This window comes from Talpa europaea (assembly GCF_964194135.1).
Source record: "Talpa europaea genome assembly, chromosome: 10".
Classification (NCBI taxonomy): Eukaryota; Metazoa; Chordata; class Mammalia; order Eulipotyphla; family Talpidae; genus Talpa; species Talpa europaea.
This window is the reverse complement of record NC_140077.1, coordinates 29,477,744-29,602,968: the sequence shown is the minus strand read 5'-3', so window position 1 is coordinate 29,602,968 and position 125,225 is coordinate 29,477,744. Positions and strand designations below refer to the sequence as shown.

At 42.6% G+C, this 125,225-nt stretch overlaps 2 protein-coding genes across 2 annotated transcripts in view; both read right to left on the bottom strand.

Annotated features, from left to right (window-relative positions):
• DRGX (dorsal root ganglia homeobox) overlaps positions 1-28,609 on the bottom strand; it is a gene marked incomplete at both ends in the record, with an annotated part of 28,702 nt that extends 93 nt beyond the window's left edge. The window contains 6 exons of the mRNA XM_084244666.1: positions 1-173; positions 19,861-19,973; positions 20,055-20,236; positions 23,087-23,188; positions 24,135-24,232; positions 28,576-28,609. The exon at positions 1-173 is cut by the window's left edge and continues 93 nt beyond it. Of these exons, the coding sequence (XP_084100792.1) occupies positions 1-173; positions 19,861-19,973; positions 20,055-20,236; positions 23,087-23,188; positions 24,135-24,232; positions 28,576-28,609 (702 nt within the window). The remainder of the gene's footprint in view (positions 174-19,860; positions 19,974-20,054; positions 20,237-23,086; positions 23,189-24,134; positions 24,233-28,575) is intronic.
• Positions 28,610-57,033: 28,424 nt separating this feature from the next.
• ERCC6 (ERCC excision repair 6, chromatin remodeling factor) lies at positions 57,034-124,876 on the bottom strand (the record flags this gene model as incomplete). Its single annotated transcript, XM_084244413.1, has 20 exons — positions 57,034-57,462; positions 59,136-59,220; positions 59,818-60,022; positions 62,336-63,019; positions 63,105-63,250; positions 64,899-64,993; positions 65,425-65,544; positions 65,938-66,048; positions 66,489-66,704; positions 68,102-68,197; positions 69,785-69,901; positions 73,402-73,578; positions 74,053-74,223; positions 82,323-82,458; positions 90,119-90,277; positions 95,608-95,736; positions 111,041-111,758; positions 120,360-120,471; positions 122,521-122,641; positions 124,458-124,876. 20 exons carry the CDS (start codon positions 124,874-124,876, stop codon positions 57,034-57,036), a joined length of 4,446 nt encoding a protein of 1,481 aa, XP_084100539.1.
• Between the last annotated feature and the right edge of the window lie 349 nt (positions 124,877-125,225).

The following is a 125,225-nucleotide window of genomic DNA, read 5'->3' as shown; positions in this document are numbered from 1 at the left end:
GCTGCTGCTGGTGGATGGCAGGAGGTTGGCCGACTGCAGGACGGCCTCTGAGTGCTCACGAGCCTTCATGCGCAGGGCGGCCACGCTGGCTGTGCGGTTACTCTGGCAGCCGTAGGTGGGGAGGAAGGAGAGCCCCATGGGATCTGGGACACAGCAAGAGCACAGGGGGCCCCCTGGAAGGAGGAAAAACAACAGGCTGCCATCACTGTCCACATTCTGTCTCTCAGAACCTGGGGTGAGAGCGAGGAACTGGGGCCCAACAGATTCTTTCTGTTTTCTCCCGGATACAAAAGGGGAGAGGTAAATAAGAGGCCAGGGCCCTAAAGATGCACAACTCAAGAAAACCATTTGGTTGCTCAAGGGGTTATCAGAGCATGAGGGAGACTCTGTCAGTCCTGGTTCCCTCACCTGGTTCCCTCCTGGTTCCCTAGGCCAGTCTCTTGGCCTCTCTGAGTCTTGGCTTCTCCTCCTATAAAATGGAACGGAACCGACCTCACAGGATCATTTTGAGAATCCAGTGAGGCAATCCCATACTCTTCAAACTATATGCCAAAGCACCCCAAGAACTCACAGGAGTACTACAGGGATAGTTTAATTTTCTAAAGTGAGAGAAACTCAACCACATCTGTAAATGCTGTACAAGCTGCAAGTGGAGGCAGCTCACAACTTCAACATAAGCTCACACTGCCCTCTTTTCAAGGATGTCACAGTTTTTCTCAGGTGCAAGTTATTCTTATTTCCTGTCTTTAGAAATGAAGTTATACTTTTGCTGCAGGTTCAAGTAGAAAATGTAGAGAACTTATCTGCATCAGCGGGGCAGAGAGTGGGGAGAGCGTTAGGAGGGGAGGTGGCTGTGATAATGTAGTCCTAGCGGACGGTGGCTTGGCCCCAGGTAGCTGGAAGGGAGATGGGGAGAGGTAACCAGATTCCAGGTTTTTGATGAAGGATAGCGTCTACGTAAGTAGCTCACAGACAGCTGAGGGTGATAGAAAGGAAGAAAGGAAGGATTCACCGAAGATGCTTAAGCTGTGCCTGAGCACCCGAGTAAAAACAGGTTTCATTTCAAGATGGGAACAAATGGATAGAAAGGGTCGTGTGTGTGTGTGTGTGTGTGTGTACACACATGCACACCACATGCAGGGAATCTGGAGGGTCCAGTGTAGACGGTGGATTCTGAGGTCCTGTTGACCGTCAAGTTCTGAACAGTGCTCAGCAGTGCTGGCACTTCCCTGGTCCTCGGGGGACACCTATGAGCTCCGAAATCACTGCTCTCCTCCTCAGCTGCCACCCAGGCCTACTCTCAGATACTCAAGCATCATCACAGCACAGCATGCCTCTCCTGGGCCCCAGCCTGCCCTTTCTAACACAGGCCCGGTGTTAACTGCAGCAAACACCCATGTGTGCCCGGCACAGTACTGAGCACACCACACCTCCATACATCTCTGCTCTGGAACAATTCTAGGAAGTCGGTCTAATACTATATCGTTTTGCAGATGAGAAGAAGGAGTTTAAATAATAAGTGGCAGAGCTGGACCTCACACCAGGCAGGGGACTGTCCTCAAACATTGTGTCCCTCTATCCAGAAAGAAGACATACTGCTCCAGAGCCAGGTTTTCCCATTCAAGGGTCAGACCCTTCTCCTCTCCTCAAACACATTTGAGCATCTTTATCTTCCTTTCTGAGAACACTCAGAGGCAAAAGGACAACCCATTTGGTCACATCCTCACTCTCTAGGTGAGCAAACCAAGGCTCCAGGACTAACTGCCCAAGTTTGCACAGCTGGCAGAGGTGGGCCCAGAACCTTCTGGCAGCCTTTCCACTCTCCCAGTGTAATAGGAGCTTAAAAGTCAGCTGTCACTTTCTGCCTCAGTTTGACTGAGGAGCCAATACAGCAGCAGATACCAAGATGAGCGTGTGGTAAGTCACGACTGCCACATATGCTAAGAATTCGGAGAGCCTGTCCCCAACCTTGCAGCCGGGGCTGGCCTCTAGCCTGGTGACAGCAGGAAATAAAAAGTTGCACTGTGTCAAATCCCAGTCCCAATTATTCTGTTTCTCCTAGAGGCTCTCTCACAGACACAGAAACACTCCCAGAGGAGCAGCGGTGCTTGCCCAGGCAAGGCAGGGCATGCCCAACCCCACAGGGAGGTTTTCCTCCCCTCCAAGCCTCCCTCCCAAAGAGGAGCTCAGGTGCGAAGAGACCAAAATAGGAAGAACAGCAAATCCTCCTGATAGCAGGAATACCGAAGATTCAGTTTAGAGTTTTTCTTGCTTTTCTGCAATGAAGGTATATTTCTTTTACACTCAGAAATATAACCTTAATTTTAAATGAATGTTAAGGGCCTCCCCGGTGGTGCAGCAGTTGAGCGCTGGGTTGTAAAGCTGCCCGCAGCCTCTACAGCGTCGGTTCGATCCCCAGCCACCGGGCGAGGGTCCCACATGGCACGCAGACCTCTCCTGCTGCCCTCTGCTCCCTTTAGCAGTGTACTTCAGTCCTTCTGCCTGCTCTGCTCCCCGCTCTGGCTCTGGTGAATTCTCTCACCCTCCCGCGCTTCTGACTGTACCCAGTGCTTGTATAAATAAAATAAATTAAATAAATAAATAAACGAACAAATAAATAAATAAATAAATGTTCAAAAGAGGAAAGATACCTCAGACACATGTACCCCTGGCACATTTAAGGAGGGGCTTCAAGGAACTAGGGAACACAGAGCCATACAGGTACTGAAGGTCAGAGAGGAGCTTGACGGGAGACATGGACTTTTGGGGGCCTGAGACAGGGCATGGAAAAGGGTGGGTTCAACAGGTCTTAGGCTGACTCCTACCTTCTTGCTCCAGCAGAAGCATCTGAGGGGGAGATAAATGGTCTGTGCCTTGGTGATGAAGATGGACACCTGCAGCAAGTGCCACTTGGGCAAGAGAGAGCCTCCTTCTCTGGATCCACAGCCTACACCTGCTAGGTCACACCTGCCACAGCACAGCCCCAAGGAAGCCACTGACAATACATTCAAAACCCAGATTCAGAGGGTATGAGAAATAAGTCACAAGAGTGAAACTGCAGAGTAAAATTACAACTAGACAGATGGGGAACAGAGGACCAGAGGAGCCACAGACACAGGGATACTGTGGTCAAAAAACATAAGGGCTATAAGTACGATGGAGTATTTTTCAATCTTAGAAGGGAAGAAAATTTTGATGCACACTCCACACAGATGCACCTCAAGGCCATTGTGCTAAGTGACCTAAGCCAATCACTACAGATGACCTACCAACATGGAGTCAAAGTCATAGAGACAGAATGTAGAATGGTAACTGCCAGCAGCTGAAGATGGGGTGGTTGGGGCAGGGGGTGATGGGGAATTATTATTTAACGAATAAAAGTTTTCCTTGGGGAAGTTGAAAAAATTCTGGAGATAGGTTCTGGTGACAGTCACACAACAAGAAGCATGGATTTTTTAACACTTCTGAACTGTACACTTAGAAAGGGCTCTCATAGCCAACTTTATCTTCTATGTATTTTGTCACAACTGAAAATAAAATAATTATTTAAAGAAATAACTACAAGAGCCAAAGGCGAGTTCAGGCCAAAACCATCAGTCTTTCTGACTCCTCCAGCAGGTAAGGACTCTGAGGTCCCACAGGCCAGACACACAGCGCCTCACACCCATGGCCTGACACCCGCAACTCGCCCCACCCATGGCATCTGTGGCTAAGGAAGCATCACGTGGTTAACATGTGTTAAAGTTTGAAGGAGAACTCAGTTTTGTAATTCACATCCCATCCTAAAATCACTCCTTTTTTGTTGAAAGGGAGATTTAACGCTTCTCTGTAAATTCTGTCAAGGGGGAACACAAGGTATTATGGCCATAAACTCATCACCCCCACAGAGAGCACATAGATACACATAGTGAGCTGATGGTAAAGAAAAGAAAAACCCTCTTTCTTTCCTTCCACGCATTGCTTTTACTCCATCTTTTTACCTGGAGAAAGCTAGTCTTCTGTAGGACCACCTGCAGGTGGTCCTTAACTCATGTCCTTAACTCATTTGGCACTTAACTCATATCCATTATGTTTTAGGGTTGATTCCAACTAAATGCTCCCTATTCTTTCACTGCCTTCCTTCCATCTTTCCTTCGTTTTCTATCTGATGGTCTATGTTGCAGACAGTTCTTTAACCTTCCTTTTTCTGCAAGTTCTGCATCTGTTAAGATAATGCAGCACCATATGGCCTCAGAGTGAGCTTACTTCAAGTTATGTTGACCACGTGCTCTACTGCTGAGCGTGGTCCTCTCTGTACAGTTGTCTAACGACCAACATCTCCCTTAACACCTGTAACTATTTTTTAACAAATAAAAATGAGGGGACTCCCTGTTGGCGCAAGGGGTTAAGCGCAGCTCTATGAAGTTATCCGCAGCCTCTGCAGCATGAGTTCAATCCCCAGCCAGCCAGGGAGCTACCCACATGGTGCAGCAGCAGACCTCTCCTGCCTCACCTGCTGCTCCCCTCAGCAGTGTGTTTCAGTCAGTCTGCCTATTCAGTTTCCTACTCTGTCTCTGGTGAATCCTCTCAACCCCCCACCCCGCACCTCTGGCCTGTACTCCAGTTCTTATATGCATAAATAAATAAATCTTTTTAAAAGATAAAAATTAAAATGAAATTTTCACAAGTGGGATCCTAGAAAAATTAACTCTTGATTTCTCCATGTTTTGGAAGTACTAATAGCATCATCAGATTTCTCCATATGCCTCCTGCCCAAACAACTTCATCAACCAGGCGCTACTAAAATCCAGAAGTAATAAAATAGGACCTCATTCCCTATGGTGTTCAGGGCAGCAAATAGACAAATGACGACCAAGTTAAAACCTAGACCTCAAAGAACAAGCTTTGCCCATGAAGAGCTCATTCAATTCTCTCACCATGTGCTTACAGATTCTTACAAGTGCACTGCTAGCATAAGTTGTTTGATGTATAAGAATGCCACAAGCCAGAAAGGAACATGGCTGCTGATGGCAGACACATTGATGGATAACACTGAGAAAAGAGAACATTTATAAGACATCAAAATAACTCAAAATGTACAGTAATCTGGGGCCATTTAGTATAGGGGTAAGCAACGCAGTGACCACAGGACAAACTGAAGTCCAGGACTGTCACAAGAGCAGATGCTTGTAAGCACTTGGAAAATACCCCCACACCTGTATGGATGGCTGATGCTGACTCCACATTGAAGAGAGTCCCAGCACTCCTCTTAAATACATCAGGAAGGTGATGTAGTAAAGGAAGGTGATAATGATGTTTTGTTCCCCACTCTGTCTCCGGTGAAACCTCTCACCCTCCCGCACATCTGGCCTGCACCCCAGTTCTTGCATAAATAAATAAATCTTTAAAAAAAAAAAAGAAGAATTCTGCCAAGAGAATTCTATGAAGTGATCCAAACAAACTTTAAAAGTCTTATCTTTTAATGACTAGATTTCCAGACTCAGGCTATAGTTTTCTTTTATTCTCTTTCTTTCTTCCTTTGTCTTTCTTCTCTTCTCTTCTGTCTTTCTTTCTTCCTATCTATCAAAGAACTATAACATGAATGGGCCGAAAATTAAATTAGCTACAAAGGAAGTCATCCCAGTGGGGCAGATAGCAACAGACATCTGTGAGTAACCTAAGGGTCAGGTAACAGGGAACTGGCTGAATAAGTTACAGAACACATGGAATGCACTGAAGCAATGACATTATAGAAGGCTATTTAGTCATGGAAAAAAAGAAAATATTAAGTTTAAAAAGCATTTGGATAAACAGTAAGTCAAAATGGCTCATTTTGGGATGTGCATATACACAAATATCCATATACACATGATACATACGTACATACACAGAGTGTGTAGGTATGTACCTATATGTACATCCACATACTTTATCCACATAGGATCATGGCTATACACATACATAAAATTTATTTAGAACTAAAATATATTTATGAATTTAAACTTTTTAACTAAAACATTTTTAATTTCTAAATTAGTTTTAAATACAAACATATATTGAGTGACATATTTATAAATGAGAAGAAAACAAATGTACAAATGCCAAATATTTGTAGTGGTTAATTCTACATAATAAGGTTATAAATAATTGTTACAGTTTTCTTTGTGTTTTATTGTATTTTCTAAGCTGATGTTGTCTTTTAGGACAGAGGTCGCTGAGGAATAAGGATGGTGTCGTCAGCACCCAGCTGAGACCCCACAACTGTTAATGGTCTCAGTCTGCACTGGAGTTATTGACTGGAGAACACGTAGTTGAGAACACACCATGAAAATGCCATCAGCAACATCCTGTCCACCTCCCATCAAAGTCAGTGAGTCCTTCTGCATGGGATTTGACTAACCTGCCAGCTGGCAAGCCCCCTAAAAGGCTACCACTTCTTCCCTCCAGTCCTACCAATGCGTGCCATCACCCCAGCCTGTGCAAAAGCCATCTGGCCCCTAAATGCAGCCTGAAATTGTTTTGTTTGGAGAACACACTACCTCCTGGACACTAAATTAAAACACACAATTAGATTTCCATTAAGTTACAGCAAATTCTGCTGAATTGATCTAATCGGCCTACATTCCTATATGACATCATGCTTTAAAGTCTTGGCCTGAACATAAATACTTAATGTAATAAATACAGTCTGAAATATTTGATCTCCTTGGCAGTTTAATTGATCTACTACAGAGACTGACAGGAAAAATTAAGTTAGTTCTGTCTCGTCTCTGCCGATAACACATTTTCATCCTACAGGCACATGAACTACAATTTTGGTTACAAATAGAGCTCACCCAGGCTGATTTCTTGTTGAATGTTCATTAGAGGTAACAGAATTGAACAAGGAGATGAACGTGTGGATTCATGAGACATTTTAACATAAATTCTGCCATTTATTTCTTTTGAGTTTATAGTGAAGTAAAACAAATAAGTAACATACTTTGTGATTCATAATACCAATCCCTGAGAGCTCACAGCAATGTTTAAGTGGGAACACTGGCAATGCCTACAATATTTAAGCACAGCCTTCTAGATGCTGTGGCTAAGTGTGCTCACCAATAATCAAGCTCAAGACAAAGTCAAGCTCACACCCAGACATCCTCTACTAAGGAAGCCCTGAAATAATTTTTTGTCTCTATTTTATGGTTTCTATTATCTTTTATCATGAGTTGTATTTACTTTTGTACCTACCTTGCCTCCTAAAGTTGATGTAAATATCTTTATCCACCTTCACCCCACACAACCCTGATGCCAGAACTAACATGTCCTATGTTGGTACAAAATAAACATTCAAATATTTGGAAGAAAATCTTTACCTCCCAACTCAGTTGGCATATTTTAGTTTCTCAAACTTGCCATCTCCCTATTCTAAGTCTCTTTGATACTCCACGGAAAGAAAAACTGTGGTCATCACAGCTATCCAATCTGTTGCATGCCAACATCCCTGTGTTAATTTGGCAGGTTATTCTGGTGGAATCGACGCTAAATCCCACCTGTGTCTCAACTGCATCTATCACACATACACTTGCTGTCCTGACATCTGCTCTTTCACTTGGTGAACCCTCATTTTGGGAGCTGGCTCAGCCAACCAGGGCTGGTGTGAAGTGTCCCAGTTCTGCTTGGATGTCATTGAAGGGACAACAAATAATGACAGCACCAGAACCAAGGACCCCGGTATAACCAGAAGAGCAGTGAGGACACATGTTCTAGGTAATCCACTGCCAATTAGCACTGCCCTCACTCCTTCTAATGGCTACCAGAACTCTGAACAGGCAGGCTGCTTCTCCCACTGTCTCTGGGTACAAGCCAGAAATCTTCTGCTCAGCTCCCTGCACTCCAGGGTCCCATTGATTAACAGGAAGGGCAAACCCATCAGCACCCATAGGAAATGGCTTCTGGAAAGTGAGTTGCAGTTTTTAAAGTCAGAGAATGACAGCAGGTGCCTGTAAAAGGAACAGAATCAATACAGGGTATGGGGGCTGAAAGGCAAGACACCTGGGTTCCTGACTTGGCCTATTTCTGATACATGCACTGTGTAACCTTGGGGAATCCTATGCCTTCTCTGAACCTCAGTTTCCCTGGTTATATCATGGAGGAGCAGAGTGATATAATCATCAAGGAGATTCCTTACAAATCTCAAGTGCTACAATTCTCCACCTGGTCTGCCTGACATCAGCTAGGCATGGAGGGACTAGGGTTGTCTCATCCACTTCCCCAGGAAGACTGAACACCTCTGCCCCTCAGGTTCCCAGCTCCTCAAACACCTCTGGCCTCAGAAGCAAGCCAGTGGCCCTTGAAGAGTTGTACACACCAATGGGCCTAATGAACTGTGCCCTGAAGGCTGGGAGCCTCTTCTATTAAGGAGCAAAGGCCTGCAGCAAGTAGGATTCTTTTCCCTAGAGGTCCATGCTAAACCCTAATCAGATCCTAAGTGACCTCTCCGACTCATGAACATAACCCTTATAATATCGTCAGCACCTATCAGACATGTGAATGTTCCAGGCACAGATACACACACTACCAACCACAGGCACTAGTGGATATGGCCATTATAGCTGTCATTTCAGAGATGAAAAGACTGGGATCTTACCTACGTTGACCCTGTAACCATAGGGAGATAGTTATGGGCAGTGGCTGTTGTGACTGCAAAACCTACAGGCTATGCCATCCTCTCTCAGGAACATGCCTCCATCCAACCTCATGCTTTGTCCTACCCTCAGCATATTAGCCCTGCCAACCTCCATGCCTTTGCTCATGCTGTTTTCTCTGCATGGAGTTCCTGCACCCACTGGACAGCTTCAAGCCCAATTCAACCATGTCCTCTGGAAAACCCTCTTTATTCCTACAGAGAAAGACCTCTTTTCTCCGGGTCCCACACACTTACATACCCGATGACCTCTGTGGGAACACACAGCTGTATCAAATCAGGTGAAATTCTTTGCTGAAAGCTTTTGTCTCTCTCTTCAAGTCAACCCCAGTCTGCAACCCCTTAGGCTAATTCGTCTTAAGTGGGTTCCATCTCCCAGCACAACCTTCATTCCTCCTGCATCAGATTCTGTGTTAGAGGCAGAGACGAGTGGCTGGAAAGTATCTGTGGGGAGTCAGATGTGACCTGTGCCCTTAAAGTGCTTGTAGTCAGGACTTGGAAGGAATGTAGGTTCAAAACATACAACCCAACTTGTGTCACAAGGCTACCTGTGCCAGTCTCCAAAGAATGCCTTCAATGAACCATGCTGCCAGTATTCACACCTGTGTGCCGTGCCCCACCCCTCCACTTGAGGCTGGGCTGGCCCAATGCCCCACATTAATCGATAGAATGCAGCAGAAGCAATACTGGGTCTGTTCTGGGTATAAACTTTAAGAAGGCTTGGCTGCTTCTGCCCTGACATTCTTGGGATCCAATCAACATCCAAGCTCATCATGGGGAAAGACAGCCAGTTCCCAGCCTCTCTGCATCCCTGCCAAGGCAGGAAAGTGATGCCATCTTAAATGTACCAGTTCTAACTTCCATCTGACTGCAACCTCATGAGAGACCCCAAAGTAAAAGAAACAGCAAAACTCCCCAACTGAGCTCAGAGGGTTCTCAGAATCAGGACATATAATCAAACTACTGGGCATTTCTGCTGCTGCTTGTTTTGGGATAAACTAAAACAATACTGAAACCTGAAACAGAAATTATAAGAAAAAAAGCATAAGTCAATCTTTATGATCTACGATCATACATGCAAAAATGCTAGACGAAATGTTAGCAAACAAAATATCTATAGAAAAGGATAACATGCCACATCTAATTTGAGTTTCTTCCAGGAATGAACAGTTGGCTTAACATTAAAAAATCAATGTAATTTACTGTTCATGATGTCAAGTAAGAAAAACATGATCATCTCAACAGAAAATGTATTTCATGAAAGTCCACATTTGTTCATATTCATAACTTAAATAATAATTAAAACAAAACTTTAAAAACTAGGACAAGAAGAAAGCATCTTTATTTAATAAAGGATATCTTTTAAAAGAGCACACACAATTAAGAAATTCTGAGATTTAACATGAGATCAAGAATAAGACAAGATCGGTCACAAAGGCCACATATTGTAGAATCCCATTCATGTGAAATGTCTACAACAGCAACAGCAAAGTGTTCAAAATTTATAGAAGCAGAAAGTAGATCAGTAATTGACTGGGGCTGGAGAGTTGGGTAAAATGCAGAGTGACTGCTGATAGGCACGCGGTGATAAAAACGTTCCAGCACTGATATAGGGATGGCTGCTCAGCAACTTGAATATACTAAAAATCACTGAATTGTTCACTTTTATAGACAGAGTGTGTGGTATGTGAATTATATCTCAAAAAATACTGGTATTAACAAAATAGAATAAGGCAATAATATTTGTTACCACCACTTCTATTCTATTCCATAGCAGAAATCCTAGCCAGTAGGGTCAGACAAGAAAAAGAAATAAAAAGTAGAAGGGAGGACCTCCCCTGGTGGTGCAGGCGGTTGAGCACAGCACTGTGAAACTTTCCGCAGCCTCTGCAGGGCAGGTTCGATCCCGGCCGGCCGGAGAGATAACCACATGGCGCGGCAGACCTCTCCTGTCTGGCCCACTGCTCCCCTCAGCAGTGTATTTCAGTCAATCCTCCTGTTCTGCTCCCCACTCTGTCTCTGGTTACTCTTCTCACCCTCCTGCATATCTGGCCTGTACCCCGGTTCTTGTATAAATAAATAAATTTTTTTAAAAAAAGTACAAAAGAGAGACGAACCATCTTTAATCGAAGATCTGCACATGGAGTAATCTAAAGAATCTACACAGAAACCTAATTACGTGGATAAATCTCACAAACCATATGCTGCTCCAAAGACTCCAGACATGAAAATACACATGGTATACATGCCACATGTACACATGTACAGATATGTAAAATTCAAAAAAGTCAAGACTAAGGAATTTGTTTCAGAACACCTTCCTAGGGAGCTGGTAAAGCTATGTTACCACAAAGTCAGCCTAGTGGTTTCACTTAGGCTGAGAGGGGTACAAGGATTTAGGGGACTCAGGTGTGCAGATAAAGTCCCAGAGGGTGATTATATATAATAGGTACTTAAAGTAGATGCATATGTTATGAAATTTTTCCAATGAATATTATATTTCATAATAAAACCATTTATTTTTTTTAAATTGTGATTTTTAAGATCACAACAAAAAGGGAAAAATGATTCACTTTCAGAGGAGGAAAAAGAGGCTGCCTCTGCCTCTGAGGTTAGCCTTGGTGGGCAAATGCTTATTGACTAATAAAACCTTTTGGTCTCAAAATCTGGAGGCTTTACCATGGCCTGGAGAGACCAAGGCCAAAGCACTGTCAGGAATATACCTTTCTGGCTGTAGGGTAAAGAAAATATCAGGCTTTTCTGCCCTTCTGCCATCAGGATAGATGATGGATCCTTGTCCTGAATGCATGCCTGATGGCGGGCACCTGGAATAGGGTGTGGGCATAGGTAGATGGGATTCAGCTGAGCTAAGACTGTGCTTTTAAGGGCGGTGTCACGGGGGGACGCGAGCAGCAGCAGCAGCAGACGGGTATTGGAGCCCTCCGAAGACCTGGAGGGACTAAGGAGTAAAAGACTGCCTGTGACGACGCTAGAGGCGCCATGGCGGTATAGAAGATGGATACGTCCACGAGCTACAGGATGAGACCTGGCGTGAAGGAGACGCCTGAAAGGACCAGCCAACGACACCGGATAGGACCAGCCAACGACACCGGAAAGGACCAGCCAATGACCCCTGAGGCAGCAGGCTGTTGCTGAAGCAGGGAGAGGCCAATGGACTTGAACTGATGGACTGATGGACTTGGACTGATAGAGTGATGAACTGATGATCTTGGACTGACAATTCCGCCAGAAGGCAGAGGACCTTGGCAGGTTATTTTTTTTTTTTTTTTTGAGAATCTGGGGGTGGCCAGTGGGCCTAGATGGCCAAAAGCAGCCTGTGCATGCCCAGCAGCCAGGTGGAGGAGAAAAGCCAACTAAGTAGGCAAAAGCTGGTGCTGATGCTAAGTTGAAAAGCCCTGAGCGGCTGTTAAGCAGCCTGGATATGCTGAAGAACTGTGAGTCTCGTAAAATCACCTGTGGGTGATGCCCTGCTCATTCTTGAGTGAGGGTGAGGAGCTGAGGGAACCTGTCCTTGGGGGACGGGTGGGGAATGTGGCTTGGGGTGGAGCCCAAGCCGAATGCAGAGTTTGGATCCCCGACCCGGGTGCTTGTGCAGTGGGTTGGCTTGAGTGCGGGGGTCTGCGAGTCGCATGGGTGGCCATGAAGGCCGAGTGTTGGAGCGACTGCAGACAGAAACCCTGAGGGTTGGCGATTACCCCCAACAGAATAAAATTGCCAATCCCAGAGCTAGTGCATCCTGGGGGTAGATGCTGTGTGTGCCTTGTAGCCGAGACTACAGCCAGAGAAGGCCAGGAAGCCTGACGGCTCCTGGTATGTTATAGCAGATGCCGTGTGTGATTTCCCCTCCCTTGTATGAGCAGTGCCTTCGGCAGCAGATTTGGTGGCTCATCTGCTGGTACCAATAATTGTCTTTTGCACTAGGTTAGTGCCCTGCCTGGACTTATTTGTGTTCTGTTGTATTTTGTTATATTGTATTTTGTTATATTTGATGTATTTGCTTTTGTGGGCCATGGCTGCATTGTTTGTTTGCTTAGAAAACTGTATATATATGTATAGACTGTATATGGCAGCAAACCCTGAGGGGGTGGGCTGTAGGGTAAAGAAAATATCAGGCTTTTCTGCCCTTCCACCATCAGGATAGATGATGGATCCTTGTCCTGAATGCATGCCTGATGGCGGGCACCTGGAATAGGGTGTGGGCATAGGCAGATGGGATTCAGCTGAGCTAAGACTGTGCTTTTAAGGGCGGTGTCACGGGGGGGACGCGAGCAGCAGCAGTAGAAGCTGAAGCAGAAGCCGAGAAGCAGCAGAACTAATGCTAGAGAGCCCAGATAGAGTGAAGGCCTCCCAGCCCCCCAGCCAGCACCCCTGCCTGCCATATGCCTGGTGAACCCCAAATAAAAAACCTGCAAAACTACTGAGGACTCTGACTCCTCCTTTACCCAGTCTGCATGGGATCAGAAAACCTGCACTGTGTCCAGTCCTGGGCCCTTACACTGGCTAACTAAGGGGTCTTGCCCTTGGAAGGACGTTGTCAGACTCTTTCCTAGCACTGGACACGCTGCCACTCGTCTCCCAGCATCCTCACACATACAACATCTGTGGAGCCCAGGACAGCTACTCCAATTGCTAGCGCCCACTGCACACCCACCACATACCAGTGCCAGTGCAAGGAGGTACCTGGCACGCAGCACCTCCAATCCTTACAGCCTCCAGGGCCTCAACTGCCAGGGAGGTGGGGCCAGGGCTATCATCTCCAGGCTCCTCCCAACTGGGGCCTCAGAAGTGACCAAGGGTTCCAGCCCGCCTCTCGACAGAGGCGAGGAGGGCCAGAAGGGGTCCAAACCCATTCCTAAGTTCTGCCCCTGTTCTCTCACCTCAAGCCTGACTCCAGGGCACCAAGCAGCAACTGAGTGTCCCCACCAGCAGCCTTGCCCTGCAGGCTGTCCCAAGCCCCCTGCCCCCCACCCCAGTGCCTCTCTGGTTTAGGGAAAACAGCTCTAATGCCTCCCTCCAGCACACCGCCCTGTGCCAGCTTAGGAGAATGCAGGAGCGTGGAGTGAGTTATGAAAGCTCTCCACTGGCAGCTGTAATTAGTTTCCACCTCACACCCAGCTCTCTGAATCACAGGTTAGAGGCAGCCAGGCTAAGTGCACCCGGGCTGGGGCCTCTGCTAGCTGTGGCTCTCCCGCCCCCAGTACGCCTGTCCTGTGGCCAGCACTTCCCCGGAACAAACCCAAGCACCTCCCTCGACCATTAATAACCTCCTCTGCATTAATGAATTGTGAACACAAGACTGGCCATTAAGACAGCACAGGAAAATTCTTTGCATTGAGAAGGCTTTTTCTCTGGATACCCATTATTGTTATGCAAACTCTCCCAGCATGGGGTAGGGTCCTGCTGCCTTTTCATTTGAGGGTTTCCCCGGAACACCCAGACTGCATGCCTGGCCAGGGTGACTCCTTTCTGACCATGCCAGAGTTCAGGGTACATGCCTCCTCTGAAACCCCAAGGTGGGCATGGGTGCTTTGACCAGGAAATCCAACCGGGAACAGAGAGGAATCCCCACTATTGCCAAAATTTGGAATGATGGGGGATGCGAGGAAATGGTGAATGTTTACAATAAATTCAGAGAAACTTTAGATACTGGGAGAAGCAGAAACATTTCATTGGATCCTTTAGAGGAGAATGAGAATCTAGATAATGACAGTGTTTACTGACACCTCCCATATGCCATGCATTGTTAAAGGCCTCAAATGCTCTAACTCATGTTCTCGTCATGACTTCAGCCCCAGTAGAGTGAAGGTCTCCATTTTTATAGACGAAGAAGGAGAGAGAGAGAGCGCTGGTCATTTATGCAAGACTTCCGTGCCTCCAGAATGAAAGGAGAATTCACATGGGCAAGACAATGCAGAACACTAGCTTGAAACAATTATGCTAATTGGCTGCTTGCTAGTTAAAAGAAATTAAAGAAGGAAACCCCCTCACCTGCCTGGTTTTCAACTTCCTGACCTGGGGTAGCCCACCGCCCCATTCTCTGGTGCCCATCCAACATTTTGCCCAGCAGAGCCTGGGGCTAGTCTGCCACAGCTACCTGTGTGGGTGCTCTCCCTGACCAGTCACAGTGAGGGGCATGACCTCCCACTCATGAAGGGTGCTGTCGCCACCTCGCACCCTTCCTGGCTGCTTATTGCCTGGGCAGGCCTGCCAACTATCTTGATGCATTCTTTTCAACACACACTGTCCCACACCCCCAGCACTGAGCCTACTGATGGAATGTGCCCAGTTCTCCAGGCCCAGAGCTGCATCTCAGTCTTCTGACCAAGTTCAGGGAGCTGGCAGCAGAGCAGTGTCCTCAGCCCAGGATGAAAGTGCTGTGGCAGTGGGCCAAGCTCTGGAAGGTCTCTGCCCTGGTCCCCCAGCCTGAGGCAGAACCGCCCAGGCAAGCTTCGTGGTGAGCCGTGGCAGCTCTGAGCTGCGCAAATTGCCCAAAGACAGCAGTAATTCCCAGCCCCATCAATCTCGGTTTCCCCAGCTCTCTAGTTGCTTCCAAAACCCAGGCCCTTTCCTTCATCAGGTGTCTCCAAGGAGTGAAAATTAGTCTCCCTAATTTCCCTAGAAAACCATAATCCAGAATTTTCTGCTTTTGACCTTTCAGTAAAGGGGCTGAGAGTACTGCTCTTCTTCATATTTTCTGGACCACATCCCCCAATGATGTAAAGATTAGAAAGCAGGGTCTAGATCCACTGACACATTCTGGACATAGTCACGGAGCTAAAAGGGCCCAGCCTGTCCACCCCACTCACACTGGAGCACGGCTCCACGCAGCTCCGTGCTCTGCGAGCCCGCTTGTGGGGACTTATGAGGGCGTCCCTTCTACCACCTGTGACACCCACCTGTCCCTGTCCCTGCCAGCAGCTCAGGGAACTGATAATCAGTATTCCAAGAGAGTTGTTTTCAGAGCACAGTCAAAGCCACGCAATTTCCAGGCAAGCGAACACCCCTAAAACTACATTAAAGGACTTAAAGACTTCAAGGACCACTACTGAAAGGAAGTCAGCAAACTCTCCCCTGACAATCCCCATGCTTCCCCCACAAACACTGGATGGTCAGTCTCTCATTATTTCCCAGGGGAAATCCATCACAACAATGCTTAGAATCAAAAGATGGGGACCCCCAACTGGCAGGCCTTAGGCTTGTCACTCTAGCCCGGCTCTCTGTCAGCCCCTAAGAGAACTGGGGCGAGGAGCCCTGCATTTTCCTCACACTTTCACAGCACAAGAGAGCCTGCCTTCCAGCCGCTGGCCCTGGTCTGGGGTCTCAGAGGAGCAGCCCCTGGGAGCTGTCCAGGGTCCAGAGCTTTAGTGGATGACCCAGACGCTGGAGTCTTCAGTCCAGGGTGGCTGCATAACCCCGCCAATACCACAAAGCCTGGGGGAGGAGACATGAGCCCTAGTTTGGGTCTGAGAGTTGAATTTCAACACTTTGATTTAGGGGCACAACATTACACTTCGCATATGTTGCATTTTTGTTTTACAAACTGGAGGTTTGTGGCAATCCTGCATTCACACTTAGCAGACAGTGTGGTGTAAACATAACTTCACTATCTACTGGAAAACAAAACAAGCAAAAAAAGGTGATGCGCTTTCATGATGACATTCACTTTACTACAGTAGTCTGGAACCAAATCTGCCTATCTCCGAGGCAAGGCTGTCCTTCTGGGTCCTTGGCAATTTGCCACAGACCTGGAGCAGCGCATCGGGATCTCGGGCTGGAAGAGGCTGTAATGCTCAGCTCATAGTAGCTCTGGGCTCTGGTATTCCTGGGGGAGTTCAGCCCTCTTCCCCAGGGCTCACATTGTCCCTGTTTGAGGGGAGAAAGTGAGCAGCGAAGGTCCCTCCATCAGTGCTTTTCAAAGGAATGAATAAGTGGCATCTGGGAGAAAGGTCCCATCAGGATCCTATGGACAGCAGGCTAGACCTCAAAGGGGCACCTGACTGAGTAAGTGATTTCTGAGCAAGTAACTTTCCTCCCTGAGCCTCCTTTCTCATTTGTGAGAAGAGGTGGGTTTAAATGCCCAGACTCCTAGCACTAGCCTGCAAGAAGATTCTCCCAATAGCTGGGACAGTCCCTCCTTGACCAGCAGTACTTGGGAAGCAGAATGAAGGACTAAGAGGAGAGTGTGGCTCAGTCACCAGAACTGCCAGCATCTGGCTGCCCAGCCATTTCTGGGGATGCAGGTAAGGTGAGGGAGACTAACCAAGAGCTCCTGGCACAGAAAGACCTTAGAAGATTAGGATTGTTCTTCTTATGGGCCCAGTTTACACTACACACTTAATTTGCATAGCTTGAGGAAACCTGGGAAAAGGAGATGTGGGTTGCAAGAGTCAAAAAGTGTTCCTGGCCCCAAATCACTTAGCAAAACATTCCATAAAACAGAGCATCACTCCTCTTAGGACGTGCTTAGCATGTAACTTGCAGGAGGGACACACTTCTGCCCCCACATCCTAAAGCAGAGGAGAAAGTCCCAAGCACAGCTCTCGGGACTGCCAAGCCCACCTGGACTGGAAAGGGCCTTCCCGACCAGCTGACCAGAGTCTGCTCCAGAGACTTTCAGCTCAGAATGTCTCTTTTCCAGAAGTGTTGCCACAAGGGGTCAGGTGCTTTTGGAATACAAAGATTCCTCAACCAGCATCAGCTCTTATCTCAGAGTGATCCCGACTCCACTTCCTAGCCATGCCGCTGCGGGGCCCTCCCCTGCATGCTGACTGCCCTGCCGTAAGGACTAAATACAGCAACAACACGGCTCATGGGGCAGACACAGAAGTTTCAGTGACTGCTCATTTCCCACCCCTTTCCAACATGACTTAGCTTGCCAGAGACTAAAAAGCTAGCAGTTCAAAGCGGCCAGCCAAGAATGGGCAATGCAGGTGAGGCACCCATGATGAGCATCATGAGGAGGGGCCATGACTCTGCTGGGGGGAGACCTGAGCAGGCAGGGAGGAGACCGCGGGAGGCAGAGGGAGAGGAAAGGACATGCCCCCTCACACAATGACAGACCACAAACTAGTCTCAAGGATGTGTGGGTTTGGCCCCCAAATTTGGAGGTAACACTAAAAGATTGGAATGTTTCAAAGTCCAGAGTTCCAGCTTCGGAAAACTGAATAGCCTGGCAACACTGTGTCCACATTCCCCCATGGCCATAGTCAGCTGATTTGAGCAACAGTTGACCCTCAAGTCAGCCAATGCTCCCCAGGCCAACCCTATCCCCAACTCTGCCCAGTTCAAATCTGAGGGCCTCCCCCACTTAGCACATAATTGTTTCTGACAGCAGAGAAATGTGTCCTGTCCCCATTCTTTCTCATAAATGGAAAAATGACAAACAGACCAAGGAGGGCAGAGTGTCTCCAAAAAGTGAGCATGAGATCATTCATAGTCAAAGGAGTGAAGACAGACCTGCACATGCTCACTTCACTCATCGCCCGCCTTGCTCTGGAAACATCAGCCTTGCTCAGAAAACATCAGCGTGGCTAGCCAGAGCCCCGCGGGCTGTCACAGCAGAGAGATTCAGAATTGCCTCCAACTCAGAAGGCTGGAGTAAGCCAAAAGAAGAACATTCAAAAGAGAGCTGGTTACTCTTAGGAGCCGAGCTGGTCCTCACTGAAGCAGAAAGAAGGTGACAAACACCCAGGGTTGCCTCTCTGCCAAGATTAATTCCACTAGTCATATCCTACCGGAAACCTCTATCAGGACCTGCCTATGAAGTGCCCAGCAGCCCATTATGGGCTGCAACTTTACCCCAGGACCAGGATATGAGGGGCTCTGCCTGGTCTCTGGAGTACCCAGATCCTGGAGCCGAAGGAAGCATGAGAAGGGCCACGGAACCCAGAGTTGAACTGAGCTGAGCATCACCCACCTCTGCCAGCCACCTGAGCATAGGCACCTGCCCAGCTAACTGGACCACTCAGAACTGAGGCTCTGGGCCTGGGGCGCTGTATCCCACAGCACAAAGTCCAAAAAGTAGCCCGGCATTCAGGGCCTTCAAGTGCTGGTACTTGCCAGGCACCCTCCACCTTATCTCTGAGCATACTCCATGGGTACCCAACATGCCACCTGTTCTCAAGACAAGCCTGGTCTCTTCCTAGCAATCAGATGTGATGTTCCCTATGCCTTAGATGCCCTTCCCTCCCTTCAGAGAATCCCCAGGGAAGCTCCATCGTGCCCTCACTCAGCCTCCAGAAACCACATTTGCAATGCAGATTGCTATTCTGGTTGTGTGTGTGTGTGTGTGTTTGTGTGCGTGACCCATCTGCTGGAGTGGACACCCTTCAGAGTAGGAGACCCCAGACCCTAACACAGAATAAGCAAGGGACACCAGTGGGACCTCTCCCACTGCCTATTACCAGGGAAAAGCCTATATCCTATACCTGCACCCCTACCTCCAGACCCCCTGTGACAGAGAAGTGCCAAGGAGAAGCAGCCCCGCGCCTCCTCTGAAGGACAGCCCTGCTCCTGGCCAGCACAGCTGTCCGGTCCTATCACACGGGGAGTTTGGGGGTCATAAATTGAGAAATGCTGAATGGGCCCATTCATCAAGTAGGGTGCCCCAGAATCCTTGAGGAACAGTCACACTCTTGGGCCTGAAAAAGTGCCCCTATGGTTTCCATGCTTCAGACAATAGTCATTGAGAAGAGAACAAATCTTAGAAAATCACCAATCTAACAGTTTAGACTTCCAACAACAATTCTGGGGAAGGCAGGCGGGCACCTGCACATTTGGAGAGGGTCCTCAGAAGCAGGACCCCATCACAACCTCATCCAGGCAGATTAGCTCCTAAAACTGTTCCCAAGAAGTAGGAGCAACCTGTAAACACAGAGCGGTGACTTTTGCAACAATTACTTGAGAACAAGCGCCTTCCAAGCTGTGATGCCTATATTACCTGCGTTCTCAGAGCACGTAGACTCAAACCAGGTAGCTGTGCGGAACAGAAGATGTTCATGACCCTGACTGTGACAGGGTCACAGCTGATAGAAGGAGGAAAGGAGTTGCACTAGGGGGTGAGTATGGATTTTTCCAAGAAAGTAAATCAGACCATGTCCAGCACTCCCTTGCAGAGAGCCAGTCAGATAAGCGCCAACCCCGCCCCACTAGCCAGCAGAGCCAACACTCACCCTTCAGGGAAGCAACGTGTGACAGAGCCTGGGCATATGTGGCTGTATTCAGGAGTGTCCCCGGCAAGCAGGAGGGGAAGAAAGGTCCGGTGGGACCCACTGATCGCCCCAGGCTGGCAGGAAAAGAAAATCATGTAAGTTCCCAACTCTGCATGCCCACCAGCCCTGCAGATGCAGGGTCCAGCCAGTCTTACCTCTGCTGGGCCTCTAGGGCCTCCTTCTTGCTCCGGGTCTGGTCCCCAGGGGGTGGGGAATTGATGTTCCTCACAGGCGGTGGAGGGGTTACCTCTGCCATGGGCTCTTTCGCTCCAGGCTCCTGGTCAGATGCCCCTCGCTCTGTTTTCCTCCACTTGGCCCTTCGATTCTGGAACCAAACCTGAGTCCCCAAGGAAGGCAGACAATCAAACAGGAGAAGGGAACCAGAACCCAAACACAAACGTCTGGACTCCTGCCAATGCTCATGGCTCACCTTGAGCAGGTGCCCAGAGGCACAGCCTCCTCTCTCCTCTCTCTAGCAAGGCAGCACTCTCTGTACTGCAGGTTCAGACCCACGGATGGATCAGACCTGTGTAGGAGCTTGACAGGCATTTTTTTTAATGTGTTGTAATCATAGAAAGTACCCAAATGCACTGTCCATAGCAAGGGTAAAAGTGTTTTCTTGTGGAAATTCTCAATGTGTATGAGTACATTTATTGATGTGAAATATATTTCCTATGGGCTAGGGTGAGGGGGAAATCATTGTTAATTGCCAAAGCAGTTTATAAAACATTTCCCTAGGGTTTCCCCATCAAAAATGCTCCAGCAAGTTTGGCCTGAGTACCTGAGAGTGTACCTTCAGACCCACAGTTTTCATCTCTTAGATATGCAGACGAGAAACACAGCCTGGAGTCAGCCCTGGTTTAGAATCTGGTTTAGAATCCACTGCAACTCTATAAGGTATGTTGTACTATTATCCCCATTTTACAAATGAGAACATTAAGAGAGTAAATTAGCCTGCCAAGGTCATCTGGGTGGTAGGTGGCAGATCCAGTGGTTTGGCTAAGGGACATGGTCTAAATTGTTTGGGGGTAATAATAGTGGCCACCCCCAAGCATTGTTGAGAATAATACAGAGATGCATGTACAACAGTAAGCACAGTGCCAGGCATGTAGCCATCGATCACTCAGTAAACATCAGCTAGTGTTATCGTCTCCGCTGTCCTCAGCTTAGGAGGAGGCTTGTGATTCACCTGCTCTAAGTGCCTTCTTAAGGTTCAGGTGGAATTCTTTAAGCCTTGGAAACCAAAACTGCTTTTGCAAAAAGACAACCCCATGGAAACCAGGCAGCCTGAGCCCAAGGTGTTCCCAGAGGTCAGTGAAATCCTGCTGCTCTTTTCTCCAACAAAACCTCTTGCCTCCTCTCCTGGGAGATAATTCCTGGTTAAAAAAAAAGGGGGGGACGACACCTGGCTAGATCTCCTTCTATTGCCCCAGGCATCCTCTCCTCCTCCTGCTGGCACATTGGCCCGGAAAAGAGCCAGGGTCCCAAGGCTAACCCCTCTGCCAGCCCACCCCACCTCTGATTTCCATTCTCCTTTAACTGGGTTTCTTTCTTTTTTAATCTAGTTGGCTTTTAATTGCACATATCAGCAACCGTTGAATAATGATTTTATCTATATTCTAAATTTAGGGCAGTTAAATGCAAAGCAAAATGCAGACACTTTCTTGCGTCTTAATTGAATGAAGGTCACAGCTATAACAACATTTAATTGAGCTATTTTTCATTATCATATTTTAATGACTTTGCACTGACAGTTCGCCTGCTTCTGAGGAAAGAGCATGATGGAGTCGTTTATTTCCCTATTTAGTTATTGTTTGACAACATCAGCTTCGATTAAGACCCTGCTTTATAGAACATTAATCATATTTGAATGAGCAAGGGGTATAAATGTAAACACATCTCCCTTCCCACCACCGAAGGCTGTGTCCCCACACGGAGGCTCACTCCACAAATGCTTCGCAGCCATTGTCTGTTTGCATAATAGCCAACAACAGCCTGAACAACAATTCCCAGCTTTAATTGTCACCACCCCTATCTCACCCTTGCACCTTTCAGGGAGAAGTTATGATCTTCCACTTCTGAATGCTCAATAATTGTGTCATTTATCTCAATTTGCAGTTCAGTCTTTAGGCAGCTATTGGCAAGCTGGCATTAAAAAAAGAAAGGATAGACGGCATCCTGGCCAAAGGAGATTTTCATTTCCAAATAATAATCAGTTTAATTTGCCGGCATATGACCAATGATTCATGTTCAGATTTAATAATCAGGATCACATAATCTGATTATAGGGGAAATAATTTGTTTACAACCCCCAATTTACTGCTCAGAATTCCATTATCTCTCTTCAGCCATTGGTTTTTAAGAGATACTAACATGACCCAGGGGAACCGAAAGCAAACTATTATATTTCCTACAATTAGATCTTTGCATAGTCTTAACCCCAAGCCCCCACATAAAAAAGAACAGAAACAGCATGGAGGAAACCCATAAATAAAATGAATATATAATTGTGCTCAAAGAATAGCTCGCCTGGAGAGGCGGCACAGCAAATCTGTTCCTCCCCAGCTCGGGCACATCTGCTGGGCTCGACGGGTATGTGCACTTAAACGTAATCACTGTGTGGCTTCTAAAAAGAAATCCTGCTTAGAGACGGTCACCGCGGGCCACGCTCTTCCTGAGGCAGCCTTCTTGCTGCTGCCGTTTAAAGATTTTTAAATTGCACATGTTCTTCGGATCCACTTCACTGAAAGAGTCCACGTGCTGGGGAAAAGTTGGACATGATGCAATTTCTGGAAAGCAGATCCTACACTGCTTCCCATCTGAAAACGCGGTTCTCTGCAATTGACCAGCCTTACCCAGAGCGGTCAGAGCTGCTTTGAGAATAGCATCTCAGCTCTTTTTTTTTTTTTCCAAAGCAAGGAAATGGATGTGCATTGATGTAATTTAGTACCTTAGAGACGCGGACAAATTAGTGTAGAACATTATCACTAGTTAATTATGAATGACCGATTAATCAACCTAATCTAATATTCCACATTATGTTGATGTTATTAAAGTGCATCATGAAAATGACAGATAGTCTTCATTTGCTTTCTTTGGCCAAATGTGCACTCTGCAGTCATGATGTCAAAAAAAAAGTTTGCCAGTTTTAATATTAGAGAGTTAAATAATTAAAAAGAAGGTTTACCTGCACTCTGGCTTCTGTGAGGTTTATTTTCATGGCTAGCTCTTCTCTAGTGAAGACATCAGGGTAGTGTGTTTGGGCAAAAACTGCCTCCAGAGCTTCCAGCTGGTAAAAGAAAAAAAATATTTACTGGTGAGAGACTGTGGCTAGGTGAGAGGAAACAGATGCATATTTCAAAATTTGCTATGAGTGGTAGGGAAGTAGTTTCACAGATCAAGCAGGGGGAAATGAGGGAGAGGTCTTTGAAAATACCCCACAGAATTAAAATTTTAAATATGGATGACTGAGGAGCTAAGACTTACTAACAGCCCCAGCACTTCTGCAAGAAGTAGAAATAAGAGAGAAGTGCAAATATTATATGCATTTGCACAGGAATCAAAATCTAAGGTGACCTGATAAAACAGAAGAATCCACACAGCTTTCACCGGAGGGTGGAGGAGAAGAGGAACAACTTGCAGATGCCTTCAGTGTTTCAATCCCACAGAAATTGCCCAAGGGTATTTGTGTCACCTTCCCTACAGTTCCAGTTTGTTCCAGAATAGGACAGATCTACGGGAAGGAGCCCAGATCCAGGAAACCCAAAGTCAAGGTCCCAGTTACAGCCCTTCTGTTTATGGGTGACAATACCATCTAAAGTCAGACAACTTCTTGGACCCCATTTTTTCTCATCTGTCTATCTGTTGGGAATAAGAATGTCTGATGTGCCTTCTTCAAAGGGTTATTTCAAGGTTCAAATGATATTGCTGATATGGAAATGTTCCCCAAACCATCAAACCATAAGGCAAATGGGAGTGATCGTTATTGCTTCTTCCCTTACTATCTGGAACCAGAAGGTCAAAGTCATCTTCCCTGTCCCAGACTTGATTCCTTGCCACATAAATAGTTCAAGAAAACAGAAAGATCCATAATCAGTTGGCCTTATTTTAAAAGACAAAGAAGAGTGTTAAAACCCTGGGGGGAGGGGATTTTTTGTTGTTGGGGGTTTTTTGTTTTGTTTTGTTTCTTAGATGCAGGAAGCAGGTGACTGTCAGAAGGGGACCGTCACCATTACCTGCTGAAGAGTGAATGTGGTCCGGTTCCGCCGTTGTTTTCTGCGCAGAAACCCATCATCAAAATCTCCCGTGGAATGGTTACCAAAGGGTGCAGTGCCTGCTGGGAACAAAACTGTGTCAGCCTGAGCCATATTCCCCCCAATCTCCACACTGAGCTGGGGCCACACCTTTCAGAATCATCAGCCCATCCCCTCCAGATAAAACCCTGTGTGTCCCAAAATGTCTTTCTCTGCTCATCTTACTAAGGCCCCATCATTTCCACTCTCATATGCCCTCTCTCTCTAAATAATCTTTGACTCCAGGGCCTATTTTATAGGGTGGATGGCAACCTTATACCCCAGGACAGCCAAGTCCTCTTCTTGTGAAATTCTGGACTCTGAGTCACAAGCTTGATGTGGAGTCCTCACCCGCCCTCTGGCACCCTCTGGCACCCTCTGCCCCTCTGCCCGCTGTGCCTTTACCTCATATCTACTCCTGGGTCTTTAACAGCAGCCTCTATGTCTCCTTTTGTTTACCTGTTGGTTTACTTTCCCTTGTTTTTTATAAAGAATAAGGATTAAAGGCAGAGGACACAGGGCGGGGGGAAAAAAACGCTTACACCTTTTCACAGTACTTTTCTCCTAGAACTTCAGGGCACACGGAGGTAGAAAGTTTATAAATGAATATTAATTACCATTGGTCACAGCTCATCAGCACCACAGTGGATCTGTTACATATATGTCAATTAACAAGGATCTGCACCAATAGCACTGCCCTGAATTCCAAGCCAACTTAGACAGGGTCCCTCTCAAAGGGCACCCTATCCTCTGACCAGGCTCATAAAGGACTCACTGCTCCTGCTTCTCTGAAAAGAAAGACATCCTTCCCACTGTCCTCCCCAGCAGCCTCCAAAGCTCATATAAGCCAGAACAGAGTTTGGCCCCAAACGTGCATTCAGATCATTTTCCAAATGTGCACCATTTACTTGACAGTCCACAATGGCTTCTTAGGAAAACAAATGAGCAAGTTCCCATTAGCCAGTGAAAGCTATACCTGCCACGGGCCTGAGTCTTAGAATCACTGCATACTTGGCATAAGGAACTGGCAAGACACTGCGCCCAGACCTTGTCCCTCAGAAGGACTGCAGTCCCAAAGAAGCAACATTCTTTGGGCTTTTTAAAATTCTATCCACTAAAGGGAGTTCCTCCTTCTTTTATTCTACTCCCCAGTGCCACATCCTTTGCCACAGCACTCCCACTCTCTGCTGAAGTCTTATTCCTCTATCTTCCTGTCCAAAATGCATTTTTCAAAACCCTAGTTACAATATTTCTTTGCGACTCATTGGAAACTTTAATTTTTTTTTTAAGATTTATTTATTCACACAAGAACTGGGGTACAGACCAGAGATGTGGGGGGGTGAGAGGATTCACCAGAGACAGAGTGGGGAGCAGAACAGGCAGACTGAGTGAAATGCACTGCTGAGGGGAGCAGCAGGCGAGTCAGGAGAGGTCTGCTGCGCCATGTGGGTAGCACCCTGGCCAGGGATCGAACTCCCACTGCAGCAGCTGTGGATAGATTCACAGGTTGAGTCTTAACCCCTTGCACCACCAGGGAGGCCCTCATTGGAAACTTTAAAAGACAGCCTCAAAGCAGTTTTTTTTCCATTATTTTGCAGGAAGCGCTTTGACACAAAGCACTTGTCGGGTGGGGATGGACTGCAATCTCTGAGGCTCTCCAAACACAGTCAGCCCCGCACTTCAAACTTACACCTGCTTGTTCCAGCTTGTGTCACAATTTGTACACATCATCGCTTTAAATGGAATTTTTAAAAGAGTGATGTTTCATCAAATTAACAAGAACACAGATTGACAACCTAATGGAGGAAAATATGAGAAGATGTTTTTACTTAGAAATAAGATAATGGTTAATAATTTTGTGGAAATGTCAAACCTTGCCAATAATTATACAAAACAAACAATGATATTATTCACTATTTTCATGAAAAGATAGTAATGCCCAGTATAGACAAGAGTGTAATAAATATTCATGCTCATTCACTACTTATAGGAGCATAAATTGCAGCCTTATCAGAGAATAATTTGACAATATCTGTCAAAAACTAAGTGCATGTGCAAGTATTTAATCTGTGATTATACTTAATAAGAAATAGAGAAGCATGTTTCTGGAAGCATGGTAATAGAGGAAAAACTAGAAGCAAGCAAAATGCCCATCAGTAGACATTTTCTATACAATATAAGGTGGAATATTACACAGCTGTTTAAAAGAAATCAGTAGCTCTGTAAGCAAAAATCCTCAAAACATCTACTATGGTGTCAAAAAAGCAAAGTCCTAAATGACATAGCAGTATGATCCAGCACAAATAAAGCACACCATAAAGAAGAAAATAATATAAAAATATGGGTTAAAGTGTGTTTTTCTTGAAAGAATCACAAGAAATCAACAATTAAGTATCTTTAGAAAAAGATTTTATCCTTTGATCTATCAGTTTCTGTTCAATTTGAATTTCCTAAGCAGGAGCATGTTATACTTTTTAATTTAACATTGGTAAAATTATCTGAAAAATGAGATTATTAACCACACTTTGCCTTCTCCTTTTTGTCTCTCTAGATTAATAGAAAATAAAAATGTTTAAGGCAATAGGCTATGAGATGTCATATTTCAAAGGTCTGTTCTCAGCCTTTCTGTTTCAGCAAATTACCTCCTCCCCAACACCACCAAACTAAAATAAAACACCCCTGCAAAACTGACTCTAAAACACACTGCAAAAGCATGAAAATTTTCTTAAAAACTGATCTCCCTTGCTTCTGCAACCAAAGAGCGTGGAGAAGGCATATGCAGGGGCTAGGAAGGAAAAGTGAGTGGAACTGAACTGAAAGCAGCAAGCACCTCAGTACCTTGGGACTACGCGGGCTGGGTCATCCCTCTCCCTAAGTTACTTTTGTAATGCACCCTTCAAACAGGGTTTTCCCCTAAAGTCAGAGAGGCAGCCCACCACCTGCTAAATGTCCAAACTTCAGCCTTCCCCACTTACACCAGAAGATTGGGCATGAATGGCCCCCAACCCCAGGTTCATAAGTTATAAGTGTGTCTCCCACACATGCAGGGGTTCTTCTCCAGTTCTGGGATACCAGGAAAGCAGATGCACCTCTTAGACCTCTTAGACCATCAGCTTGGATCCTTGGAGGTAAAAAGAAGTATAAGGCAGGCAAATGTCTGGCCTTCTCTTCTTAGGAATGCAGGTGAAGTCATCAGGGCTTAAACATGGATTTCAGTAGCCTCTTTTAGAAAACCCTACTGAAATAAAAATGTCCATGGGAAAAGCAAAACCAAACTTTCTGAAATCTCTGTGGGTGCTGGGCATCTGAGGCTCAGCTACTAATCCAGGCAACCCAGGATAAAGTGGACCAGAATCTTCTGATATCTCAGGCCCCTCAGTGTCCCATAACCTTTTGCCCCCTCCCATGATTCCCTCCCTTTCTTGGTCTCCAATATTCTCTCATTCCACAAATAAGCCAAAGAAGTAGATTGTCAAAGCCAAGTCCTAGTATTGCTCCCAGAGTTGTACAAGTCCTAATATCCCATTGCTAAAACTGCTGCTCTGAGTGAGGAAGGTGTTGTGTGGCTTTGCATTTGGCTAATGCATATAATCCTTCCTAACTCTGAATGGCCCCCTCTGGGCACTCCCTAGGCCCTGCATGGGGCACACCAGAGATCCAAGCTCTGCCCTCTCACCAACCTACGCTCATCTAACAATCCAGTGCAAAGACCACACTAGGGATCCAGAGAGGAAATTTATCCTAAGGCCTGGAGACCCTCAAAACCCCAAACCCACTTCATGGATTTGCCCCTTGGGAGTGGGGAGTCATTGGCACTTGGGGTCAGAAACCCAATAAATCACGGAGGAGGAGGCATGCCAAGGTACTTCCATGGTGAAAGACATGGCTGCCAGGAATAGATGTTGAGATCAGGGAGGAGTACTGCCCTGTGCCCCAGTGAAAGCTGCCTGGCAATGGGTCATTCTGGCTCACCATTGGCCCAGAACCATACAGACCCACTTCCTAGTCTACCTTGGCTTTTCGGGATGTTTGCAAAACACCGTGAAAGATTGATGCAGTCCCCTGGGCTGGGGAGCCCAGATTAGAGGCGTGACACCAGCATCTGTGCTGGGAGGCTGGGACAACCGGGCAGGTCCCAGCGGCTGGCATGCATAGCCCGGGGCCACCCAGCCCAGGCGGCGAGGGAGGTGGGAGGCAGGTGGTGATGGGGCGGGAGGCTGGAGCGGGGTATGGGGAGGCGGTCAGGGGCTACTGCTACCCACCGCCCGGTGGCTGCGCCCCTCACGGGACCAAAACCCAAATGTTCTGCAGCCCTGCTGCCGCCGAGGCCCTTTCAGAACGGCGCCTTCTTTTCCCAATAGCCCCAGGAGCCGCACTTACTCACCCTCTAGCTGTGGCGGACAGTGGAAGTAAAACATCACCGACGGCCTGATCGGCTGGACGGCAGGGACTCGGGAGGGTGACTGGGAGACCGACGGGCACGCGTAGCTCCGGCCTGGCTGCAAAGCAAACAGCGATAAAGCCTAAATCTCCTTCTGTCTGCGCCCCAGCCGGCCCTGGTGCGCACCCGGCACTCTCCTGAAAAATCCCCTCCTAGCGCCCTCAATCCACAGTGGGGACGGGAGGGCGGTGACAGCTCTCTCAAGCCAGCCGCCCCGCCGGGCAGTCCTTGGGTTCAGGTCCACCTTCCGGACAGCCGCACCCCGACCCGGGTCCCACCATCAAACCCGCGCAGTTTGGTTTCCGGCTCTTAGAGGTCCCGGCCGCAAGCCCAGCACCCAGGCCACGAAAGCCGGGTCCGCAAGCGCTTCAGACCATCAGCGCGAGCGGCAACCCCGGCCAGGAAGGCAGCCGAACCCCAAGGCCGGGCGCGCGGGGCCCGGCGAGTGAGTCGGGAGCCGAGCGTACCTCGGCGGGTGGCGGGCGAGGAAGGCCGGAGCGTGACCGACTCCGGTCCGCACGCCAGGCTCGGCTGGAGGCGGGCGGGGCTCGGCTCGGCTGGCGCCCGCAGGACCGGGAAAGTGACTCGGGAAGTGGCCAGATGTCTTGCTGTCTGTCTACAGCGCGCGCCGCCGCTCAGCACTCGCCTTTATAATCTCACGCATAATTGGCCTTAATCTGATTATTTCCAGCGCTGTCTACAGCGAGTAACTTGGATAGGTCTATTGGGCCTTACAAATGGCCCACGTGGTGTAAAAAAAAAAAAAAATCCGTCATTTCTCAGCAAACATCAGGAATGTGTTTTCTCCTTTCTCTCAAAAGAGGATAGAAAGGACCATCACTACGAACACCCCCAAAAAGGCATTATTTTCTGAACACTCCACACCACCCGCCCCTCCAGCCAGTCCCCTCTGACTCAAACCTTCTTTCTCCTCCAGAGCTTGGATTTGGGCTCGCCCTTGTCAGAGGCCTGGCGACTCCAGAGCTGCGAATTGACAAAGCGCTGCTAATTGTCGCTGCCGGATGGGTTTTGGGGGTACTCTTTGCACACGGCTTCCCTTTCCAAGCGACCGTACAAAAGGAAAGTTTGATTTTGTTCTCAGCAAGGGGTCCTTGAATTTATGTTCGCTTCTCCATGCAAATGATATGCGGTGGGACCCTTCTCAATTACTTTTAAAATGCATCCGAGGCAGACACTCGGTGGAGAGAGACCGCCCTTCCCTCTGCCTGGGTGAAAATTAAACTCTAAAGTACCGGGCTGAAATTTTCAAGTCAGGGGCGCGGGATTGGATCAAATCACATAAACTGCAAAAAAAGCAAGTCTAATGGTGCATAATTGGTTCTGTAATAGCATTACACCAGGATAATAGCCCGTTACGGCCCCCTGCACTATTAAGTGCTTCCCTGGCGGAAAGCCTTTATGATATTAAAGGGGGAATATAATGATATTTTGGTTATTAAATGCGTGTAATTAATTTATGCACCACTGAAAATAAAGTTGGTATTATGACCCACTCAAGATGCATCAGAAGATGCAAGTCAGACAACTGTTGATAAGTTCTGGTGTCTGTGTTCCGTCTAGACTGCTGATTTTATTTTGGGACGATGGCTTCTTGGACAGACTACATAAATTGAATATTTTATAAACATTCTAATGCTGCATTCGGAGCGAGGCAGTGGGTCGGGTCCCTGCACCGCCTGGGATCCAGCTTTGATCTTAAAGACACAGCACGTTGGAAACAAAAGGCCTGGCCGGCCCTCGCGTGGACACCAGCCCCAGGCGAGGCGCGTCTAGCTGGAGGGAAGAGTTCCGGGGCCCTGACGCGTGCACCGACAACCCCCAGAAAACCGCAGGGAAGAAGTCGCCACACTTGCAGGCGGAGACAAGTCCGCGCCCCGGTGCACCTCAGCGGCCCCTCCTGGGCTCAAACAGTCCGGGCACTGGGAGTCGGCGGGACACGCGGAAGAAACCGCTGAAAATTCCGACTCCGCGGCGCCAGCTCCTAGACTCCGAGAGTCCAGGTGGCCGGGCTGGGGGGAGGGTAGGGACGGGTAGCAAACTTGCAGGTCAGGAGAGAGGGTGCGGTAGACGGAGCCCCCTGGATAACTGAGAGCGCTGCTTCCACTTCCTTCAGAGGGACGGGAGCTGACCCTCTCTCAGCCCAGGCCAAGAGGCTCTGCACGCTCTCTTGTCTCTCTCTCCAGGTCTCCCTCAGAGGACCCCTGTTCTCTAGAGTCCTTTTCAAGAACCCAAAGCTCCACTTGCGCGCTGGGTCTGCCAAAAGCCCCCTCAGGTTCTCCCTTGCCCTACGCAGCGTTCCCCGCCCGCTCGCCCTGCGCGTTCTGGAAACCAGTGCCTGAAAAACGAAGTGAGGGAGCCGTCCGGTCCACTCCGCCAAGATGCTCTAAGCGCACCTGGATACCTGTGCAGGAACCCTTGGCACAAGAAACCGGGCGCCGCGCTGGCCCCCAAAACCAGTGAGGTCCAATCCCCGCTCTCAGCTCCCCATCCTTGACATCCGCCAAAACAGGTTCTTATCAAGGCCCAGAGAGATCCCGGGCTCTTCTTGGGTCTGTGGGCTGCGCGCCTCCTGCGCCGCCCGGCTGGTCAGAACCATGGACAGCAGCACCGCTTCCTCCCGGGCTGCGGAGCAAGAGGCGGGTCCCGAGGGCTCCACCAGCCGGGTGCCGCTGCGGAACCCGTCCCGCCGGCCCCGGGAGTTGGGGACAACGACCCCAATCCTCTCCCGATCCAAACGTGCGCAAGTTACTTAAGACGCGCGCTCAGCAATCGCGGCAAGGACCCAACTCTTCAGTCCACAACACTTCTACTTCTCGCGGTTCCTGTCCACCGGCTTCAGCCAGGAGGCGACGCGCGCCCCGTTTCCGCTGGTCCCGTCCTTCCCAGAGCCCCGACGCGAGCCTGGACGCCGCCCCGGCGGGACCCCCGGCCGGTCTCCCGGAAAACACCCACCTCGCGCGCAACGCGGAGCCAGATCCGGAGCCAAGACCTCGCCTCGCGCCACGTCCCTCTCCCCTAACCGCGGGGCAGGGCTTGTTCCTGGTGGCAAAATAGCGAATAAATAAACAAACACGCATCCGTAGAAACGAAAGACTCTAGCAAACTTTGATGACCAGAGGCCCCTTTTTTCCCCCGATTTTCTCCGACACTTGGACCCGGGAGCAGGTGACTAATGTATTCGCTAACGTTCCCCTCCCCCCTGAAAAGGGGGTTAGCAACGAAAAGATGATTTTTCCTTAATTCTTGTGTGGTAAAATGTATTTTCCAATTAACCAAATTCACCGATCTGTCCCGCTTGGACACTCTGATAATTTACAACCTAAAAGTGTACTTTCTTTATCTAAAGACCAAGGTGACTGCTTTTAATTTTCTCTAACCTCTTTACACTTGATGTTCACCAGACTCATAATGTTAATTGGCTTCATATACGGATCATCAGTTTAATGAAGAAATAAATCCTGTGTTGCTTTATGTTTTAACAGTGATTGCTTTAATGAGGAATGTGACGTGTTCCAAAATCAAAGCTGCAGAAGACATTAAAAGGGGCTTCTACTAGGACAGAAATGCTTATTTAAAGTTAAAACCATGGATCATATTTCAACAGATTCTCACAGTGGGTGAGGGGTGGGGGTGCTCACTCGCCCCACCTGGGCTGCTTCCAGCCTCTGGAAGGAGACAATTCTGTGGTCAGTCCTCAATGTTCTTTCTCTCCATATTTAATACACAGCAGCCACAGAGACTCCATTCCCTATAAGAATTATTTTCTGGCTACTAAACGGCATGCTACCTTGCCTTCTGTCCAGCAGAGTGGAGAGAAGCCAGAACAGAGTAAGCAGTTCAACTTTCAAGGTTGTTCACTTCTTGAAAAATAAAACAAAGTGGGAAGAGAGTGATTTGTGTGCAGCTGTTGCAAAGGTGCATCTCTGATGCAGCACATTCCCACCACTGAAAATCCAGCCTCCAGCATAAGCCTGTCGGCAGAGTGGGCTGCTGCTTACCCAGGTTCTGGCCCCTGAAAATGTCTGCAGGGGATGCACTGGGCTCCCTTCTGGTGATGGGTACTTTACATCTCTACATCAATTAATAGGAGAGTAAATCTGCTTCCTCTAATGGGTGTTTGATTTTTTCTAATTTTAAGCTTGTTCTAGGAAGGGAAAACTATCATCTTGAAAACACTGAAAGCAGCAATAAAATGTTAGAAATTGGAGCATTTATACCTCAAGTCCTAAATTGTCTTTCAGTTGAATTATGAGTTATTTTAAGTTGATTCCTGAAAAGAATTACAAATGCTTAGAAAATGTAAGGCTCCAGGTTGATGTCTCAAACAAAACACATGTAGTCTAGCTCAGTTAGGAAAATTGGAGAAACATTTGGAGAGGCCAATGCATAAATATATGTGGGACTTGACATCTCAACTGGGCTCAGAAGACATTTTCCCAGCCTGACTTTTAAAACATTTTTTAGCAGAAACAATCTCAGTAAACATGGTTTAAACCCAGAGCAAAGGATAAAGCCGACAAAATATTTCAATTTTCAGGAAGAATAAAAATGATACTAAATTTCTCGTTGTATATTTTGGAAGGATCCAGATGACTGTAACATTGTTTTGTTCTTAAAGGTTTTTTTTTAAGCTCCATGATGTTACCGTCAGTGGTCACACAGCTCTTCCAAGGCAGAAGGTGCAGCATGTGCGTGTTCAGTAGGAACATACCTCATTCTCCACTTGTCAGCAAGTCCATTGTCATTTTGTAGTTTTGGAAATTGCCAAGAAAAGTCAGATTAGCTAGCAAAATGTGATAGAATGGGGGGGAAGAATAGCAGGTAATTAAAATTCCAGAGGAAGGAGGACTGTGAATAATAAATATATAGCTAGAGTGAAATAGATTAAGGTTCAGATACACACACAAAGGGATACGTATCCATTGTATTACCTTGGGAATTTCCTATCACTCATGTAACTGCCATGTAGAAGTAATAGTTAATTAAATGAAAGCCAACTTCCAAAACCTCCACCTCACCGGGTTAAAAAAGCATTGCCCCTGAAGCAGGCCTACTGCCTGCAGAGTCCACGCATACCTAGCTTCATTCCAACAGTCTCCACTGCTCGTGAGCTGGGACCTCCATGACTTCCTCTGAAAAGAGGATAAAAATGCCTACATCAAGTCCTGGTGGGAGGATTGAAAACAGTGCTAGAGAATGTTTAGGGCAGAGAAACTATTCTGTGTAATACTAGAGTGGTGATACACGTCATTATACTTTTGTTAAAACCCACAGAATGTACAATACCAAGAATGAACCCTAATGTCAATGTATGGGTACTGGTGATTATGATGTGTCAGTAGAGGTCATTATAACAAATGTGCCATGCCAGCAGGGGAGATGATAGAGGAGAGGCTATGCATGTGTCAGGACATTGGGAAAATGGGGACTTTCTGGACTTTCTGCTCAATTTTAATATGCACCAAAAACTGTTCTAAGAAATAAAATCAATTTTTTTTAAAAAAAGCCATTGTTGAAAACAATGCCCAGCACATAGCAACCACTCAATAAATACCAATATTTCACCATCATTATGATTAATAATGTCTCGCCACCAATATGACCCACTAGGGAGGCACATTCCTGGAGAGATGCCACCCTGAGCTGCTTGGGGTACTTATAAATGGCTCCTGCCTCTTCTGGCTTTCTCTAGGATGAGCCCACCTTGGCCAAAGCATCACCACCCTGGAGAGAGCTCCTCTGTGGCTCCACATCCTACCCATCTGCCAGTCTGCTATGCATGTTTCCTTACATTTTTCCCTTCACACATCATTGCTTGGTGTGGTGATCTTTACTCAACTCCCATCTATGTAACAGGGATATTTAAATCAAGAGCCTTTGGGCTGGGTCAGAGGTATTTTATTTAGCAGTCAGACATTTTTTAGAAATTAAAATTGATTGCCTTTAAAATGGACATGTTTATAACAAAACAAAAATAAACAGACAACTATAAATCAGAGACATTTTGCAGGGGAGGGGGCGAGAGAGGGATCAAAACGAGGGTCGGAAGAGCATGAGGGACTACGGGGATGGTGCATGGGTGAACTGGTGGTGGAAATTCTGTGGGGACTACACCTGAGAAAAGAAAGCAAACATTGTAAAAAAAAAAAAAGAAAGAAAGAAAAGAAAGAAAAATTATGTAAAACATATGTAAATAAATTGTTTAAAATGGAAAAAAATAAAGTGGACATGTCTATCTTGTCACAAATTCCACCATTCCACACTACTTTCCTCCAGGTTACCATTCACATTTGTGAGATCCATTGCTTCCTGCAGACTTCTGACTTTCCTATCCCAGACATAAATTTCATGAGTCTATCAAAATTTTCAGATTTTTTTGTCAACATTAGGAAAGAGGTGTGTCAAAGGAGACTAAATCCACAGCCTCTGGAGTTCCAGAGTCTAGTTCAGTCCATTTCAGCAAACTCTTCTAGCACCTATTCTGGGCTACGTGCAGGGACACAGACCTGTAATGGACTCGAGGACCCAGTCCCTAGAACTTCTGGCTAGGAAAGAAGACAAGGTAACAGAGGGAACAGACACTGGCACTATCTGGCCAAATACCAGAAGGCATTGGATTCTCTGGGCCTTCCCTCCACTGGCCTAGAGAGCTTTCTAGAAGGACAGACCCACAGCTGGCAAAGGGGCCCTCATACTCATGTACCCTGATCAAATGGAAAATCACCCTCCCTCCCAGAGCCCATGGGCACAATCCGCAGTGTTCAGATCATCACACCAGAGTCAGGAGACTTGACAGGGTTCAGCATCAACCCTCAGGCTCAGCTTCCCAATTACAGCTACATTGAGAATCTCAGAGGGGTGGGCCACACATCAGTGTGCGATAGGTCCTGCAGGTGCACCTACAGAGTTCAGTTTCTAAGATGCTAACATCCAGGACTACTCTGATGGATCTACTGGAGTCACTGTCTTGGAACAAAATCATTATATAAACATTTCATTTTAAGTCCAGCTGACTGTTATTAAAGAGGTAATAATGAATTGCTAATAAGGAAACCAAATCAATCCCAGGAAATCTCAAACAGGATCCAGCCAAAAATAGAAGAATGTGCTCAGTCTCTAAATTTAAATGATCCTACCAATAAACCTCTAGGAAAAATAACTTTCAAAGTCTGTTCTTTAATAATACTTAGTGGAGAATTGCTTTGTTCACCATAAAAATAAAATAATAGAGTGGTAGAATGTAAGAGTAGGACTGGGGAGCTAGTAAACCACAGAATCAGAACTGGAATCCATCCCTCCCAAACCCAAGTCCAACACGCTCTGCTATCCCTTTTTTAAAAAGACATGTTTCCCCTGAAACAAAATATTGTAGTTGTCCATTAAGTTCTTGATTTGTGGAATTTAATTGGAATGACCTCTCAAGAAATGAAATGATTGCTACAGGTGTGACTGGTAAACTCACCAAAAATCTAATTTGTAATAGACTTGAATTATATACACAGCTACACTTGGAAATTCACTTAGGTGGCTTTTCAACCAGGACAACTTGGGGTCAAGTTTGACTTCTTTTTATTTCCCCCTTTCCTTATCCCCAAAGTGGAACTTATAATACCTGCCTTTCAGTATGTGATCCTGCCATCAACTTCTCTCTCTCTCTCACTGGATTTCTCAGCATACTCCCATAGTACGACACTCACTGCCTCACTTCCCTCCTGCTAGCCTCAGCCTCATCTAGCAGCAGACTCTCAGAGCACATTTAAACCTCAACATAAATATTTACTAAATGAAATTTACTGATGTCTGAGCAAGGCTAGTGCAGGTAATTCCCACCTCTTAGTCCTGCTGCCCATCAGCCCACAGCTTTTCACAGGCCAGCCCAGTGAGGGGCAAGTGTCAGGACGACACAATGAGACATGCTGAAGGCATGAACTATTTGCCTATCTACCTATTCATTTCTTTATTCATTCTGCAAATAGTTGTGGAGCACTGGTTCTATGCCAGGTGACATTTGGGAGATGCACTTGAAAGCAAGACCCCACAGAAGCAGGAGGTAGGTGTTTCAGGAGAGCCTTTCAAAATTGCAGTGGAGTTTGTCAAAGCCAGGTCACCAGCAACAGACTGCACCCCTGGAGAGGCCCCCAACTATCCAAGGCTGCCCCCTCCACCCTCCAGTAACTTGTCCCAGGGAGTCCTAACCAAAGAGGTAAACCCTTCCTCTGCAAAAGGGCAAATGAAGCTGGAATGTACAGGGTCTCACCTTTGCTGGGGAAGCAGAGGCCCCCTAGATGTCCATTCTGTCATCTGAACATTCCTCTTCTTCGCCCTCTCATTCCTTCGCACATACTTATGGAGAACCACATCTGTGCCAACATCTCACTGCTGGCAAGAAAAAGAGATCTTTTCTTTCATTGTGCTTAAAATCTTATCTTTCATATGTGATTTCTTTTTTACTAATATCTTCCCAAGTAGACTATAAATACCAGATCGGTGTGGTTTCGTGATAATATTCTAAGCCCTTACTTAGCACAATACATTGCACCTACCAGGCATGCAATAAAGAGCTATTGAATGCATAAATGAATAAGACAAGATCTATGGGCTCAAGTCCTAGAAGACATAGACATGAATAGAGCATTTGACGATCAATGCCTCTCCCTGCAATTCTGGTCTTGTGTCCTTCAATGCTTTCTGGTATAACTCAAGGCATAACTAAGTACATGAATCAAGGACCAATCAATCATCTCTCCTCTCCTGTATCTCTTGCTAAATGTTGCTTAGGGCTTTTGCATGGCCACAGCAGTTACTTCCAAGATGGTCGTAAGTGACACACGGATTGCATCACAGGCCAGGCACCCTGACCAGTCTTATCAGAAAGGCTGACATGCTTCTCCTAAACTGTCTTGCCCAACTTAACTCACAAATCATTCTAGTGCCTTCTCTTTCCTCCCTGCAGCCTGAAGCAGAGCAGATTATGTCCATCCCCATTGCTACTTTCTAGCTCTTGAGTCCTCTTACCATTTGAAAACCATTTTCCCATCTGTCAAAGAGAAATGATTCCCATCTCAAAAGAAGCACTTCGTGAGATGGTAAAATGCTCACAGATGTGGCAGTTGGCAGGTTGGCACGTGCGGTCTTCCTTCCTAAAACTAGAGTGGGGGAGTGTTCTTTTTCCCGTGGCATTTCCCTTTCTCTGGCATTTGCCTGCCTCTCTCTCTCTCTCCTTCTCCCTCCATTTCTCCTCACCCCTCCTCTCTCCCACCCAGCCTGTGCTAAAATCCCATTCTGTTGCTCTGTTCAAAGGACACCTACCATTTCCCCTCTTTGTTGTGAGCTCCCAGAAGCATCTATACCCGCTCTGGCCCTTAAGCCTTCACCCCTTTTTTTTCATTTTTTAAGATTTATTTATTTGTGCATACAAGAGCTGGGGTACAGGCCAGAGATACGGGGAGGGGGATGAGGGTGAGAGGATTCACCAGAGACAGAGTAGGGAATAGAAAAGGCAGATTGACCGAAGTACACTGGTGAGGGGAGCAGCAGGCGAGACAGGAGAGGTCTGCTGCGCCATGTAGGCTGCTCCCTGGCCGGCTGGGGATCAAACTCCTGCTGAAGAGGCTGCGGATTGCTTCAAGGTGCGGTGCTTAACCCCTTGCGCCACCAGGGAGGCCCCGCCTTCACCCCTTTAACCAGGAAATAGAGTAGGGAATTGAGGAGGCAAGAGAGGAAAATGGGAGGTAGGGGGACCCTCCTTTCTTCTTTTATGCAGAGGTTGCCACTTGGCTATTTCAGTAACTTTTTTTGGTTTGACCAGAATCAATATTAGCTTTGGTTTACATTATTGAAAAAGTGAAAACAATTGTAAACACAAGTGGCCAGGGTTCAGACCCTGCCCCTTTGTGACATCTCTCCCCTCACACAATGGTGATTTCTATCTGACCTCTGAAAGCATCTGAATTTACAATCCCTGCATAGATTTTTTTAAAGTAGTGGCTTCACGGTTGACTTTTCTTTTATTGTGCTCTTCAGAAAAAGTTGTCTAAATGGAAAAGTAAATCAATGAATTAAATGCTGAAATGTTTTTATATAGCACATAAGAACAAAATTAAAACCACCCATAATCTTACAACCTAAAGTTAACCATTATTACCATTTTATTATATAGCTTAGCAAAATTTTACATGAATTTATTGCATGCATACTTTTTAAATGTAAAAAATGTGATCAAAGCACTACCTAGTTTTGCAGTTTCTTACTCACTTTAACAATACATTGTAAATATCTTCCCAAGCTGTTAAACAATCTTCCACGATATTCCTAGTGGTTGGCTTCATAGTTAGGATATATATGTATGTCCAGCTGCTGTGATAGAGAGACATAGTAGTGGTTTAAATAAGTCTTTATTCATTTTTCCCTCTTAGACAGATGCCCAATCTTCTCCATGAGGTGGAGGGCTCCCTTTACTCTGCTTCCTCCACCATCTGCAAATGTGACCTTGTCTGCATGACCCAAGAGGACCCCTTCCCAGGATGCATGGCAGCCTCTGGGGAGTATAAAAAGAGGAAAGTGGCACACGGTTCCCTGGGGCTGGGGGCACAGCCTTCTAGGGTCTGCAAGCTTCACAGGCCACCTCTTTGCTCACAATTCTGGCCAGAATTGTGGGAGGCCACTAGAGAGGCTTCCAAAAGTTCTATGCACCAGATAATATCTCAGCATCTATTATGGGAGAAAGGAGAATGGGTATTGGGAGACAGATGTCAGCATGTGCCACAATCATACCACAATCCCCGTTGTGAGACATTCCTACACTCATTATTTTCTTAAGATAAATTGTCAGTAGACAAACTATCTGATCAAAGAAAAAGCATGTTTATGATTCCCAAGCATCTTCCTATTTCACATTTCTTCCCTTCCACCTTGAGCATCCACCCTCCAGGTCCCCATCCTTGAACGAGGGGACCATTCTGCACAGGCAGTCACCATCAATGAGCACAATCCCCCCCCCACCTCCAAAAACCACATCCATAGTGCAAATCCCACAGGCTACTTCAGTCCCAGCTGGACAGGGGTGGCAAAGTTAGAGGAGTGGTCGGGGATGGGAAGTCAGGTGCCAGTGAGGACTGAGGGTTGGGCCAAGGAACCTAAGGTTCAGACACTTGTTACCTGATAAGCACAGGTAACAATCAGGAGACCTATGGTAAAAGATACTAGAGTAGGAGCTGGAAGGCTGTGAAGGAAGTTTCTAGAACAGGCATGAAGTCAGGGCTTTCTTTTCCAAGACTGGGAGAAAGAGAGTCACAAGGTCAAATACCTGTCAGGACCCTAAGCCTCTCGCTGATTTCTCCCAAGGCAGGGTCATCCAGCATGGCCCTCAGTACCTCCCCTGAATCCTGAACGCAGCTCCTCAGGTGAGTCTTAGAGGGGACTGCCACCAGTCGATGAGGCTCTCTGCTTCTATCTCCACCGCCTAGTCATACTTCCTGGGTCACAGGTCAGCAAACTCCACAAAAATGTAAATTCAGAATCAGTAAGAACAGAAGAAGTAGAAGAAAGGCAAGTAGAAAAACCCCAAGCAAACCCATCTTGGGGAGCAGTGGAGTAGGGAGAGGGGTCTCAGTAACCCCAGTTCTCCCAGCCCAATCTCCACAGACTGGACTGAAGAAAAGCTGTCAACCAACTGGGCAACTTCTGAAATTGCTGTTCTCTAGTGAAGCAACCCAGCCTAGAATCCTCCTCCCACTACCCCTATTCCCTTCCCATCGCCCACTGATTGAAGCCTGAGCCAGCAACTGCCACCAGGTGGCACCAAACTGCAAAAGGAACGGCTCCTTGGCAATGCTGTAGAGAAGTCTTCAAGGTGAAGGTGGAAGGCCCTGCTGATTTATCAGGGTGTTACTGCTCCTACCACGGCCCTGGCACAGAGTGAAGGCTCAGAAAATGTACAAATGTCTGCTTGTGGGTGGCTGGATGGATGGGTGAATGGATGGAGTTGATTTCCCACACACACGACCTGGGCACCCCTTCTCCTTCAAGTGGGCACTTCAGAGCTGGAGATGTACCTGGATCTCCCAAGAAACTCCACCTCAGACTTTCCCATATGCCTCTGGTTCCATCTGGGGTCCAGAGCCTGAGATGAGTGTCTTGATTACACAAATTGGTGCAGGCCAGGTCTACATCTGTACCAGGGAATGACATGCAAGAGGTTGCCGGGGATATTCTAATGCTGCCTCTCTCTGCAATCAGAGAAGCCCTTCATGTGCTCATCCCCACCCCAGCCTAGACAGACAACTGCCTTGCTCTTCTCTTGCACAGGAAGTTTCCAAGGCTCCAGGCCTCACTATATCCCAGTCTCAGTTCAGTCATCTCTTCAGGAGAAAACCTCTAGGGTCACCAGAGCCCCACTCTCCCACTTCCCTAAACTCTCATGTTTTAATTTCCTTTCTGTCTTCACCACCTTTATTCATGTTTCATCAGCATATGCTTAGCGTCCATCTCCATACTAGTACGCAAGCTCAACAGTGCACCCAGGCGTCTAGAACAGTGCCCAGCAAGCAGCATTTTGTTGACTGGACAAACCCCAGTTCTCTCCCTGGTTAGACAGACTTCCTCCAGCAGCCCCTGGTCCCTTTGCCCCCCTACTTCCCAGCAAGCACTCCTCACCACCAGTAGAGTCCATTACCACTGAGAAACACACATTCTCACTACAAAGGTAACTCCCCGTAATTACCCTGCTAATTATAAGTCCTGTAGTCCTAGCTCTGCACCACCGCCATTGCAGACCTCATTTCCTTACAAAGTCCAGGATAAACAAATCCAATATATTTTATTTTAATTATCGCTGTTTAATGGGCCATAATGAAACTATGGTGAGGGTGCACAAAAGGAGATCATTTAGAGTACTCGCCGGAGCAGAGCTGCTGATGAGAGAGCCTGTTGTTCAGGTCTCATTTACTGTAATCCTGGCTGCCTCCCTGTGCCCAGAAACCCATCACTTATTCATCCCTCTTTGCCTTTGGCTCCTGGCCTGCCAGGATGTCCACCCTCAAGGAGAGCAACCTGGAAGCCTGGGGCCACAGGAACGGTGGAAGCTCCCTATGGAGCAGGTGTCTGATCTGCTCCCCATACTCTTGGAGGCGGCAGGCAACTTTTAAAATAATTTCTGGCAGTTTGATTAACTCCCCCCAAAAGGCCTCTTGTTTATCTCTTCTTCATTTTTTCTGCAGTTGAACAGTTTATCGCACATCCATGGCCAATACTGTATTTTACTGGGGCTTTAGGGGAGGGGTCTTCTTATCCCTGCCTTGTTTCCTGTCAGAGGTTTCGCGAGGCCCACGGAGCTCTACACACACTGAGATTCTGCTCTTCTGCTTGTCTTCTGTACTGCGAATGTTTCCTTGGTTTACTGGGTGGCAATGACGGGGTGTCAACAATCCCAGCTGTACAGGCGCAGGCCTTCACCTGCTGAGGCGAGGGGATTGTCTCTCCACAACCCCCTTAGTCAGGGGAAGGGGCACACTCATTTCTCTCTTGGGGGCTGGATCACTACCTACCAAAGAAGGGAGAGTCCCTCCTCCTGAGACCCAGAACGGGCCCTCACTCAGTCTGCCCTCGCCAATCCTGCGCTCTTCCATCCAGGCTTGCCTTGAGACTCCTGGCTGCTTTGATTCTTTTTTCTTAAAAGGATGGGAAAAACTGCTCTGGGGCACCAGTGAGAGCATTAGGGGAAGAGGAACCTCCAAAAACACTGCACAGTTGAGCCCTGGAGCTCCCTGTGTGACCTCTGTCTTCACTGTGTGTTCAGGCCTCAGAGGCCAGTCTGGGGGTGGGGGGTTCCTTTCAGCCTCTGCAGTCACATAAAGGAGTGTTTGTTGACGTGACTTGGGGACCTTGGAAAGAGCTGAGGACACAGGTGACACTGGGCTCTGCACAAACTGCCCTTCCCCCAGGAGTACTGGATCCCGGGAGGAAGGGACAGGCCCCTTCAGATCTTCCTGGCTCGGTCTGGGACTGTTTCTGGTCACACAAAAACTTGAGCCAAGTTGGGAGCTTGTCTGACACCTAACTCCAGCCAGGAGATTATTCGAAGAAAGTAAGTATTGCCAGCGTTTTCTTCTATTCAGTCGACAAACTCTTGCTAGATGAGAGGGACCCCACATGCCAACTGCTGTCAGAGCATCTCCAATAGGAAGCACAACAGGCCCTGCAGGGCTGCTAAGTAATGCATTCCCCTTTTGCTCTGCAGCCGCCAGTACACGCAGCCTCATTCCTGTGCAGCTGGGTTTCCACTGCATACAACAAAACTTCTGTCATAGGAGGCATGCGAGATGGCTTAGGAACACTGGTGGTCGGGAGCTAGGAGACAGGGGCTGGATCCCCTGAGTGCCAAGCAAGGCATTCACACGCCCCAGGCTTACAAAAGGTGGGAGAGGAGGATTAAACCAGAGGCATGACAGATGAAGCTGGGCAGGATGAGGCACTGTAACCCCTTCCATCCACCCGCAACCCTGTCACAATGGCCTGATGGACAAACTGAGACAACTGGAACCTGGGCCCATCGACACAGGATTTGTGCCAAGACTGAGCATCCTCTGCTGACTGGGCAGGAGGATCCCATGGGAAAATTAGAAAAGGGAGGGGCTGAGCCCAGGAACCATTGGAGAAGGATTCTAAAGGCAGTTTCTGCCCCATCTGGGCCAGTGGTCAGCACCCAGGCTTTGGTCCTGCTCATTCAGCCAGCAAGTCTGCACCCCTTCCATAGCTCCCTACTCTCCTCAGCCTCCTCCTCATCCCTCTGGGCCAGCGTCTCATGCCTCTGGACCAATTTTGCCCCCAGGAGACATTTAGCAATGTCTGGAGATGCTTTTGGCTATTACAACCAGGATGGGGGGGTAAGAGATTGCTCTGGGGCATCTCTTGGGAGAGGCCAAGGATACTGGTAGATTAAGTAAATCTCACCCCACCATCAACAACAACAATCACTCATCTGGCCCCAAATGTCAACAGCACTGAGCATACTACTATTCACTCACCCACTTATTCATTCAATGCATCATTACTGAGTGCAAAGTAGGTACCATGTCTAATGTCTTCTCGTGTGGCACGCCATGCTCACCTAAGCCCCTCCTCTCCCTTCTCTTGGTCCCATTATCTCCCCTCTGTCTTCATTAAGTAGCAGACATGCCCGAAACACCAGCTCTGTGCCAGGCCTGGCACTGCAGAAGACGGTTAAACAAAATCCACTCCCAGGCATCCCCAGCCCACACACACCATCTCCCTTCGCAGCTTCTGTGTGAACTAGCATTTACCGCACCTCCCTTGCTAAAGGTGTTGCTTCCCTCTTTATTTGCTCACTGTGCCATAGCCTCCTCCCCGCCCCCTTAGGATGTGCTCTCTCTCCACTGTACGGTGAGGAGCAGGCCACTCAGGAAACGTAAGGAATACCCACAGCTCGCTGGCCAGGGGCAGGTCACTGAGAAATGCACAGGCTCTAAGGTTGGTCAGGGAGCCTTGACTTGTGAGAAGCTTCACTGGTGCCAGGCAGAGCCAGGCCTGGAGGTGTCCCGGCCTCCCCTCCACGCACACAGGTCTCTCCTGCTCTGCACACAGTACTGTCAAAACCAGACAGCACACCTGCTTTCTTTTAAAATTAATTTTGTTTTTCTTTTCTCTTATTAATACAGTTTCATTATAGAAAACATAGTTAAGTAGGAAGAAAACAAAAGTCACGTAAATATCACTAACCAGAGAAAAAACAGTGTCAGCTATAGCATGTTTCCTTCTGGTGTTTTTTTCTATGCAGATAGTTGTTTTAAAAAATAGGATCATATTATGGTGATGGTGCATGGCTGAAGTGGTGGTGGGAATTTTACGGGGACTACACCAGAGAGGAGAAAGCATACATTGTACAAAAATTAAGAATGATGTAAAATGGGCCTCCCCGGTGGCGCAGCGGTTGCGCACTGGGCTGGGAAGCTGCCCGCAGCCTCTGCAGTGCCAGTTCGATCCCCGGCTGCCGGGTGAGGGTCCCACATGGTGCGCAGACCTCTCCTGCCGCCCGCTGCTCCCCTCAGCAGTGTACTTCGTCAGTCTGCCTGTTCTGCTCTCCGCTCTGACTCTGGTGAATTCTCTCACCCTCCCACACTTCTGACTGTACCCAGTGCTTGTATAAATAAATAAATATTTAAAAAAAAGAAAGAAATAGAAGGGGAGAGATTTGCAGTAGGGACACATAATGAAGAGGTTCTTAGAGGAGACACATGGAGAGACATGGAGAGATACACGGAAGAAACATGCCGTAGAGACATGTGGGGAGGATGTTCTTAGTCATCGGCAGAGACTGGCAGTCGTCTTGATTTCATGGTGGATTATGTTGTATATTTTGAATTTTGAGTGTCTCCTGCCTCAGTTCTCTGGGCCCTGCCGACCCCCTTGCCAGAAGGTACCTTAGGCTTGTGCTAAGCTTTTGGTCTTCAGTGGCCCTACTTTAGGGTATCCACAAGAGGATGAAAATTTTCTTTTTGGAATCTGTTATTTGAAATCCCTTCTGCTCTCTCTCTCTGCGCGCCACTTCTATTAAAAATCTATCCTACTAAGAGTCTGCTTCCTTTGCCTATGTGTATGCAGATGGCCAAACCCATTTTCAAGCATGAACCTCTCAACAGTTTGGAGTCCCTGGATACCACTTGGTTGTGTGCTAACAAGACTACTTCCTGGGTTCAAATCCTCCCTCCATTGGATGATCTAATAAACTCTATCTCTGGGACTTTATTTTCAATTAACAGTCAGTAACAATTTGAGCTCAGCTTCATCATCTACAAAAGAGGGTTGTAGTGAGGAACAGTGATCAAAATTTCTACATTCAGGGGCTCTGTGGAAGGCCTGATGCTGGGTGAAGCATACCAGGGAGGGGCTTGGCCTCATCTGTAACAGGGTGGTCCCCAGGAAAGGGGGAGGTTCCAGGTTCCCTGCCCCACCCAAATGGAGGGTGGAGCTGAGCAGAGAGAGAAGCTGAAAAGGAGACTGAGGGAGAAAGGAAGGAAGCAGGATGGAGAGCCAGAAGGAGACCTGGAGGAGGCACATGGAATGGAGAGACGTGAAGAAACTGCGCTTGCCTTTTGGTCATGGACTGGGTGACACAGATGTGGGTGACAGACCTGTGGGGAGCTGACAATGGCAGCTTTTATCTTGATTTTGATTTTGCTCTTTTCCTTCCATACTTGTCTGGTTGTTTCTGATGCTTTTCTGTGGGTCTCCCTGGAAGATGCTTTAGACTTGTGGCAGGCTTTGGGGCCTTGCTCTGGGCCAATCCCATTTGGATGGAGTTTTACCCACGAGGGGACGGGTAACTTTGGGTGCTTGATTTAGAAACTAGATTCCTTGCCTTTCCTGTATTGTTTCTAATTGTATTAAAGTTCCTTCCCATTAAAGTCTCATATGTTTTGTGTTGATGCGGATGGCAGAACCTATTTAGAGCAGGCAGGTTTGCCGGGTTTGGGCTGCCCCTCTCCCTGCCCTGTAACACATCCACTGCCCAGAGTCACCCACGGTCCATGGGAAATTCCACGGACGATGGTGGGTTCTGAGAACTCTTCTCAATAGCCACTTCCTGGAGCCAGGAGGACTTCAGGGTTCCTAAGGACTGAATGGAAAATAGAACCCTGCCCCCCGCCCTCACATACTCCTATATGGAATTCAATACGAAAAGCTATACTGTAAAATAACACAATCCCATGGTTCAGAGGTTTTGTTAGGGAGACAACCTTGTTGCTTTTTTAGAACAAACTCACTCCATGCCTATTTCTCACAAAGGGAGTTGGGGGTTGGTTGGGGAGAAGGACTGAAAAAAGGAAGGCCCCACCTCTGTTTGGCTGGACATTTGTCCATGAGGGAATGGGTAATTTGAGGGAATTTTATTGGGAAACTAATATTTAAAACTTTTCTTTCTCTCTCCCACACACCAAGTCTACTAAAAATCTACAACACTTAAGACTACTTTCTGGGCCTCCCTGGTGGCGCAAGGGGTTAAGCACCACACTATGAAGCAATCAGAAGCCTCTGCAGTTCAAGTTCAATGCCTGGCCGGCCAGGGAGCAACCCACATAGCGCAGCAGACTTCTCTTGACTCACCTGCTGCTCCCCTCAGCAGTGTATTTCAGTCAGTCTGCCTGTTCTGCTCCCCACTGTCTCTGATGAATCCTCTCACCAGCCCCACCGCATCTCTGGCCTGAACCCCAGCTCTTGTATGCACAAATAAATAAACCCTTTAAAAAAAAAGACTATTTTATTTGCCTTTGTACATGTGGATGGCTGAATCCCTTCAAAACATGTACCCCTTAACATTAGGGTCTCTGGGTACCCCTCAGTCTCACACTAACAGTTTCATTCATGTGAAACATATATAACCAAAGCAAACAAATTGGCAAAAATACAACAAAAATAACTCTTGGACTCTGAAAATAAGGTGCTTACCAGTGGAGAAGAGAAAGAGGGTAGTTCAAAGGGCTGAGGAGGCAAATGTTATAGTGCGAGGGAATGAGAACTCTGGTGCCGGCTGAGTGAAGCATATGCACATATGAAGCTGAACTTATGTAATCATATAGTTTTGTCAACAAATGGTAAATTGGTAAAATTTGATTTAAAGAAAGAAATTGATGAGCAGTAAGGCTGGGAGTAGGGGAATGGAGGTGGAGAGACCCCTCTCTCCACAGCAGCTGGGGAAATTGCCCCCTTGACATATTAGCCATATTTGAGGTTCCAAACTGGTTATCAAATGGAAGGAGCCTCCTTTCTAATGCAAATTAAAATTATTCTAGAATGTAACTATTATAAAAGTACAAACAGTGAAGACAATTTATACCCACTTTGCCTTCTTAGTAAAATCGCAGCAGTTGCTTACATCATCCCATCTTTGCCTCTTATCATGACAAACTCATTGTAGCCGGTTTGTTCTGATTGGTTAATGGTGCAATGTGTGTCCCACTGTGGCCAGAGCTCTGCAGCCTGTCTCCAGTTCACACACTCCTGGCGACACCCAGTGTGCAGGAATGCACAGATTTCCCAACACTGGGTGCTGTCAAGGCTGAATCCCGCTCCACAGCACCAGCTGCCGGTGGTCCTCCTGAAGCACAGCTTGACGAGAGTGTGTTCTAGATTTAATAGATATAAAAATGGCACTTTGGTTTTTTTTTTAATTACTGGTTTCAACCCAATAATCCCCCCCCCCAAATAAGGGAGGAATATGAAACAAGAACAAAGGAAGTAGAGAGAAACGGTGCTTCAAATTTAAACTTTGTTTTGTACAATGAGAAACCCCACCGACTGGGAGAACATTTTTGCACACAACACTAATGATAAAGGACTGATCACAAAAATCTACAAAAAGCTGATGAGACTCAACAAAACAAAGAAAATAATCCAGCCAAAAAATGGGCAGAAGAGCAAAAAGAAACTTCTCTGAAGAGGAAATGCAAATGGCCAACAGGCATATGAAAAAATGTTCAACATCCACCTGCACCCCTATGTTTATAGCAGCACTATTTACAATAGCTAAGCTTTGGAAACAGCCCAAATGCCCAAAAATAGATGACTGGATCAAGAAGATGTGGTACATATACACCATGGAATATTACTCAGCATTCAAAAAAGATAAACACATGCAATTTGCAGCAACATGGATGGAGCTGGAAGGGATCATGCTCAGCGAAATAAGCCAGAAAGAAAAAGAAAAATACCAGATGGTCTCACTCATAGCAGGAATCTAGAAAACTTAAATAAGGGACCAGGAAAATGTATAACTATAAGAAAGAAAATATCAAAATCAACAAACAACTATGAACCAGAGACACTCTATGGGGGTTGGGGGCGGGTAAAGGAGGGTTGGGGTCAAAATAAGGGAGTTGCAATTGTATGGGGACTATAAAAATAAAATTTAAATTAAAAAAAAAAATTAAAAAAAACAACAACTTTGTTTTGTGAGATTAACCAGGAAAGTCTCCTTTCCCTTTACTGCCTCAGCCCCTTTAGGATGATTTCCTTTGGGGCGTAAGCATATTCTCACACCAGGGTGTTTTTATCTGACCATGACTGCCCTAGAGTTTTTCACCTCTCAGAGAAAACCTAAACTGAAAGGTGGTGACAGTTGCCAAAGTCCAACTGTTTTTCAGACTGAAGTTTGAAGCAAATGCCGTTTTCATAATTTACATCACTGTCCTCCAAATTAGTTATGTGCTGGTAAGGGCAAGGTCACCAAAGACTGTACTGCACCCCACCAGCTGCCCTATGTGAGCAGACAGGGAGTACGGAGTACGCTGGGCTACCCTGATTGTGTTGAGAAACAAAAACATTAAGTTTATAGACTTCCTTGTGCAGTATGTTCAAGGCCGAGGACCGTTGTGAAAATGATTAATGGCGGTGGCCAACATTCAGATTCACAGCTTCTCAAACCAAGTTATAAAGGAAAGAGCATCACCTCCTCCATCTCCTAAGCAACAGAAAGTTAGAACAAGCAACTTAACCATTCCTGCCCATGCCAAACCTAGTGAGATGCATTTGCCAGATTTTTTTTTGTCTTAAATTCAGATACTATCCAAAGCAAGAATCTCAAATAAAGCTGGTTCAAAAAAATTTTTTTCCAAACCTGAAATCCAAAATAGGTAAAGAGAAAAAGCAGAACAAATGTCTTTGAATCTGAAATCTACACTATAGATGAGGGGAAGTTGTAAAACAAAAGGTTTGGGACAAGGGTTCCCTTGCTTGGTTGAAACCCAGCTCCGGACTTCCTCCCTGGCAGCTCAGGCAGGTCTCTCCGCAGTGCTCAAGGCGGGTTAAGATAAACAAGCACATCTGTAGACAGGCCAACGGGTAACTTAAATCTGCTGCCGCGAACAGAACTGAAAATCAACCACTGAAGAGCTGAGGAAAATCAACACCTCTAGAAGGAAACAGCAAAGTGACAAACTACAGTCCTAAAGCTCAAGGAAATGTGTGGACTAGAGGAAGTGAAAGGAGAAAGTAAATAGAATTAACATACTTGAGAAGTAAGAGAGCTTGATGCATCCATGACAAAGGAACAGAAGAACAGGCAAGAAGGACCAATGACAAACTTTAAAAACAGCCAATAAATTATGAAATTTTAAGAAAAGCAGGATATAGAATAACAGAATCAACACTGTTGAAAAGCAATTTAGTGAGCCTGAGGATTCAGATGAAATATTCTTCCAAGGACAGCATTGCCCAGTTTTACAAGCACCCTAATAAATATTTAATTTCCATGTTATGAATTTTTTTAGACTATGAAAATGTGGGGACTCTCCTGGTTCATTTTGCAAGAATAACTTTCACACAGAGATACATGCATATGTGCATATACAGAACACATCAAAAAATAAGAGAAAAATTTAACTGTGAGTAATTTCCCTTTTGAACCCTAGAGGTTAAAAATCCATTAGCCTGGGCGTCTCCTGGTGGCGCAGGCAGTTGAGCACCGCGCTGTGAAGCTGTCTGCAGCCCCTGCAGCGCCGGTTCAATGTTGGCGGGCGAGGGTGCCACATGGCACAGCAGACCTCAGCAGTGTATTACGTCAGTCTGCTTTTTCTGTTCCCCGCTGTCTCTGGTGAATCCTCTCACCCTCCCGCGCATCTGGCCTGGACCCCAGTTCTCGTATAAATAAATCTTTAAAAAAAAAGTTTAAAAAAATCCATTAGCCAGTAGTATACTTTTATTTTTTTTTTTTTTTTTTTTTTTTAATTTTCTAGAGGCATGTCTTATTTATTTATTTATTTATTGTTTGTTTGTTTGGTTTATACATGCACTGGGTACAGTCAGAAGCGCGGGAGGGTGAGAGAATTCACCAGAGCCAGAGCGGGGAGCAGAGCAGGCAGAAGGACCGAAGTACACTGCTCAGGGGAGCAGCGGGCGGCAGGAGAGGTCTGCGCGCCATGTGGGACCCTCCTCCGGTGGCCGGGGAGCAGCCGGGGATCGAACCGGCGCTGCAGAGGCTGCAGGCAGCTTCGCAACCCAGCGCTCAACCGCTGCGCCACCGGGGAGGCCCCAGCCAGTAGTATACTTTTAAAAGAAAATGCATGATGACTAAATAAGGATCCCCTACCTCCACTCCACAGTTGAAAACACCCCAGGAATGACTGAATGAATTGATTCAACTAAAACTAGATCTACGGGGCCTCCCTGGTGGCACAAGGGGCTAAGCACTGCACTATGAAGCAATCCGCGGCCAGCCAGGGAACAATCCCCATGGTGAGGCAGACCTCTCCTGACTCGCCCACTGCTCCCCTCAGCAGTGTATTTCAGTCAGTCTCCCTGTTCTGTTCCCCACTCCGTCTCTGGTGAATCCTCTCACCCCCTACATCTCTGGCCTGTACCCCAGCTCTTGTATGCATAAATAAACCAACCTTTAAAAAAAATAAAACTAGGGCCTCCCCTGGTGGCGCAGCAGTTGAGCGCTGGGCTGCGAAGCTGCCCACAGACTCTGCAGCGCCGGTTCAATCCCCGGCCACTGGCGAGGGTCCCACATGGCACGACAGACCTCTCCTGCCGCGCCCACTGCTCCCCTCAGCAGTGTACTTCATCGGTCTGCCTGTTCTGTTCCCCGCTCTGGCTCTGGTGAATTCTCTCATCCTCCTGCGCTTCCGACTGTACCCAGTGCTTGTATAGATGAATGGATCTTTAAAAAATAAATAAATAAAATAAAACTAGATCTACTATGCTAATCCAACTGAGAAATTTAGCAGTTAAAGAAGGAAAGTGTTAACATCTCAGAAAACACAAAAAAATGCAACAGAAAAATTAAACATTCATTCTTAATAAGAACAACTTGCAAGTTAGGAATAGGAAAAAGGGCTCTTAACTCACTAAAAAGTATCAAAAGTGAACACTCCAACTCTCCAACTCCTGGGACACCAGAGCTTTTCTATTTTGACCTGGATTCTTGGTGAGGGCTTTTATCTCCCTTAGTCCCTAACCCCCACACTCACTCTCTCAGAATTCATAATTATAAGCTCATAGGGGCTTTAGGGTTCAAATATAAATGACCATGTGATTGAGAAAGCTGCAAGTCAAAAAAACTAATGCAAAAATTGGTCCCAGGCTAGTAATATCACAGATGTTAGCAAATGCAAACTCACATGAGTAAGGCAGGCTTATACCCAAGGGCAAGTGCCTCTGAAGATGACTCACATCACAAACACAGAAACAAACAATCCTCTCTGAGGGAGAATCAGCAGAAAGCACAGAACAGGATGAATTCTGCAAATAGTGGTAGTTCTTCTTTTCCCAATTTGGATTTATCTTTTTCTTGCCTAGTTGCTCTAACTAGGACTTCCTCGCTAAAATAGTAGCTATGTTGAATAGTAAGTTGAATAGTAGTGGTGAAAGTGGACATCCCTGTATTGTGGCTGATCTTAGAGGAAAAGTTTTTGAATATGTTAGTTGTGGGTTTGTCATATATGGCCTTTATTATGTTGAGATGTTTCTTCTACCCCCATCCTACCATACACAATAACCAATTATAAATATATAATGTTTAGACAGTGGCTAATTGGAAAAATTACATAAGTGGACCAATTTAAAAGAGTTGAGAGTCCAGGAACATTTCCACAAATATATGGAAATTGGATATAATGACAGGAAGGAAAGGATGAATTTTTTTTAAGGTGCTAGAAAAAATGACAATGTATATGAAATTAGATTAGCAAGGGGTTCTTAAGGAAATAAAATATGGAAAGACCATTTGACTTTCAAAAATGGGGAGGGAAGAGCACAAGAGACTATGGTGACAGTTCACAGGTGACTTAGTGTGGGCATTTTATGGGGATTACACCTGACCAGAGAAATCAAACATAGCACAAAAATGAGCAATGATATAAAAATGATACATATAAAAACATATTTTAAAACAAATAAAATGCAAATTAAATGCAAAAAAGAATTTGACATTAAATTATAAACTTCTATACGACATCGTAAATATATGAATGGTTTAATTCTCCATATTTTTACAAAACAGTAAAAAGATCCCCAACCAAAATAAAAAAATCTATAAACATAAATGTATAAATATAAAAAATCTATATATAGATATAAATATATCTATAAATAAGTCTAATATGAAATGTCCAAGACCTTTATGAAGTTATTAAAATGTTATGTAAGAATATAAAGCACTTTAACAAAATGAAACCTATCGTGATACTAGTGGGGAAATGAATTATAAAGTCTATTACTCTTAAATTAATGTATATACTAATGCTATTACAATCAAAAGAGCTGTACAAATTTAGTGGAACTCACTAAACAGATTCTAAGATTCACCTGGAACAGAATATGCTCAAGAATAATGAAGAAGGAAATGAAGAAGGGAAAAAGGAAGAACTTACCTAAAGCAAAACATACTGCAAAGTTAAATGACACTGGAATAAAGAGTGTGGTTAGTTAGTTGAATGGGCATTTAGATCTATTATCCAGAAATAAACACCTTAGTATGTGATAAAACCTGGCATTTCAAATGGGTGGAGAAAGGAATAACAGTATTCAGCAGTAGTGAGGGCAACTGGCTTTTTGTTTTGGGAGGGACCCTAAAATATAAATAGTAAAACCAGATAAATAATGACATCAACAGGCAACATACAGTAGAAGATCTAACAATGGCCAATGAATATGGTTTTATAAGTAATCAGGGAAATTCAAATTAAAATAAGTTATTTTCAACCACAGAATTGGTTAAAAACAAAGAAACATCTCCAACGTTGATACTACCTACTGTTGGCAAGGGTATGGAGAAATGGATCCTCTTACGGAGTGTGAATTGAAGGGAACAATTTCACTACATCCATTAAAATTAAAAATCTATTTAACTTAATACAGCAATTCCATAAAGGCAGAGCTGTAATTACAGGAATGAAGATGTCTTACATATAATGTTAAATGAAAAGAGAGTTGCAAGGTAATAAAGATGACATAATCCCATTTATGTAAATCACATATATATATGATATAAAACAAAGCTAGCTTCTATAGTTATGTCTCCAAAGGACAATGATTTAAATAAGGCAGGAATTTATTTCACTCTTAAGTAACAGGTAAAAAAAGGAAAGCAGTTTAACACCTGCAGGTCATCTTCTCCATCCTGTTGATCCCATGTCACTGCTTAAACTCCACTGACATTCCAGTTGGTAAGAAAGGGCAATGATAAGAAGTGTTCACCCAATTCCTTTTTTAAGGGCCCAATCTGGAAGTTCTACCCACATCCCATTGCTCAAGCATGGGGCCACGATGACCTGTAAGAAAGGCCAGGAGGTAGTTACATGTCCAGTTGGAACTCAGGGATCTCATCAGTAAAGAAGGGGAAAATGGGTATTATAGCATCAGACTCTCCATAGCATATATTTGTAAATTTCTGGTAAATAGCCTGGGAGAATATCTGGAACAGGAGCAAGAGTAATGGGCAGAGTATTGCCTGAGATTGTTTTTTAGTGATAGTATATTCATGTATTAACTAAGGAATGAAAGTTCACAAAATTTTACAATCCTTTATTTGTAGTTTGATACTAATATGTTAAATACATTAAATCTATACCTACATTGTACAAAGCTTTTGAAGTAAGAAAAATTAGACTTTATCTAAATGAATAAGTTACTCTACACTGTTAAAACCGTTACACTTAGAGTACTTTCCTCTAAGTCTTTCCACCTGGGAGGCATAATGACAGCATTTACAGGTGTCCACACTGCGACCCATTCCAAGGTCACAGCATGACAGAGGGCGAGCTGAGACAAGAACCAGGGCGAGGCCCACTTTGCTTTTACTTGCATCACAACTGTCAACAGCATTTTCTACTTGATGAGAAGGCTACCACCTCTCTAGCTCAGTATCACTGAGATTTCAGACCATACAGACCTGACACCCAAACACCTCACACTCGTGAACTGCATAAGCACTTCAATCTGAGAACAAGGGGTAGGCAATTTTCTTATTAGCTAATGATTACAAAAATACAAAAAAAGGATCTTCTCAGAAACACAAGTCATGAATTTTGACTCCCTTCTTAGCCAAGTACTCAAGTTTAGGATTTAATGACCTGTTTAGAAATTCCTGATTTCTTGATAATGATGGCAGATTGAGGAAAAATAATATAATCTTCCTCTTCAAATACATTAAAAAAAAAAAAAAACAGAAAAAGTGAATAAGCCAGAGTGCAACAAAGAAGCATAAAACCATTGCGGGAATCATGATTATGGCTACATATACCTCAGGACCAAGATTCTTGGTCAAAGCCATTTGACAAAATCTTAGGATGGAGAGAACAAAACCCAAATCCTCCAACCATTGCTGTGAGCTGCCCAGCAGAGGGGCTCCCCCGCCAGCCTCTGTGTTACAGGGAAGAGCACAAAGATCCGGACACAGAGGCTCAATTGCTGTATGTGCAAGATGGAAAGAAACGGCATGCGAACAGGCAAGCATAAAACAGAAAAACGAAAGCAGAAAAAGAGCAAGCCGGGGCCTCCCCGTAAGCGCAGCGGTAGAGCGCTGGGTTGCGAAGCTGCCCGCGGCCTCTGCGGTGCCGGTTCAATCCCCGGCTGCTCCCCGGCCACCGGAGGAGGGTCCCACATGGCGCGCAGACCTCTCCTGCCGCCCGCTGCTCCCCTCAGCAGTGTACTTCGGTCCTTCTGCCTGCTCTGCCCCTCGCTCTGGCTCTGGTGAATTCGCTCACCCTCCCGACTTCTGACTGTACCCAGTGCATGTATAAACAAAAAAACAAACAAGCAAACAAATAAATAAAGAAAAACATGCCTCTATTAAAAAAAAAAAAAAAAAAAAAAAAGAGCAAGCCGGAGAAAACAAGCGCAAGAAACAGATTGTACTGTGAAGGCTACGGAAGAAATGAAAGGAATACAATGAATTTGAAAAAACAAGGTTTGAGTGCCTAGATCATAAAATAACCCAAAAAAAGGAAACAAGAAAGGCTAAGAAAACAGAGGATCAGAACATAAGAGAACTAGAACTACAAAAACAACAGCCAGAAACAGGTGGAGCTGAAAGCCAAACCTCTGAAAATGGAGAGTCGAATGCAAAGGAAAAAGAGATTAAAATAACAGGACAGAAACATAAAGAAAATAGTGATGCTCAATAGAATGTCATCAGCATCACTGGCAGAGACAATTCAATGAACAAAACAAAAGCTGTTTGAAGGTACTTCCCAGCCTGTAAACCTGAGCTGGCCTGGCGATTACCCTGGTTACCCTGTGGTAATGACAGCAGTTGTGGTCCGGACTTATGTTTGTGTGCATGTGTGTGCACTAGTTGTTTTATGTGTACTTAATGTGGGTTCTGCTTGAATTTTTTTTTTAAATTTATTTTATTTATTTATGCATACAAGAGCTGGGGTGTGGGCTAGAGATGCTGGGGGTGAGGGGATTCACCGGAGACAGTGGGGAACAGAACGGGCAGACTGACTGACATACACTGCTGAGGGGAGCAGCGAGAGTTAGGAGGGGTCTGCTGCACCATGTGGGTTGCTCCCTGGCGGGAAGGGGATTGAACTTGTGCTGCAGAGGTTGCTATTGCTTCAGAGTGCGGTGCTTAACCCCTTGCGCCACCAGGGAGGCCCCTCTGCTTGAATTTTTTTTAATATAACACATTTCATTTTCCTAAGACAAACAGTCACTGTAAGGAGAGGGGGGGGGTGGGGGAGAAGACACCCTTTGCTTAATGTAAAGCCAGTGTAAACTGAGTCCACGACAGCTTCCTGCAAATACTAGTCTTAACACTTCTTACCAAGCTATTTCATATTTTACTAATAGAAATACCTGGCAACCTAACAGTACCTTAAAGGAAGATCATTTGAAAGCAATTATAAGATTTAAAAGATAATAAATTTGATCTTGGGGGGGTGCAAATGATAAACTTAAACACGTAAAAGCTATGCACCAAGAGTAATGCCATTATCAGATACTGAGGAACTTATTGAACAGGCCTGGTTCCATATAAAAATCATTTTTAGCACCAGTAAAAAGAATTCTTGAGACTTTTGTTGTACAAACTTCTAAACAACCAGTAATACGCTCCCTGACAGCATCTTTTGGGTAAAGAAACAAATGTAAAGGATTAAGTGTTCGGTCCCTGATTTTATAACATAATTCAAAGTACCAAAACAAAAACCAAACTCAAGTATTTCCTCCGTGAGTTATTTAGAATTATTCAAAATTTTAAGTTTTAGAGAAGAATTTCTTCTTCTTTAAAGTTCTAGTGATGAGGTAGATAATTCAAAGTAAACACCTAGTGCAGCCAACTTCTGTTGGTAAACATATAGTCATTAGTCAGTATTAATAATCAGAACTTGCCACCAGAAAAAGTCAATTTAAAATTCACATTGATTAGCAGTATTCTGGCTTGAGTTTCCAAATTCCTGCACCACTAGAAGTTCTATGAAAAGTGCACAGATTTCTCAAGAGTTCTCGAAAGACACAAGACTGTGATGCTGATAACTTAGATTCGAACTCCCGCAGAATCTCCTGTGTGCTGGCCTGGCCGTCAACCTGAGCCTGAAAAGCAATGAAGTTCCTCATTTCCACCAGAAGGTCATCATGTTCTGTGGTGGCCATGGACGGCGGCGGGACCAAAGCCTCTTGAGGGTGCTCATTTTCACTTTCCAACCGTTCTGGCAAAATCAGATGGTTTCTAGCTCTCATTTTAGCCAACAGGGAGGATGAAGTGAGGGCTCCAGATGACGACTCTGCATTCTCCCCCTTTCCACTAAAATGTTCAAACACATTGTCTTTCCCATTCTTCTTCATGACGCCATCCTGGAGAAAGAAGACCATTGCAGTGACAGATTTAACTTCTGGTTTATGCTCGCCCTTACTTCCCTCCCTGAAGGCTGTGAGGGGATCATAGGATCACAGGTGTGCCCAGGGAGGTGAAGCAGATTGGGAAAGAGGAAGCTCTGTCTAGTGCAAAGGGAAAGGAGGAGGAGAGTCAAGCATCTAATAAACCCACCCACCATTAAAGAGCATTTTTTAAAAAAGAAGGTAAAGGAAAACTACACTATTCACTTCCTCCCCACCTCAGTGGTGAGAGAGGAGGAAGGGCAGAGTGGATGAAGAGGGGCTTTCAGACAAGCCTAGGAAGACTGCCTCTAAGGAGACATAGACCACTTTCAGGTCCTATGGGCTTTTCCTGTTCTTCTTTCCAAATTCACCTAATCTAGGCACTGTGGGGTAGCGAACAGTATCATGTCATAGCTATACTACTGTCTTATGCTTTCCCACTTACTTCAGTTACTTTATTTTTTAAAAAATTAATTTATTTATACAAGCACTGGGTACAGTCAGAAGCGCAGGAGGGTGAGAGGATTCACCAGAGACAGCATGGGGAACAGAACAGGCAGACTGATGAAATACACTGCTGAGGGGAGCAGCAGGCACAGCAGGAGACGTCTGTCCCACCATGTGGGACCTTCACCCGGCAGCTGGGGATCAAACCGGTGCTGCAGAGGCTGCGGGCAGCTTCGCAGCCCAGCGCTCAACCACTGCGCCACCAGGGAAGACTCTACTTCAGTTACTTTAAAACAACAATACAGGCCTCCCCAGTGGCGCAGCGGTTGAGCACTGGGTTGCGAAGCTGCCCGCAGCCTCTGCAGTACCGGTTGGATCCCCGGCTGCTCCCCGGCCACTGGAGGAGGGTCCCACATGGCGCGCAGACCTCTCCTGCTGCCCGCTGCTCCCCTCAGCAGTGTACTTCGGTCCTTCTGCCTGCTCTGCTCCCCACTCTGGCTCTGGTGAATTCTCTCACCTTCCCGCGCTTCTGACTGTACCCAGTGCTTGTATAAATAATAAATAAATAAATATTTAAAAAAATAATAAATAAAACAACAATACAAATCTACTTTGAAAGGGTCTTACCCTAATGCTAAAAGCACATCCTTTACAAGGGAGGTCTAAATGTGTTGATATTAATCTTAAATAGGTCTGAACCTGGGAGTTTTCAAATTTATCATTAACATAACCCATAACAGAAGAAAACCAAAGAGTACACTGAGTGGTAGTTTGGCCTAGCAGCTGTTTTCAGTGATGCAAAGTATTCCAGGAGTTACTAAACAGGGGAGATGTCACAATGCTCTGGGTTAGTAAATTACAAACAACATATTCCAGGTGGTTTTCTAGACCTTTACTCTAGAGGACAGTGGTCTCTGGACCTGGCATGTCACTGCCAGGTGGGACAGAGATTCACACGTCACTTAGCCTTTTGGTAACTTTTAGAGGGAGAAACAGTGATTCCATTATCTATCTTGGGTTAAATACTCTGCCTTTTAGCTGGACTTTCTTAGATTCAACAAAAGTGCTTCATAAATAAAAGCATGTAACACAAACACTGGACATGACTAGGCAGTGCTTTTCTTCACATCTAGAACTGGATGAAATTTTCACTGCAATCAATCAAGCAAGCCTTGCACGTGAAAAGCAGGCAATCATATTACCTGGCACTTCTCCTTTGGAGACGCTGAAGAAGGATGCTGCACAGAGAAGCTGGAACTGGAATTCCTCTTCTGACCAAATCTTCTCCTAAATAAGAAGGATCATATTAGATCAAATGTTTGTTCTATGACTGAGAGCTGATTTATCTGCATGGTTACGCTTTCAGAGCCACAACACTTCTATTCTATTCCCTTTGATTCCTATACTTTAGTGTCCTCGGAAGTAATTGCTGCATACCGAATAAAAACCTCTCAACATCTTTGTTCAGCATATGATGAAAACTACCCTCATGTCCTAGCTAGGAAATGATTCTGAAGGAGCATATTGAATGACATTGTGAGTATTTATAGTTGAAAAGTATTTATAGTTGTAAGTATTTATAGTTGACTGTCTTATTAAAGCTTAATGATTATTCTTCATCTACTGCTGTTCTTAAGGCCTTTATCTCGCAGACAAAACAGATCACATCCTCTCCCCTGAAAAATCAGCTTTGGGAAGCAGGGGAGGAACGTGAAGAAGAAGGAAGGTTACAAGGGTTACAAATGTGGCAGACATGATTCTTCACACTGAGAGATTTTCTATCACTGCAGATACACAGCAGTAAGTACCCCACCTGCCCTCACATAATTCCCAGCCTGGATGGTTTGGCATCCCCCCAAGTATTGCAGGGCAACAATCTCTTACTTGATTCCCGCTGGGGCACCAGAAATCCCTCTGTGGCCAGTCCAGGTGGGAACACCAGAGCCAGCTCCCAGACACCGCTGCCGAGAGAGCCTCAGTGCTTTCAGCGCATCCTGGGCTACTCGGTTGGCCTCTGCCTCCACCAGTGCATAATCAGGACTGGCCCCATCCATGATTGCATCGTGTTTCATGACACTGTGCACACCAACTGGAGACAACAAAGGAAACATAAATGTGACATTTCAGTTTGTACACACCGTGGTTTGTTTTCTATAGTGTGTGCTTGTGGTGGAGGAAAAAATAATCAACTTTTTTCGCTGCTATTTACCAAGTCACTTCTGTGACCCAAGAACTTCCAAATGCAGTTCCTGTTCACCTTCTTTACTACTTCAAGAGGCAGGGACTATTAACTCTCCCTGTCTTATAAAAACTAAAGCACAATGCTTTAATCACCACAACATTAACATAACCTCTTCCCTAGTACCTAATAATTTTAAAACCTTTTATTCATAAACTCTTCATTTAAAATGTAAAAATGCAAATGAAATGTAAAAATATATATCAGAGATAACAGAATTTCTAAAAAGTAATTATGAAAACACTACATATAAGAATTTAATACAGTAGAAAATTTATAGTCTTAAAAATTTACATCAATAAAAATGAAAGAAAAAAATAAATGAATTAAATTTCCAAGTCAAAATATTCTACAAGAATTACAACAAAAGGACCTCCCTGGTGGTGCAAGGGGTTAAGACACAACCTATGAAGCTGTCCGCAGCTTCTGCAGCATGAGTTCGATCCCCCGTCTGGCCAGGGAGCAACCCATATGGTGCAGCAGACCTCTCCTGACTTACCCGCTGTTCACCTCAGCAGCATACGTCAGTCAATCTGCCTGTTCTGTTCCCCACTCTGTCTCTGGTGAATCCTCTCACCCCCAACCCTGTATCTCTGGCCTGTACCCCAGCTCTTGTATGCATAAATAAATACATCTTTTAAAAAAAAAGAATTACACTAAAAAAGCTGAAAACTTGATGGTGGTGGTGATGTGGGAAAATACACGTGAGGGGTGAACTTATTCCCCTAAATCACGTACCATATTGTAAACCAATGTTACAATTAAAAAAATAAGAAGCAGCAACCAAAAAAACCACACCTAAATATAACATCAAATACAAAAAAAACAAAACAAAACAAAACAAAACAAAGAAGAAAGTAATAAAGCTAGAAAGAAATATGAGAAAGACTGAGAACAACCATGGATCAAATTAATAAATTAAAAATACTGGTTTATTAAAAAAAAATCACAAAAACAGATAAACTACTAGCTTAATCAATGAAAGGGGGGGAAGATATACATACAATCAGAAATGACAAAAGGGAAATTATCTTGAAACAAGTAAATTAAGAAAACTATTACAAGAATATTTTTCTATATCTCTACGCATATAACTTTGAAAACCAGACAAAATAGGTAATTCTTTTGGAAAACAGACCAACGCTGGAGACAAAATAAGTTATCAATGAACTGACTACCTTACAAAAAGCATCAGGCCCAGATGGCTGCATTCTTTTTTTAATTTTTTTTTAAGAGGCATATATATTTTTTATTTATTTGTTTGTTTGTTTGTTTGTTTGTACATGCACTGGGTACAGTCAGAAGTGCGGGAGGGTAAGAGAATTCACCAGAGCCAGAGCGGGGAGCAGAGCAGGCAGAAGGACCAAAGTACACTGCTGAGGGGAGCAGCGGGCGGCAGGAGAGGTCTGCGCGCCATGTGGGATCCTCCTCTGGTGGCCCGGGAGCAGCTGGGGATCGAACCGGCGCCGCAGAGGCCGCGGGCAGCTTCGCAGCTTCGCAACCCAGCGCTCAACCACTGCGCCACTGGAGAGGCCCCAAGATGGCTGCATTCTGAAACGCTATTCATAAATCTGTCTCCTTGAACAAAGAACCACAAATAGCAATCTTGGGCAATTCAAGGCCATCACACTGTGACAATGACTACCCAGGTCTGACCAAGATGACACTCCCAGGATGACTAAACTGTGCAGACTGCCTAGCCTCCATGGTCAAGCCACTGTTGATTCTGTTTTCCCGACTTCTCCCTTGATGTATTAGCAATTGCTCTCCTACTTCTGGAATTACTGCCTCGAGTCATGCCTCTGCCTTTCTCCTCCATGACATGCTACTTTAATTTCTTGTGGCTGGAAAATAAGACAGATACAGCATATAACATTCTATTAATGTTCAGGTAGTGCAAATGTATTTAAAGCATCACACCTATGTGTGGTTATAAGTCAAGTACTATCATTCTCCAAAGTTTTCAATTCTTCTAGGTCTTCAGAAAAGAGATGAATGTGATTTTCAAAATGTCAATACATTTCCAATATGAATTTTAGAAGAAATAAATACTTTCAGTTGAGAGCCCACTCTGCATGGGCAGTTAAAGGCTGGTCCTGCTACAAGCCACCTCTACAGGCTGTGTTCCTAGCATGCCTGTGACAAATTCAGCAAAAGGATTACCTGATTTTTTGAAAAGCTTTTCCAAAACATAATCATCATTGCTGCGTTCCTTGGTCTCTTTCTCATTTTCATGCTCTTGCTTCTGGTATTGCCTTTTCTTCACTAAGTGTGGAATCCGAGTCCCTTCAAACTTGGCATCTCTGCGATGCTTCTTAGGCTTTTGCTTTGGCCTCAGATGTTTCTTCAGGGTCTCTTCTTCTGCCACACTATGTTTTGTTTTTGACTTGTGCTTATAAAAATTATTTTCCATTTGTTCATTCTCCGAAAAAGGTTCTGTTTGAATCTTGCAGCTTTCTGCTCTATCAGAAAGACCTTGCTTCTCCTCAATGCTTTCCTCACCAGCAGTCCTGCTGACGCTTGGGGAATTTGAACATTCCCCACTTCCACTAATCACTGATGACTCCTCCAGTCCCAACACTGCCTTTTTCTCTTCAAGTCCATCACTGCTAGTTAGACTGCTAGCTGTTTGAGGAGTGTCTTTCAAAGGATCACCCTGATTAGAAGTTACTGCATTTGTTTCAGCTCTGGTAACTGTAGATTTCTCCTCAGATGATGTGGCATCATTTGCAGGTACACTAGGATCAGGAAACTTTTGGCATACTGAGACATTATGGTCTGCTCCAAAGGTTGCTTGAAGTTTTCTTTTTAAATGGCGTTTGGGTGCCTGAACATCTGAGCCAGTTCCTGCAAAGGGGGGAAACACATTAATAACAAATTGCATAATTCTTACATAATGTATTACTTTAAGTTCAATTATTTTATGTAATACCTGCAAAAATAGCACTTGTTTCAGTGCTCTGGGATGCATCAGGACTAGTCAGAGTAAACAGTTCATAAAGATCATTGGACTTGAAAAATCGCCGCTGCTTTGGATCTTTTAGCACTCTGTTTGTCAAAAACTGTTTGAAGATTTGTCTAAAAAGATAAAAATCAAAGCAGTATGAAACAATGTTTAGGTCTACCTCAACATTCTAATCAAAAAACAACATAAGAGAGATGATAACTGTATGAATAGCACAATAATCCCCAACACTTTTTTTTAAATAAGTTTTTTTTTTTTATAGAGGCATGTTTTTATTTATTTATTTTTATTTGTTTGTTTGTTTGTTTTTTTGTTTATACATGCACTGGGTACAGTCAGAAGTGCGGGAGGGTGAGAGAATTCACCAGAGCCAGAGTGGGGAGCAGAGCAGGCAGAAGGACCGAAGTACACTGCTGAGGGGAGCAGCGGGCGGCAGGAGAGGTCTGCGCGCCATGTGGGACCCTCCTCCTGTGGCCGGGAAGCAGCCGGGGATCGAACCGGCGCCACAGAGGCCGCGGGCAGCTTCGCAACCCAGCGCTCAACCGCTGCGCCACCTGGGAGGCCCAATCCCCAACACTTTTTGCCTTGGAAAATTATAATTCAAAAATTGTACATGAAACATCAGGTGGTCACCCATTTTTTACAGCATATTCATGCCCAAAAGAACACTTTAGGTGTCTAAAATTCATCACATTTCCAGAAACACCTACTCATATAAATTCATGTGACTCACAGCTTCACTTGAGCTGGAAGGAGTCAGTTTCCCTGATTCCTGGACCAAGGATCTCCTATCCTCCCCTACTCAGGACCCTCTGCTGATGGCTCAGGAAACTCTTACCAGGGTATGTTTGCTGTTGGAGCATCTTATCCAGTTTCCACCTGCTGATCCACAAATATCTAAGCTAAAACTTCACGCCATCGTCTCTTGTCCAGCTATCTCCACAAAGTGATCCCGTCCTTCTCACTCATTTGTTGTTCAAGCTAAGGTGTGTATCTCTAAGAGGAAGCTCTTCCTCATAAGATTCAACTCGTGTCCTGCTCTCTGCCATAAGGCTCATGAAGAACATGTGCCATTCCAGTGGCCTAGTGCCTGAGGAAAGCAGAGAATCTCCCTTTGGGAGCTGGGGTGAGGCTCAAGAATAAAATCTCCTCCAATAAGACATTGTCAGGAGCAACTAGCAGTATCTCCACTCTACTGCTGAAGTTACCTTTGCTAAAAGCCTCTAGTCGATACAGAGACAGATGAAGGAAGAAGCAGGTGTCTTGGTGAAATTCTCTGTGAGGAGCATCTGAACTAAAGACCAGAAGGAGTGTCTCCTCCCACCCTTCCCAAACCCCATCACACCTGCATGGCATGTGTAAATACTAGGATGTTAGCCTTTCAACTTTGTCACTTAAAAAAAAAAAAAAAACTCCAAAGAAGGTAGGAACATTTCTCTCAAGTACAATCAATATGAAGTTTATATACAAGCAGTGCTTGAAGTTTAATAAGGTAGAAACATGATCGGGTACAAAGACATTGTTTTTGAACACAATACGCTATTTAAGCTTATTTTAATGAGAAAGGAAAAATACAAAAACTAATTTTAAAAAGCCACATACCCCTCAAGTGATAGCTACTATTGCTCTAATGTGGACAGACTTTTTAAAGCAATACTAATCAGAAACCCCTGCTTGAAATCCTGGCAGCAAACTCCTACATCCCGCACACACCACCCAGGCCACAGTTGCCATCAAGCAGCAGTGGCCTCATATACTGACCGGTGGTAAATCTTCTCCTCAATGGTGCCTGCAGTCAGAAGCCTGTACACCGTCACCTGCTTCTTCTGGCCTATCCGCCATGCTCGCTCCCGGGCCTAGGGCAGAGAGACGCACCTCAACAAGGGCCTTTTCCAATAACAAGCTCTAACTAAAAGAAAAAAAGATAGCTGGTTGCTTCCTTCCACTCTCAAATTTAGCATTTTGGCTAATGAGCCAAACTTCTCGTAAGGAAGGTAAGCAGCCAGAGGACAAAAACAGACCCAGACATCTCTATCTAAAAAACAATGAGTGCCTGACTTTGCAAATTCTCTTTTTACTTCAGATCTAGCGACCAGGCAGCTATGGATAAACTATTGATGACTGGTCCTATCTGGTGACTCTGGAAGGTGTTCTCCTCCACGCTGAAGTCTAGGCACCAATCAAGATGAGAACTAGATGCCAAAGCTAATACAAACACAGAAAAACACCTCAAATGTCAGCCACTAAACTATTTTACCAATACACTTCTTTTGAAAAATAAACACACCTGCGTGTCTGTGCTTGGATTCCAGTCAGGGTCATAGATGATGACTCTGTTGGCCCCTGTCAGGTTGACTCCTATGCCACCAACCCGAGTGGTGAGAAGAAACACAAATACGGACGCGTCCTGGAGGCGAGACATGCAGCACTCAGTATGCACACTTAAGATAGCTCTTCAGCCCTGCCTTTATATATTCTACATGTGGAAAGCTGATGCCAATATAAGAAATGGGCTGTGTCTAGAGACCTTTGGTCATTCAAGATCTATCTCATAGTGCTTGCTTTTAAAATCAATTATGTTAGCAATATTCAAAAGTTGAGTCTTCAAGATGGAACGCACATTCTTTGTTCAAATACATCCCCCCACACCCAGAAATGGAGAGAATTACAAACAAAAAGTACTCCATTCCCCCTGACAGCCCCCGCCCCGACCCTGGAGCACTGAGGTGGGGTGGCCTGCTGCTCCCTCTCTGCACACAGTACCGCTCTAGTTGGCTTTACTGTTACATTCACTTGTTACCTCATTATATCTTGTAATCAGTGGTTGTCTTGAGGCTATTGTAGTGGTACCATCCATCTTGAGATAGGAATACTTTTGGGCTCTAAGGAATACTTCAAGTATGTCCAACATCTGTTTGGGAGAGGGGATGATAAAAGTTTAAAAAGCAAACATACACCGCAACAAGTGCTTCTGTGTTTGTGTAAACAGTCACACTTTCTCCAAAAGGCTTAAATTAAAAGGGTTTTCTTGCTCTGAGGCAGATAAATATAATTACTGCAAGAGTATTTTTGGTATCTCCCTACCATTAATGCTCATACACTTTGAAGAGAGCTGGGAAGTCATTTGAGGTCGTGTGCAAACTTGCCCACACTCCAAAGTCACATGGTAATAAGCCTCTTTAGAAAGTCAACTCTTAGAGAAAGATCCAAATTCCCAAAGAATTTGCAGGTTGCCTCCTCAATATCAGCAATGGTTGAAATCATTATTTTAGACTATTTCCCATCTTTTAAATTAATGGCTATAAACCCTAAAGAACCAACCTGTTTCTTGTATGAGGTCTGTATACTCACCTGTCTTGACTGGGAAAAGAGCAATACTCGTTGACCTTGTTTGTGCCAGATTTTCAACAAGGACTCAACGACTATCATTTTCCCAGAACGTTTCCAGTATCCGAACTGATCTTCCTCTGTTTCATCCTCTGGAATACCTTTGATATTCTTGGGGCCTCCAGAAAAGAGGTCAGGATGGTTGCAGATTTTTCTTAGGGCTACAAGTCCAGAGAAAATCTATGGCATAAAGGAATCATGGGCACTCAGGTTACCCCATGTAAAATAATACTCATTCAGGAAGTAAGTGAAGGAGGCAAATATACAACACAGATTACAAAGTAATTTTTCACCAGCTTCTTAGCTTCCTCCCTAATCACAGCATACTAGGAGCGAGAAGAAATTAACGTTCACTCATCTTCTTTTTCTGATAGGGCAAGTTCTCTAGTATTATAAATTTGATATAAGAAACTAACTTACCTTGTAAATATAAATAAAAAAATGGCACATTCACATAAATTTGGAGAAATCAGTTGTGTGACTCAACAGATAGATTTAATCCAATATTTTACTTCTAAGCACACCTCCCTAATATCCTGTAGTTTGATGTGAGCCAGAGGTTGAAGTTACCTTTACAATAGTATCGCATTAGAAAATATATAGGTATAGAAAATATAACAGAGGAAATATAAAGCATGCTCACACAACAGGTCATAGGAGACCAAGGGTGAGAGCCTGCCCTTCCTGTCTCGGCAGGAGGGCATCTTTCTTAGCTTTCAGAGTGTGACTCATATCAAGCTCACCAGTAAAAAGCTCATGCAGAAAAAGATAAATAAGTTAAGTCAATAAGTGGTGGTTTTAACTAGTAAATAAGAGTTAAACAAACAATAAAAGACGTAAATAAATCAGGAATATTGTCAAAACTGTCCAAAGAGTCACCTGTGACTCTTTTTCTTTCTCTAAACCTGTGCTGTCCAACAGAGCAGTGACAAGACACACGAGGCTACTGAGCACAAGAAGCACAGCTGGTCCAAATGCGCTGTAATGCGCTGAAATGCACTGTAGCATAAAACCCTGATTTTGAAGACTTGCCACAGAAAAAGAGAAAAGTATCTTAATAACTTAAAAATTTTAATTACATATTAAATTTACATTGTTTACATGAGGTTTTTAGATAAAGGTTTACAATATGGCTGGTTATAAACCTGCCACCTATGCTTACTGAACATTTACCCATGTATATTACTGGGCACTGCCAATAATTAAAATGTTATTACTTATAGAAGCATGTATAATAACAATTCTTCCTCCCTGCATTTGCTATCCCTAGCATGTAAGGTGCTTTCCTACATTCTGCACCTGATCAGCAGCCCATAGAACTCAATGTCTAATGCGATCTTCTCCCACTAGACGGTGATGTGTTCAAGTGTTACAGAGCTGCAGTGCAGACAAAAGCGGGCATGCTAAAATTTAACCATGTGTCCTTTTACTTCTGGAAGGTCTTCAAATTAAGTTAAAGTTCACACCAAAAAGCTTTCAAGAGGAAAATGCAAGTTTCCTCACTAGTGCAGTTTCCTTTCATCCCCCACTTCCCTTGGCCCACAATACACTTCTCTAGCTTCTGTTATTTAGCTGACCTGCATGTCTCCATTGAGAATTCCATAAACTTCTTTGGAATCAATGAAATTTTGGTAGACTTTATGTTGCTCATCTGTAAGACGGCAAAACAAGACCTATGGGGGAGAAAAAAAGAGAAACTATCATCTAAACAAAATATTTACAGACTAAAATAATTGAAATATCAATATATCTTCTTAATAGAAAAAAGCATGATGTATGCAATTATTACAGTGTACCTCTTATCTAAAAAACAAAATGACTCCACATCTCAGTGATGCACAGAGCACAGCCCACTCCTCTCATCAGCACCCTCCACAATGTCACCTCTTGGGCCCCAATTCATGGTTGCCACAGGCCCTGAAGATGGGCTTCTGCTCTCAGGAAACTTCAGGGTGACGTGCACTGACCTTCCATCCTAGCCTCATGCCCTTTAGCCCATTTCAGCAAACCTCACGAGGCACCTAAGCCTCATGTAGTATGTCTCCCTTCCTGAAGATTCTAAGTGCAGGGTCACAAGTTTACCATACACATCAACAACTCCAACTCTCCCAGCCCAACGCACCAATTACTCCATGCTACCATGACCCCTGAGTTTCTCTCAACCCTCCTCTTTCTCCAAGTTCATTACTGAGACCTCATGGTGACTGATTCCTGAGCCAGTCATATTCTCAGGATAGTTCCTTCATTCACCCCTCTGCTTCCCACTGTATCTACCCTGTAAACCTCCAAATGTAGATAAATGCAGCCACCTGCTTCTACTCCTTATGCTGCTGGAGAAAGGCACCAGCTGGGCAGGATCCCTCTGCTGCCTGTCCTCATCACCAGGGAATCTGCACTCCCTGCTTAGCTGTGCAAACCCAGAAAAGCTCACTCACCCAATACTCCTTTATCTTCTAAGACTTTGTCTCAACTTCTACTTAAACACAATTGGACAAAATAAAACAACAAAAAATAAAAACTGAAGCTATTAGGAATGATTACCTAGCTTCCACTTCCTAATATTTATCCATTTCTTCTTGCACCTCACATATTTCCCCTTATCCTCAGAGGAATAGGCTCCTCTTGGCATGTGCACTAGATCTGAAAATCCACTATCTTCAAGGACAGTGTTCTACCCCTCAGAATGCAAAACTTAAAGGGGAAAACTCCCTGAAAGGCTTTTGTACAAACACTAACTTCACTTCCTCACCTTCCAGTCACTCCTAAACTCAGCAGACACCTAGAGGGCACTTATGCTGATGCCACTCAAACCTGGCAAGCAAAGTCAATGATGACTTCCTAGCTGTCAAACACGCAGGGTGCCTAAGGCCTCCATGACTCCACTTCTCCATGATTCCACTTCCCTACTCCTGTTTCCTTCATTGCTGTCTCTCAGGTACATGGTCTGTACCCAGTTATGAATTGTAGCAGAAATGAACTGGGGGCTTGAAGGAAATTAAGACATTTACAAAGAGTAGTTGTAAGAATCCTGCATCAAAATGAGAGCTCAAAGCCTACAGACTAGAGGAAAAGTACTGCTGAGGGCAGATTCCAGGGTGTCTCACCTATCACACGCAGGTGTACACAGATGCCCATCAGTCTAGACCCTGCACCAGCAACCTCACCCTTCAGTCTAGTCAACTCTGCATGCGAAAAGCAGAGAAAATAGACAGATACACTATGCTTTTGGAATGTTTTGGTAACTCCTGGATTTACAATACCTGTTCATTTTTATCAGGCAAAGAAAGGCTCATTTTGACATCTGACTTCATTCTGCGCAGCAGGTATGGATTTATGGTATCTCGCAAGACACATGCACACTTATAAGCAGTTTTAACCTTTAATAAGAGACAAAAGGAAACAATTACTAAATGTCTATGAAATACATTTGTTGTTACCTCTCTATTACCAAAAAAAAAAGGGAAAGACCAATGGTTGGACACTAGTTGGAAATGGTTGAACAACGGCTCAGAAAAATTAGTGTCAGTTTCATATACCTCGGGAGATGGCAGCTTTCATAATCTCATCAGTGGGAAAGCCGATCTCCTTAACCAAAATGTACAACAAAAGAACTGATAATTTTGTGCCTTATTCCTCTTCTATACTTTAATTATTATTACATAGTTAAATGCTAAATTAGAGATTTATTCAGTTCTCAAGCACCCTCTAGGGAAAAAACTGCTTTCAAATGAATTTCTGTTTATAACCTTGTATTCACCCAAAGCTACAAAAGAACAGCTACTCTGCAAGACTGAAGATCAAAAGCTAACTCTGGGGGAAAACTGCAGCAATGGGAGCAACCAGATAATAAGCAGAGATTACTGCCCACTGGAGACTCAGAAGAGAAAGTTCAAGAAAAGCCCTATGATCCCAGAAATGAAAGGTCACTCTAGCCTAAAATGCAGCATATGGTTCTGTAATGGAGCATAGCCACATGAGATGGGTATTAACTGTACAAAGAAAAACAAAGACCCACAGTTCAGGAAACCACTCCCTTTGCAGTTCACTTAAAGGCAAACAAAGAATTCAATAAATTATTGATACTTAAAAAAAAAAATCTAAACAGGCTTAACAAGCTAGTAAATTACTATTTAATGGAATAAGAAAAATTCCAAAATTCAAATTTTAAAAAATTGGCTGTAAAATGAATTAACAATGATATCAATAATAATTAAGAGCTTGACCATAATACAGAAAAATTCATGATAAAAAAATTAACATGGCAAAAAAGGAAAACACGTTGCAAGACCATAAAAAAAACTCACTCAAGTATGAGATATGTATATGCATGTAAGTATGTGTTTATACTTATGTGTGTGCATAATATAAAAAATAGGTTTTACATGGCATAGCAGATAACAAAGATGTTCAACTAATCAGGAACTGAGTTACAGGTAACCCTGTAAAGCATTCAGACATTGATAAAAAATTACCTTTAAGAGATGGTCAGGTATATTTTATGGTTTGTAACGCAGAGATGATTAAATTTCTGAATTTAAAAACATTGAGGTCTCACCAAGGAAGCAAGCACATCATTTAAATTCTTCCTAAAAATATATAAGGAAACTATGCCCACATCCTCACCTCTACCCACATTTTTTCTGATCCAGAAAAATGAGCTGGTTGGTGATGCTGGAAAACCAGGGCTGGCCTGGTGAGTAGCCTTGCCACCCATCCAGAGAGTGTCTCTCCCTGCAGCCCCAACAATGCTCCTGGCCCAGTTCAGTGAACTCACAAGGGTCAGAGCCCAGAGAGGCTAACAACAGGTCTGGTTTTCAAAGCCAATTCTCCCCAGAGAAAGATCTTAAGTTCTAGAGTGGAATGTGAATGGGACAGCAGGGGAGAGTAAGAAACTCTATTTCAGCCTTGACATCAAGCCACATTCTCCCATCCAACTTTCTTAGGGAATCCTGTGCTTGAGGTAATAAAATTGACTCTATATTTAATTCCCATCTACCTCTCAAGTCTGTTTCTCTGTGAGTAAAAGCAACTGGGGATCCAACTCTATTTCTCTCTATCACTCCCAGCTCCCCAATATAGTGGAAAATGGATACCTAACTGAGCATGCCCATGTTTCCTTCCCATTCCTGACATGGTAAGGTGGTAATTACATCCTCATTCTGTCTTTTCCAGAGCTGAGTGACCTTAGGGAAGTAGCAAATAATGCAAGGAAAGTGCTGAGAGCCAATAACCTTGAGTTATCCAGGAGGTTCAACTACAACAAATGACTCCTCAGGTTCTTTTCAGTACTAAAAGCCCCTGCACAAGTTTAACACAGAGATCCAAGAAACACTCCACATTTTGGGTCAGTTAATGCTCTGTTCCCTCACTCTTCTAGGTCTCAGCAGAGTCATATTACCCCTAGCAAGCCTTTCTTACCCCTAGCAAGAGCTCTCCCACAAGCTCTGCTATTGGCTATCAACCCTGCTCATAAACCTGCAGTCATCTGTTTTTTTAATCACACTTCCCACTGGACTGGGAATACTATTCAAGGGAAGGTTCTGGTTGCCAGCTACCTCCCACCACATTGGCCCCAGCCTGACACAATATGTATGTGCCCATAGACCATCTTCTTGGGATTCAATAAGCCTGGCAAACATGGACTTAAACAAAAGAGAGCAAATAACAGCAATACCTCTATGCCAATGACCTTACACTATAAAAAATAAAAGATAAGCGCACAACTCCTGAAAAAAGGGCTTCAAGGAGAAAACTGACCATACTTATGTGGTCTGAAGGGATCTTCCCACCAATGACTGATTAATTGTAAAAAAAAAGTAGTAACTTTGAAGAGTTCAGAAATCTGGCAAATACCACCCTACACACATAATCACATACCTCGCCAATGAAAAGAATAAACCAACAGTACATGCTTCCAGGTGTCGAGCATTGAAAGACATGCCACTTCTGTGATATTCTTGCCCAATATGCATAAGCTGAATGCAATCACAACACTAAAACACAAACCCAAGTGGGGCAACACTCTACAAAATAACCAGGTTTGTAGTCTTCAAAAATGTCAAGGTCACGAATGTGTTATAATTAACTTTTTGTAAGGGCTCTCCTCCTCCACTAAATCCCTTTACATCTTTTGCATGTGTGAAAAATCATTTTGGAAATTTGCAAGAACGATTTTTAAAAAACTCCCTTATACTCTTCACCTAGATTCACCCAATGCTAGAGCTTTGCCAACACTTGTTTTATCTTTCCTTTCCTCTCTCAACTTCATATATGTACATAAATTTATACCATTGTTTTTCTGAGTTATCTAAGAACAAGTTGCAGACACAATTCCCCTTTCCTCCAAATTCTTCAGTGTGTTTTTCTTAAAAGAAGCAGGACATTCTCTTAGGTAATCTCAACATCACCATCAAAATCAGGAGGAAACGTAACACTGATATATTTCCTCTTCATCCACAGTCACCCAATGCAGCTGCGTCAATACCGCCATCTTAACCTACAATGGCCTTGCTCTTCTCAGTTATATTTTCCCAGAATCAGGTAATGGGAACCATATCTCACTGTCTTCCTTGAATGAGTCAATCCTTTCTGGTTTCCCCTTTCCTCAGCTTTTACACTAGTTTTAAGATGTCCTCTTCCAACTTACACTGAATTATGTGCTATCCAGAACTGACACATACTGGTTTCATAATTTCTGATTGTTCTTGAATATTTTACATGATTTTTAAAATATAGCCAGCAAAAATAATTCTGTGATTTTTATCAGAGACCAATTTATAAGCTTGGCCTTTTCCTTCCAAGTCATTATGAATGAGTTGGCTACAAAGTAGAGTATCTGGTAAAAACATTTTAAATATTAAAATGCCAAAAGTGTTACCTGTACTGGAGAAGCATTTGAATATCCCCCCATAGTAATGGGGACCGAGAACTGCTCCATAAACACAGGCAACGTGCCCAACTTTCCTGGGAAGATAAAGTCGAAGAGCGACCACAGCTCACGGAGGTTATTCTGCATCGGTGAGCCAGACAAGATGATGCGATGAGGGGTGCGGAACTATTTGAAAAGAAGATATCTTTTTTCAAATTTACATATTAACGGATGATTACCAACTCTACTCCAAAACACTCCCACATTATTTTGTTACTTAATGCATTTATGTATCATTTTAGTCTTCTAAAAGTGGATATTATATGCAATTTTAGTTCTTCATATCTATATATAGATTAAGAAAGATAGGGAAGAATTTTTCCTTATCATTCAAGCTAAATACTATGGATTAGAGTTGGATTTGGTTACTAATTGATTCCTACAAGAGACATTATATAACATGCACAATTAGAATCACAAAACAGCAACAAACACAATTAAGAGCAAGAACAAAGAATTTTCAGCATTAAATTAGGCAAAATGTGTATTTCAATGCAAAGAGGCAAGAAAACATTCAATATGGATGTCACTAGAATCAAAGCATTTACTCTCAAATACTATTATCCACCTGAAAATCCTCTTTGTTATAAGACACCATACCTGTTTGCAAGCAAGGGTGATGGCAGCATTGGGATTTCTAATTTTGTGTCCTTCATCCAAGATCACATAGTGCCAGTCATGCCTGCTCATGTCATCTTGCATCAGTCGAATGTAGGAGTAAGAAGTGATCAAAATTCCATGACAAAGAGCAATATCTCGAATTAATTTCTCCTAAAATGATGATAAAATGGTAAAGGACTTTTATATAAAAGGTTAAATGAGTATGACTCAAAGTGACAACTTTTCAATCACGATGCAATCTGAAGCACTTTATAAACATGCACACGAACATAACACATACAATTACATCTATTTTCAGCACTGAAGTTTATGTTTCATTAATCTGTAAGAACTAAACAATGACTAACATAGCCACTATTAAGGGAGGGAAAGGAGGCTCAAAATTAGAGCAGAAAAAGTTGTAACATGTGAACACTAATTTTATTTTTCCAAAACACTGTCTTGTCAATCCTTAAAACATCAAGGTAGAAAGAAAATAATTACTTTGAAACAAGCTAGAAAATGAGAGGAGAGCCAAGAAGGCAAAAAGACAAATCTAAAAGCTTTATAATGTAGATCATGAATTTCAGGAGGATAGATTAAAAAGCATATAAAAGCAATTTTTTTTTTAAATTCTGAGGAGAAATTAGAGTGTAGAGCAAAACATCCTATGATGTAAGACTGAAACACCGAGAAAAACATATACCTAGGCATGTATCTGCTAGATGTCTGAATTCCAAAACAGAGAATGTGTTGTAGCTTCTAGTCAGAACAAAACAGAAAAAGAAAGAAGTTCCTTCACTCTGCATGGAAGAGACATCTTTTCTGTAACACTCAAAATGTTAGACGAAAGGACAATCTTTCCATAATTCTAAAGGGAAAGTGGTGATAACTGCACTGATCCAAATTGGCAGTCATGCTTGACAAAAAGAAATAAATCCCACCTTCAGACAGATAAAAGACAGAATATAAACTAGCAAAAGAGGGGCATACTGCATTGAGCCAGTTTAGGGGTATAGTTACTAGGAGAATTTGGTTCCTCAGTAGAAAGTGTGCCTGGGATGCTGATGGCAGAAGAGTAGACAGGAGAGCTTCTGACCCCCAAATGCTCATCACAGATTTAGTTCCCACAGCAACTCTCTGAGAGAGGACAGATGTCCTATTGTAAACCCCCATTTTACGGAGGAGAAAACCAAGGCTTAGAGATAGTAATATACCAGGCCACACAGCTGGTAAGTGGTGGAGTCAGGATTTGAATATAGAAAGACAGCTAACTCTAAAGCTAGTATTAACTAAATATGGAATACTGCCTCAGATGTGACTATAAAATTAAAGGGAAACTTATATGTAATATACACAACAGTACTTAAGTTGTTAATAGGCAAATATTAAACCATTGTTTCAAATACTAATGAAACTATTAAGAAATGATCAAAAATAAAAAAAGAGATATATTTTTAAGCATTACTATAATTCTGATTTAGTTTAATATAACCTAGGGTGAGATGGGGGAAAATAAAAGTCCCATCCCATCAAAGGAGAGAATGGGGCAAAGGTGACAGACATTGCTTAATTCTTAGTCACAAGAGAGAAACAGATTGAAATACATTTGTAACAAATTAAAACACATTTAATGATAATTAGTTGCTATTTCAGCATAAATATTAAAAAAGAATAGATGGTAAACCTATGAGAACACTGTATAGGGGAAAGTACCCAAAAAAAATCAGGAAAATTGAAAATACAATAAACATAAAATAGGCTAGCTGGGTTCAGATGAAACATACAGGGGTCTCCACAATGACAGCAAGTAACTAGCAGCAAGATTTTTCACTGGATAAGTATAGTACCTCATGTTTAAAAGAGACCCAAATCTCATGTTTAAAAGTTGAAAAAAATGGAAGTTATCAAACATATACCGAGGAAATACAAACAAAAACAGGACAAGATTAGCAAAATAAATATCAGATTAAAAAAGAACCAAACAATTAAAAGAGGGGTGTTTAATGTTTTAAAGGAGACAACACAACAGGAAGATCCTGAACCTTAAGGAAAAGCACTGGAATGTCCCTAGAGCTGTGTTGACAAAGTGGCATATCCACAGCCTGCAGGGGACCTGACTAGAGCCTCTCAAAGTTTGCCAGATCGGAAGAGAGAAACCATGATTAGAGAAAACAAAACTAAAATTTGGCTACAAAGGATCTGGGTATTGCTGTTGGTTAGTGGGCTCTTTGTAACAGCTACCAGCAGAGCTTTAGATTACACCAAAAAATACTCATTCTTTAAGTTCTATTAAGAAAGACTGACATCAAGTGAAGTAGTCACTGCTACAAAAAAGGAAAATGAGCGTATTAATAAAACAAAAACAATGATTAATGAATCTTAAAAAAAAAAAAAAACCTGGAAGAATTGATAAAGTCAAAAACTAAAAACTCTTTGAATAGACCAAACAAAACTGATGAGTCTGCAAAGTCAGCCCAAAAACAAGCTCAGAGGAGTGGCAAAACCAACGCCAGGAGTGCAAGTGCCAACCACATGCAATCTAATGTCACAAAATCTAACATTTGATTGTTTAAAAAACAAAAAAATCACCAAAATACAATTACAGAAAATGAGACACAGTGTTTAAAACAATACTGAAGAACATGGTCTTCCCACCCAAAAGTCTTTCAGACCCAAGGGTTTTAGGAATGAATCCAGAGCCGATCCTATTTAATCTGTTCCAAAATCCAGAAAAAGACAGAAGGCATTCTCGATCTTGGTGCAGTAATTTATAAATAATATCGAGTAATATACTGACCTAGGAGGGCTTATTACAGGAATATAAAAATAGCCAGATATTAACAAACATAACGCAACAATTCATGTGTAATAATGGTACAAATTTTATAAAATTCAACATGGCCAAAAATATTCTTAATAAACAAGGATTAGACTATTTTTTCATTCTCTAAGAGTATAAAAGGGTAGAACAAGGGCCAAGAATTTGTAAAAGAGAATAAAGAGGGGGAATGTGTCTTTTCACATGCCGTAATATACTCATCACTTCAGAGTTAATAAACTGTTTTGAGAAGAGCAGTAATACCTGGTTCCTATTAAAAGTTTGACAGCTCAGAGCCAAGGTACTATTATGACTACTTCCATGTTCCTATTCACAATTCTTAACAGCAGCATAAGATATTGAAGGCCACATCCTGACTTTTTAACCTCATGATGAAAACAGCATATACGGCTCAGGGCTCACAGGCTTACAAATACAACACCAGGTTCTCTTAGGACTTGTTTCCCTCTTCTTCTCCCTGACTACACTGCTCTGCACCATCAGTAGCCCTGCCACAGCTGCTGGAGCCCAGTGCGGAAAGCAGGCCTGCTGTCCATAGACCCTCGGGTCCACTGTGAGCACTGCACCCCATCAGACCCATAACCTTGACTTCAGTAGTTCCTTCACATCTGTATTTTCCACCAACACTCCAGGCCGGCAGCTACGTCTATAGTATTTCCAACTCTACTCCCATTTTCTCCTCCAAGACAGCAGAGACTCCCAGAAGTTAAGAAGGAGGTAGGGGATGAGCCCAGAGTAAACTGAAAAACGGGGAACACTCCAAACCTGATTCTAGTGCAGGAACAGACCAATTTGTATGCACAGAGAAATGAAAACAACTACAACTGTTTCAGTCTTGAAATATAGAAGTTAAATTACCACTTACATTTATAAAACATTCTCGGGATAACAGCCAAAACCTGCAAACATAGGTCCACTTGCTCGTGGGCCCTAGAACTCCTAACTGCTAAATGCACAGACTTGCCATGGTCATTCCATGAACCTTCAACAAATGCCACTCCCAACTGGATTCTGGACATCACTTTACCTTATTTAAACAAATGAGATGCCAAGCCTCTCAAATATATACCAGTGGAACAAGGTTTAGTTCCTATACGTGTTTAAAGATCAAAATTTTATTTGGAAAATTCTGTAATGTCAACTGTTGAAATAGAGAATTTTTATCATAGTCATAAAAATACAGAAAATGATGAGTAAGAATTAAGAAAACATTTTTTTAAAAAGAGTGATTTTTTCCAATATCCCCACTGAAATTAAAAACTCTACTTAACAGCCCTGGGTAAAACCACATGTAAGACTATTTGTTTTCACCTGATTCAATCTCAAATTCTGTAACTGCCTAGACTGGAGTTTCAATAATGGTGAATTGTTGAATATTATGGACGTCTCTATCCAAACACTTAAGACAAATCATCTCGGGCGGTTTCAAATTAAAAGCTTGTAAAATATGTAACCTCTCCTAGTTTTTGCAATTAATAGGGTACATCTGCAATTAGCCTGACTCACTGAATGCAGTGCTGTTGTCATTAAAAGATGTCTGTGAAAGTGCTGCTGTTATTATGGAGGCTCAAGAGACCAATCCCTCCTAGAGGGCAAACAGTGGACTGGTAGAAAACAACAGCCATAAATCACACTGTCAGGCAGCGGGGAGAGCGGAGTGGAGCACAGGCACATGAAGGCCATTCACGGTAAACACAGCACGGCAGCTTCCCAGGCAGGATTTACTGCACCTGTAATTAATTAAAATTTCCTTCAAGCTAAATCTTTAATAAACAAGGATTTGTGCTGACAATGAAGAAAAAAGGGCTCCAGCAACATAATTTTACAATATACTTCACTGAACAAGCACAGCATCTATCATTTCCTGTATCAGGTGTATACACCGTCTCCAAGTTAATAGGAATTACATCACATTACGTTATAATTCGTGTACTTGGAATGGGTCTGAAATATTTAGGATGCTTGAGGGACATCATGGCCCTTTTCTACTTTGTTATGTTTTTAATGGACTCCCTTCCACCTTTTGAAAACAGCCAAGTGTTTTTGCTCTGCTTTAGAAGATGGGTCTTTTAAAAGAAAATGGATGGTAGTTTCACCAGATAACCATGATTTTGTGTGATTTGCTCTTTAATCACATCTTGCATTTTCCCAGAAAATGATTTAACAAAATTTTTTAACATTCTGTTTCATTATTTTCATTTGGGACCAAATGTATTTAGATATGAAGGAAAATAAGGTGTAGACAAGAATGACCATAAACAATTTTGATTAAGGAGGTGTTAACCGTCTACCTGGGGTATGTTTACAAGTTTCCACTATCCAAAAAAGTAGGTGGTTTCTACTTGGTAAGATTTGGTAGGTTATATTCTAGGCCTGCAAGTGCTCAAAATTTAATGGTAATATTGTTCCCAGACCTAAAAAAATAACCTACTAAAGCATACAAATAGGAAGATTCTATTTTTGGATAGCAGAGGAGACCTGTAAATTAAGTCAATCAGAAATGTCAGAGTATCTTTTCTTAACTATTGAGATGAAGACATCTATAATATTATTTATTTCTAATAGTAAGAATTATTTGAGTAAATGTTATATGCTGGGGACCATAGTAAGCTCCTCGCACACACATACTAACCCAACATATCCTCACCAATTTATCCCAAACTTCCCATTTCACAGGAGACAGAGCTAGGCTCAGAGAAGTGAGTTACAAAACAGCAGAGCCAAGATTCAAGTGATGATCTGGTAATTACAAAATCTATACTCTTAAACTGTAGGCCATTGTTGTTTTTCCTACTTTATGCCTCTAAATGCCACAAATTAATGAAAATGAGATAAAACTCTTTCAGTGATCTCAAACGTTCCACAGGCTTACTATATCCTACATAGCAGAAAAAGGTAGGCAAGATATAAAATGACAACTATTTCAGAATAAAAACAAGAAATTTCTCATTATACATCTTGTAACAAATTGAAAAAAGGGTCCTTAATAATTAAATAAACTTTACAACACAGTTCTAAAAATGCCCACAACCCACTGTGAGTTATGGCATAAGTATCACAAAACTGCCTTCCTTTATAGTCTATTCATATACTTTTTTTTCTTAAAGGAACAATTTTTCAAGGTCAGTTAAAAACACTCTGTTTTTTAGAGCCTTAATAGCATCAAATACTGGAGTGTCGTTTATAGTTATCCAACAAATAAACATTAATCAAGCCACAAAACAAGTTTCTAAGCTAGAAAAAGCAAGAGCAAGATTTGAAAGATGCAGAAGGACATCTTTGTGATCTCTTGCATAACAGTTTACATCTTTAGAGATATGAGTAGTTTATAATGGAAAAGGAACAGTAAAAAGAGATAAGAATCAGAGTAAAAACACAAATCTACTGCTTTTCCTCAAAAGTGAAGAAACTTCAAGTTGAAGTCCTTGGTAAACTGTAAAGCACTGTAGAAATAATGACCAATCATATGTATACATGTCTATGTATGCCAAAACCACCTCAGAAGGTGGAATCATTGTAAATAAAAGCGAAATACCTACCTTTTAAGGTTCTATCTGCCAAACAAGTTAAAGAAGCAAGTCTCACCAACAGAAACACTGACTGTGTCAATTCTGTTTACGTTAATGAGTGAATGTATTTCATTTATGCAAAGCTAGTCCCACAGATTATAACAGAGGGGGCAGAGGTAAACCATGATCCAGGTGAAGGTTTAGTAGGTTACATTTTAGGCCTGGAAATGCTCAAAATTTAATGGTAATATTGTCCCCAGACCTAAAAAATAATCTACTAACTCATACAAACAGGAAGATTCTATTTTTGGATAGCAGAGGAGACCTGTAAATTAATACAGACACCTTACTAGCCCAAAAGAAAATAAAAAGATAAAGAACAACATATGTTAGTGAATCCTGCAACTGGATTTTACATATAAAACATTAAGAGATGTTAACAGAAAATGGAAGTGAAAAAAGAAAACCCATGTGTTACAAGGGTAATGACAGTATAGATAAAATAATTTAGTTTGACTAGAAAAACTGCTATTTTCTTGCTGCTAAAATCACTGTTCTTATCAAACATTTACTACACTGTTTTAACTCAGTTTATTTCCCACTTAATTACTTAAATACAGGGCAAAGTTGGTTTTAATAAGAACTAGTATAAAAGCAACATTCCATCTAACCAAACGTGAGCTATCAAATTACAAATACCTCTGATTCACTTCTGTCAAAAGATCTGCTCACTCATGATCATGAACAAAACAGGAATTTGGAGGAAGAATAACACAGACACTGGAGTTTAGTGGCTTGTGCGTGAAGCTCAGGGACGCCAACATTCAGCAGCTTTCGGCTGGCACTGCTTTCACAAGTGTACATGAGCCCTCACTCAACAGCTACTTCTTGTCAATAACCTGCAAACCCACAGTGAAAATGTGTCCTTATTATTCAGTCAGCAAATACTCATGGCACTTGGGACACAAATTGAGTAAGACAAAGTCCCTACTCGAGCTTACAGTCTAGAATGTGAAACAGAGATGAGAATAAAAAAGTACAACACGATCTACAGATGCTATCCATAGGAATACAGATAAATCTCCTTTTTGGTAACATGGCTAAAACTGTAAGTGGGGAAATAAACTTTCAAAATACAGTGATTATAGTTATATGATGATCAAAAATTCATAGAACAAAAAGGAACTTGAGTAAAAAGCACCAATACAAATTGTAAAATTCTCAAAATGACAGGTTCTTTTGTTCATTACAAATATGTTTTAAGGGCCTCCCTGGTGGCACAAGGGGTTAAGCACCACACTATGAAGCAATCCAAAGCCTCTGTAGCACGAGTTCGATCCGCGGCCGGCCAGAGAGCAACCCACATGGCGCAGCAGACCTCTCCTGCCTCACCTGCTGCTCCCCTCAACAGTGTATTTCAGTCAATCTGCCTGTTCTGCTCCCAACTCTATCTCTGGTGAATCCTCTTACCCACCACACCTCTGACCTGTACCCCAGTTCTTGTACGCATAAATAAATAAATCTTTCAAAAAAAGTTTTAAAAGCATTATTAACAGATGCATTTAAAATTAAGAGTTATTATACTATAATTTGTCCCCACTTTTCTAAAACTGTTTAAAGTCATTAATTTCTCAGACTCAGCCAGTTAAGTGTTGTATAAGCCCCTGATTTGCAGATCCACTCATGCTCCCAGGTTTGCGGAGTCTGGCTGCGTCCAGCTGCGTACTACTGGCCAACAAACATGTCCTGACACCACGAGCGGCTGTCAGGATGACAAAACCTATATTCATAATTGTTTTGAAAATACAGGGCTTAAATTAAATGAGTAACTGGTTTAAATGCATGAAAAGAAACACAAGAACATACACTTCAGAAACATGTGGCTCCAAGAAAAAATGAAATGAAAAATGTAATGTTACCTTTTTATGGGTGTAGGAGCCGGTTTCATGTAGAATTGCCACTCTGAACGGAGGCCACCATGTGTGAAACTCCTTCACCCACTGATGCATCACTGTCGTTGGACACACAATTACAGTTGGACCCAAGCCCTCGAACCTGTACCCAAAACATGCAAAAAGAAAACACAACCATGAATGACAGCATGTGGATGTTTAACTACTAAAACCAAACCAAACCAGAAAACTAGAGTGAAAACTTAAGTTCAAAAAGGAAAATTCTAGGGCCTCCCCGGTGGCGCAGCGGTTGAGCGCTGGGTTGCGAAGCTGCCCCGCAGCCTCTGCAGCGCCGGTTCGATCCCGGCTGCTCCCCGGCCACTGGAGGAGGGTCCCACATGGCGCGCAGACCTCTCCTGCCGCCCGCTGCTCCCCTCAGCAGTGTACTTCGGTCCTTCTGCCTGCTCTGCTCCCCGCTCTGGCTCTGGTGAATTCTCTCACCCTCCTGCGCTTCTGACTGTACCCAGTGCTTGTATAAATAAATAAATAAATGTTTAAAAAAAAAAAAAAGGAAAATTCTAGCTCTAGAAACTATTGCTATTTTCTTTAAAGACAAAGCTTTTGTGGTAAAACCCAGTAAGTGAACTCTCTACCTTTTCATTCATCCATTAGTGTCTGCAGGTATTAAGAGAAAGCACCAAGTAATACATTAAAAGATGACATCTATAATAAAGCAAATCAAACTAATGACATAATATACTTTTCTCTCCTCTTCTACTCCAGACTGTTGAAAGTAGGACAGTGTCCTTTTTCTCCTTCGCTTTTTAAACTTTTATTTACTTTATATTTTTATGGTTATCTTTGGAAAAGGAATTTCCCCTCTCCTTAATCTCAGAGTATTCATGGTATTTAATTGGTGTAAATGTTCAGTATTTGTTTTCATCATTCTGCTGATTTACTGCACATAATTGTCCTCAAACTCCCACCAGTTTATTTTTCCTTATGGCTGAATAGTATTCCACAGTGTGCATACAGACCACATCAGTACACAGTGCTGTGACCTGAACTGAACTGAGAGTATCTTTGTTTGACGCTTTATAGTCTACCAAGAGTTTGCACCCACAGAATGTTAGTCTAGGAAGCAAGCAGGATGGAAAGGAATGCTGGCATGCTTATGGAGACATGGTTACCGTGCGATGGAGCAATACCTAAAAATCAACTTCTGACTGCTGTAGCCTGCTCTTTCAGTGCATCATGTTGATCACTTCTCTGAGTGGTAAAAAGCAAGTGGAGAAGTTCACAGTAATGGTTTTCATTGGAATGTCCATGTCATCAGAGTGTAAGTAAGCTGCGCTGTTGTTGTGGAATGCACCTGAGTAGTACATAGCAAGAGCCTTAACAATAGACACATGTAGACCCTGCAATCCCAATGCATTCAGCACTGGATATACGTTGTAGTATTAAATAAGCTAGGTGCTACCTAGCCGTCAATAAGCTCCTAATGGTTAGGAGCACTGCCTGGGTCTGAATCCCAGCCCTGCATATACTCACTGTGTGATGTTAGGTACATCATTTACCCCTCTGAACCTGTTTCTCATCTTAAAATGGAAATAATAAAACTGGTCATACAGGGCTATTAAAGATTAAATTAGCTAATATCTGGAAAGTGCTTAGGCCAATATAGTATGTTAAACGAAGATAGAATATCATATAACAATTAACATCATGGTTGACGAATATCTAAAATGCTGGAAAAATGCTCCAGTCTTAAAAAGGTAGGCAGCAGACTGGGGGCAGCCACTGTCTCAACTTCCATTTCTCTTTTTTCTCCTTCCTAATAGAACCACACATATGAGCAGGTATTTCCTCTCCCTTCCCACAGACACAGGACTCTGACCACTGCCTGCTAGAGTAAAGTGGGGAGAAGCAGACATCCTGGCTCAGCTACTGCCTGTCAGCACACGGCATCCCCCTAGTGACGACCACTGGTCCACTGAGGGGCCTGGTAAGACTGGCTCACCTGGTGTATGGAAGCTTAGTCTATGTTGGGGAGGTCTTTCTCTGCTGGTCCCTCCTACTGTATGTGAACAAGGAAGTAACCCAATGGCTGCAGGGATTTGGGCTACAGTGTCAGGAGATCTAATGACCATAAGGGGAACTGGTCTTAGGAGAAAATTAAAGTGCCTGGGTCCCTGGTGATATCACTGAGCTTCTGATCATGTTGTTTCTACAGCCCACCCTCTCTAGGTTTCCAGGTGTCTCACCTATTTTGTGTACATTTGACACAATCTGAAGACAGATTTTATTTACCTGTAGTCAATATATCCTGATAGATCGTACCCCAAGGTTCCAACTGAATCAGCACCATTCTGCCCTCCTCTCCTGTGATAGTGGAACAAGTGTTTCTTTTCTTGCCTGAGACCAATTTCTTTACCTATGCTGTAAGCCAGCCCCCTTTACTGTAGCTAGCTGCTTTATCTTCAGTCTCACTAGGAGCTAAAGGCTAGTCAGTGCCTAAAGGAAAATTAAGCAAAAGGCTAACTGTGGAAATCTCTTCAACAGTGCACTCACTCTTAGCTCATGCTACAAGAGGCCAAGACTGACTGAGGGCCCCGGAGGCCCACCTGGCCTGCCTCTCACTCATTCTGGAGCAGAGCTACCAGTACCTTTTCAGTGGCTGTTTCCCCCTCCCCTAATCTTTCCTCTCCAACAAGGATGTTGACTGAAGCTAGATGCACACATCCCCAGCACACATTATCCCATGTTATCTCATTAACTATCAAATTTCAATTACTCTATGTTGATGATGCCAAATCTAGGTCTTCAGTTCAGATCTCTTTCCTGAGCACAAAAGTACCAAACTAGTGTCTAACTACTGCTGAAATTCCCACTTAGATGTCCCCAAGGCACAACATGTCATCTCCCTATACTTGCCCTCCTTCCATGTTTCCTAATCCAACAGAAAAAAACTGTTACCTATTCTCCACCTGCCCAAACTGCAAATCCAGGCCTCACCCTCGGCCTGCCCAGGCTGTTCTCCATTGTATTCAGTCTATAGTGACTTCACATATCTACAGTCTATTGATAGAACCCTCTCAAAGTCACCCTGTCTCTCCACCTGCACTGCTGATACTCTAGTTCTAGTCACTACCATCTCTTACTTGGGTTATTGTACTTTCTAGCTTGATCATCTCAAAAAATCAAAATCTGAATATCTCATCTTTTTGCGTTAAGTCCTTTTAATGTTTGCCGAGTGTTCTAACACCTTAACCTGGTCTATGAGATGCAAGGATCTGATAATCTGCTCACCTCTTCAGCCTCACCTCTCACCCCCACCCCTGCCATGTTTGCCCCATGGTTTAGCACTCCACCTGCCTGCACAGTCTTCAGTTCCTCTAAGTACATATTCCTGTGACCTCTCTACCTTCACCTGTCTCATCCTACCCTCTTATCCTAACTACTGGCTATGTGTGGATCAGTCCTCAGCTCCTCTATTGAGCTTTCCCTGTCTCTTCCTCTTCAGATGGGGATCAAGTACCTCTCCTTGGTGCATCCACACTAGTTAGGATCCCACACTAATCCTGCAATAATACACATGTCACCCTTATTGTAACTGTATGATAGTTCCTTCCTAAGCTCCTTGAGTGCACAGGAACAGCTTTTTCTTCAAATGATTTCAATACCTAGGCCACAGGAGATAATGAACACTGGCTCTATTTTTATTTGTTTTTGTTTTGTTTTTAAAGATTTATTTATCTATGCATACAAGAACTGGGGTACAGGCCAGAGGTGTGGAGGGGAGGGAAGAAGATTCACCAGAGACAGAGTGAGGAACAGAACAGGCAGCCTGACTGAAATACACTGCTGAGGGGAGCAGCGGGCAAGATAGGAGAGGTCTGCTGCGCTATGTGGGTTGCTCCCTGGCCAGCGGGGATCAAATTCATGCTGTGATATCTTCATAGGTTGCATCTTAACCCCTTGCGCCACCAGGGAAGCCCAACACTGGCTCTATTAAAAGAAGACTTTTTTAAAGGTTGGAAGAAAATTATATTGAAATGTTAAAAGAGGTTCTGAGTTGGGAGGTCATGGGTGGCTTTTTATTTTTCTTGCTACAGCTCAATAAATGTTTCCCAAACTTAAAAAAAGTTTTTATAAATTACAATAAATCACAGGTCTTGAATTATTTAAAATAATCTTCTGCACAACTAAAAACTAGTTTGCAATTCTACCAGAAAAACATAAGTTGATGAAGCTTACTCTTACACTCCAATGCCATAAACTTCCACTCCTAAATCCTCTCATCCTCCAGCAGTAGCCAACATCTCTGTCCCTCTGCTACATAGAAAGTATGTAGAAAGCGTCTCTCTGACTATAAGAAGCGAAGGCTGCCACAGCCTCCGACACGTCTGCAGAATTCCTCACTAAGAGCTGGTCCCTTGCAAGCACTACCCCAAACTCCCTAGGGAGAGTGACTCTGCCCTGGCCCCTTCCATGACAATATTCCTCTCTAAAAGGATTAAATGCACCAGCTTCTTTATGTCCTCCAGCGGGAATAAACGTTATCAATATGCACTTAGCAGGGATTAGAAAATAACCAATCAAAAGCTCTCTAAAACATCTAAAACCAAACTCACTTTCAAATAAACAAAAATTATACATATGCTTTTTTTGGGTTATAATATAACATGCTTTCTGCAAACTGCTACATTGATAACTCATATTTTGTGACCTAAGACCATTAGTTTTTCTGGTTGAATACCTGCCTGACATTATTACGTCCCAAATTTCTGCCACTCTCCACCTATTAGAAGACTATGGAAGTTTCCATGTTAATGAAATCTAGGAACAGATCTGGACTGTTCCTAAACAACAGCAGGGGCAGTCACACCCAGTGAAGATCACAGCAACCAAATCACCCTTTTACAAGCCTCAATCCTGGTGAGATGAGCATACAAATGGGTAAATGTACTACTGATTAGCATTAATCACCAGGCTGGCTACAGTTCCTTTCATCTTTGATTATCATTGATTACTTAATGAATTTAGGACAAATCAATAATTCCAAGGTCAAATATATCAATCTGCAGCATGAAAATCTAGTCACAGCCAAGAATTTACTAGGATGTACAAAATATCTACCTTTGAAAGATTATAAGCTTTTCCAAGCCATTTACTTGTAACTAGGAATTTACTAAAAGATATCCAGGGTATTAAATAATTTAAGTTTAAGGCAAATAATTTATTTCCTCTCAATCACAAAATTGAGGGGTCTTATCACTATTTGGTTGGGAAAGAGAAAGTAGGGTATATATTGTGAACTGGTGTAGATTTTTGTTAATCTCAGATAATAGACTTCTTCCTCTCTGTAACACAAATGTACATACAAAACACATTTAAAAAAATAAAAACAAAAAAAAATTCTATTATGAAGTTTCTTCATGGCATACCAGACACTTGCACCATTTCAAAGTTCATAGACCTTGAAACTGCAACACTAAGACCATCTTGAATTAAGGCTGAAAAAAATTTAGTTTGCAAAAGTTCAGAGGAAATGAACAATAGCCAATGAAGCAATGCCAGCTCAAACAACTTCATTTTCCTTCATGAGCTCTTTTTCTTTAGGACATAAACATAAAGGAGAACCCCAACTTCATTTAATTTTAGAGGAGGACATGTTATAAAATTGTTACCAAAATGTTACACAATTTGCTGTGGCACAAGGAACTGGAGGGGGCCAAGTTCCTTAGGATAGCCCTTATTCAGAGTCCAGTTGTTTTGTTGACAAATAACCGCATTCTGGAAAGCCATTTCTACAAATACTATTTTAATAAAGACAATCTGGGCTATAGTCCAACATGCCACACTATTTCATTATGGAAAAAAGGATATGAGCATTGATAGCTAATTGATTACAGCTGCTGCTCATTATTAGCCCTGCCTTCACTCTGAGCAGGATTGTCACCACTCGAGAGAGCATGTTTTAATTTTTAGATCAAAACTACACTGCAGGGAGGATTTTCGGTTTCCTAGGCTCAGAGTATTAGACTCCACACAAGTTTCATGATAATAGGAAGGGAAGTGGAAGAAAAGAGATGGGAAATAAGAAAATCCCAGAAATCATTTAAGGAAAGAAAGACAGTACTAGAAACCATCTGGGGCAACTTGGAGTATTCTAGTTATCTTTAAAAAAAATAATAATAACCAACCCAAGTAGAACTGTAGAGACCAAGCCAACCAAAAAAGCCTATTTAGAACACAGAAAGCATTTTTTAAAATTTTAAACTAATGGCACTAAATGCCCATTTTTAACTTTGACTTTTCCCTTTGTTTCTAGCAAAACATAATGAAACCCTAATATATGAAGAAAATCTTTTGTGTTGATATAACGTCCTTGGAATAATAACAAACCATCTGGTATTAAAAAAACATACAAATGTTTTTCCCCTTTTAAGTCTATATAGATATTTCTAAAATACTCTAAAACTTCAAATTCTTCTCCCGAGAAGTGCTGATCTGCTAAAATGAAGAGTAAGAAATAAAAACAAAGCCAAACTCTGAAGATTTAAATGTTCTTTACTCAATAGTTTATTACTGGTATTTGGCTCTCTACTAAATGTTTCCCTGCCAATGAGCCAGTTAAGGATAGTAACTTTCTACAGTTGCTGACTTCAGGCCCACTGAGAATATTTTAAAGGTATCTTCAAATTGTATCTACTGAGTACCTGATTTTTCTATGAGATAACCACCTGGTACACACCTTGCTGTTAGTCATCAGATCAACTTATTGGCCAAAGAAGTCTTGGATTATATAGGTTCAAAATTAAATATCCCACAAAAGAATTGTGGGTGCCTTGGTGGTGGGTGTGGTGTGGTGACATGCATCTGAGGAGGTGTGATCCTATGCTTCTGAATCACAGTGTTGTAAATCATTTTTACCTCAATAAAAATAAATAAATAAATAACCCACCTAATTCACCTACCATTATTTTTTTTATGGATACTGATTTACATAAAGCCAATCCACAGCTTAAATATGGAAATGCTCACTGTACTTTAATTCAAGATATTCCAGTCCTATCATACTGAACTAACAAAGTTTAAACGCTATTTCTTCCTGAACAGTTTTAATAGTTTAAATTCCTAACAAGAATAAAGATTAGAATCTAAACACAGTTTTCTTTCATTTTAGACATCCTTTTTTGGCTCTGACCTTAGAATTTACATAAAATTCTTAAAGATTGGGAGAGGGGATAGAAAGGATAGTAAGCAGACAAGAAACTTCATTAAAAAAAAAAAAGTGCTATCGTCCACATTGATTATAAAAGAAGTTCAGGAGAATGGCTTCACCAGAGTTCCAACTTTCTCCATGAATAGACTTAGTACTTACTGTAATGCTCACCTGGTCTCCTGCCAGAACAAATATTTTAATGTAAAATTTAATAAATGGAACTAAAGGTATTATGTCTAATTTAAAATTCCATATTGTGTAAACTATTGATATTAACATAATTGAGTTTGTAAACAATCCATTTGTAGATGCTAACCTTAGACACTGTATTGACCCAAAACATCTAGTGGGGCTCATCTGCAAAATGAAGCATCAATGCCTGGAATTCATTAAAAGTGTTACATGTTTAATTTCTCCTGCCCTACAGCTCCATTGTCTCGTAAAAATTTTCCTTTGATGTCCCCCACTAAAAGAATTAAAGGAATATTGTAATTGAAATGTCATCAATAATTCACAAGACCCTCCTCCACAGCAATACATCTGATGAAATATTAATTGAGCTCCACAGACTGACAGTCTGCAGAGGAGCACTTGCCTGTAATTTGAACCACGAGTCCTGATCTTGCTGTAGCTCAGACCTGCCAAGAAGGCAATTATCTGGATGGTCTTGCCCAATCCCATTTCGTCTCCCAGAATTCCTCCTGCCTGCTGGCAGTGCAATTCCCACAGCCACCTAACACCTGTCTGCTGGTACCTACAACAACAAACACCAACAAGGAAAAGAAAATGGCAAATGGTGGGTAATACAGATCATAACAGAAAGTACTCATGAATTAATCATTTGGCTAGATTCTAGTACCAGTCAGAGAAACATGCCGGATGTGTGTTTTACATGAGTATTATATTTATAAGGTCATACATTTTTGATCACCTAGGCATAAAATCACAAATTTTTCTTTACAGAATGTTAACACATTTCTAATTAAATTGATAGATGGGATAATTAGAGACTATTTCATTTCTTTTTCAACATTAGAAATAGCCTGGTAAATAAGCATAAACTTACTGTCTTTTCAGTATCTTTCTGGGGAAAAAATTCTCAAATATTTTTAGTTATATAAAATTCCAATAATTTTTCAATGAAAAGAAAGCATGAACATTTCCTTTTTAATATGAGCAACGTCAAAAAAAGGGAAAACATCACAATTTACAGCATATACTGCTGAAAGTCACTTGGTAATCATATTACTTTTATAGGAAAAATTAAATTATATTTTAAGGCCATAAACAGTCTGAATAATGTGGCTGCTTACAAGATTAGTACATAACAGATGATTCTGTCATATTACTAGCAGATGCAAAAAAAGAACAGTTTAAAGACTCAACAATACAAAAGGTCTATTTAATATTTTAAAGCAGAACTCGATTCAGGGACTTTACCATAGATACAAAAAGACCAGGGCCACTAAAATTTTAGATTGGGAGTACAGGTCAAAGACAAATATATATTTTCCCTCTTTAAAAATAAAGAATAGCATGTTTAATCTATATCCCAAAAGTAAAGTTTTTTTAATAAGTAATAATTAATGCAAAAAGCATTTTGAGAGTGAAAGATTTAAACATCATGGAAGGATAGGAAGATTATGTGTCAGGTAAAAAGATCTAAAGCAAATAACAATGTTTAAGTTAAGAGACAAGGAGAGCTAAAGAATTTTTTTTTTTTCCCAAAGAAAATACCAAGGCTAGTACGCTTCCCACATTCAAAGCAGGTGCTTTTGTTGTTTTACTACCCAAAATTTTATTATTTGGGTTGTGGAATGTCTACTTAAAATCTCATTGTGGACTTCTGTCCCTGCTGAACTCTTTCATTTAATCTCCTGAGTAAATATGTTATAACTAACTTTCTTCCAGCATTTTGCACATCAGTTCTGTAACTCTGACTCCAACTGTTGCTATTATTATCTACCATGCAAAGGAAAACTTTGAATAAGTTTGCTAATTATCATTCATAAACTGAATCTGCACCCCAGGGGAGAAGATTTTTTTAAAAACACAATGAAGTATACAGTACAGATAGAAGATGATTTAATTTGGGAAGGACAAATTCTACTAACAAAGCTATGTAATCAGAGAATAATGACAACCACTTAAGAAACTTACTGCTGGGAGGCACCAGTACATGTGGTATAAAGCCCCAAATGAAGGCTCTTGGAATGGACATAATTGGCACATTTTACGGATAGAAAAATGAAGGCACAGAGAGATTAAATAACTTATCAAAGGTCACACACAAATGAGGGAAAAAGTGAGCCATCCAGAACTGAAATTCTGCACCTCTGATTCCAAAGTGTTAGGAGATAATTTTGACCAGTGGTTCTCAAGGGGGAGTGGGGGACATTTCTCTGCATGGGACATTTGGCAGGATATTGACAGTTACAACTGGAAAAGGACAATGTCATCTGGTGGGTAGATGTCAGAGATGCTGTTCAACATCCTACAATGCATAGGATAGTCCCTACAACAAAGAAAATACTTATTTGACCCAAAATGTCAACTATGTTAAGGATCAGATTTTTTTTTCTTTTTTAAGATTTATTTATTTTGCCCCCCCCCCCCCGCCAGAGGTGGGGGGGCAGGGAGAGGACTCACCAGAGACAGAGAGGGAAACAGAACAGGCAGATTGACCGAAACACACAGCTGAGGGGAACAGCGGGCGAGCCAGGAGAAGTCTGCTGTGCCATATGGGTAGCTCCCTGGCCAGGGATTGAACCCATGCTGCAGTGGCTGCAAACAGCTTCATAGGCTGCGTCCCAACCCCCTGCGCCACCAGGGAGGCCCAGGATCAGATTTTCTGATCTAAAATAACAGCTGGCTGTGAACTGGCTACACTGTACTCAGCTATGGGAAAAACAGCAATCCATAATGCTCTGAACAAAACTAATATACAATATAATGAATTCTAGTCAATCCACCCCCTTTAACTAGGGGAAGAGCTGAAACCAGAAATCATTCCATTTCACCAGTATACCACACAGCCTCCACCCAACCCAAGTCCAAAATCTCTCTGTTTGGGGCCAACTACTTAAGGAGAAAGAATCTAGAAAGTGGTGATCAAGTAATCATGAAAGGAGTAAGAAATGGTGACCAGGATGGTATATCCCAGAAGGAGTTTGGGAGGGAGTTAAGACATTTGGATTCTCAATGTGACCCAGGAGAGGTAGTATCAGTGTGCTGGGTAGTTGCTAATTTACAAATATTATCTTCAAGGGCATTCAAACAGCATGATTGTTGTTTACTAGAAGATGACTGACACTAAAGAAATGACTTTAAGGAAAACACACACTAGGCGACCCCCATAAGTCACATCACTATATGGGACTCCCCAATGATTGGGGACATTGTACAAAGACAGCCAAGAGTGAATTTTACTTTCAAGAAAGGACCTCAGATTGCACTGGCACACTGGTTGGTAGGCATGTATCACTGATGAAGAGTTGAAGGCCTGGGTTTTGCTTATAGGAGTGCCACTAACTGACTAAAGTTTTATTGCTTTAATTTCCTAATTACAAAGGTTGTAAGACAATTATATACTTTAAGTGAAAACAGGTTCTAGAATTTAGCTTTCAGTACCTTTGAAAAACATATAAAATTATTCTTCAGGAAAAGTTAAAGATATTTACAAACTATTGTACAACAGTGAAGAAATTACTATGCTCTGCTTTCTCCATGAAGCTGAAGCATCACAAAATGACCATGGACAGAGAGATCTTGGCATCATCACACTAATCCAACATTGCATTTGCCAGTGTGGCTAAAAGTAAGGTCAAAAGATTGAAGTTTGTCAGGGGCCTCCCTGGTGGCGCAGCGGTTGAGCGCTGGGTTGCGAAGCTGCCCGCGGCCTCTGCGGCGCCGGTTTGATCCCCAGCTGTTCCCCGGCCACCAGAGGAGGGTCCCACATGGCGCGCAGACCTCTCCTGCCGCCCGCTGCTCCCCTCAGCAGTGTACTTCAGTCCTTCTGCCTGCTCTGCTCCCCGCTCTGGCTCTGGTGAATTCTCTCACCCTCCCGCACTTCTGACTGTACCCAGTGCATGTATAAACAAAACAAATAAAAAAAAAAAAAAGCCTCTATAAAAAAAAATAAATAAAAGATTGAAGTTTGTCATTTGATTGCTAAATTATATAGATGAATGCATTTGCTGGGCAACCTTTCAAAACAGAATTTTAAAAGTTAAACATAATCTTGCAGAAAATAGCACTTAAATGGATAATTGTACCTTCCTACTCCCTTGTGTACAACTATACCCTGTTAATTTAATTCCAGAGTATGGTAAATACAGTAAAAATATATCTACAGATTGAAATTAAATTGGCCTAGCAAAACTTAATCACAAAAGAAAAATGGAGACATTATCGAATCCTACTAGTGTTTTTTGAATAGAAAAAGGTATAGAAGTCTTACATTTATGAAATATTTAAAATTCTGCTTTTGAGAGACAAAACAAAATACTTCTAGGAACATGCAATTAAGATTGAAAAAACAAACATGTACTTACATGGTAAATAGTCAATACACTGGCTCCTACAGACTCTTACTAAGCGAAGTTTGTTTCTACTAACTGTGAAATTTCTTTGCCAGAAAATCACATTTATACAAAAAAAGCACATTCAACTTGACTCTTGAGGATATTTGCCAAATCACTTCCTACACAAGCAGAAGAATCCTGTCTTTGTTAAATCAATTTAACCTATTATTTGGGTATTCCTTTTGGTAGCACAACACTGACACTATTTGGTCTATTCCTTAATAAGCAATCACTTTAGAGAAGATAAAAAGAGTTGCCTATAACTGTTGTCTTTATTTATCTTTCCATAGTTAATTTTCATTTGGGAGAAGCAATAAACAAAGCAGCCACCTCTCAGGGCTATAAAATGATTTGCCTGCCAAAATTATTAGAGACTCAGATTTGAACATCTACATAATTCTTCTGTCGAGTTATGGCAATCCCATCAAGACACTTAACATCTTTAGGATGCAACTACCCTATATGTTCAGTGGGATGAAATAACTACTTCCCAAGCTGCCCCCCTCCATAGGAAGAAAAATTAAAAGCTCTCTGAAAGGAAATATTAAATACATGCTATTTTTAAATAGTTATCTTATACAAGTTTAAGATATTTAGATGGCTGACCGCTGTATCTATGCAGGAGATTAAATATAATCACCTTAAAAAAGGAAGTCTATCTCCACCCAACTACCAAGTGATAATACAAAGACAGAAAGAAGCTGTTTAATGGTTTAACTTCCTATGTGCATTGACGAAGCCTTCCTAAAGTATCTTGTTAAGTAAATCCCAGGAGTGATGAGATTGAAAATGTGCCTAAGAATTTACATTCATCATGGGAGATCCACCCAGGCCATGTAGGCTTATGGGCATGCATCTATCACACAGTATCTGGTTATCTAGAGTACTTGGTCACTTCACATATGCAGTTTAGTCAGTTTCAAAGAGCACCTTAATCCTGGAGGCGTTTGCCATTTGCCTGTATCTTCTCTTTTAGAACAACATCTACATAAAATATTTAGATGTACATTTGGTCAGTTCAAAAGTAGTATACCCTTAGGTACAATATGAGACAAGAGAAAATAACCTCAACAGTTTATTTCCACACAGTAGTAAAAAAAAAAAAAAAAAAACACCTCTCCTACTATTGATTTTAATATACAACTCTTCTTAATTAATCTGACTTAAGAAATTAGAGCTTTGGTACCTTAAAATTACTAAGAACAAAAAAACAACTCAACATGGATGGCTTTTTAAATGTGTTGCTTTTAGTCTGCTGAGACAGGTCCATATAGATTCATCAGTTTACAAACATACCCAATGCGCACTTTAGTCAATTTATTATCATCTAATTTTAATGAACAGCATGTGGCTAAAATTTCATTTGACAGTATCTGTATTTGCAATAAATTGCTGCAAGTACCTTAAGGGCCCACAGGTAACTACTGTGTAATTCCTAAAATATTAATTTGTACACAATGGCTTGATGACAGACATAAAGGAAAGAACACATGGCACATACTTAAAAAGCTTTTTGAACAGAAAACCTGGCATTTTAAAACCTTCATCAAATTCAGCATCGCTTTCCTCTGAATCGTCTTCAAGCTTCAGACACTTCTCTTTGTCCCGCATTCTCAGTTTATTCCATCTCCTACCATGGAAATAAAAATCATATTTCCATTATTTTGGTTACAAGTCAGATTAAAATAGACAATTCTAGACAATGCAATGAACAGGCAACTGAGAATATCTTCTAGCATTCTGCTGCTGTCATTACCCAAAACAATAATATTCAAAGAAAAACCATTCACTTTTCCTTATCAAATCTATTTGCTCCTCTTCTGGCATACCCTAAGGAAAATTTCTCTGCTAGTTCCTAAAATATATGAATTAAATTCTAGAAAAGATTCAGTGAAAATTTCAATATAACTATCTCAAAAATGGCAATATAACAATATTTTAATTTATAATTACTATTTCTGTGCTAAAGACTTGATAGTCACAGCATAGTATCTTAAAACATAAAGCAAATTTTTGGTATTTACATATATGAGATTCACATATTGATTACTTCATGGGGAGCCTCAGTAATAAAGTATTGGTAATGATACCACTTAAGGAAAAGTGCATTCATTAAATAAACTCTAAGCCACATATAACACATAAATTTACTAATATGATGCTTTTCAAATATAAAATAAGATGAACATTTATTTTTCAGGCGGGTGATGCCATGCGGGTAAAACAAGAAATGTCTAAACACCTGAAAGTCTCAGCAACAACAAAGATTACTGGGAAGGTGCAGCTATTTAACCAGATTAATTCTGCTTCCATACAACTAAATGAATCCTGATGTCGGGAGTGAAAAAAGAAAAAAAGTCAACAGTCTCACATTCTATTCACTTTTAAAATTAAAGGCTGACTTCTTTCAGCATGCTTACAATGGACACTTTGAATTTCACAAAATAGCAAAAATGAAATAAAGCAATTGTACAGATAAATGCCTTCACACTTAAAAAGCTCATAGGAAGGGAATGAGAACAAGACACATAAGGAGGCATTTATCTGCTATTGCCCAAGCAAGGAGAAGAGAAAGTGTGAGGGAGGAAATGAGGATTAACAATGCACACTGACTGGTGAGAGGAATGTGCCTATCACAAAACCAGCAGAGGTGGAATTCTAGATTGTGAGGCAACCCTGTTCAAGTAGCTGCTGGAGGACCTGGAAACAAATCCTCTGATAAATTCTTGCCTTGTTGAAAATTTCAACTATTCAAAGTCACAAAAGGAAGGGCCAGTTGAAGTTTAACTATGATCAGTAAGAAAGAACTAGCTGGTCATCTGGAACTGCCTTGCAGGGGACTAAGAGAGCTTACAAATACACACTGTTGGCAATTTTCACAGAACAGCAAATGGAAGGGGCAATAGATGGCCAAGTCTCAGGAAATAGCTATCATATAACCATAAGGTTTAATATGTGCTAGTCTTTTTATAAAAAAAAGTTGAGTGGTGTGTGTGTGTGTGTGTGCTTTAACTTCTAAAGGCACTCTCTTCCTCTTCTATTTGCATTTTTCTTCATTAAAAAATTATTTCTCTGCAACTGATAAAATGAACTACCTCTGGGAGGCTATTAACAATAGTTTTCGCTGTTTTTCTAATTTTCACATTATCTACAAATTTAGTTAAGTGCAATGGTTTTACAGCTGTGGTTCTCAACAGCAGACAATTGGCCATCACTTCCCTACCACCACCACCACAATGTGACAATGTCTGGTGACCTATTTGATTGTTACAATTGCTAGGGGAAGGGGAGACACACTACTAGCATCTAACAGGTAGGGACCAGGGTTGATGTTAGGCATCTTCCAATGCACAGGATGTCTTAATCCTCCACAACAAAAGGCAATATGGTCTCAAATATCAATAGTGCCAACGCTGAGAAACCCTTCTGTATCTGTAGCCCTTACTAATGAAACTTAGAAGCCAAAATATATATTCTTTTTTATGATATTTATATCTGAATTCTTGCTACTCACTAACTGAAATTTAGCAAGCAATTTCAGGTGACCTATTCTTCAGTATGCAAACTCTTACTCTCAACTCAGAATCAAACATTCATAACAAGATATTTGCATTTACAAATTAAAGAGCTTCTGCACAGCAAAAGAGACAAAAACAAAGAGAAACCCCACCAACTGGGAGAACATTTTTGCACACAACACTAATGATAAAGGACTGATCACAAAAATCTGCAAAGAGCTAATGAGATTCAACAAAAACAAAGAAAATAATCCAGTCAAAAAATGGGCAGAAGAGCTAAAAAGAAACTTCTCCAAAGAGGAAATGCAAATGGCCAACAGGCATATGAAAAAATGTTCAACATCACTTGTAATCAGGGAAATGAAAATCAAAACTACCATGAGATACCATCTCACACCAGTGAGAATGGCACATATTAAAAAAACTAGCATGGGCCTCCCCGGTGGCGCAACGGTTGAGCGCTGGGTTGCGAAGCTGCCCGCGGCCTCTGCGGCGCCGGTTCGATCCCCGGCTGCTCCCCGGCCACCGGAGGAGGGTCCCATATGGCGTGCAGACCTCTCCTGCCGCCCGCTGCTCCCCTCAGCAGTGTACTTCGGTCCTTCTGCCTGCTCTGCTCCCCGCTCTGGCTCTGGTGAATTCTCTCACCCCAGTGCATGTATAAACAAAAACAAACAAACAAACCAGCAAACAAATAAATAAAGCATGCCTCTATAAAAAAAAAAAAATAATAATAATAATAAAAATAAAAAAACTAGCAACAACAAATGTTGGCAAGGGTGTGGAGGAAAAGGAACCCTTCTGCACTGTTGGTGGGAGTGCAAACTGGTCCAACCACTATGGAGAGCTGTGTAGAGATTTCTGGACCTACTAAACATAGAGCTTCCCTATGATCCAGCAATTCCACTCCTAGGTATTTACCCAAAGGACACAGAAACATCAATTCCAAAGAGCACCTGCACCCCTATGTTTATAGCAGCACTGTTTACAATAGCTAAGCTTTGGAAACAACCCAAATGTCCAAAAATAGATGACTGGATCAAGAAGATGTGGTACATATACACCATGGAATATTACTCAGCATTCAAAAAAGATAAACACATGCAATTTGCAGCAACATGGATGGCGCTGGAAGGGATCATGCTCAGCGAAATAAGCCAGAAAGAAGAAGAAAAATACCGGATGGTCTCACTCATAGCAGGAATCTAGAAAACTTAAATAAGGGACCAGGAAAATGAATAACTATAAGAAAGTGAAAATCAAAATCAACAAAAAACTATAAACCAGAGACACTCTATGGGGGGTAGGGGGCGGGAGAGGAGGGATTGGGGTCAAAATAAGGGGGTTGCAATTGTATGGGGCATATAAAAATAAAATTTATTATAAAAAAATAAAGTGTTCCATGGGGGGGGGGGAAGATACTTGCATTTAGCAAATTTGTGGGTGGTATGAAACACAAAAAGAATCACCAAAATTATCATAGCTATTTAAAAACACTTCATTTTGCAATTCAAAGATAATTTTACAGGAACACAAAAGAAAAAAAAAAAAAAACAGAAGACAGTAGGTTTAAAAGTTCCACACAGGTCATTAAATATTTTACATACTAGAGTATCATATTTTAAACTTCAGTGATAGATCATTGTTACCTTCCTTACACTCAGCCAATAAATCTTTGTGGCTGTTAAATTTCCTACCGCATCCCTCTGCATCAACAGGACTTCAGTTTCCTTCTTCTCCCACCCTCCCTCCTAAAATATACAGGCAGCATGTCACCACAGAACTCACAGCACCTAGGAAACCACATAAGCCACTACAGAAATGATTACATTCCAGTGCCTTCCGCCTCATAAAGAAAGATGAAAAGAGTCAAACATTTATTCAGATTGGGTAAAGGATGACTAAAGGTGGTGGGGAAAAATCATTATTGCCAACAAGTATCTGTATCATTGTGAAGACAAACTGCCCCAGTAGAATCATATAAACATATTAGAAACAGAAACTACCAGGGTTATAAAACCACATGCACATGAGGCTCAAGCTAAGAGATTCCTCAGTTATATAAAGCAGCAATTCACCACGTGGCTTGGAGCCAAAACAGCCCTGACCACCTAACTAGTGCCCACTGAAGCAGTGCAGCACCATGCCCTGGTCCACAAGAAGTAGGACATAGGAGGTGGAGGAGAGCCAGACTCACCTGGATTCTGCCACAGATGCCTTTCCTATCCTACATGCTGTCAGGGTCTTAAAGTGCTCTCTTTGGTGCGCTTCACCCATTTGTCCTGTGGCCTGGCAGACTGAGAGCGCTGTCTGGCCAGCAGATGTTAAGGGGGATTCTACACTATGAATAAACTGCGTTTGACATATGCAGTAAGCACAAGCCAAAATATAAAAGTCTGGCCTCAGACAGTCCAGAATTTTATTCTGATGGCCATTTATTAGCTCTTCAACCCTGAGAACGTAACTTAACCTCCATAGCATCTAAGCTTCCTCAGCAGTGAGAAGGGGAGAACAGTATTATGTACATCACTGGATTGGGGGGGGGGGGCAATAAATGAGGTGTCGATGCACAGCATTTAGCACAAGCCTAGAATATATTAAGTGCTTAATGAATTAATATGCCATTATATATACTCAAATCTACCTGTTGAAATCCTCACAGTAGGACCTCCCTGGTGGCACAATGGGTTAAGCACCTCACTATGAAGCAATCCGAAGCCTCTGCAGCATGAGTTCAACCCTCGGCCGGCCAGGGAGCAACCCACATGGCGCAGCAGACCTCTCCTGTCTTGCCCGCTGCTCCCCTCAGCAGTGTATTTCAGCCGGTCTGCCTGTTCTGTTCCCCATTCTATCTCTGGTTAATCCTCTCACCCCCCCCCCCACATCTCTGGCCTGTACCCCAGCTCTTATATGCATAAATAAGTAAATCTTAAAAAAAAAAAAAAAGAAAAAAAAAGAAATCCTAACAGTAACTATTGCTATGTTCACTTATCCACAGGAAGAAACAGAGGCAACACACAGTTCAATAAAATCTGCCCACACTTAATGGAACCCCACCTGAACGTGTATATTTGAACAATAACTGTTTAGCAAATGGATGCTCAGTATATTATTATGAACACATTATCACCATGAGTAAAGAAACCAGCCACCATAAAGGACCTGCCGAAAAACTTCAATTTTAAAGGTCTGAAGCAGATTTATAAATAGTAAACTCTCATGAAGTATGGCACTCTTTGATATGATAGTAACCAAAAAAAAAAAAAGATGCAGAATGACTTAAAATTGGTTAGGGGAGGCAGGTCAAAATTAAGATCTGAGGGCCTCCCTGGTGGCGCAAGGGGCTAAGATGCAACCTATGAAGCAATCCACAGCCATTGCAGCACGAGTTCAATCCCTGGCCAGGGAGCAACCCACATGGCACAGCAGACCTCTCCTGACTCGCCCGCTGCTCCCCTCAGCAGTGTATTTCAGTACATCTGCCGGTTCTGCTCCCCACTCTGTCTCTGTATGCATAAATACCCCACTTCTTGTATGCATAAGTAAATAAATCTTTAAAAAAAAATTAAGATCTAACCCAAGTAATCGGGAATCTTAAACATTAGAAATGGGCCCAAAATATCTAATTGCTGATTTTTCAGTAAATAAGCTATGTAACTGATTTTAAAAGTGGAAGGAGGCAGGAAACAGCCCAATATGTACATTTTTGCAAAGAGATAAGTTTCATGCTTTCGATTCTCTCATTCTAAAATATCCATACATGTAACAGTCACAGCTGCCGCCACATAAAACCAAGTAGGCATGGCGTTCGCTGGCAGCGATTCTGACTCCTCGCACGACTGCCATAGTCAGCCACTGTCGATTCCACTGGCAGCCACTGAGAAAAGAACCCAGTAATAAACATAAACTTACAATTCCAATCAGATGCAGGCAGAGAGAACACTCCCTGGCTTCGCCACATTCACACAGAAATGAGAAACTGGCCCGGGCTATAGGGCCTGGGGCTCATTTGCAAAAATAATCTGTCGGAAACAACTTGGACCCAGGGCCAGACTGCCAGCAACACTGCACAGCAGAACCAGATGAAGTGCACCAGGAACAATACTCTTTCCAGTTGTAACCTACCGGGGTACTTTGTCAGTGAAACCCTAAGAATCCACCTGAGAGCCAGTTACAGCCATTTACAGCTAATTTATTTTTGAGGGAGAATTTCTAGCATTCCAAGGATGCTCAAAATCGACAAACAGAAAAAGACAGCTAGCTGCCACCATGCGTTGTGGCCTCCTCATCTCTGTGTATCTGGATTCTTGTACCGTCCCCAACTCCCTTCCTTCAACATACCCCTGCACACCCTACCCAGACAGCAACCTCAAGCCCTGGAAGAAGTCAAGGTGAGGATGAAATCTTCCTTGACCAGCCAGAATTAGGCACTCTGTCCTCTGGGTGCCTTCCCAACTCCCTGACATCTTGGGCACACCTGATGGCTCTACCAGATGAAATTGCATCTCATTAGATGCAATTAGAAGGAGAACCGCCTGAGCTCAGAGACTGTCCCAGTCATTCTTATGTCACTCAGCACTAGCGTAATGACTGCCTCACCAGACAATAAATGCTGAAGGAATGAGCGAATGAGGTTCAGCATTGGGCTAGGCATAAGGACATCAGGGACAGAGGAGCATGGCTTGAACAAGATCAAAGAGAGTCATTCAGAAATGGGTTCAAGAAACTTCCTGTTTTATCTCATTTGCAGCTTATCTCCAACTGGATTTCCTACTCTTACACACACGGATTCAAGGCCTTACTCCTAGCTAGATCCACCAGACAAACATGGCTAACAACCACCACAAACATGAGCCATGACACAGGGCAAGGACAAAGCCAGAGAAATTTTAATTGAGAATTTTATAGGGAGGAAAAAAAAGGAAAGCAAAGGAAGTTCCTTATTATGAACTATATAACATTTGTAAGTTATTTTCAAGTCCTGAGTTCTATTTCTGGGGTCCCTTGGTGGGTTCACTTTTCTGATGAGACTGCGTTCTGCACAATAGCAGATGGGACAAATCAGGAGCTCTGTGCCTAGGTCCAAGCTTGCCTAGACTGAGTGGGAAAGGTTGGGCAAAAGATTCAACTTCTTAAGAATTAATCTTCCAACAGAGGAAAAAAGAAAATTAGTCATGAAACTATATTTACATTTCTAGAAAGGAAATAATGTTTGACATTTCCACCTTCACCTTTTTCTTTAACCCATATGTGTAACAGTCACGGCTCTAACCAAGTCAAGTGAAGTGACTGGGTTATTCACTAGGGATTTTCTCGCTCCTATAGTCCCTCAGACTTTAGCAGCAGCCACTAGAGAACACAGTAAAAACTAAAGATACCCACTGGGAAGTGTGAAACAAGTGGGAATAAAGAAATGCACTGCAGGTCTGTAAGTGGTAAGGTGAAGAGAGAACTTTAGAAATGTCATTTAACATCAATACATTTATCTCCCTGACCACAACATGAGACAAATAATAGATTCTTAAAGAACGAAAATAAGATAATATACATACTATGTCCTTTGGGAGTTACTTTATACTAAATACAAATCAGATACTACTTTATAATTATTGGTAGGAGATTACTTTTACAAACAAGGACAATTAAAAAAATTAGTTCATTGCAGGTTAAATGTAAATAGGAAAATATCAAAACTCCTATTGCAATCTTGAGCAGACAGGAGTTAATTCAGCCCCAAGTCTAGAAAGACATTATGCTACTCTACTAGAAGTGTCAGCCAGATCAAGTTTATCATAGTTCATTCTGGACACAACAGCCTACCCATATAAGAGGGCAAAGATGCAAAAATCAAGCCTTACAAGACACAGCAGAAAGATTTGGAACTCAATGAACACAGAGTATTGCAAGGGACCAAAGTATCATCTTGACCTAGCCCATACTTAGAACCAAAGAGCAGGCTGTGAAAGTTGAAGAACATCCCCTGGGCAGATGTCTAGTGACCCCTAGTGTGTTCAAAGGAGAAACAATTTTTTATTTCTCCCCAAGTAACTTCTGATAATGCACTTATATTTGTATAGACATCACTTCATGAACCTTAATCATATTAATAAAATATATATGAAAGAAAAGCCTAACATGAGTAAAACTGTTTATAACAGCCAATTATTTGGCTATGAATACTACCATCAATTGTTAAGCTGCCCTTGCCTTAGGAAAGTGGTCACCTTTTCATACATATCGATATTAATATGCTCTTCTTCACCGTCTGTATATACTGAGTGCCTGACATATGCCAGAGTATTTGTATATACTGTATAAACTGAGGGCCTGACATATGCCAGAGTATTTGTAGTTAAAAGAACTATTCCTTGGAACAGTTTTAATTCACTTAATCCTTACAACCCAATGAGGCAGATCCTATTACTATTCTTTTTTTTACAGTTAAAGAAAGGTAGGCAGGGAGAAGGGACCTCCCCAAGAACCACCAATGTAAAGATTCAAATCTAGATAGTCTGGCCCCAGAATCTGTATTCCTATTACATATTCCTGCCTGCAAAAAATATTTTTCAAACTCCCTGAAACAACACTTTTCTTATAGTACCAGCAAAAGGGTCAGTATTACTTCTTTAATTGCTACAATGAAAAACTGTACAAGAGCAAACCAAACTCGAAAACTTTAATTCAAATTTTGATGCTGAAGTTTAAAGCGGGGAAAGATGGCCTTCGTCCCGTGCAATATCGCAGTCCTACCCACCTGGATACTGTGCAGGGTGAGTCGAAACTTCCTCTTCACTAAATACTTGCTGCCTTTTCCAAGGAACAGTTCTTTTAACTACAAATACTCTGGGCTGAACAACACTTAAAATACATTTAATATGAAACCAACTGTACACAACTGCCTATACAAAAAAGGGCAAGATGGGTTTATTAAAGGGAACTGTCAAACATTAGTACCATGAGGTCATTTATTAACAAAATGAACATGCCCTCTTCAAGGAAATCATATATTGAGCTACTTGAAATTCAAAACGGAACTTACTGCTCTGTCTTCATTTTTTTTTAAAGATTTATTTATTTATGCATACACGAACTGGGGTACAGGCCAGAAGTGTGGGGGGGTGAGAGGATTCACCAGAGTCTGTCTTCATTTTTAAGTAGTGAGGGCCACCAAGCCTGAAGCAGCTCAGAGCAGACAACAAAGGAAGAGTCACACTTCATAAATGAAATCATTTTTAATAAAGGGTGAAAGTGCAACCCTAGGGTCATTCTCCATATATTGCAATATCCATGAAAGGATTCTACAACAGAAACACAATGAGTACAATTTGATTTTTAAAAATATATTCAAGGCACCAACCTGGGTATTTAATATAGTTTGCATTTCTGTAGTGTGATAGGTTTTCTATTTTAGACAGCTAAGAATCCCTTACAGATTAGTCTAATTTGCTAAATTGAGATACTTGGGGTTTTACTTTTCTTAGCTGCTTTTTATGGTCTATCTGGGTAGACTTAATTGGCACATCTGAGCAGATGAAAAACCCTCAGTTAGGAGTCCAGCTCTCACAGAGTAAATGAAGACTGATGCAGACAATTATGCAGTGGAGCTGAGAATGAGAGGTGTGTGCAGAGCATGAAACAGAATTAGTCTTCATTTGTGCCTTAGCTTCATCATTTAAAAGAAGCTAAGGTACTCTCTAAGAAAACTCCTTAAGGGAGTTACTCTTTTGTCTCTATCTGAAATGCAGATTCTGTGGTGGAGGGTTACTGGTACTCTGGTGATGGACAAGGTGTGGTGACATACATTTGAGGAGGCGTGAAACTTTATTCCTGAAATATAGGCAGTGTTATAAGCCAGTGTTACCTCAATAAAGGATAAATTAAAAATTACATAAATGTTAATCTGTTTCCCCCAAAATAAAACATAGATTCCTAGAAGAAAGGAAAAATAACATAGGTTTAGTTGTTGAAAGTAGAAATTAACTCCCAGAAACTGATAAGAATGATCATCAAATCATTATAATAGTTAGGTTTCTGGATCAAATTCAGATTAAGTTTTTTACTCAATTCAGAGTTCTGGAGTGCCAATGACTTGGATTTAAAAATAAAGTTCAAGTTCAAGCAAATCAAGCTCTACAACATAACTTGGTCTTTGCTTAAGTACAGGTGGAAGGTGCTGAATCCACAAGCAGTGCAAATAAAGCTCCAACTGCAGGATAAACAGGAGGCAACTCCAGTGCAAAGGGAGCCAGCGCTTGGCAAAAGGAAGAAAAAGAGGCTCCACAAAGATAATACAATGGAAATAGAGCAGCTGGGAGAGTGGTTCTAGGGCGTCTGGCCTTTAGTAGCACTTCAGGCAAGTAATGAGACCCCCATAAAGTATGCAGATGAGACAGAGACACTGGTTGCTGGGGCAACATGCTTCTGAGAACAGTGTGCAGGACCAGGCTGACAGGTGACTCCTACAAGACCAGAACTACCTTCAAACCCCTTTCCCTTCTTCAGGCTTCTCCACGTACTACTATCGTGGGCAAATGACTTCAGCTTTCTGGGCTCAGGTTCTTATCTCCTAGGAAGTAGTGAAAATTCCTGTATAAAGCGTAAGCCCTTAAAAAACGTTAAGTTACTATTGTCACACAACTCCCCCTCCACTGAAGACCCTTGCTCCAGTCATTGAAGTCCAAGTACAGGAAATCTTTTTCAACGTTTATCCTACTTGGCTTGACCCCCTGCAGAATCTGAAAATGCTGACAACCTTCCCTTTCTGGGACCATGCAGGCATATAGCCAAATCCTCCAAGCTAGGATCCACTCCACCACTGGCCACAGGAGGAGCACCAGTGCTCAAGGGAAGGATAATAAAAAGATTGTTTTCCCAGATGATTAAGCTCTGAAAAGTGTTAGGAAATATTCTGTAAGATTTACACAGTGAATGGAGTAATCAGTCTTTATTAACTCAAAGTTATTTATGTAAAATAAAGTCTAAAAAGGGAACAGAAGAAAAGAAAATCTTTAGGGATAAAAATGTATTAAAACCCAGTTATAGGCATTGTGACTACAGGTTACATGTGACTATGAAGTAAATTACATTCTCAGACACACCATATTTGTCAGCTCTTCTGGACCTAACTCCCCAAATCCTCATACCAATCTCAAATCCCTGGCTTAGGTTTTTGATTTGGTTTCCAGGCCAGGGAAGTGGAGGAAGCTATGTGCTGATTCTTGGCACCACCTTGTGGTCCCATCTAGATACTGCACATTCCATGCCAATCCACATGGATGGAAACTTAACATTTACACAACCCTGTTCCAGCCTCAAATCGTGAGATTAGGGGCACGATGATCAACTTGACGTAACTATGATGAAGTCCACTATAGTCCACTAAAGTCCACTATAATTATGACAGCTGAAAGACATGTATGAGTAGGATCAAAGACTGGAATGAAATACAGAAAATAACAAAAAATAAAGATATCTTTTTTCATCTTATTATCATATTTTCACAATTAAAAAATAGATTCAGAAGTGCTAAAAGGTGGGTGGAGCGTGGAAAACCTTCAAATCATTTGGAGGTAGCAACTCAATTGTATAGGGTACAGAAAAGAAGATTTTAGAGAAACTGAACCTGCCAAAAATCACAGCCAGAGAAAGGAAGAGAACATAAAAATGGACTTATATACATCAAATGGTTCCCAAAGGTAACAGTACACCAGAATCACCTGAGAAAGTTTCAAATCTCACTGTCCCATAGCCCCATGCTAGATTTCCTGAATCAGCATGCCCAGCCAGTGGTGGGGCTCCCAGGTGATTCTGCAGTATCAGCCTGTGGGCTGGGAAACCTCTGCTTTCATCCACACTCACTGTCAAGGAAACGTAGGCTATTAGGTTAGCAACTTAAACCATAATGGCTGGCAAGTGGAAACAGAAGAGCTTCAGCGTGCAGGTTTAAAGTCAAATTATAAATGCGAACCAGTTGTGCCAGCAGGAGACAAAACTTCCTTACAAGTGCCTCCTCCCCTTCATGATGAAACCTGACGTATGACCCAAGTCAGCCCAAAGCAATGCTGACCACGACTGGAGAAAGAATCAAGAGTTGGTTACACTTTTTGTTTGAGTTACACATATTCAAGGCTGGCAAAGAGCTGGCATGAATACCACTGTTTCCCCTAAACGATTCCATGCCCAGGATATACTGATAGACATCACTTACGGATTATGGCATTCTTTTCCAAGGACCTCCAACAGAGCCTCAGTCTCCCCACGAACAGACTCAAGATGGGAGGTGGCCAGTGAGGCGAGGGTTGTGACTTCACTGTCAAAATGTGGATGCTAAGAAATAAGACCTCTCTGCAGACCACAGCCACCACACCAATCTCTAATGCACTCCAATGAGATCCTAAGGTAATAATGTGCCTCCAAAGCAAAGCAAGTATATTCCTTTTCACTGATACATCTTAAGTTTTAGAGCAAATGTGGCAAGTTTTTAATCTGCATCCTCAGGTCGATATCAACATATGTGAACTACCTAGCAGACAAGACACTGTGCTTAGATTAACTTCCTCCCCTAAGTCTTCTCTGAAAGCCTCAGTCTATATTCTCTTTACACTGGCTAGGTCCTATTTGTGCCCACACTCCTCAGGAGATTGCAAACTCACTGGTGAAAACCCAAAAGCCAGTGTGCAGACAGGCATTCATGCTATAAGAGCAAAGACGAAGCAATGAGAATTGACCTTGTATTTAGCTGGGAAATGAATCAAGACCACTAAGGTAACAAGGACTGCTGATCTGTGATGACCTTTGAGGGGAAAGGCATAAGCATGAAATGTTCGGTCTTCTAGGCAACTCTAGGCTGTTCTGGCTATGTGGAGTGGACAGGGTAAGTGACATAAGTGCTCCATAGGGACACAAATCACTCCAGGACTGAAAGAGTGTTATTTCTATTAAGTATTAACTTGGTTCCTGGTTCGAGCTTTCTAAAGCAGCAATATATTTTAAGAGCTAACCCTCAAAATTGAGAATCATACCCTAATGGGAACTCTGTACCACTAAATTTAAAGTTCAAATTCACAGATGTTTTGTAAGATCTATATACAACTAATGTGAATAAGAATCTACAGAATACTCACTTCTAAGAAGTGGCTCATCTATTCTCATTCATTATCAGAGGTATGAAAATCAGGAACACCACTGGGGTGACAGCCTTCAGATGCGATTTAAGAGAAAAAGTTTTGTAGCAAATGTGGTAGGAAAGTACCACCAAGCATCAACTAAAACAAGGACACCTAGTCAGGACTAACCCAGTGTTAATGAAATGCCTATAAGCTGAAAGCTGGGAAAATAAAGGGAGGAGATGTCTAGGAGTCACCCACTTTCACTTCCAAGAGTTTAAGGGCATTATAATGAAAGGACTATAACCAAAACACATTTGCTAAGTTCAATAAAAAGTGCCTACCTGGGTACATATTCCTAAATTCTAACCATTAAGGAAAATTCATTTTCTTTTTTTAGATTTTTTTTTAATAGAGGCATGTTTTATTTATTTATTTGTTTGTTTGTTTGTTTGTTTATGCAAGCACTGGGTACAGTCAGAAGCGCAGGAGGGTGAGAGAATTCACCAGAGCCAGAGCGGGGAGCAGAGCAGGCAGAAATACCGAAGTACACTGCTGAGGGGAGCAGCGGGCGGCAGGAGAGGTCTGCGCGCCATGTGGACCCTCCTCCAGTGGCCGGGGAGCAGCCGGGGATTGAACCGGCGCCACAGAGGCTGCGGGCAGCTTCGCAACCCAGCGCCCAACCACTGCGCCACTGGGGAGGCCCAAATTCATTTTCTATGTTAGAAACTATATGGCCTTATTCTGATCATCTACCATCAAACCATGCTAAGAGATCCTAAAGATCTTTTTCTTCATTCAAGTGAATACCATTATAAATTCAATCTGTCAATAAAGATCAATCGGAAGAAACAAAACCTAAGGAATGACTAGTAGTTCTAAATGTTCTTAGTGTTCTTCTCAATCCTGAGCATTTCATTTTCTTTCACATCCCTAGTCCAGCGCACCAAACATTTCAATGTGGCATTCTGCAGTTTAACATCCTTAATAACTAGAGCATAAAATTTTAAGAGTTATAGTATTTTTGTGATAATTAGTTATTGATATTTCTGAAATTCATTAAAGAGCTTACTGTAACTTGCAAAAAACTGGCTTATGATTTGGAAATAATAAATTGTTTTACAGTCTTAACATTATTAAGAAAACTTATTGCCATAAAGTTAAGCTAAATCCACATTTAAAATTCAATCAAAATAAATTACTCTTGATCAAAAGGCTGATTTATTTAAAATATATTTAATATTGACCCACTTTAATGGGAAGAATATATTGCTCCATTTATAATCAATACACTAAGACTAACACTTTTATTAATTCTCTACAGTAGTTAAGAAAAAGACTGACATTGCTCAATGTTCAAGAGTACTGAGCAATATCTCTTAGACAACTCTACAGATATTAATTGTGCAAAATCTTAAAAGCTGCACTGAGAAATGACAACGCTAAACCACTCCTCAACTATGTATTACTGCATACCCAACTACAATGTGAGTGGACAAGCTCTAAAGGAGATTCAGGTCACAGGTCCTCAAATTATTTGTGAAGAGAACTACGCTGCCATCTTTTAAAGGGTGAGGGTATTTCTGTGGCAGTTTAGATATGGGTCATCAGCAGTTTAGAAGGAAAAATACAAGGTCAATCTTCACTCATAAAGGCCAGGTGGAAATCTACAATAAACTAGGTCCTCTCTATATTCAGAAACCAGAAAACCCTGTTGAATATGAGAGACAAGTCATCCCAGGAGCAAGAACTTAAGCTTCAGCCTTCTGTATACCTCTTGCCCAAGTCCTTCCCCTAAGCTTTACTACTTCTTCTTCTTTTTTTTTAATTTATACAAGCAATGGGTAGAGTCAGAAGCGCAGGAGGGTGAGAGAATTCACCAGAGCCAGAGCGGGGAGCAGAGCAGGCAGACTGACGAAGTACACTGCTGAGGGGAGCAGCAGGCAGCAGGAGGGGTCTGCGCGTCACGTGGGACCCTAGCCCGGCGGCCAGGGATCAAACCAGAGTTGCAGAGGCTGCGGGTAGCTTCGCAACCCAGCGCAACTGCTACACCACCGGAAGCTTTACTTCTTAATCTTGCCCTTTTATCTGAATTAAGAACTAGAAGTAGTAGAAGCATTTTGGGTCCACTTTGTTGATGACCCAATGAGCTCTGCTGGTTCTAGCAGGATTAGGCTGTGGGAAGTCCAACCTTTGAATAAATGGGGAACTAACATATTAAACTGGCTCCAGGATTATTATTTATTAATAAACCTTCCACTAACACAAAGCAGTACAAACTAGTGCAATTTACGTACAATCTCTGCAGACTGACCTTAACCGCTGTTTATAATAATCTTCATCTCCGTCGTCTCGGCATCTCAATACTTTCCGACCTCCGCTTCCTCCTGCAGCTTCAGATTCTTCCTCAGAACTTGGAAAAAAGTCATCATCAATCTCCTGCACTGCAACCTTCTTCTGCCGTTTCCGGTGCTTGTGCAAGGGCTTCAGTTCATAGTCGGTGCCCTCTCCGGACAGCTCAGCGCCCGCTGCCTCCTCTGGCTCCTCCTCTGAGGGCACGTACTCGGACTCCTCACCCTGGGAGTCTTCCTCTGCCTCTGGCCTCACCTCAGACTCCAGTGGTTTCTTTCCCCTTAGCAATCCCATTTGCCCCTGGAACTGTAAAGCCCTCTTCTGGAGTTTCTTGATGTGCTTTTTCAACCGTTTGTCTGTCTTCGAGAGAACTTGGCTTCTCTTGTTTGGCTTGTTTTCACTGAATGTTGAACTCAACTCTGAAGTGACAGAGGCCCGAGCTTTTGTAGCTGTTCTTTTAGTACAGGCTTGCTTCTTCCTTTCAAAAGACAGTTTTGCTTGATCTGCCAAGTACTTTTCAAAGCCTGATGCTTCGTTGAGCATTAGTTTTCTAAGCTTTTTCTCCTGTTTCTGAGGGATCTTAGTACCAAAAGGCGTCATCTGGCCAGTGCGGATGAGCTCCTCCCAAGCGGTCTCCTGAATAGGCATGAGCATGCTGCCAAGACAGGACGGGCCTGGCTCTGCAAGAGAGACAACATGGGTATTAGAGCAGAGCTTTCCAGGGGTACAAGGGAAGATTTCACCTAATCAAAAAATATGAATGACCAACAAGTCATTCATAAAAAAATCATTATTCATAAAAAAATCATTAATGCAAGAAAGCGTATTATATGCGAAGAAAATTTGGTATAGCAGGCATCACATCACATTTCTACTCCAATTCAAAAAGGTGATTTCTTAGTAACTTTTCCCAACATACTGTACTATAAATATATTCTCAATGCATTCAAAGAATCTATTCACATGTGACATGGGGTTGTAAATAGATAAATTCAGCCATGTTTCCTGAGAGAAGCCCATGAGGACACACACTCCCAAATTTGCATGTCATTACTAACACCAGCATTTAGAAGACTTAAGTCCAAGAGATGATGAAACAAAGCAGTCATCCTGTTTGGTATAATTTGGTAGATTATTTTGTGTCTCAAAATGCTTTTACCATTAATTTATATGGAATAATTTTGAGCATTCCAAGGTCTAAAAAATAACCTACCAAGTACGAACACTCTACTTCTGGATAACAGGGGAAGCTGATAACAGAGAACACAAGGTATATTTTTCATCACTGCAAAAAGGTCTATTGGACAGCAGTGTTAGATGTGTGAAGTAATCTGAAGAGATGAACTAAAATTGCAAGTTATGCCCTAACATAAAGTCACCCAAAAATCACCCCTCATTAACTAGCTGAAATTAAACTCTAGCAAAATTACCTTGTGTATTACCAAAATATAGCCAAGAAATATGGTTCAACAGGAAGGAATCCATATAGTAAAATCTGCACTTCTTGTAAGCCAATACTGCAGCCAGTTTGTCATTAAACCTTCACTAAGGAAAAATACACAAAGAAATGCACAAATCCTATGTGTAGAGCTCCATGAATTAAAACAAAAATCAAAAAAAAAAAAAACCCCATATCCATACAGAGCACACAAATCAAAGAACAAAAATCTCTAGCACACCCTTATGGTGCCATCTAGCCTTACTCCATCCCAAGAAGACTGACCTGACTATATAACACTATAGACAAGTTATGTAAATGACTTGTGTAAATGAAAATGTCTGAACTCTTGATGTGGTTTTTTTGCTCAACACTGTAAGAGTCACACTTACTTTTGAATATATTTGCAGTTGTTCATTATCACTACTGTTAGTACTCTATTATACGACTATAATTTTGCCATCCCACTGCTAATGGACATCTGGGCAGTCTCCAGGTTTGGGCTACTAGGAATAATGTTGCTATAAACACTCTGGTACACATCCTTCGACAATATATGTATTGTAAATATGGGGGTATGTTAAACTTAAGTAGATATGCCGAACAGTTTTCCAAAGTGGTCCTATGAATTTTAAGTTCCACTGTTCTCAACAGTGTTTGAGAGTTTCAACTAGTCTATGTTCTTGCCCCTTCATTTTAGCTATCCTGGTAGGTATATAAGATAACACTTTGTGGCTATAATTTCTATTTCCTGAATGATTAGTGAACTAAGGTAACTTATCACAGGCATACTGATCTTTTGGAGAACCTTTTTTTAGGAAATATTCAAGTCTTTTGCCCTTTAGAAATTTTTTTTCTAACAGCATTTTATAGATTCTAGATTCAAGCCTTTGATTAACACAGGTATTGCAAACATGTCCTCCCTTTGCAAAGTGTCATTTCATTCTCTTAATGCTATCTTTGAAGAACAGAAGTTTTTAGTTTTAATGTAGTTCATTTTTATCAAACCTTTGCCTTTACAGTGAGCATTTCTGTATCTGGTTAAATCTGCCTCAATGTCATGAAAATATTTTTCTGTTATAGTCTAAAAGCTTCATTTTACCACTCACATTAACCCACCTGGAATGTATTTTTGTAAACAGTGTAATGAACCAAGATTCATTTTATTTTCAGGTGGATGAACCCGGCACCACTTACTAAAAAAAGCCTTCTTCACAGCAATATGCTGCCATATTTGTCACAAATCAAGTGACTACATATGGGTAGGTCTATGTGCTGGACCCTCTACTCTGTCCCACTGGTCTATCTGTCCATCCTTGTGCAATGCCATACATATTCCCTTCATTACTATAGCCCAATAATAGGTCTTGATATTTTATTCTTCAAGGTTGCCTTGGCAACTCTTAGCCCAACCCATGTTTATATAAATTCTAAAATCAGCTAGTTATTCCATTCTCATTCTACACTTCCCACCCCATACCTGCTCCCTCAGAAAAATCCCTGAAACATATTAGAGGTGCACTGAAACTTGAGATGGAAAGAACTGACACCATTACAATATTGGATCTTGTAATCCATGACCATGGTGTTTCTCCTCATTTGAGTCTTCTTTAATTTTTCAATGACATTTTGTAGTTTTTAATGAACAAACAATTACAGAAAACTACATTCCCTGATTAGGTTTATTTCTACATATTTTAATTTTACTACAATTGGCATCTTTATTAAATTTAGTTTTGGGTATTACTGCTAAATTCACATATTATTTCCACAGACTATCCATTCATTCTTTTGAATTTTCTACATAAACAAGCATTCTATGAATAATGGTTACACTTCTTTTAATTCTTATGGTTTTTAATTCTTGTGCTTTTAATTCTTATGCTTTTAATTCTTATCCTTCCATCACTACACTGTCTAGTGCAATGTTGAAGAGAGAGGAGAACAAGGACCTTATCTTATCCAACCCCCTCTTCCCAGATCGATTGTCGCAAAGTTTTGTTTTTTATTTATCCTCATCCCACCTACTTCTAGGAAAGAATTCTTTATCAAATAAAAGCAATTTATGAAGTGGATCACTATGTGAAGAACAGGGGAAAGGAAATCTCTTGGCAGCATGTGAGCAAAGAACCTAAGGTCTACTTTGGTTTGCCTATCTCAGGTTCATAACAAACTTGAGGTTAAGGAACATAGCCAAGGTCAATACCTAGGCAATGCAGAGCTGCGCCAAACACAGCCTCCCCAGATAGAGCAAAGGGCACCAACAACCCAGATAGGATGAAGGAGGGAGCATGATAACAGAGACCAGGAGACTGAAGTGTTGGCAGGCACCTGGACAAAGAGATATAATAGTAACTAGGAGCTCAGAAAATTGGTAAGGTCATAGTTCTTTATAATATACTAGATCCTACATGGTCACCAAAGTGATAGGGAGTGAATGAGATTATTTGGGAAAGAGTACAAGAGGGCTCAGCTTGAAATCCTGATAAAAAGCACATCTTTCTAATATTTTTCCATTGCCTCAATTAATTTCTCATAACTCTTTTGTCTTAGTGAATAAACTTCTGGAGCTACTAGAAATATTTGCTTGAAGAACTTAAATGCTAAGAAGCCTTAATCTACTTTTCAATTAAATGACTGAGCAGCTTCCAACAATTTCTACATTCACTTACACATACACTAAGATATTTACTTTCAAAGCTTATACATTTTCCCAAAAGACTTTCCAAAAGATGTTCATCCAAAGTAGTGACAAACAAAATCACAAAAATGGTATAATGTGAATGAAGATGTCTTTTTTTAAACAAATGAATCAATGTTTGGAAAGCCTGCCAATCTGTTATAGGACAGGGAGAGGGGCAGCCCAAGCCCCGCAAACCTGCCTATTCTAAATGGGTTCTGCCATCCACCGCATCAACACAAAACATATGAGACTTTAATGGGAAGGAACTTTAATACAACTAGGAAACAATACAGGTAAGGCAAAGAGTCTAGTTTCTAAATGAAGCACCCAAAGTTACCCATCCCCTCGTGGGTAAAAGTCCATCCATATGGGAATGGCGCAGAGCAAGGCCCCAAAGCCTGCCACAAGTCTAAAGCATCTTCCAGTGGGGACCCACAGAAAAGGGTCAGAAACAACCAGACAGGCCCGGAAGGAAAAGAGCAAAATCAACATCAAGATAAAAGCTGCCATTGTCACCTCCCCACGGGTCTCACCCACATCTGTGTCACCCAGTCCACGACCAAAAGACAAGCGCAGTTTCTTCACATATCTCTAGGCTCCATGCGCCTCCTCTAGGTCTCCTGGCTCCATCCTGCTTCCTTCCTCAGTCTCCTCTGCAGCTTCTCCTCTCCCTGCTCAGCTCCACCCTCCCTTGGGTGGGGCAAGGAATCTCCCCCTTTCCTGGGACCACCCTGTTACAATCCCCCCCTTTAATTTTTATTCCACCATATCTATGGTGGCACAGATGTCATGGTGTAATATTAGAAGACAGTCTTTTTTCAGGGTTACAATGTGTGTAAGAGAAGCAACAATTAGTCAGCAGCATTGTCCATGAATGTCCAGTATGACAGTTTCATTACTTAAAAATAGTCCATTATCCAAGCCAAAAGAAAAAAAATTTGGAGCATTGGCTAAAACAAGATAGCAAATATATCAAAATCACAGGGAAAAAATGTTAAAATGGTTCAACTTATGCAAAAACGAATTCTCTCAACCTTGATCCCAAACTTTTTAACAGCATAGCAAAAGTTTGCAAATTAAAACTACTTTTAAACCATTTTTCCTATTTTTGCATAAAATCGCAGGGCAGAAATAACTAACAGCAATTTTTAGCTGGCTTTGTTGAAATACTCCATATAGGATCAGAGCGAACCATTGGCATCCGGTCGATGTAGGCTTCAGGTACAAAGTTGGTCTCATCAGACTCCACCTGGGCTTTCCTCTTCTCGAGGGTACCAGGGACTTTTCGTTGGCCGGGTTGTCCAGTCCTGCCAATGGAGGCAAGCTTCCTCACCTTCTTTGGAGGTCTCTGGAACCCTACAGACAAAGCAAACAGGTTCTCCTCTTCTTGGTTCAGCTCTTTTTCAACTTTCTGGAAGAACTCCACACAAAGCCACACAATCAAACTCACGTCCAATTTTTTTGTTAAAACAGACAAAATCCCTATGGAAGTTATGCAAAAACAGACTCTAAGATAAGTAGCAAAAATTACTACCACTATTTGTTTGCTGTGTTGGTATCAAGGGGAGAGAAAATGTGACAAGTTAGCTTTGCTGGAAAAAAAATTGCAACCTTGCTGCAGATCCTTGTTACTCAAAACAAAACAAAACTTTGTGGATTCAGGACAAAATGCAGAAAAAAATTACCAGTATTATGTCAAAGAAAACTTGTAAATGTCAGGTGTATTTCCAGGTCTATTCAGTCCTTTGTAGGAAAGTTTTTTCTCTCAACAGTTCCATCAATAGGAATCTGTTGAGATCTTTTCTCCCTATATTTCCAGAAACAATTTCTGTAGATGTGAAACAATTGAATTATACAATATTACAAGGTGACAATCACCATTGACAATTTACATACATTCCAGATACTAAGGTTTTTTTTTTAATACACATTTTAGAGAACCACTGTTAACATTTTGTACATACCAAAGTTTTACCATTTTTCCCAAGTGACAATGCTTCCCTTCCAGTGTTACTTCATTAGGTAAAAGCCAAATAGAACAAATTCATCTAATGCCTTTCCAGGAGGAAAGACAGAAACTTTGTGGAGTGTCTCAGGAGCTCGACTGAGGTTCCACATAATTTCCTTGCATCAGCCAAATGACAGGCTACCAAATTTGTATTTGAATTTAGATTTTTGGGAAGCTTTGCCATAAATATCAGAAAATTAACAGAAACAACAATGTTCAATCTCTATGAAGGCACCGGCTTAGTTCAGTAGCACAATGTTGACAATCAAACCATAACCTTTAGTTTTTCTCATAACTGGAGACTCTTTTTTTTTTCCAACGTCTATGGGCACCACGTATACCAATTTTTCAACCTCTCTAGGCCAAGACAGACACAAGGACATACAGACATACAACATATAGACAAAGACTTTTTTTTTTAGTTATGCCATGTAGAATGTTATGTAACTTCAGTTTTACTCCATAGGCTCAGAAAAAAAATGTCAAAGTCCAAAAAAAAATGTGGAGTATTGCTGGCAGAAAACAGTGTCCAGTTGTCATCCTACAAACCTAAGACTTTGGAAATAGGAAGGAAAAGTTTTATTAATCACAAGAGTTACATGACCTTGTTCATCACCTTAGGGTTTTTAGTGTTCAAGCCTCTTTAGTAGAAGCCAATCCTGGGGTATCCTGTACAGCAGCTGAAAAAGCAAAAGTAACAGTTAACTTTTAAGCAAAAGGAGTCATCTCTTGTTAGCCACCAAGCAGGCACTCCTTGGGTTTCCTGGAATAGAACCTGAAAAAGCAAAATCAAAATATCATTAATTAACTTTCAATTAAAAGGAGTCATCTCCTTACTTCTGTTATCCACTCTGGGACAGAAGCTGAAAGAGCAGATTCAACATTTAAGCACAGATTACACCTCCCCCACACTAGGGAGGGACAGCAACAACACAGGTATGAAAACCTGGTACAGTTACATGATGCACCCTAAAGAGTGCTTTCCACAACAGACCTTCCTCAGTAGGAAGCAGAAACTTAGAATCTTGTCTTACACCAGCAATTGAACAAATCCAGTATTCAAAATGGCAAACATGCCCAAAACAAACTGTGTAAACAAAATTCACCGTAGCAAATCCTTTCAGACTCAGACTAAATCTTGTTAATTTTTCTGATCCAGACTTTGCAAAAATTCAAGTTATCTCCAAGAATCCATCAAGGCTACCAGCAATTTGTGTTGATGCGTTACAAGTTACTGCTTAAGGCTACTCTTTCCTTAACACCCAGGCATACATTTGCTAATTTAAACACCACTGTTCCACAATTGGCTGGCAAAATCCATCAGGCAGAGAGCAGGAAGTAGCCAAAGACAAAGCAACATACCAGTGAAGAACCATTATTGCCTTTAGAAATGCTAATGAGACAGCAGAGATTACAAAAAGAAAGAAAAAAAAGAGTTCCAAAGTCCCAGCAACAAGAACCTCTGAATTTTACAAGAGCCTGCCAAGTGGCCTCAGACTCCATCTTTGATCTGGCCACATGGTCCAATGTACTGCCTAATCTTTTGAGTAAAACTGGCACAGAACAATTTCCACAAATTAAAATCTCTTAGCAAGTCACTACAAACAAATTACACACAAACACACAGAATCTTCACAAAGCCCAAGCCAGTTTTTCAACAGCAAATCGACATATGAAACAAACACACTGGAGAAACCAAAAATCATATTTGCGCTTATGGTAGTCAGTGCCATAGGGAAGCCCAATTTCCCCATGGGGCTGACTAACCACGGATGGCTCTGTCCTAAATCACGTCGGACGCCAAATCTGTTATAGGACAGGGAGAGGGGCAGCCCAAGCCCCGCAAACCTGCCTATTCTAAATGGGTTCTGCCATCCACCGCATCAACACAAAACATATGAGACTTTAATGGGAAGGAACTTTAATGCAACTAGGAAACAATACAGGTAAGGCAAAGAATCTAGTTTCTAAATCAAGCACCCAAAGTTACACGTCCCCTCGTGGGTAAAAGTCCATCCATATGGGAATGGCGCAGAGCAAGGCCCCAAAGCCTGCCACAAGTCTAAAGCATCTTCCAGTGGGGACCCACAGAAAAGGGTCAGAAACAACCAGACAGGCCCGGAAGGAAAAGAGCAAAATCAACATCAAGTTAAAAGCTGCCATTGTCACCTCCCCACGGGTCTCACCCACATCTGTGTCACCCAGTCCACGACCAAAAGACAAGCGCAGTTTCTTCACATGTCTCTAGGCTCCATGTGCCTCCTCTAGGTCTCCTGGCTCCATCCTGCTTCCTTCCTCAGTCTCCTCTGCAGCTTCTCCTCTGCAGCTTCTCCTCTCCCTGCTCAGCTCCACCCTCCCTTGGGTGGGGCAGGGAATCTCCCCCTTTCCTGGGGACTGAAAGGTCCATGCAGGAAGCCAGAATGCAGGAGCCAACCAGGAAGCCCACCTGGGGGGATACCTGCCTGGAGGACTCAGACAATGAGCCTCCCCCCTCCCCCTACTAGTCTCATCTCAGACAAAGAACCTCTACCTGCCCTACAAACTTTTCCCGCCGTAAGAGCCCAACTACCCACCTGACCTCTCCTCGCCCTATAAAACCCTGCTTCCCCCTAACAAGGTGCGCGACTCCACTGACCCCCGCCTTGGGTCTGTGAGGTCCGCTGGGGCGCAATAAACTTTCCCTCCCTTTGAGAAATGTAGCCTGGCTCTCCTTTTCTTTACCGCGCCGAACCTTTCAGGGACCACCCTGTTACAAAACATGTCCAAAAAAGATATGTGAAAGCAATTTTATGAATGCTGACTGATGATACTGGGTTTACAAAATGTAACCTAATCAGTGTCAGTTGTCTATGAAATTAACTATAAAGGACTGTTAATATTTCTAATTTATTAAACATAATATTAAATGTACATCAGCAAACTCCAATAGGCTGAGTTAAAATTTTACTTTCATTCCTTTAAAATGCAGTATTACTTGAGAGATTTAGTTCTACAGACATAGAGAATAAACGTTTCCTAATCTATCTTGACACCAAGGCAAAGAAATGCATTTTTCTCAAAACCCACTCCAGGACTGAGGAGTGAGCCTCCACTGACTACAAGCATGAAGCAGCAAATCAAGAACACAGGGAAACTGTTCCCAGCAGCCTCACCTGCATCCTCCTCCTCCAGACTGGCATGATCTATTTCAATGTTTACCTCTGCTCCTCCAAGGATGGCCTGGAGTCGTTTTTGTTTTGCTGTTATCTTCTTTAGTTGTTGTTCCTTAAATAGTAAATATTGAATAAAGAAAACAGCAGTGAAGTGATTTATTGTTAAATACAAACAGAAGCATTACAAAAATCTAAAAACTTTAATCAAGAGCAAAAAAAAAAAAAAAAAAACACAAAATTTCACATAACGTTATTACTACAGAAAATCTGATTTGAGTCATTACCACTTTCCTAGCAGGAAGCAGGCCTCAGAGCTTTACATCAAGTAGGCATTCCTGTGCCCACTGCTCTCCTGACTGGCGGTTTTTTCTGTGCTGGGCACTTCACAGATACTGACTCCCCACTGACTGGGGAGGTAGCACTGCTCTAGTCAGTCCCCCCATTTCACGCCAGGTAAGTCACTAAACTTCTCTGTATTTCTGAGTAGCAATGGGTTAGGCAGTCAATAGGCTCTAAGGATAAGAAACATAAGCCCAACTGTTCAAACAACTGAAAAAGTCAGCCCCTTTTGATAATCTATCATATTCATGACTGATCTTTAGAGTAGTCTATCCAATCACAAAATTTTAAAAGGAAAATATGTTTTGATGTACACTTTTATCATACCCACCCCAGACTCTGTCTTGTGTCCTTGTATATCATCAAAGCTCAGGTCTGTGACCATTCCTAGGATTTTCCCGATAAAATAGGCCTGTGGTTCATCTTCCCAAGGCAAAAATAATTAAACACTAAATAGTCTATTCCTAAGCATAAGAGAGCTGCTAAAGAATGACAGGGATATTTGAGTTAGACAAATGCCTAAAGTAGCCTAAATTTTGGTCCTCTCTGCTCCTTGAAACCCCAGTCCACAAGAAGCCCCAGGGCAGAGAAGGCCTTGGCAAATTCATTCACGTACTCCAAAAGATCAGACTTCTCATCTGATTTGGGGACAGCCTGGCTGCCTCAAGTCACGATAGTTCTGACCTTTGGACTGCTATTCTGGAAGTGAGAAAATATGAGGTGATGAAGACAATGGACTAATGAATGGAAAACAAAAGGTGAAACTGGGCCTATGTACTCCCTTCCCTACCCCAGAAAAGGTTAAGCTAAAAATGCAAGGATTCTACTTGTTACAATGAATCAAATGCAGACACAAGAATATGGATTAGTCATTTTGAATGTCGGAAATAAAATTATCAAAACTAGTCATTCTTACCTACTACAATGTATTTTTATAAAGCATAGATTCTAAAAAATGTTTCAAGGGCCTCCCTGGTTGAGCGCTGGGTTGCAAAGCTGCCCGCAGCCTCTGCAGCGCCAGTTCGATCCCCAGCCACCAGGCAAGGGTCCCATATGGCGCGCAGACCTCTCCTGCTGCCCGCTGCTCCCCTCAGCAGTTTACTTTGGTCCTTCTGCCTGTTCTGCTCCCTGCTCTGGCTCTGGTGAATTCTCTCACCCTCCCGCGCTTCTGACCATACCCAGTGCTTGTATAAATAAATAAATATATCTTTAAAAAAAAAAAAAAAAGAAAAAAGATTAAAAAAAAAAAAGTTTCAAAGCTCATAAAAACAATTTCCTAAATAAGATATTCCCTACCCTTAAGTGTTATCACTCTAAGTGCAGACCCAGCCAGTGTGGCTGGCTGGTGACAGCAATACCTACAGCAGCCTCCCAGGACAGTGAACATGAGTGTGTGAGCAGTGATGGTGACATCAACAGGGAACAGAGTGTAAACAATCAGTGCAAGCAGGAGCTAATCAGAAGAAAGGAAAGTTAGGCAAGACAAGGGATCAGCATGCCAAACATGAGCCTAAGCTGGGTGAAGCAAGACAGACTATGGGAGTACACTTGATTAAGGAGGCTCTCAGAGCCAAAAAGGGAACTTGGTCTCAAATAGGTATGTGTGTTTATGTGTATATTTAGGTCTATATTTTAAAATACTCTTTAACACAGATTGCAAAAAGAAAACAGCTAAAATATTAAACATACAAAGGAACTAAAAAATCTTATTATGAGTATTTGCTTCACATCTTATACTTTTCAGAATACTTTCTAAATGTTAAATTAGTCTAAATGATGACTTTTTCAAAAATGCAGTATTTAATGTGTTATTTAGAGTCACCTTATTATACTTCTGTCGTTTTACAGAATCTAGTTTCCTGTTGATGTCTCTGTTGGTGGCAGCTTGAGGACTAAGTTGTTCGATAATTTTATTGATTTGCCTTAGGGATGTTGTACATGACCTGAAAAATAAAATAAAATGTCTATTTTCCACTCTGATAACATTTTTTTTAAAGAGAGAAATGCTAAAAACATGTGTTTTTACTTCTATTAACTAAAAGATGAAATAAAATTAAACCAGCACTCACATTCTTTTTAGCTACTAACAGAACTGGAAAGGTTGTTAGAAGTGGAATATGACCTCTAGTGTTTTCCTTCTCTCTGGCTGATTTAAATCAGCTCATCCCCATTTATTAGCTAATACATTCAGTCTACAAGCATTTTTAAGTATCTGCTTTATTAAAGTGATTGTACTAGAACAATGTGCAGTAAGTTGTCCTTTTATATGAGAAAAAAAAAGCATACTTTTTAAGAAAGGTAGAGCAACTTCCCATATAACCCCTGCCCCAAACATGCAGAGCCGCCTCCTCCTCCCATTAGCAACTATGCATGGGTTTTAAAAACTCATTACGGAAGTTCCCCAAAGTCTGGAAAAGTACTAAATATGCTCTAACAGTTTCTTATATAAGCGAGGCATCTATGACAATATTTTTCGTTCACATGACTGGAAGATCTGCAGTAGCATCACACTTGTAGTGTGAAGGTGAAAACATTTATAATAAATTACTCCTAAAATAGACTCCATAGAATTGTTTAGCTCAACTTTGAAAGCACTTATGTAATTGCCTGACGCATATAATTTGCTATTTGTATCCTTTGCAGATTGTAGGATAAAAGATGTCATCAATGCAAGTTACTGGTGGTCTAAGCACCACGTGTCAGCATCAGTCTAGTGTTCCCCTGCCTTGTGACCCTGCAGCACTCTCCTTTGTCTGTCACCTCTGCAAGTAGCAGACACATTTCCAAGGTCAAAGGTAAAAGTTTGCTCATTACAAGGAGTCAAGGTCCTCACACCTGAAGGTCAGACTACAATGGCCAGAGAACACCTGCTATTCAAGAGGCTAAAGAACATAACAGGAAATTTAGCAGAAAACATGTCCTTGAAGTGCCAAGAGCCACTGGTACCACAGCCTCTTCCTCCGGGTACCCAATATCTCCACGTTGCTCCCCTTGCTATGATCCCCCAACCACCCCCATATCAGCAGCACCATTCTTTGCCTTTCTTTTGCTTCTTGACTTTGCCCACAACACTGCCCAAGAAAGGGCAAACTGTCAATGCAGAGCGGGCTCACTCTGCTACACTAGCCCAGGTCCAGAGCCCACCCACCTGCCCATGATTATTTATGCTCATCAGAGCCCACGTGTTTCTGTTTCTCCTCTGAAACACAAATGAAGTCTCCATGGTACTTCATCTTTCCTTATAGAGCTAAAAGTAGGACAGAAAAAAGGAAAAGCAGGGAGATGTTTCTCATTTCTAGAAGTGTAAATCTGAAAAACTGCCACAAGATTAACACTCAGTTTAGGGACAAAACACTGCAAAGAAACTACAGAACAGAGAAAACCTGGTGGGGGGAGGCAGGGACAGATGTGTCTCCATCATGTCAAGTAGGACCATTCAGCACTTCAGGTCCTTTGTCTGATAGCCACTCTGTGCACAGGCGAGTCTGTCCTCAGGCACCAGAACAGCATTTCTCTGTAAGACATTATGCCTAACAGACTGTGGCGGGCTGGACACAGACCCTAGCTACTGTATATGGTGCTGCCCCTGAGGGAAAGGGCTGGGTCTCAAACACCAGGTCAAGACAGTCCTTAATGCCTCCATTCCGATCAAGAGGTACTCAAAATCTCCTAAGTTTTTGGAGTACTACAGCTATTATCTGAATTCCTCTGTTATATGTAAACATAAACCCTGATGTCAGGAAGAAGGTCCACACTCACGTGAGGTCATCCAGGACTGAACGATATTCCTTCTCTGCATCGGCGAGCTGGGCCACCCGGCTGGCCTCATGGATTGCGCTATCCACCTGCTGAAGCACACCTTGCTCCAGCACGTCCTGGTCATAGACATCCACGCCCAAGCCCTGAAGTTCAAGGGCTTGTGCACTCAGCTCCACTGTCTGGATCTGACTTCTGTCAATGTGTAGCCGGGCCAGCCCTTTCTTGGGAACCTCTGACGGACACCCTTCCGTGGAAGTGGATGGCCTGTTAGCAGAGGAACACGAGGGAAGACTCTCCTCCATCTCTGCGTCATCATTTTCTTGCTTGATTGTCATTTCTTCATGCTCACTGACATATTGACCTTGAAAGTGGTCTTGCTCTTGGGTTTGGCTCAGTTGGGAGATTCCCTCATTTGGCATCCTCTACAGACTAAAAGGAAAAAAGAAATTTTAATAAGCCTTTTGGTTTTGTAGAATTGGTATTTATGTAGTTTCTTAAGTATCTTAAAGTAGAATGATTTCCCAAACATTCAAGTTTCTACTTATTCTTTTTTTTTAAAGATTTATTTATTTATACAAGAACTAGGGTACAGTCAGAGGCACGAGAGGATGAGAGAATTCACCAGAGACAGAGCAGGTAGAAGAACAGGCAGATGGACTGAAGGCAGGAGAGGTCTACCACCCCATGTGGGTTTCTCCCTGGCCGGCCGGGAATCGAACCCCTACCACAGAGGATGCAGACAGCTTCACAGTGCAGCTCTCAACCCAC